The following is a 143,445-nucleotide window of genomic DNA, read 5'->3' as shown; positions in this document are numbered from 1 at the left end:
GCTCAGATGTCAGTTTGGTGCCTGATGGCTCTGCTCAAGCCTGCTGTAATGTATGTTGTTTGGAAACATCCATACCAAAGATGTGCCAAGAATGCTAAAGCGTCCCTTATCCTTCTCTGTGTGTGGATTTGGCAGGAAAGGTTGCTGAGGGGTTACTTTTAGGGAAGAGTTGTCTTTAAAAAACCTTTATTTTTTTCATTATCTAGTTCAAGTACAAACATTCTAAAGCAAGAAAGCACTCAAAAATATTTGTAAATAAATAACACTGGAAGTTTAATTGTATACAAATTAAGTGAACCAAGACAAAATTAAGGCTTACCTCGTCTTTCTTGCTTTATGTCAAACCTTGCCTACTTTTATAGTTTTCTAATAATTTTGTAAAAGATGAACTAGTGGGGAAAAATTCTCTGCTATCAGCAAAACAACTTTCTCTGTCCTGATTTTGGATTTTCTGATTAAGGTATTTGTGACCTCAAATAAACTACCTTCTAATACTGAGTATTGAAAGATCCTTGCTGTACAGGTTGTGTGTTGATAAGGGCTGCTCTTTAGCTAGCTTCCATAGCCACCATGGGAGCAGCTTTTCTTTCACTTATAAGCATTTGTGAATAAAAGTTATTATTTCCAGTGCTCTTTTATGCAGGCTGTTGTGTCTGTAAATACTGTCTGTATCAACATAACATTAATAAGATTTCTGTCATGACAGTTGTCTTGGAAGGCTCATGTGGCTGGAGGAACTGTTCATACATTATCATCATTTTCTATACCAAACAGGCAATGGTATCAGACTAAGGGTAGCAGAGGTTTCCATATCTGTTAGAGGGTTCTCTTTCTCAAATTTCAGTGTAATTGGCTGTATTTACAAGACTGATTGACAAGCACTAATTAATCTATAGCTAAATTCAGCATTAATATTCCCATGTCATTAGTGGGGGAGGAGAGTAATAACACTTCATGTATCTCTAGGGAACAAGCCATTGCCAGAAGAGAGGCAGAGCACAACAGACTCTCTCTTATGAGCTCAGCTTATTCTTCCAAAGAGACCCATCCCATATGTACCTCCCCTTAGCCAGCAGTTCACTATCCAGGAGCCATCTGGCTCTTCTGCTCCCTCAGCAAAGGCCGGTGTCTGTATGGATTGGGCAGCTGAGCCAAGTGAAAGCAGGGATTCTTTCGATGGTGTATGTGTGTGTTTGGGTTAGCTTCCAGATGCACCAGTTCCCCAATCCTACTGACCACAGAGCTGCTCGAGTGCTCACACTGGCAAAAGGGAGGCAGCAGGGTGGCCTCTGTCAGAGACAGCTCAGTTTTAGGTTACTTTAAGCTGGTTACAAAACCATACCCATATCTTCACAGAAATGGAGCCTACACAGAGCCATATGACTTAATAAATGACAGTCTAACCAGTGCACAGCCACTACAGATTAACCCAAGAAGCCTTGCCATCTGCTTTCACCGCGGTCAAACAAGTGGCATCTTTGTAAATTGCACCACTAAACATTCATTTTTAAACTGCCAATCAGCAAATCTATAGCTATTGTATATCCGCAAAGCTCCCTTTTAATTTCTCTCCCAAAAGAAAAAAGGTCAGTACAAAACATCATAATATGTACTTTTCACTGATAGGAGATTTCAGTGCACACTGTTCAGTCGGTTATCTGTGTAGAGGCCCATTATGCATAAATCAGTGCAGAGAAATAAAGGATTGGTTTATTACACAATGAAATTTTCTAAAAAGGATCCTAATTTCCGGTTCAAGAAATGGCACCATTGTTTACTTGAAACAGATATACTAAATGGCCTGGAGGAATTTTGTTTTTAGGAGACAGACTTGCCATCATTATGAGTAAGAGTGTTGCATTGCTCATGACAATGGCAATTAAAACATATTTTGATTTGAAGGTAATTAGCAAAAATGGCAAAAGGCTATTTCAAAGCTTGACAAATTTTCCAAATAACTAAAGCTGAAATGAGTCCAGTTCTTGGGATAATTTTCAGATTTCTCAAAAGTATTGCTAAAAATCAACAAGAAATCAGCTATGAAGAATCTCTTTAAATTCCATAGTATTAACTGCAATGCATTTCATACACAAATTAGCAGACCTGACAAGATGCCATGTCAACATCTTAAATCCCTCAAACTTTGTTACCCTGAGGTCAGATTAGCAAGATGTTAGTGAGGAGAAAGACTACTCTCAGTCCTTTTCCATATGAACTCACCTGCCAAATCTTCTGAATTACTTTTTCTCAACCACAGTATCTGTAACCCTTCCACCTTCCAGGCCTCTCTCACCTCCATGGACATTCCTCACCTTCCTTCTTTTTCTTTACTTCCCTGAGATGCATCTGTGCCTCAACCTGTCTGGCTTTCCCTGTTCTTAGTACCATGCTCTTGCCTACCCAGGGACACGTAATGCCTCAGGTGCAAAATTAGGTTCTGCCATTCCAAAGATAATTTATTTTCAAATTACATCTAATTCTGTGTGGACTGTTGAAAGGGCAAGTATAAGCCAATTTAAGAGGAGGAAGATAAAGCTGAAAAATGCTACAATTGTATTACAATACCCAAGACACAACACTCAAGACCTTTGTCTTGAATGAGATCATGTTTCCATTTTTCAACTCCGTGTGGAGCAGAACAGACCTGTTCTACCATAGCACATGACAACATGTTGTCATACAGTAACTCAAAATCTCTGCTGTATGCAGATCGTGCTCTTTGCAAGATGGGATGTGTGAGAGGACTGTCAGACAGCTGGTTGTGGTTCCAGATTCTCCAGCTGAATCAGTGCTTGTCTGGACAGCTCTAAACAGTACCAGCTGCTAATAGTTCCCCTTGGGATCATTTTCTAATTGCAGATTACGAGACACAGCAGGGCATCCCTTTCTTCTCCAGGGGTAATTCGTATGCTGGGATGGAGGGGGAGGAGATTTATGAACCAAATATGCTGAGAACTGTTAGCGTGGTAGAGACAACTAATAAGTTGGTGAAATTTTGAGGGATTTCTGGTACTTTAGTGCTCTTTCTTACAGGGAACCTATCTTTCATCATACTAATATCAGCCTGTTAATTCACCAGTGCAGATATTATACACCAGAATGGCTTCATTGATGTTTATTCAGGTGATTTGTATCTGGGTTTATGCTAATCCAGGACTATGCTGTCCTATCAAGTTCATGTGTCTGTGTCATCACTTGTATTGAACTCACTTGTCTGGTCCATCTCACTTGAGAAAGCCTTTATCTCGTGATTTTCCCCCAGAGAAATCTGATTGTCAGGTCCTTAATGTTGCATCAATGTAAAGAACATGTAGCTGTAGTCTGTATTCCTAGGACATTATTTCAGATGAGAGTTTCAATAGCAGTAGTGGTTCTTAATCTTTGTTAGGGACCTCTTTTTTAATTTCTAGCCAAAAATATTTTGACACTTCAGTTATAATGTAATGCACGTATTTTTTCTTTGGAAAGTGCAGGAATCCTGCATGAAAGATGACAAAACTGATTAAGATTTCAAATTCCAAGGCTTCCTCTGTGAATGGCTCTCCAAAGCCGCAAAATTTTCCAGAAGACCCTTTTGCTGCCGTTACGTATCTCAACTGCGCCTGGGAAGCGCCAGTCTTGGGGTGGAGCCTGGCTCTTTGCGAGGAGAGCTGCTCGTACCTGGCGCTTGCGGCAGGCATTTCTGTGCCCGTCACTAGAGGGCAGCGCAGCCGCTCTCGGCGCCGCGCCCGTGAGCCCCAGCCCGCTCCCTGCCGAGCCCGCGGATGCGAAGCTCACATAACGACTTGCGGGCTTTTCTCCATAAATCCCATGCTCGAGTGCTAACCTAAATAATTACCAGTTGGATACTTCTGAATGGACGATCCGGAATGACGCTGAGAGGAGAATAATGCTTCTGAAAGCACGTGGAGTTGGCTTCTCTGTGTGTGTCACTTCCTCACAAGGGTCACTGCCCACTGCTGAGAACAACTGCAATCATTTTCGGATACGTGGTCCCTGATTTTGAGCTACTGATGCTAACGGGAGATTTACTGCTGGTTTAGTTCCATGCAGGATTTGATCTTTGGTACTGACTTTTACCCACAACTGTGTTTACCAGAATACTACTAGCCCAGGCTGGCTTAAACTGACTTTGTGAAAAGCGATTCAAGTTTATCTTTGAATTTTGGCAGGCTGGGGACGAAAAAAAAGTTTTTTGATTCTGTCACATGTAACTCAAATATTGCCAAACAGGCTAGCTTGTCTTAACTTGCAAGCACCTGGCACAGAAACTATCTATCATTTTGAACACTCCTATATGCAGTAATACTCTCATTTAACCATGACTGTGCTGGCTACATTAGAGCGTGGTGTAATTTCCAAATGAGATAACGCTGCGTGATTACCCAGCATCAAAGGTGACTTTAGTTATTTCACTGAGGTTAAGTTTTTACACACCTTGTGATTTTTACTGTGTTGCCAACACCCTACTCTGTCTTGAAGTCAGAGTTCTCTGATTTCATGTGATTATCTTGGGAAGGTTTCCAAGTATGTTTATGTGGGATTACCACCTGAGTGTATTTTCTTCCCTGCTTACTCAAGTAGTGTGTCCAGATCATCATTTAAGGAGCCTATAAATATGTATATGGCAGCCAAATAAATTCAAATATGAAGTTCACATACTTGACTTCTTCCTCCTGCTTCTCTGGAGACACGTTTGCAGTGTAAACCCACAGTTTATCTCCCATTTCACATAGGAGGTAACTATAACCAAAATCAACTATCGACTTTTAATTTTTTTTTTTTTTACAGAATGTAAAAGACATCCATATCTAAGTCTCACAATATTTTTTTTTTATGAATAAGAGAGAGAGGATCTTGTCAAGTTGCAAGAGTTAAAATAGGAGGAGTCAGTGTATGGGGAAAAGGCTCTGGGTCTGTCCCCTCCCTCAGAATACCATACTGGACGGAACCCAATTCACAGAAATATAATATTACACATCTCTTTTAACCAAGTAGCCTCACAATTTGCATGCATCCCTTGTTGTAAGTCATATATGATGCAGAAGTCCCTCCCATGAACTAAGAGGGGTCTGCATGTAGACATCTGCCATTTTTAGATATATATGCCTCTGGTACATTGTGATCCTGAAGATAGTTGCATTAAAATATAGTTTCAAACTTTTTTTCTTAAAACTTCATGGTAAAAAACAAGGTACTTTTAAATTCAACAGTAACTTTTTGTTTAACAAGAACTTTTGTTAAATATAGTGTCTTCTATTTGAAATACAGGACTTGTTATTTGAGATTCGCTCATAGGTTCATTTCCTTTAACATCCTTTTCTGACATTAACCGGTATAGTAAATTTCAGAAGAAAGCAGACAAAATCCCACTGGTGCTTATAACTTTTTTTCTTAGTAAAATTATACAGAATTTACAAGTAGCTGTAGTCTAACACTCAGCTATATCCACATTCATATTTTAAAATAAATGCAGACACTATCCTAATTTTTGTTGCTGGAAGCCAGCTTAACTTTCTCTTAGTTCTTTTCAATCATCAAGACAACAAAAGGTGATGAAAAAGCCTTTGTGGTGAATCCCAAGACCAAGACATCCCCAAGGCAATGTGGTTAGTGTGGAACCAAGAAAAGCACTTAAATCTGTAGATAGAATCCAGTCCTTTTAGTAAGCCAACAGAAGCCTATTAAAAACTCATCTTCAAACAAAAAAGCCAAAGCAAAAATAGCGCTAGGTAGAGATTTTGTTGGATTCGCAGATAAATTCTCTCGCGGCTCATGCAGCAGGCTCTGTCTCTGGGCCCCCCAGGTGCTGCCGTCCTGATCACACGCCACGACCACACAGGTGCTGAGGAGGAGTTTGGTTTTTGTTCAACAACCCCTCTTGTGAATCAAAACAACACCAAAAGTAAAAACGTGAACGTTCGCAGCCCTCCCCGGTTCGTTGTTTGGGGTTTTTTAATCCCTACAGACACCACACACTCCCTCCGGTAAGAAAAACGAGGAAAAACCAGCAGTCGCTGATGAAAAGGGGGCAGCGCCGAGGGCTGCGCCGCACGGGAGCCGCATCCCGCGCAGGTGGGCACCTCCGGCGAGGCGGGAAGGAGGGAGGGGACGGGCGACAAGGGGAGGGATGTCTGTCCATGTCTGTCCCGGGGCCCCGACCCCTGGGCGGGCCGGGGGAGCTGAGTGGATGGAGCCCGCGTCAGTCAGGGGCAGGGCGAGGCCGGCGGGGGATGGCGGTGCCCGCCCGGCGCGGGGCGGCAGTGGCGGAGCGGCGGCGGCAGCATGCGGGCGGCGGCGGCGGTAGGGCAGGGGCAGGGGCAGGGCGGGGGACACGCGGAGAGGCAGGGAGAGAGGGAGAGAGGGAAGGAGGGTGGGCTCTCCGCGGGCTGGCCGCTGCCCCGGCGCTGCCGCCGCCGCACGGCGACAAGCCCGCGGAGGGAGCTTCATCTGTTTCTTCCTAGGACGTGGTGGGCATCCTCATCCTCTGCCTGGCTTCTGCGGCGGCCGCGCTGGACTTCAAGTACCACCACAGCGAGGAGCTGAAGGACTACCTGAGGGGGGTGCATGCCGCGTACCCCTCCCTCACCCACTTGCACAGCATCGGGCGCTCGGTGGAAGGTAAGGGCGGTGGGACGAGGGGAGAGAAGGCTTTTTGTTCTGATTAAATCGGGGCAGCTGTGGGTGAAGCTGGCGTTTCGTGGGCGCTTGCTGGCGGCGGGGCTGCTCTGACAAACCTCTGTGAAGTTTCGTCTTCCTCTTGCTTAAGCGTGAATAACACACTCTGGCTGAAGCATCAAACGTGTCATCAGGGTAAAAGTTCTCCCAACACTTATGATTCTGAGAATTGGAAACGTCCTGAGTGGCAATTTCAGAAAGAGGGCCGTCTTTATGAAGTGTAGAATATACGCAACCCCTTTGCCAAGTGCCCATTCTGGGTGGGACTATAATAAAAGACCTGTGTTTTCTAACTTTTGGTTGTGTTAAAAATACCTTCTGATACAAGGTCCTGTGCTGTAGATGAAGATTAGGATTTCAGTCTCAAATGTTACAGGAAAATGTACTGAAATCAGTAATCACCTTTCTGACCTTACATTGATATTTTATGTCCCTAAGATTGGTACTTTCTTACCGTAAATTTGGGGAGAAGTGGCTAATTTTTCAAAAGGGATTTGAAAGATTAGTGTTATTTGCATATGAACTTTGATGCACATCTGTTTAATTCTAAGAAAACAAACAAACCCCCAAACTGCTTTATTAGATTTCAGTTCAAGAAACAAAATCACTCTGAGAAGAGCTATGAGACTAGATAGAAAATTCATTCTTTAGAAACGTCATCTGTTCCTCTAATCCCATTTTGTACCACTGGAAGGAGACATATGTAGCACCTATTATCAAATCCACGCTCTTGATTAAAAATATAAAAATCTGTATTCTTCTTGATAGATTATCATGAGGACATTTTCATGCCTTCTCACTTGCTTTACCATGTATCTCAAATAGACAAGGAATCTTAAAGTTATTTAAACTGCATTGGTTTTGGTTTCATCAAAGGCAGAATTGTATTGGATTATGTTATTCATCCATGCAAGAGGTTAGTTCCTGTAAGCACAGTTCCCTCCAGTGCAAACTTGCAATTATCCACATCCTCATTTTCATACCTTTAGAGAACTTAGCTAACTTTCTGATGATAGGACTAGATTATGACTTTTCTGCCAGAAACTCAGCTGGCTTATCTTTGTGTGGGTAGGCAAAAACCTTTCATCCAGCCTGAGAGACTGGAACTTTGGCTTTTACATATCTAGATACCTGAAAGCTGATAACATGAGGTGTTCAACTTGTCTGAGTTCCACCAGAGTGAAAACTGGAATATCATCATCTCTTGGTTGTGATTGAGCAATGCACTGAAACATCATTCAGATTTTGATATATTGCCTTCTTCTTTGCCAAACTCTGAGACGAGAATCGTGTGGGCTTTCCTCATTATTATTTTCAGTGTCACATAAAGCAGAATGGCAGTGAAAAATGTTTAATGCTCCTCTATTCTTTCAGTTTTTTCTAAATGTTAAAAGATTTTTACCTTTGTTGAGAAATGAGCCTTCAGAGTCACCTGGAATATGGCAAGGGACAGTACTGAATTAGGGTCCAATTTGGGGTTTTTTTTTACTCATACTAAAATTAAATTTTATGACAACAGTGGTTATAGAATTTTGGTGAAAATTAAGTTTCAATTTTGGTCCATGGGTTGAAGTTCTGTTCCTCTATTCTCCGTTAAGCTGACACAAGCAAGACTGTGTGCGCATATGCTTGTATAAGTTTACTAGTGTTGTCTTCCTGCCAGTTAGCTAAACCATGATAGCAAAATGTACTTCTTGATGGTGAGAAATAGAAATTAAGGACTATAAAACTGAGATCAATGTGATGTAGTAAGTTGATAGTCCTGATATGAAAATGCTTGATGATGAATACCATATCCCATGGATCAAAGTAACACCTATAAAGTCAACAAACATTATTTTACTATTATCATGAATGGCTGTTGTTCCCATGTTATTTGTTAATCTATGTTTTACTCCAATTTTATCTACTAATCTAGTATTTTATACGGCCATCTAGACTTGGATTAAGAAGAATGTGTAGTAAAGGCTTGACTTTTGGTCGGTGTGTGCAGATTCAGAGCTCTGTAAGGATATGAAAATCCAGCTCTTAGGAATTGAGGAGGGTGACAGGGACTTGTGTATTACCACTTCAGAAAGTGATCCTATGTAGTTCTTTAAGAGAAGTAGCTAAACACTCTTCATGTCAGCAGCCTCACCTGCTTCAGGCAGATCATAAAGTAATTTAGGTCTGGAGGCTATCTAATCTGAGCTCCTGTTCAAAGCCAGGATCACCTGAAAATTAATTATGATGCTCAGGGCCCTCTCCATTCTGCTTCTAAATATCTGCAAGAGTGGAGGTTCTATAGAGTCTCAAGGTACCTGAGCCACTTTGCAGCCCCTAGGCTGCACAGCTGCAACCCAGCCAGTCTGCAGTCTGTACCTGCATGGGGTTATTTTCTTGAGTTGATAATCCAAACATGGGGTTCTTTTGCTCCAGGTGTAGGATTTTGCATGTATCTTGGTCAAACTCCATGACTTTGCTGTCAAGAAATTCCTCAAGCTTACCAGGGCCCTCTGAATGGCAGCCCTGGCCCTGATGAAGATATTAAACAGCATCAGTCCCATTATTGACCCTTGAGGAATGCTGCTAATAATTTGCTGTCTCTTGAGCCACCAGTTGTTCAGTCCAGTCAGCTTCTGACCTTACTGTAGTCTATTCCTCTAATCCATATGTTCCCAGCTTGTTTACAAAGACACCATGAGGGTGACAGGAACTCGGGCTGCTCAGGGTGCATCTTTAGAGATATTCAAAAGCTGTCTAAACACAGTCCTGGGCAGCTGGCTGTAGGTGGCCCTTCTTAAGGAGAGGAGTTGGACCAGGTGACCTCCAGAAGTCCCATGCAATTCCTGAATCTGTGATTCTGTTGAAAGCCTTGCTAAGGTCAAGACTAAAGAAATAGGATGCTTTGCTCCCTCTCACTAAGTCAGTCATTTCTGCATAAAACCCAAACAGTCAAGTGTGATTTGTTATGGATAAATTTGAGGTGAGATTTACATAGTATATTTATTTGATGCATGTAGCAGTGTGCACAGCAGAATCTCTACCCAGATCCTCAATGGAAAGATGCCCAATTTGTTTTGTGGTGGTTTACATCACGATATAGAAATTCCCCCCTGCCAGATTACTAGGAGCACCTCTGCCAAATTACTGAAAACAATGCGTTCTAGACTGGCAAAGGCCTGTTCAGTCTCCAGATCTGATTTGGAAGCTAAGATATTGAATTGTGTATCTCATCTGCTAAGCTATTATCCTTAAAGGAGGGGAGAAAGGAGCTTAAAAGATGTAGCTTATTAGCTGACAAAACCAAGTGTTACCTTTTGTTCTAATTTAGTAGGTATCCTCACAGCCCTTGAGATTTGTAGGTAATTTGGTCTGTGAGAAACTGATACGGTCTTAGCAGCAGGTAGGCGGAGATGTATGATGGCCCAGAAAATACATTAATTCTTTTGTAATGTTTCAGGTGTGTTGTTGAATACAGTTATAAAAGCTTTTTGTCAGGAGTTCAGTATTCGGATATGTCCAATATCCAACCTCAGAACAGGGTGTGCACTCTATAATAATAAAGGAATCTGCAGAGCTGCATCAGTCTGGGATGGGAGAATGGGACCTGGTATAATCATATTAACCCATCCTGCCTAATGCCACCCCAGTGGAAAACAGCCTGACTCTTCAGCAAGCAAATCTTAGAGTGCATTACCAAAAGGAAAAGAGTCAATGTATGTGTATGATCTGTGGCTTTTCATTGTTCAAGATACAGTGCTGTTGTTATTCTTTGAAAAGAAAATGAGGGTGGTGGGAAGCCAACTTAAGGATTCTAACAGAATTGATGACCTCCTTTAGGAGGACAAAAACAGCCAGGAATTGGAAGAGTGCAGTAACTTTTGTAGTAGATCCACGCTCTAAAAAGCCTTATCAGATACACTCTGGATTGAGATAAAGTGATAGCATGCTAATTACAACTTGGTTTAGATCTAGGTTTTCTGGAGGCCAGTCTACATTATTAGAATTCCAGTCAACTTGGGACAGTTGTAAACATCCTCAGGCCAGATTCTGCTCACTGAGGGCAAGGTTGTGTATGGTTAAAGTACCCCTGTCTTTACCTAGTGAAGTTTCAAAGTTGACTTTATATATTAATATCCCTTTGGCAGATTTTGTTACTGGAGAGAAAAAAACTAAAACAAATCGACCACATTTTGTTCTGGTTCCACTAGAAATTCCCAGAAATACCTGGCAAAAGAGCTGTCCTTAAAGCTTCTTTGGTTGAGAACTATGTGGCTTAGTCATGCAATTCTGATGCTTAGTGAACACCAATATTCAGTTGCTCTCTATGTTGCCCTTGACTGGATACATCCATTAATCTTAAACACTTTGCTAACTTTGGGGGAAATTTTTTGGTTTGTTTTTAAGTAGTGAGTCTTGCTTATTAGCATTTTGCTATCCTTGCTCTGTAAACAGGAGAGGCTGAAATGTGCAGGGGGTGCGTGTATGGTTGCTGTGGGTTTTGTAGTTGGTGCAGGACTTGTCCGTGGCTGCGTGAATGGATTATGCTATGGACTACAGGGAAGGTGTGCTCAGCAGGGCTCCCAGCAGGCCAGGTTTCTCAGTGACAAGGTGCCTGTTGGAGAACTTTGTCTCCTTCCTGCCTGCATTCATGTGTTTTTCTCCTTGGAAGACAGGAGGAATGAGCATGCCCGGGTTTCCATCTGATAAGCAGCTGTGACTTCAGCAAAAGAGTGTGCTAGGGATTAGGGCTCAGGTAGTGCTGTGTGCAACATGTGCCTGGTAATACAGTCAATAGAAAACCTAGGCAATTAACCTGTCCTTCATTCCTCACCAGCATCCGTGGAATGTGTGCCCAAGGTGTGCCAGAGGTCAGCTTAGACCTCCTGACTCATCTGATACAGTGCGGTTGATACCTATAGGCATTTATGGGTGGCTGTTGAACACGAGAGTACTAATTTAAGGTTTACTGCTCTTCAGTGAAAATATTTCATAATAAAAGGCTAGGTATTGTACTTGTCTCATCTACACATATACACAGACGTATGTAGCTGGGAACTCATTTTTAGTTATTTGTTGTGACACAGTATGGAAGAAGCCTGAGTTACTACCATCAATAGTAAAGTGCATTGTAAATTTTAATGAATTTACATTACAGACTTTTATATTCTGGATGTTTTTACTTTGTTTAAAGTACTAGAAAACAAGTTTTACTGCTGGAGAAAACAAAGTTGAACTATGTTACCCATAAAATGTTTGTATTCCACTGGAATTATTATTGGGTTGGCTCAGGGGTTCTGGCAGTGCACAAAAATAGAATTAGAAGGTTTTATACAGCCCACTGTACTTCAAGTTAAGTTTCTTGGTGTTACCTGTTATTAAATGCTAGTACCAGTGTTTTTAAAAGTAGGAAGAAAAATGAAAGGTGACAGAGAGAATTCTTGTTGTCTTAAAAATAAGCAGACTACCTAGATGAAAATCCATAGCAAATGTGTTGCCTTTAAAGACTACATTGCAGTTATTTTTTCTGTGGTTACATTATGTGAGGTATATTTGTGTAGAAGATTGTTACCTTAGGTTTGTTCCATTTGACTGCTGCAAAGGACTTTCCTCCTGTCTCCAATCCTTGATAATGTTTCTTCTTCCCTTCCCTCCTCCTTATCCCCACCCCACAAATTGCCTTACAGGCTCATCATGCAAGTATGGTGTGAATAGATTATATAAGCATTGAGGTTTCTCAAAGTTCGTTTTCAGAAACAGGAATGAATGAGACATTTTCCACTCTGAGGGCCCCATGATGCAAATCATACTAAAGTTCCTTGGCTCCAGTCCAGAGTGCCATGTAAAAATGGGCATTCTAAAACTTATTGTGGTAGTTAAATTCTTAGCCATGCTTGCTCACTTCTGAATTTTTTCCCTGTTATGCATCCACTTGCTCTTTTTCCTTTCTTTCCTCATAACCATCTTTGTTCTTGTCTGACACTATGTGTGGCATATAAATGTATGTTAACAAGATTCTAAGTAGATTTACGTGTTCATTTTATTATTGAAAAAAGTCTTCGGGTTTACAGATGGGCTTGATATTAATAGCCTTGTAAACTCTATTTGCAGCACGTTATGTCAGTCACTGTGATGGGAAGGGGAAATAAAACAGAGGAGGAGTACTGGCTCCTTCATGGTTTATCTAGTGAAAGCTAAATCATGACTTTAAAAACAAGAAGTATTAACTTATATTCTTAAGTGTTCAGCTCCCAACTGAGCTTTGCTCTAAATCATGTGTTTAAATAGAAGTCACCATTACTATATTAGCTCTAAATTCTGTTTGTCCTAACTGTAGCTAAAAATTCTTTAAATGCTAAAATATAGATTCATATATTATCTGACTGCATCCTCTTGCAGTTTGACTCCTGTGATGTGACACAAGTAGTTTGTGTGCAATCAATCCTCTAATAGCCAAGTACTAAGATTTTGTCTGATGATAACAAGACTTAACTTTTCTTTCCTGTCAGTATAACTATGCTTTTTACATGAATCATTTATAAAAAGCATGTCATTTGGTTAGCGTCAGATGTTTAAAACATTGATAAGCTTAGACATTACTCTTGGAGATGCAGTCACCGACTCTGAGCACATTCCTATTCTCTTACAGTAAAAATAAAATTGTTTGCTTAAGTCTTCTCTTCTTTACACTTCCTGTGACTTGGTCAGTCATTTTTGTCCTGCCTTCTATGATCTGTGCTACTTAAATATATTTCTTTCAGAGAATTTTGGAGGAAAGTTAGTTCATTTGTTTTTTTCCTGTGGAACATGCTGTATCAGAGATTTCTGTCCCAGCTTAAATAAATAAATAAATAAATAAAGTGTGAGGGGAACCTATCCTAGCAACATAGATCAAACATTTCTTATATATAAACTGTTATCTAGTACTGAAGTTTTAATGTTGTAACTTCAAAATGGAAAGATCTTATCTGTTTAGAAATAGTACACTGTTCACGTGAGTAGCATTTATTTAGAATCAGCCTTGTGGGAAATAAAATCTCTGTTCTCCTGCTTCCTCTCTACCTTTTGCTTTGTAGTTGTCTGGTTGCAACATATATTTGTCAACCTTTTTTCAGAGCAAGAAAGGTCTTAAGGCTGCAGCCATCCTGTTTCCCATCTGTGAGACTTTGCAGCTTTCTGTTTGTTTAGAAATAGGCAGGATTGACTCCTGGATATTGTAATTCACACCGGTGAAGTTAGCAATGCTCTGGAGATCATGTAACATAGAATCAGCAATTACAGCTGGTTGATGCAGTATCCATATCCTTTCCTGGTGTTGAGGAAGTAAATGTGTAAGAGATTTTATGTTTGGGGTTTTGTTTGTTTTAAAACTAACTAAAATACAGAGCTCAGGATACTAACAATGGTGCACGATAGACATAAATGAATGTTTTTTCCTCCTCGCTCCTTGTAGGATTCTGCATTCTGGAGCATTGTGCATGCATTTTTAGCCCTGTAAATGAAATGTGGTCACAACTTACCTAAAGAATCACAAACTTACTTAAAGAAACAAAACTCTTATCTTGTGCCTCAGTTTTACCCAGATGGCCAATTTGTCTGTGTTCTCCTTTTAGTTGGAGGAGAACTTAGTAAGACATCCCTCCTACCCCACTTCAGACAATGAGACTTTTTAGTCGAAAAGTGTTTCTAGTAGCTTTCCATTCACTCCCCAGAAAAGAAGAGCAGTGTGCCCCACATCCCTTCTGCCCAGCTTTTCTGCCTAGAACCTCTGGCTGTAAATCCTTGAAGGAACCAGTCTTGCTTATTTTCAGGGCTACCTAATTAAGTTTGCTGTGTGTAGCTATGGCATATTGTATTCACATAAGTACATGGAGACCTACTTCTAATACATTAATTAATTGTTTGCAAGACTTCTTACAGTGAAGCATTTGTTCATTAGACAGTTGTTCTGCACGTGTTTTTGTGTAGAAGAGAGATCTAGATTGTTTTTAGGGCTGGGATTTTTTTCACATGCATCTGAATGTGCATGTGATTTCTAAACTTTCTGAAAGTTCTGCTTTTGGAACCTTTTATTAATTAGAAGATTAATTTTAAGAAGTGGACATAGAAAAAGGTAATGCATAGGACTGGCTGTAGGTCTCTTCCCCTCACAGCTGAGAGAATACCCTCTTTGTAAAACTGTTCACTCATAAATTATGCAGTGGCTCAAATGTGAGAAAGAGGGTAGAGGATGTTTCTAAGCAGATGATTCTGCAGTTTGATATCTAGGACTTACTTGTTATGGGAAAGGTCAGACCATGGCATTACTGGAGCTGCTACGTAGCATGCTGAACTCACAGTGGATTTAGGACAGTTGAGTTACATTTCCTGTTTGTCCCTAGCTAGCGTGTTCTACATCCATGGTCTTGTAGTTACCTGGGGCATTTAAACAGAGCTTGAGCACATCTGGAAAAGTAGATTTATCCTAAATCTAAAATAAAAGCAAATTCTGTTCTCAATAAGAAATGTAGTCCTACTGTGTCCATTATTCTGTTTTCCAAAGAGCAGCTAGAGAAAATTACAGGAACAGGGTAGGCACAGATGCCTTCCCTGCTATGCACTTCAAGCAACGTGCAACCAGGATGATTCTGATGAAGCACATTTCCTGATCGTGGTGTGCCTAGACTACAAAACTTGCTTTGATACACAATTGCATTAGGCTGATCTCAAAATCCCAAGAATAGAGGCCATCAGAGCATGTTTGTTTAAGAGACTAAGGACCAAATTATTCTACTTGTAGGTAGTAATGCAGCCTGATTCTCAGTTGTTGCCCTGTGCCTTTGTTACCTTTCCTGAAAGATAGTTGCTAGTGTTTCTAGAGGCATTTTGTTACCTGTTTTAGGAGAGAATCTGGAAACACTGGTCAGACTAACGTAGCCTGTTAACTAAACCAGAAACAGATGATCATGGCAGAGACTGGATTATATTTTAAAAATTAATCTAGTGTCCATTTTTCCTGCTTTATTGAGTTAAAATAAAAGGTGGGGGGAGGAGCTGCTCAGTATCTGGATTTGTAGGAGTCTGCTTGTCAGTGTTGAGATGTGTGTGGTTTTGAGCTTCCTATTCTTGAGGCAAATATAGTGTCTGAGATCTGTCAAGGATTTTTATGGGATAGGTGTAACAAGTCTCTTGGTGAGGTACTTCAGTGAACTCAAATCCTCAAAGTGCACCAGTAACTTCTCAGCCACGTATGAACCACAACCTGCAGTGGTTGTACGGGTTTTCTGTAACTTCAAGAGGTAGAAACAGTTCTACATCCTCTGCCTCTGATGGTAAAAGTGTAGGCTAAACAAAACTATTGAATCTCGATAAATTGCACTTTAAAACAAATGCCCCCTGTCCCTTATGGTCGGCTTGTGTTAGAAGCAATCATTTTATTCATGATGATCCAATGGTATTGCTGTGAATGGGTAATATTTATTACTTTTGTGTGTACAATAGCTTTGCTGAAAATTACTAGATGCATACCAGTTTCACAGCTTTCTCAGAAAATAAAGTACACCTTTTTAGAACTAGGTTTTAAAACCCTGTGGTGATAGAAACAAGAGCTGGTCTAAAAGGGAAAAATAATCTATTTGGTTTCTGGGTGTAAATATGAAACCAGTCAGTGTAAATACTAGAAAAAGCCTGCTCAGATTATTTCTATGTGTCTGTGGTGTTCTCCTCATCTTCTTAGTGAGCAATACTGAATAAGGTTAATACATCTTAATTTAAAACCAGTATTCCCTCTGGGTTGTTTTTCTTTGGCTTTTATAAATTTATTTTTATTTCTTGATTTTTGTTCAAATAAACTGTAAGGTACTATTGTAGAGACAATGCTCTGTCTTGTCAATTTTTCATGTTTTTTTGTATAAAGAGTGTGTTCAACTTGATTATGAGAACTGGAAATGGTACAGTGATGACTCACATGTACATAGGAAAGAAAGGGTTGCTGTTCTCATAAGATCCAAGTCTTGTGAAAGTGTCCAAAGCAGCTATGGGTGTCCTAATCAACGAAAGATTTAGTTAAACGTTTAGGAAGATAAGCAAGCATGTGAACCATGAATTGTTTTGAGTCTCTTCCCTTCTCTTCTCAAGTGCTTTGGATACAAATAAACAGTATCTAGTGATTTTTAGACTAGTTGTTTATTCCATCAGTTCTGTTTCTATGGTGCTGCCTCTAATTTAGAGTGACTGCTATAATCTCTTGGAGTAGATAGGAGCTGTTTAAATAGTGGGAAATGGATACTTCTATTTACTTTTTGCCTAGAGAAAGTGCCTTATATCTGTAATAAGGGATCTGTGGGAAGAGGCCAGAAGTATTAAGTTCAGCAGTGACCCCACATAGTCATTCAGTGGCTGCAGCCACTGACAAATAATAAACCTGTGGCCAAATGTTACCTTGGGTGCTTTTGGCTTTTTTTCTGCTTACCTAAGCACCATGCTGAATATTGCCAGACATGACTGGTTGACGTACGTGGTTGATCTGTATCTCTTTATTCTTTACAATACCTTGAAGACTTTCTTATATTTAAAGTGTCCTAGCTCTTCTTGTCATATCAACTTTGTTCATTACGAATGCCAGTACTACTACAGGCCAAGTCTTTAGGTAATCCATTCTGTCTCAGTGGACCATGGTATGCTAGAAAGTAAGGAAAAATGCTCACAAAAGAATTTGATGTACAGTTGTTCTTACAGATGTTTGTCTGATCTCAGCTTCAGATATGTTGCTTGTTTTGGTAGTGTTTTACTCAGTCTGGCTAGATTAAAATCACATATTTGTTCATGTTTGTAAGGCAATACTGCTACATCAGTCATTCTGATTAACCATTTCTGGTTATACAAATAATGTACTGGTACTTCAGATTCTCTTAGAATCTCAGTCAAGCCATGTGTTTTTTTGGGTAGTCCCCTTGCAGAAGAAAAGTTCCAAAATGGCATTAGATTTTCCAGCTTGAATTGGTAATGACAAATCAGAGTACCTCAGGGCAAGGGTGCTGCTGATGGTAGTTTAGCAAAAGGAATTACTCTTGAAGTCCTTCATTAGCTGTGGTAGTGTTTTGCTGGAAGACAGTGTTGCCCTGAGGAGGCTCATGTGCCTGGAGAAGAGAATGCTTAGGGTGGAATCTTATCACAGAATTTGAGTACTTGAAGAGTGGCTATAAAGAGGATGAATCCTCTCTCTTCACAAGGAGCCATGTGGAAAAAGGCAAGGGGCAATGGGTACCAGTTGCACATGAGAGGTTTCATCTCAATATATGAAAATGTTATACAGTGAGAATCATTCACTAATCATCCCCAGAAATGAGGTAGAGTCCTCCCCACTGGAGGTTTTAAAGATGCAATTGAACTAAGTGCTAAATAGTCTTCTCTAGGTTTCCTCTCCCTTGTAGGGTTGGACCATATGACCTCTTGAGGTTCTTTCTGACCTGAGATGTTCAATGGTTCTGAGATTGGTTCTTTGAATTGCTCTGGGACCTTGCATTCTCATGAGGGTTAATCTCTCTTCCCCTCCTCTCTATCCTGCACCTTTCTAGGAAGGGGCTGCCTCAACACAGATCAGCATTACTGCAGTTCCTACCCATGAAGCCAGTGTGCAACTCATGGCCAGCCCAGGAGGACTGTCATCAGTCTATTGCGTTTTCTTGGTCAAAGTGGTCCTCCCTACAAACTCTTGAATCAGTACTCTAGCCTGACTGGTACTGACAGTGGTCTGAGCCATTCCCCAGTCATTTCACTTCGTTTCCTAGCCATTACTTTCTTTGAAATTATGAGTTTTTCATAAATGAAGCTGTAAAGAACAAAGCGAAGAAAAGCAGAAATAAAATTCAGAACAAAAACAAGGAGCACAATCCTGACTCTAACATCTTCAAATTGATTTGGTTTCTTTCCCACTAGATCTGGAGATCAGTTTCAATTCTTCATTTTAATTACCAGGTTTTGTACATCTGTTTAGAATACTAACACTACGTTGTGAACTAGTGGCAATGCTAGAAAACTTTTTAAAAAGTTAAAAAGGCTTCTCATTCTTCTAGAAGCTGTGTGGTCTGGCTCTGCTCCAATACAAGTCTTGTTACTTGTCCTGAGACACACAGTTAGAAACACACGTTTGTCTTCATCACTTGAAATATAGTTCACTAATTAGTTGACGTCAGTTTTGGTTTGGCAATTTGGCAGTGATAAATAGCTTTTCAAAGCATGAGAGGAAGTTTAGCTGCTCCCTTCAGGTACCAAACCAGAGTTATCTAGGCTTTGCTGATTAAAGGAAACCATCCATATGCTGAATATTTTTACATGCAGTTAATTACAGCCATATGGAAAGAAATCTTACATCATCCCTCACAGATACACTATCCAGTACTGCAGGCTGAGCAGACCCAGAAATGTATTTTAATTGTTAATGGAAGGTTTAGTACTCCTTACAAGCTGGAAATGCCAGGAAATAATTGGTATCTCAGTTCATGGGAGTGTTTATTGTGTAGATGGCCCTCACACAAACTCTAAACAGTCTGAACACTAATGCAGGAAAGACCAATTTACATCAGTACTTAATGTTAGTCTATACTTAGCTCTTCCTTGTGTTTCCCATGAGTGCAATTCACAGTGAGAGCAGCAGGAACGAGTACTGCTGATGGAAGGACACTGGAAATATTATCTTTAAATTTGGTATCAGAATATCAGAATTTGTAGAAAATCTTAAATGATGGAAACATCTAGAGCACTTTACCTGGACTCTTTGTCTGGGTGTATATCATGAGCTGCATGTTGTAGGTTTGCAGTAGCTGTCTTTAGGCTCGGGCCATGGTGGAAAGGCTGCAGTCTCTGCTGTAAGCAGGTGTGTTCCTCTTGGTGCAGAAGTCCACATGGCAGCTGACACCAAGGAGGGATGTCTGAACTTGCTTTCCAATAGAGGGAATGAGAGCTGGGAAGCAGGGCTTAGAGGACATAAGGAGAAAAAATCATAGGAACATTCTGGAAGGACTTCCTTGGTAATTCATTGTAAGTTGCCCCAGGATACAGCTATAGAGAGAATGACACATTGCAGAGTTGGAAAGTAAGTTGAGGTTGTTGTCCACACTTGATTATGAATAACAGTTTTTTCACTGCTAGGATTGTTTTCAGTTCCAAACATATGCTACTTCAGCAAGACTTGTCATCTATTTTCACAGAGCTGCAGGATGGTTGAGATTAGAGGGGACCTCTGGAGGTTTTGGAAGGGAGAAGTGCTAGGGTGAGATGATTTGTGTGTTCTCTGTCTTTCCTTTTTGAAGAAGAATGTGATTAAAACCTGGTATCTTTGGGTTCTCCACTGTGCAACTTGTCTAGGCTTACAGAAATCAAGCTTTTTCTTTTTTAATGAAGCAGTGGCTCTACATACAGCAAGGCCAAATAACTAGCTTTCTTACCAAATCAGTTGTCACAAAATTATTTTTTAAAGTATGGATTGTTTGCTCACATTGTCGTTTAATGAAAGAGGCAGTAGCATCATCTCACAGCTTTGTGCATGGCATGGTTACATGAGTTGAACACCTGTGTCCTCAAGAGCAGCTGTAAAACTGGGGGATATTGAGATCACTCTTGGTTGAATCTGTCAGCTCTCAGCACTGTCTTGCTGCTTCTTGATCCTAAGACTCTGATTCTCTTAACTGAGAATTTAGTTTGGCAACCACCATCTTCAGTTTTACCTCTCTTACAACTGTTTCAGTGCATCTTGCAGTGTTGCTTCAGTCCTCTTCAAGTTTTTCCTCCCATTCCAAAAGTCATGACCCTTGTGGTATAGCTGCTGTAAGTCAGTTGCATAGCTAGAAAAGAAAACAAAAATCCTGTGGCATGTGCATAACTACAGTGGCCATGCCTTCAGGAATGGGAAGCAATATGCTCCAGAGATTGTTTACTGCAGATTTGATGATCCAGAGAGATTCAGGAAATAAGGCTTTTTATAGTACTGCATATAGCAGTTCCTACATTCTATCTTTCCTGCAAGTAGCAGTGGTGGCTGGGCTCCTCTCAGACAGGTCATGGGTCCCAGCAGGACCTGTGTGGAGCTGGGGACAGCTGCCACACTTGCGAGGTCTGGGCATTAGCAGTTTATAGCCTGTCACTGCTATTATCAAGTAACTGGTCCAGTTTCATTGCTGTCATCTACTGAAACTTGAGTTTTCCACCTCACTGAGCAGACTAGTGGGAAGCACAGATTTGCAGATGAGGTCTGAAATGCCACAATATCATTAAAAATAATAACAAAAAAATCTCCTCGCCTCTCCCTCTCTCCTCCTGCTTAAATGTGGACTTCCAAAATGTATATATGTTTATTTTGCTTCTTAAAGATCAGCTTCTTGTGCAGCTTTAGTGGTCCTAACTAATACTTTGTCTGTAGCTATTAATTCTTTCCTTGCTGATATATTTGAAATATGTCTCTGATACAGCTCTTTCTGGTACCTCCTGTTTTCTGAGTAGTAATGCATGAATGTGTTTAGCTTTTCTGAGTTGTCTTTAGTACAAAACTACAAAACTAGATGTTCTTTCTTTGTGATAATGAAAATTTCTGTATATATTTTAGAAAAGTCTTATGATTTAAAATCTGGGGGGGAAGAGTGGTCTTATTTGCTAAATTTAATTTGAAAAGTGTTTATTAAAAAAAAAAAAAGAACCTTATTTTGTAGTGCTGGTTAAATGCTTTAGAAATTTCAGAGTTTATTACATACTTGGGCAGAAGGCAAAGCATATTTATTCCTATAACTAATATTAAAAATATTCATAGAATAAAAGAACCCCACAGTCTACTTTGATATGTTATATATAGGACTGAGTGGGCACCAATGAAATATGAGAATTTTTACAGTGGTCTTAATGACCAAATCTTTTTATTCTTCTAAGGCTTGTATAATTTTACACTTGTTTTAAAAAATGTCTTTTCCCCTTCCCCTCTTAAAGGTAGAGACCTGTGGGTTCTTGTTCTGGGAAGGTTTCCAACCCATCATAAGATTGGCATTCCAGAGTTCAAGTATGTTGCTAATATGCATGGGGATGAGGTACGTTTCAATTTTTGCAATGTCATTTATACCAAATACACTTACCAGAGGTTTAGAGTGAGCTTCTCTCAAGCATGTGCTTCTTATTATTGAGGTATGTCATAACTCAAGGAAGACAAAATATGTGTGTATTTATTGAGGAATTTTCAAAATAAAGTTCGCTTGTTTTGGTAGAAGGGCCTTAGGAGGCCTTACATCATAGTGAAGAGTCCAACAATCCTACACTCAAGACCCCTCTTAAGTAGAGAGCTTTGTCTTCTCCAGGTGAGTAAACCCAGAAGCTTTAAGTTTCCCGGCAATGAGTCAGATGCAGTAGTTTGCTTGTACATTGTTATTGCCTAGGCATGAAATATGACTGATAGAACTCTTCAAATACATCCTAAGATTAAATAGTAATTGCTGTGAAGCATCAAATTATTTATTGTAGGAAGAAAATTTATCTTGGGAACCTTAAGCTAGGAACAGATAGATTCACCTGAGATAACACGAAGTACAAAAGAAAAAGCAATGCCAGAACAATAGACTTGCTCTGGGAAGAATGCCCACTTACTAATGATCAAGGAGAAATTATGATTATGAGCCTACCTGGTGCAGTACTTGAATCTGAATCAGAAAGAATCAAAGCTTCACTGTCCCCTATAGTACTTCTTTGCTTTGTATTTATTTTATTCTTTGGCTTTACCTGATTATATTAGTCAACTTCAGGATAAGTTTAAACTGCACAATATGTTTTTATGCAGTCTTTCTTGTGAAAGTTAAATAATTTATCAGGAGTAGCAAGGTATATATGTATATATGCTAGGCTGTGAATTCCCCAAACTAAGAAAGATAGATATAGTAGAAAGTGTATCCTGTGCAAAGGGTAACATGTCACAAGTTATTGCTGTGTGTGAGCACTTGGACGCCTACAGGCACTTATGACATTATGTGCCAAGAATTTTCCCCAAGTTAGACTGGTTTTACCTTGTTCAACACTGGCCTTGCTCAAAGTGCTGCTGGGAGTTTGACTGCTTGGGAATTTAGCTCTGTGTGGGAAGAAGCTGATTCATGGTGTCAAATGGGTACGTTTGTTGGGTGCCCAAGATAGGGTTTGCAGCTCCTGGAACCTGGCATGCGTCACCAAGGCATCTAGGAACTGAGGCTCCATACTGCAGTCCCTGCAGACTGCTGAAGGGGATTGCAAACCTGTGACTGCAAATCACCCAGCTTTTATGGGGAGGAGGTGGAGGGCAGGATATGATGTCATCTGGAATGGGCTAGCTTGCAAATCCAATATTGCTGGACTGCAAAAGGCCACACATACTGAAGTCTCCACAAGGAAGTACCCCTGTCATTATCACTGCCCAGCTGGATACGCATAAGGAGCTTTGACCATAGAAACACACATTGTTTGCACGTCCACAGGGCTGGGAGTTGCTGGGGATTGACAACTCAGCTCACTGCCTAGGATCTACATTTTTTATAGACTTCATGAGGAAATGAGGCGAAATTTTTCTTTTAAAGTCAGACACAGTACCAGATGGTCTGAGCAGGGTTGATCCTTGAGCTGCCTGGCTAAGGTGTCCAACATTCCAGTTGTTTGTCAGACCAAGCTCACACCTAGGGAACATTCCAGAAATAGACCTATTCCTCCTTTTCAGGCCCTCATGATGATTTTTGCTGTATGCAGTTTTTTGGTACATACAGGTAACACACAGTTGGTGTTTGTTTTTTGTTTTTTTTTAATCTGATCATAAATGTATTTCAGATGGCAGGAAATTAATTTCTCATATAGACGAGCATTGGAGAACTTGAATATTTTTTCCCCATAATCTAAGATTTTGCTGGACTAGTCACTGGGGATAGATTCAACTACCCCTACAATATATTAAGCAGATAAGCTTTGCACTAGTTATACAAACTTCATCTTGTGTGCCAGAGTCTTTCATAAATTGAAATTGCGGGATTATGGCTTCATTGATTCAGTCAGATCTTTTGTGCTTCAGTGATGTTTTCCACAAAAGATACAAAATGAGAAGTTCTGTTCTCAAGTGTCTTGTGGTGATGCTGCCCTTCTAACCTGTTATGATCATGCATATGACACTTAACTTTGACTCAGCTGGCCCACTGCTCCAAAAACATAAAAGATGGGGTGGAACCTGAATTACATGTGTGTGGGCTGTTCACACATGCTGCTGGAAGAAAATCTAGGTTATTTGGAAAGCTGCCCAATAGGGAAGTTCTAATAAAGTAATGTGAGTACACAATACCATGAGAGGAGTATTTTTTTTACAGAACTGAAAAGATTTGTTTTTTTTAAGGAAGTTCATTTTTCTTGATACTCTTAAGACATAACCAGCCAAGATTTAAAAGATTTTCATTTGTGTTCACTGTTGCTAGATAGAGTGAACTTTTGCCCCAGGGGCAACAAAAAACTTCTCCCATTCTTTATGTTGCCTGTATGAAGCTGGATACCATTTTTAGCAGTACTTTTTGTTTAACCTGGGCCAAATTAAAACTGATTTAAACTAACTTAAATCAAGATGGCTGTAATTGCACAAAATGCATAAGCCTGTGAAATGTTAATAAAATCTGTAGGGGGAAGGTGAGGGAGAAGTTGCTTGATCTTCTGGAGCAACTCCCATTCTGAATTAGACAGCAGCCTCTCTTGTCCCAGTCTTGTACTCTTACTTGAAAAACCTTCTCTTTCTAAGTCACACATTCCTTCCTGGGGATAGAACTCCTCCTGCTTAACATTGACCACAACCAAATCCCCAAATACTCCTAAGTCATAAATGGAGCAAAACCATTTGGACCCTCTGTGCCAGTGACTTAAGTCTACTCTATACAACTGAACAGATAGGATCTAATTGGAAGGCTGTTCCTGAACCATATTTATCACTGCAGGAAAAGCACATCTGAAGAAGCTGTAAACTTCCTGTGTGTTTCTGCTTTCCCCCCTTAATGTATCGAGTATATGGCTTTAACTTTCTGCAGCTGTAGTGTAACTGGGCCATCAGAAGATAAACTCTTTCTCAGGATGGCACTGCTGATATCGTCCTTTTCTTTTAAAGTGTCCACTTCTGGTCACTTTATTTTCTCACTATATAAAATAACAACAATGCAAATAATATTAAATACCACAATTGCTTATTTGTAATAAACAATATTTTATTTACAATAATATAAATAAAACACTAATATAAATAATATAATAAAGTAATATAGTAGTATAAAATAGTATTAAAAATAGTAATATTTTTCCTCTTTCACTGTGTGAAACTGATAAGTCTGAACTAGCCTACATGAAAGGATGTGTTTATCTGCTGCCTTATCTTGTGAAATAAGTTAATGCAACTCTACCCTATTTTCCATGTCATCATAGACACAGTCATATCCACAGTAGGGTTTCCTGAAATATTAGGGCTTAAGTGAATAAGGGCTGCAGTGGATTTATTTATTTAGTGATCAATATAATGGAACCTTAAAAAAAACTCCAAACAATAAACTAATGAGTCTTGTGTAGAATTTCTTACTCTTATTTCTAAAAAATTAATAGAAGCTGCATTTACACTATCAAAATACCACCATGGGGAAAAAAAAGCTATTTTTTAATCATCTAATTGCACAAAAAGAATACTACATACACTGCACAACTTGCTATAAGGAATTGTAAGTTCATATTCCCATGTCCCCAGTCCTGTGTGACATATTATTGAAGTGATATGCAGGGAAACAGTATTTGCTCTAGGAAAAAAAACACTATTTATAAAAAACATTTATTGTATAGTGAACTGTTTTCCACCTAGCTTCAGTCTTAGATGATGTGATGTGAAAAAGGTCAGAAGTACCAGAGATTTCAAAATTCAAAACAATCAAATCTCAATGCTAACACCAGACTTTGAAAAAAGCTGCATGTTGCTGAGGTCTGTTTCAGCACATTTTAACACTGCCTTGCTGCAGTTACTTTTTTCCTTATCATTCTTCACACTCTTCTGAGTGGAAAAAGAAAAAGCTATCCATGTCTCAGCCAGGTAAATCCTGAAGCCAGTGGAGGTTGTCCAGTTGGTAACAACTTGTGCCAGTTACTGTTCAAAAGCATTTCCTTGAGTGATAAACCAGAGTGCTGCACTTTGCTGTCATACATGTGGTATTTCTCAGATGGCCGTAGCAATTGCTGCTGTAGAAATGAAGGGATGTGTGCCAAACTATTGGCACAAGCAGTCACTTCAGTGCTGGCGTGTTTTAGCCGAGAAGGACAGCCCCAGTGGGGTGTGTCCTAGCGGTGCATGATAATTAGTGCAGTACAAGTGTTAAAAATAACATCTTGCAAGTGTGGCATTTCAGTGGGAAACCAGGCTGGCCTACTGCTCATACTCTGCTCCCTTAGGTGGGGTTGTGCCTGGTAGGCTGAACCTGGCCTGTGGAGCAGCCAGGGCTGGAGCGAGGAGCCAGGCAAGACTGTGTTGCCCTGAAACAGGTCCTACCTGATGGTTTGGATCCTTCTTTCAACATCGTTCAGCTTAAAAACCAGGCCATGTTTAAGGAAAGAATTTTAATAATGAAAATGGGCAGAGTCCATCCACCCATAGTCCCCTGGTATTAGGTCTCTATCATGTGGTAACAACACTGTTCTAAATCCAGGGCTGATGCAGTAAAGTGTTACAGCACAGGTGCAATTGGACCTAACCTTAATCTCCTAACTGGCTGCCTCTCTGGCTTCTTGAGTAATGCCTGTGGCAGCTGAGCAGGGTGCTGACACAGCCCTGCCAGCAGGCAGTCGGGAAGTTTAAAGGGTTTGTGTACAGAAGCAGCAGTTGCGCTCTTTTCTACAGCGTTGATCCGTGCCCTGACACATGCACGCTTCTTCATTCAAGGCTTCCCCTGAGGATCACTGAAAGTCTTTCCTGCTGACTTTCTCCCTTTGGGGCACAGGAGGAAGCTGACATCTGAAAGTGCACAGAGACACTTGATGTCTAATTGCATCCCTAGAAGTGAGAGAAAGGGATTTCCTTTGCTTTTCTGTCACCCTTTATGTGAAATACAATAGCACAATCAGCATCTCATCTCCCTTGGGATACTGCAGTGAAAGCTAAATGTTCATGTCCTCTCAAAGCCCCAGAACACATACATGCTGTCCCCTGCTCTTCTCTCCATTTTCATATTAAACCTGAGGCTGGTAAAGATGTCTGTCCTTGACTTTACTGTCAGCAACCTACCTTCAGTGTGTCTGGATCCTTTATCTGAAGCTCTAAAATGAAGCTCTAAGTGACTCATAACTCTTATCCACAGGCACTCCTGACCTCTGTAGTAACAGGGTAAAGCTTGACTGAGCAGCAGATGCTTTCCAAGAGCTTGGTCAAAACTTGACCTTGAACTTGAACTTTCCCAAAAACAAAAACTTTCCCTCAGATACTTCCAGATGTGCTTTGCCAAGCAATGCAGGGTGCTCTGGACCAAAACAAAACCACCCCTCTGTTACCACACCAAAACAGTGGTAATAAGCATACTCTTCTCTCACAGTGTAATCACCCAAGTGCCAGCACTCCTATGATAATCTGAATTGCCTAATATCCTGAGTACAACAACAGCTATACCAGGAATCCTATAAATTCTACCACATTCTTTTGTTACTTTTCTTTTTTCCCCTTTCTGCTCCAGTTTCTCTACCCTTTCTTTTTGGAGCTTATTTTGGTCAGGCACTGAAGAGAAGTACAGTAGGAGAAGAGCACTTTCCCAGGTTCTCCAGCAGTCCAGTCTTGTCTGTAGTTTAGCTGTCTCTACTGTAGAGCTATTCCTGCTGATTCTGAGTCTGGTAACTTCATCTCTCATGCCCAGAGCCATGAGTTGGCTGATTTCTCTCCTCTCCTGTCCTCTCCTCTCCTTTTTTCCCCCACCCTTATAATGCTCCCAAGATGTCTATCACCCTTTTCAAGAGCTGCCTGTACAAGACAGGTTCTGTTGCATCCCTTCTTAAATTTCACAGAGTATATTTTTCACACCTGCAGAGCAGTCTGTTTTCACATACTCAGGTGCTGGTTTAGATCCTGTTGTGATATACCAGGCTTTATTCTTGGAGATAAAGTAGAGATAAGTTATCTCTAGAACTCCTCTACTTGCAAGTCTTGGTTTGTTCCCTTTCCAGACGGGATTTAGGAACCCTGAAGCACCCTTGAGGCATGTGTCACAGTGCTGTGGAAAGTGCCCCAGGAAAGTATGGTCCAGTGAACATTAGCAGTGGTTTATGGGGTAGAATAGAATTGTCCTTAACTCTGGATTGGGTACTTGACACTATTTTGCCTAAAATCTGATAGACTAAAGGGAGATGTCAGCTTTCATGACTTACACAAACTTATAAGAGTAAAAATATGGGTTTAGCTTTTTCTCTGCCTCTCCTTGATGTAAAGTCTGTATCCAAATGTCTTTCCATGTCCTTTTCTAAGGATTTATTTGGTTTCCCCAATGCGCATGCTCATGACATTAAAATAAAGCAATGTAACAGAAGTATCTATGTGGCCTCTTTGATCTTGTATTAATACTGGCTTCCCATAAAAGAGGATCAACAAGAAAAAATCCTGCTCTGTGGCATCCTGGAAAACGTGGCAGACTTCTCCTCCCTTCCTTCTGAAGCACCACTGCCAAGTGCTGCCACACAGCACTGGCACTCATGTGCAGAGTCACTGAGGCACCAGCACAGAGCTGGGACCCTGCAGTGGGACTGAGAAAACGCAGTGGAGTGTTCCCAAGCCCACATGATGTTTATCAGGCAGCTTTAGTTTTTGTTATAGCTATTCCTTATCCATGCAAGATTTAAGCAGTGCATCTGACACGGTCAATTTCCCATTATACAAAAAGGTCTGGTTGATCTGGGTTTAAAACCCTTGTGAAAATCCTCCAGTGATTCCTTTTATCTATTCAGTTGCTTTAAATGAATTTAGTGAAGAGCATAAAACAAAGTAGTGTGGATCAGTGTGCTCTCATATGCTTTGTATGTCTGTGCAGTCCATAAGAAAAACCTGGAAGTTCAAGGCAGTAGGTCTTTATTTATTTATTTTCTTCTTCTTCCATATCAGACTTAAAATAAAATCTGTGCTTCTTTACACAGACTGTTGGGAGAGAAATCCTGCTCCATTTGATAGATTTCTTGGTGACCAGCTATGGACGTGACCCAGTTATTACCCGGTTACTCAATAATACCCGGATTCATATCATGCCAACGATGAATCCTGATGGATTTGAAGCTACAAAAATACCTGATTGTTATTACACACGAGGAAGGTAAGGGTGGCTTAGGAGGGTGGGAGAGGTAAAATAAATGGGTGGGGAGTAATAATCGCAGCTAGCCAGAAAACTGAATCACACTTGGTGGAGACCAGTCTACAGGATGTGCTAGAGCTAATTTTTGCCTGTGCCCTTCTGAAGACACATTGTTATGGCATAGAGTTTCTGGAAGACTGAGTCAGACTGGTGTTTATATGTGGTGTGGCCAGAAAAAATTGGTCAGAATGGTGTAATGACCTCACCTTTAAGGCAGGAGACCCAGATTGCAAATACAAGCACAATTCCCTATTTTGTAGCATCTTTAGAGTGCTACAAGAAAAGAAGGAAAATTCCACCCACAGGGATCTATTTCAGTTGGAGAATTCTGTAACCCTTCTTAATGAGAAAAGGTGTGCCTAAGCTTGTTGAATGGACTTTAGCAATGTGTTTAAAAATCATGTTGAATGTGGATTTAGTAAGGAGTTACACAAGCATAGCTGGCTATAATAGGTTCTTTGCTAATAGTGATGGTAGGAAAAAAAAAACCTACACAAAAGAAAATATAACTTGGCATTGCATCCTGTGCTACTTTTGCATTCTTTATTGTGACTATTGCAGAGACCAAAAAGGGGATGAAAATCTTAACAAGCTAGAAGAGGGAAAGAGACAGTGAGAGAATGGGAAGAAACACCCAAAGGACAGATTCGGAATGTGCAGAAAAAGCAAATCCATGAGCTAGAAGTTCTTTTGCACCACTGGCCTTAGCAACATCAGAAACAAGTGAAAGTTTAGGTAGTTTAGTTCTTTAGGTGACCAGTGTAGGCCATCCTTTTTATTAAGAAAAAATGTATTCCTCAGCAAATGGATGGGACTTTTATGGAGGCAGATATTTTTTATCCCCTCACTGTCAAATAGAGGGGGGTTTAACAGACTGAGCTCAAAAATTAACACAGTCAGCAGTGAATACCCTCTTCGTTCCTGTACTGACCTATCTGAGAGAACAAGCAAGAGAGCATTTGAACAGGCTGGGCATTAAGGTTCAGGGAGAATAAAATGCATCCTGTGTTTGACTCATTTTTTTGAGAGTGAGAACAGCCCAAGGGATACAGCCATTCAGTAATTACATTGGTTCTATACAAGCAGGAAAAACACATACAGGAGGAGGACAAAGGCCTTCTGATCTGGCTCTGTTTTTTCTAATTCACTTATGAGTAGGTGTGCATCCTATGTGCAAGTTAAATATTCTGTTTCCACTTAGAATTGTTTTATTGTGGCCTATGAAAATTCCAGTGCTGCCAGAAAGCAAACTGAAGTCCATCACCCTAATGCTTGAGAAATAAAAAATGGCCATCTTCCCTATTCTCTGAAGATACTAGCACACTACAGATCTGGAGTACTGGGAGGCTGGTGATGTGGAAGCATCCACAGGCAAAACAGTAATGGGAATGTCTTCTCTCTTTCTAAGGTACAACAGGAATGGTGAAGATCTGAACAGGAATTTTCCTGATGCATTTGAAAATAACAGCGCCAGCATTCAGCCAGAGACTCGAGCAGTAATGGACTGGATAAAAAATGAAACATTTGTTCTCTCAGCAAACTTGCATGGGGGTGCCCTGGTTGCCAGTTACACCTTTGATAATGGTAACCCAGGTAAGCTGGTGAAAAACTGTTCTCCCACAACTGACTGGGTTTAGGAATGTTGGCTGTACCAAAGCAACATTTATAAGGGTTCCTGCAAAGTTCTTCTAGCTTTTGAGCTGGGATGGACAGAATTTGATAAACCCCATCAAAATTCACTGCCTAATATGGCCTTTTGGGAGATGTTTATCCTGCATATAAGTCAACACTGTGTGTTTTACCAGTAATGAGAGTTGCACAATGGCTGTCTTCACTCTGCAGTTACTGGCTCTTTGAAAGGCTATAGCAGATCTCCAGATGATGATGTCTTTATTCATCTGGCAAGAACCTATTCTTCCAACCATGCCAGCATGTACAAAGGGACAGGGTGTGACAACAGGCAAACCTTCCCAGAAGGCATTACCAACGGATACTCTTGGTACCAGCTGGAAGGTAAGAATGTCATTGATATTTCGTTCAGCTGCTCCTGGTAAGATGTTTTCTCACTTTCTCCTGCCATCTCTGATGATGAAAGGGCAGTCATTTTAGTCAGAGTAGAGGGCTGATGAGGGAAGCAAATCAACTCATTCATGCAGATTCTGTGAGCAGGACCTGGGTGTTTTCAGACTCTTCCAGCCAGCAATTACACAAGTGAATGAGGCAGTTGCTGCTGTTTGCCTGCTTCTGTGCCCTTGCTTAAGGCGTGCAGTAGCTGTATCATTACATACATGTGCACACACTGCTTGGCATCAAGATCTTCTCCTTTCAGAAAGAAAACCAATCTTCTATTCATATGTCATCCATTTTTTAATGTTTAATTACTGAAATAAAAGTTTTCATTATTGTTTATCTGTAGTCAAACAGAATATGGGTCTTGTGCACTGTGTGTGTTGTTTTCATTGTATTAAAAGACTTAGGGTCTTGGAATGGCTTTGGCAGCGGCAAATCCTATGCCAGCCTATCTGTCCCTTTTGCTTGAATGAATTGAAGTCAAAGACCCACCCTTTCTCATCAATCATCATCATTACCAAAATGAAGTATGCTTCAGAAAACAACACTCTGTGAGTAACTAGAGTAAATAAGTTGGTTTTTCACAGGAGGCAGTAAATACAGGTGTGGCATTGAGGAATAATTTATCTGAATTACTTTTCTTACAAGTATGATTCAAGTACCAACATTTTAACTCTCCTATTATTTGTCTTTTAGTTTGACCTTAGTGTTTCTTTGCAGCTGAAAAGGCTTTTATTTCACTTTTAAGGTGGAATGCAAGATTACAACTATGTCTGGGGACAGTGTTTTGAAATTACACTGGAGCTGTCATGCTGTAAATATCCTCCAGAAGACCAGCTGGGAAAGTTCTGGAGAGACAACAAAGTTGCTCTGATCGAATATATCAAACAAGTGCACCTAGGTGGGTATGCGAATGGGGCCAGAGTGAAAACTGAGGCCAGCTTAGACGAACTCCTCAGCAGCCTGGGTCAGTGTCACAGCTCACAGGGGAGAGATTTGGTGTTACTTGGGAGCTTCTGAACAAGAAGTGCTACAAAGCCAGGAATGGGTAAGGCAGGAGAACTTAGAAGTGTGTCAGGCCAGGGGCTACTACAGGTGTGCAAGGGGCTTAAAATGTGCTGGGGCAGGAGCAAGGACAGGCCTTGGGGGCTGTCTGACCATGCACTCCCCCCCTCCCCTCATTCTCCTGAGCAGCCTAGGGATAATCATTTATTTCAAAGGTCTCTAAGTGTATGTGTGCCTCAGCACTAGTGTCATAGGTCTTTGCTGCTTAGATTTTGTAAATTTGAAAGGCTAGGTGTGAACTAACTTCACGTTTGGAAGAGAACTGCTGCTTAGTGAAGCTGTGGTGCTTACAATGAGTTGAAGGGTTTGCACAAACCTGTTGCTTATCTTGCATTTTGTTGCCCTAACTGCTATTTTTTATCTCTGCTTAATGGCTGTGCTGCCTTGAAGATGGTGTTTGGGAATTAAGGGAAACAACTTCATAAGCAGATGTTTTTGGTATTCTGCCTTTGGGAAGTACTAGACAAGAGGCTGACTTATTTTAAATCACAAAAAAGAAGGTGGGGGTGGGTGTGTGGGTGTGTTTGCATGCAAAAATTGCCAAACCTGTACTGAAGACTGAAGCCCTTCAGTAAAGGACATACAGTGTGTACGATACCTTCAGCAAATGAGACTTGGAAGAGGAGATTACAATTCTGCTTTCTAACTTAACATGAGGGTAAACTATTAATAACATCAGCCAAGGATTTTCTGGTTTAATTCCCTTGAGCAAGGCCTAAGTCACTAGTGATAATATTAGATGTGCTGAAATGTGGTGAAATAGCCTTTGAGTGCACCCAGCAACAGAACAGTCTGCCTTTCTCAGAGAAGGAGGCTCACCAGTTACAGTTCATGATCTTTCCCTCCTCTCCCTTTTTCATAGGTGTCAAAGGCCAAGTTACTGATAAGAATGGGAATCCTATTCCCAATGCCATCGTGGAAGCCAAAGGAAGGCCACATGTCTGCCCCTACAGAACAAATGAACAAGGGGAGTACTTTCTTCTCCTTTTGCCTGGGACATATGTGATCAATGTGAGTATGCAGCCTTACTGAAGTATTGTTTCTAATTGCATTGAGTCCCTGAGCACAGTGAGACTGCAGCCTTAGAGGTGGGTGAGCTGAACTGCTCAAGTCATAAATAGGAGGTGTAAAGGCTCTTTAGCAGACTTTTAAAAACTATGTATTTAAATATTAGTCAGCAGAAAGGAATTTTTTTAATACAGTCCTCGGTGTCCAGAGATAAGCACTCCTTGGACCTTGATGGTGGAGCCAGCTGAGATGAGTGTCTGGAGCACGGCAACAGGAGCTTGAAGTGTTTGAAACAAACCACAGAGCTCTGGCAGGCTGAGAGTGTGCAGCCTGGGATCCACAGCACAGGCTGACACCACCACGGGTGACTGTTACTTCTTGTGCCAAAGGCTCATGCTTAAGCATCACAGGATTCTGACTCTTGTACAGCAAGTTTATTGCTATAACATGAAAACTTTACTCTTTTCCCATTCCATGTTCTCAAATGTATCTTTAGACCATCTTGCCCTGTACATTTGAAGTGTAAACATTAATTGTTTCACAGTTGAACTCAATGTTTCAAACCAAGGAAGAACTCTTGTGTTTGCTCCTAGGCTACTGTACCAGGATTTAAATCCATGCTGAAGACAGTGGAAATACCTGACAACACTGGAAACTTCAGTGCTTTGAAACAAGATTTCTCTTTCCCAGAGGTCTCAGATAAGATCACATCAAGAGTTGCTTCATGTCCCAAAACTCCCCTCTACCAAGAGCTCACACGGGCTTCAGCTGCAGTAAAACCAACCGTACATATCTTGGTTTTAATGACCGTTATGCTTTTAATTTTCAAATAAAGTCAGGAATGGCAAAGGCAAAATCTTCCTGCATAGATGTGGCTTTTCAGAGAAGGAATTGTATATACAAAGGAATGTATGTTTTTATAAACCAAATTCTCAGATTCACCATCATGTTTACTGTATTTTGTAAAGTATTGGCTTGACAATTGAATGTTTTACTTTAGTTATACTAGGCATATTTTTAATTGTAACAGACTATCATATTATTCTATGTAAATATTTTACTCAGAAGAAATTTTATACACCCTATGGAGAGAACCATAGAATTTTGATGCAGAAAGTACAAATACATTTTGAAGACTTTTCCCAAATTCAAAAACATTGAGAATTGTATTACAATGTTTCATGCAAGCTCAGGCTCCTCACTGAGCCAACAGCTCAGGTGCCGCAAAACTGTAAGTCATCATCAGCTCAATACTAATTTCTCCTAATAAAGCCACTGCTGTAAATGAAAAATGGCGTTTTTATATGTGCTCTTTCTTACCTGGACAGATGAGATGGCTCAGGGCTCAAATGAGGTAAAGACCAGTAACACAGACATGTTTTAAGACAAGAAGATGAAAACCAAATGTGAGTATCTACCAAAGGGCCATGCTGTGGAAGCTGGATGATAACCCACACCAACAGGAAAAAGGAAGGAATTTGTGGCTCTGAAAGCAGTGTTCTCCTATGGCAGAGCTGCTGAAAGCAATGTGGAAAGAGTCACTGACAGCTTTACACCTTGTCCATTTTTAACTGAATTTCTTGTGGCACAGAACCACATACAATTCAGAATTCTTTGAACAGTTTTAGCAGTGGCTTTATACTGTTTCAACAGCTTCACAGCCCTGCTGCTCCACTGTTGGGACTGTTTAACAGCCATGCCAGGAGCTGGCAGGCACATCAGCAAGGCACCAGCCAGCTCCAGTTACAGAGGGTGCTTTCAGTGTTCCCCTGACTAGGTTGTACTGCAGGCAGGATTAGTAGATTCCTTTTGCCTGGCCAGTTGCGAGTCATTTTCAGGGCCCTTTGAAGCTGCCCAATGAACAGAAAATTTATCAAGAAAAGCCAGTTAGTACCATCTCCTGTGTTTATTTTAAAGCTTTATCTGCCAGTAATTTTCTTAAGCAATTTCAAAAGTAAACCAGCAAAGATTATCTTTGGAAACATCAATCTTCTCTTGTATACAGTAAATAAAAAATGCAGGAATTCAGTTAATCCTTTCCTGAGGCATTGCTGCCTGTCACACCAAGCCCTACCAGCTGGGCTATGGAGCTTGGGCAGCCACTTGTCTGCCAGACAGCCACATTTAGTGTGCAAATCCACTTCAGAACTTGAAACAGCAATGCCAATAGCAATGAGGGCTGTGCGTGCAAGAGACTGGTTTTTTGAATGTCTTCCTCATAACCATTTGCATTTTCTACCTTTTCTCACCCTCTGGTCTGCTGTGGGTTGTTTACCACACAGAGAAGTAATTATCAGCTAAATCCTGTCACTGATCCTGCCACTTGTAGCAGGAAGAATGAGAGATTCCTTGAGTTTAAATCTTCCAAACCAAAGAAATCTGACACAAGTCAGCAGTCCAGTGGCTGAGTGGGGGCAGAAACAGGCTGTGTGCTGGCTCACAAAAGTAAGAATCTGTGTGAAAACAAAGTACCAGAACTTCTAACAATCAAGTAATTGACATGAAAAAAAAAAAAAGAGCACCATGTAGTATATAAACAAATCTTTATTTAAAGCTTTTAAATGGAACACAGTACTCAATTTTCATCAGAAAAGGAAAAACTGAAAACTGAAAGATAAATGTAACAGATGTGAAACTTCTCATAAATGGGTCTATACTGTGTGCAATTGGAATGGATACTTGCATTTTAATGGTTACTGACTGTGGTCACACATGCACTGGGTAGCTGGAAAGTAATGCAACAGGTCAAGCTCTTGAAAGTGTGCTGCATAGTTATTTAAATTCACTATAACTACTCTATTCAACAGTCATCCCAGCTATGTGTAGTCAGACAACAAAGATTCTGATTTTAGAAAAGCCATTGGTGTTTCAGGTGTTAAATAATCATCATCCTGACAGCCACTACTGTGGCTCAAGACCAAGAACTGTCCTTTAAAAGCAGGCTGTTAAGCTAAAGCATCTACTCAAAAGGGGAACCACCACCTTTTTAAGTATCACTGACAAATTTCACATGTGTAATATAGCTATAGATACATGAAAGCAGCATTCACTTGAAGCTTTCAGTGCATCTGTGCTAAAAAAAAAAAATCCCTAACAAAACCCCCACACTTTAGTTAAAAGCAACAGTTTTTCAAATCCAGTAAGTGCAATCCATTGTTAAAACCTTAAGCTGGGTTTTGTGCTCTGCTTGTGGAACCTTTAAAGAACAAGATGTGCCTTGGACTCCGGTATGGAGGAGCTGGAAAGGCAGGGCAGGGCCTAAAAAGGAGAGGGCTGATGCTCCAGCAAGGTTCTGCTGTGCTGCGGGACCAAGGCTGCCCTACAAGCCCCTCCATGGCAACACTGCCTGTCCACAAGTCCCGTGAACCTGTCCAATATGCTCCTCCCACAGGGAAGCCCCACAACAGCAAATGCCCCTTTTCAGACCAAATGTTGCACAACAAAATGCTGTACCATCCTGGAATAAGGGATAACTCCTGCCCCACTGTATGCATGGCAAGTTCATATACTGAATAAATTACTTGCTTCAAAATCATAGACTCCACCTAAAGTTATGCCCTAACAGAACAACAGCCTTAGATTAAAATGGGGAAGAAAAAAATCTTCACGCCTATTTTTAACCTATTTATTCGGTTTATTCACTTTCATTCAGGTCTTAATAATCTTCTAATATCTCTTTTTAAGATACAATTTTCTGAAACAATTATTCTTGTTGACACACTCTGTAAGAATGAGGAATTTTCTCTTCCTCAAATTAGTCATAAAAGAGAAAAAATCTGAAAAAATCTTCATACCCACAGACACTTCAGAGATAGTGACATTTGAACAAATGTACAGCAAACAGAACTAAGTGATAGAAATCGTACCACACTCTTAGAAGGAATGTAAGCTTTTCACCAGTGATCATTTTGAAGCACTTTTACCCTTTCTAAATCATCTGCTAAGGGGAGAGGCACAGGATGGCACAGCCCACAATCCTGCTGGTGTGGGGTGAATTTCAATACTTAAACAATGTCCATACTAACAAAGAGGTAAATAGTTAAAGACTTGTATTTAAACAACAAGTAGGTTTACTGTACTTTCTAAAAAAGAATAAATGCAAGTTCTTGCACCATTTGTACATAACTATTGTCTACCTGATGTGCAAGAAGGAAGAGACTAAGAAAATAAAATTACTGAAAATCACATACAGTTGCATCCTGCAGGCATCTGGCCTCCCCGGCAACCTTCATGGTCATGTGTCCAAAGGCAAAAGCCATTACCGCCTTTGCAAATTAACCTTAAAGCCTCTCATCACCATCCTGCATCTCCTAGACCATGACCTCCAGTGGTACCAGCACCTGGAAGGAAGCAGTCAGTCAGCTCCTTGACTGTACTGAGGGATGCAAAAGCATTCCAAAGGAAAGCAAAACACCACCATAATATTTTCACTATGCTGATGTTGGACCAGCACCATCTCTATTCAATAAACCTTGTTTAGGTTCAATGCAGAAGTTGTTTCAAAGGAAGGAAAATAGGAAACACAGCCATAAATCTTCCTGTGCCCTTCTCAATCTGAATATAATACAAGTATTTCTCTGAATTTTAATGCTACATTTCTTAAAATATTTTTCTTGAGCCTGTGATTTACTAAATAAGCATAGCTACATAACTACACGTGTAGCAGTAGACTATTTCAATAAATTAGAGCTCAAAACATCAACTGTGAGCACAAGGATATTTACAAACAGCAATAAATTAAAGATTAATATGTGTGCGATATTAAATAAGGATCTCTAAAGTTTTGTACCAAAACTTTACTGATTTTTGTGCTACTACTGAAGGCCAGGAGCGTGTTTACTACCCAAGGGCAGCACAAGCAGGGTGCTCAGTGCTCATGTCCACACGCGGAGCGCGGCCAGGCCGGGAGGCAGGGTGGAGGCAGAGCCAAAGGCTCCAGGCCACAGGCAGGAGGCAGCACGGGAGTCACTGTGACACAACCCCCGGGCTCCAGGCCTGCACTTGCACTTGCCTGCCAGTGTCCCCAAAGGAACAGGCATCAATACCCATCACTTCCATCTGGAAGGCACGCACCCACGCCAACCAAACTAAAGTTGCACTAGAAGTCATTAAGAATAATATTAAGCCATAAAATATAACTCAAACCAAAATACTTGACACAGTGATTTGCAGCTGCAGAAATTAAAATGCCCCGTTTCCTCCCACCAGCAAGTGGAAGGTATTTCCAGGGCTATTCTCTGCAACAGAAGGCGTGTGACTGGAAAAGAATGCCGAGAGTGGATGGCACAATTTGTCCCAACAGGAACTAGACAAGGACAGCTGCTCCCCCAGCACTGCAACTACACAGCCAGGGCAGCCACTGCAGAGAAGGCATCATGCTGAGAGAGGGGAAGACATGGGAGACAATGCAGTGGACAAAGCTTCGTAAGAAGATGAAACTTTTTAGGTACAGTCCCCATGTTATTGATGCATCTGCATATACACATCTACAGTTCTCTCTCACCTGCAGGTGCAAGGAAGAACCTCTGCAAGCCTCACAGCACCTAAGTTTATCAAATCAAAACTAAAAAAAAACCACATTAATAGGAAGTGCAAAGACAGGCAAGTAGCCCTCTGTTAATATCCCTACTTGAAAAAATTATCTGCCCAACGGCCTTCTCTATCTCAAGCTGAAGGATTATCAAATCCTATAAAACCCATGAAAGGTTTCTGCTGATCAAAAAACTTCCATTAACTTCCAGCTAACTGATGTCCCTTTACAAAGTGCAGGAGGCAAGAAACTTGCAAGTAAGAATTTGAATGAATACAACTGTGGTTTATATTTTGTTTACTTAAAATTAACTGTGTTAGAACTTCGGGTACACCAGTATCTTTTACTGGCAAAGAAATAGCTCAAATGTATGACCAAAATGTGAATGATCCCAATAATTGTCTTTACCTATGAAGTTACTACTTTTCAACCGAGTCACAACAAAAGATTTACTAAGTCTTTATGTCCTTTTCCTGGATACTTCCAGGCATTTGCAGCTCTGCAGTTAAGAACAGCAGGAGTCTCTGTGCCAGCACACAGGCATTAGCAATTTTATACTGCTGATGTTAGGGAAGCTCTAAGATGGTAACACAGCACAATTCCTGCACTTGGACTACATCTCTACTCTTGGCACTCCCCTGACTGTTTATCTGTCATTCCCTATTGGGCAGACAATCAGCAACTACATATAAAAATAAAAGGTTCTAAAAATATACAATTCCTCTTGTAACACAGTTTTCCAAAGGAGTAAGTATCACTCACTGGGTAGAGAAACTCCATGTGAAAGGCAGCTGAGTGATCTTTACCACATCCTGGTTCCCACACTCACACCACCTTGCCTGAAGGGCCCCAGAACTGAGGCAGGCAGCAGACTCCCTGGGCACAGAACTGGTAAGTTTCACAAAGTCTTTGACAAAGTACAGTGAGGAGACAAGAGCTAAAAGCAGTAAAGGACAGGTCCAACGAGACCAACTTTGAGTTGGCCTAACACCTTGCAAAAGATTTTCAGAATTTTTGTGATATAGATAAGTACAGTTGGAAAGACTACCACACTTACAGAATGTGGACTGGAACTGCACAGCTTAATTGTTTCTGCAGATGAAGGTGAATTTTTTCTATTTTTATTACAGTGAATGTAGCAATACAGTTGAATGTATTCTGCTAAGTCAGAAAGAAGTGCAGAAAAACTGTCCCCTAAGACTACCTGACATGACAGTTCATAGTATATCCTTCATTTATCTTGTCTGCCTGAGACTTGTTTCATGCTGCTAAATTACTAATAATCATAATCAGTACAGACCTCCAAAACCACAAATGTGAGTTTCTCAGGATGTTTGAGAGAGAACTGTATGACTGAGCTTGGATCAATGACTTCTCAGGGGACACACAGCCAGCCCTTAAGTTCACAATGCACACCACAAAAATAAGACACAAAATACCCTTTTCTGTTTCCAAAATATTAATTATTTTCTACCACTTCTTTCCCTACTTCCTGGTAAGATCTCCCACAGAATTTGGTTAACTGAAAGAATTTAAGAAAAGATTCTATTTATTCATTTTACTGACTTATTCAGAGGGGTCTGATTGAGCCTTATATCTTCACCAAGCAACAAAAAAATGGAACCGGGATAATATATTTTCTTAAATGAGGAACTTGCAGAAATAAACACTTCAACATGTCTCTCCTCCAACAATTATTGAGTTTGGGATTTTAATGAATGTATTTAATTCAATAAAACAAATGTCACTAACTTGCATGGAACATTAAAACACTTGGGAGAGGCAGGTGGTCTAGAGGACCTGGTTACTTCTACTGAGAGGGATTTAAAATCTCCAGGTTGACTTATGAGTATTAGGCAAACCTCTTAATAACTCCAGTGCAGTTATATCAGCAATTACTTTTCAGACAGAACGCCAAGAGACACAAAATATTAATTTTCCAATAAGCATACAAAAATATTTTCTTACTCTCTTAACCAGTTTATGAACTTTCTTTTGCAGCTTTCCGGTCAACACATGTCTAACTAAAATAAGTTAGTACAATCATTTGTATGGGCTGCCTACACACTGGGCAGGGTTTGTTCCTCTTCTTGAGCTTTTTTGCACAGGTAAAACATGACATGAGGTGTCCCGTTTTGCCGTGTACTATGCAGCCATTTTTAGGTCTGCTCTGACATATGACACACGGCTCTATGCTGCTAACAGGCAGACTGCATTCCATGCTTTCCTCTTTGTCTTGCATTTCTCTCTTCTCGGGTTCCTTGAAGTCCTCCTGACTGCTACAGAACATGCTGCTTGATGTTGATGGCTGGGAATAACCTTCACTTTCCTGGGACTCAGAAAGCTGTACTGCTTTATCCTCATTCTCATCCACAGCTGGTTCTTTATCTTCAGTCATTTTTGTTGTCTTGCAGTCAGGAACATCAAAACCTTCTCCAGACTCTGCAGGAAAAGAGGCTTCTAATTTGCTCTTTTCCAATTTCTCACTCTTTTCATCTGGCAGCCAATCTTCACGAAGAGCCCAGCATCTGTGGCAATGGCGTGGAAGCGGAGGATTCATTTCATTACATTCAGGACACTTCCAATAATCCTTTAGTGAATCAAAGGTTGGAACAGCTTAAGCTACTTGGAACACTTACAACTGAAGTATTCAGATATTATAAACAATTTATTACTGCCAAAATAATTATTATGTTGAGCTATCAACTTGTTTACAATTTTAAAATTCCATTCAGTGGTTTTGGCCCCATTTTACAGTTCTAGATTAAAATGGTTCTTATTTCAAAAGGACTCTGGCTTTCCTTCATTTTGCAGTAGGTTTGTGAATAGAACAATTCATTATTTCACATGCAAAACTGCAGAAAGCAGACCACAAAATTCTTCAGAGGCCCTCATGAAAAACTCGTTAAAAAGGTCATAATTTCCCTTCGTTTCGACTATGGACTTCCCCAACGGCAGCTATGGAAGACGGAGGCACCCTTTCCCTGCGGTTTGCTGAGCTGTTGGTGCACAAAGCGGCCGGGTGAGGGCGCTCCGACACAGCCGCACCAGAGAAAACATCGGCCAATGCAAAAACAGACGGGAAGAACGGGGAAAGGAAAACAAAATAAAAGGGCAAAAACAAAGTGGTGCATCAGCCTCTCAGAGGTTACTCCAAGGGCTACAATGCAAATAAACCACTGTTTCGTTAAAAATTCACTTTGCTTTTAAGGACAGAGACCCTTCTTAGAAAAAATGCAAGCTGTACGAGAAATCAAAACAAAAAAGAAACAACCCAAAACTTACACGAGTCCTGAATAACATCAGTAACATCAAAAGCTTATGAGACAAATTTTAAATCCTAAAAATAATATACAGGTCTCCATTTTCCACACACAAACACTGCTGTGTTTTCAGAAGGTGGCCAGCCCTGTCTTTAACACACCAAGTGCCTCAGTCCTACAGACTATTACGGGACTGGAACACTTCACAGTTCCACAAACCAGCTTTAATTCATATTCATGTGTCAAATGAGAAAAGCAAATATAAATAAGGAGACAGCACACACTAGAATTAAAATGCAGTGTTTTTTTCACAAACATCTCCATACTTTGCCTCTAGACTGTCAATTTCTTCCCACTCTTCAAGAACGGTCTCACAGAATGTAGCAGAAGCCCCTTTTACTTTAACAGGTCTGTTCTGAAAAAAGGCTTGCCTTCTTATCTGTATGTTACAGATACCTTCATTCAAGCTGGACAATAAAACTAGGTATTCTGACTTACAGGAAGAGTTTTTAAAATGTACATGACTATGGTTTTAATTTTTTTCCATTTTGTGCAGAAAGTCAGATTTAGGCTCCAAATAACTTCCTTCCATTAAGTCAATGAAATGGTAAATTAGCATGGGATTAATGGATTAGGAAGTTTATTAACCATTTAAAAAAAACCCCAAGATTCCTCAATAATCACATGTTCCTTAATAATCAGTAATTAAAATACTGTATTGGAACCTTCACGCCTAGAAAAATCCAATTTAATTCTTAAAAAAATCACTGGTAGTAACAGAATTCATCTATACTTTTTCTACTGTATGTTAGTCTACCCAATTTACGATGCTTCACCAGACAAGTTTTTACTCACAGCTAGAGAAATCTCTGGATCTTCATCAAATGAATCAGCATCACTATCTTCGTCCTGATAAATAGTCAGCTGATAAACCTAGTTTAAATAAAAAATAAATAAATAAATATATATATATATATATATATATATAAAACTAGCTTTTGGCATTTAATAAAAACACAAATATTTTTAACCTGATAAGATTTTCAGATAGCAAGCTACTGGAGAGTCTATTAAGATTATTAATGGATTAGAGGAGCTCTTATGTGAGGAAAGGCTGAAAGAGCTGGGAATGTTCAGCCAGGAGAAGGCTCAGGGGAGGGGGTGCCTGGTCCATGTGGGTAAATACCTGAAAGGATGGCATCAAGAACACAGAGCCATGCTCTTTTCAGTGGTGTCCAGTGGCAGGACAAGGGGCAACTAGCACAAATTAAACACAGGAGGTTCCCTCTGAATAACAGGGGACACCTTTTACTGTGAGGATGAAGGAGCACTGGCATGGGTTGCCCTGAGCATCTATGAAGCCCCATCCCTGCATATAGTCAAGACAACTGGACATGGACCTGGGCAATCAGCTCTGCCTGAGCCAGGGCGGATGGGTAAGACAACCCACCAGAGGCTCCTTCGAATACCAGTCATTCTGCAATTCCCAAAACTACTGTCTGGAGCAGGAGCACACCTCAATCCTCTCCTCCTCCAAATTACCATCCTCTCTCAGGGTGCAGCTCTGCACTACACTACAACTTGGTGTACATCAGTACAGTCAGTCCCATTCAGCCTCTCAGGTACCACAATCATGTATGTCCCTGATGAATTCTGCCTTTGGTACTCACCCAGTCTTGCCGTGAGCTCATTAACCTCTCTAAAGTAACAGAAAGCTAACCCAGAAAGAAAACCCCACATACATTCTCACTTCATTCCTGACATTCTAGAGATCTCTTGAAAACTGCAGTAATCCAAATTTTTCTGTCTTCTTGCCTACTAATAAAATTCCTAAAACTTTGGTTCAGCATCTCTATGAAACATTTAAATTCAGAGGCAAAAAACTTGGACATATCCCTTTGGAAATAGTTACTCAGAAAAGTTTCCTTAGGTATCAAGTGTCGTCAAAGCTTCTAGAATTAAAAATCCAGAAAGACTATATCACAGACTTCAACAGCTGGTGAGAGAAGTTAAGCACCCAGACTTTCCTATCCAGCCCATTTCAGAGCCTGCAGAAACAGTCAGCACTGTTTCAGTCACTGGCTGGTGGGTCGTACAAGGGTGACCCAACTGTACTGACACGTAATTTGATTTAATGAACAACTGGGTGCAGACTGTGACACCAGCACATGCAGTTCCAAAATATACCTGAAGAGTTCTCCTTGGAAACTTACAAGAATTTTTCATGTTGAAATTCCTTTTCTTTCTCATCCCCTCCCCCCAGGGTCAAACAAGGAAAGCAGATAGTACCTCATCATCTTCATCAGTGAGCTCCTGCCCTTCTTCATTATGGCTATAATCTTCTGAATAAATAGACTCAACTTCAAACTCAACACTGAACTGGTCTGATACAGAACCGTGGTCAAACCAATCCGAGTTTTCGCTTAATGAACTAGCATCAAGATCCTGAAGAAAACAAAAAAAAGAAAGCACACATTCAACCTCAGCAGTCCATATACATAACATTGCTGATAAAACAACTCTCGGATAAAATTGTACTACTCAATATAATTAGCTATGGAAGAAAAAGGACCAGCTGCTGTGAGACACCGTACTTTTTAAGAGATAAATTATAGGTGGGTAAAAATAAAGCTAGGTCTGGAAGCCTTTTGCTGGCTCTGGAATAAGAAACTGCACTCAGCCTACAGGCAGCTGAAAGGCTGCAGTTATTATTTCAGAAAGTCCCTCCTAAAAAGTGAAAGAACAGATGCAAGAAGCTGGTATCTTTTGGCTGCATGTCATTAAATTCCCTATTCTTAAAAATTCTGTTTAATCTGAGACCATGGCTAACAATTACAAAATAGGAAGACTGAAAATACAGTGTAAGTTCTGTCAATTTACAACACAGTATGTGACTACAAATACTGTTAGTTCGGCTCTTCAATACTTAACTGAACCACAAATTTGACCTAGTGTTTGCTAAAAACAATGTAAAACTTCCAAGTTGTGGCATGACAAATGAATACAATGCACCATCAGCATCCATTCCACTGGGTACAGTTACCAGAACTAACACCTAACTTTGAAATATGGAATGACTTTTTCATCTCTTAGTACGCTAAGAAATACTTATTTTAAAACACAAAATCTGTTTGACATTTTCCCATACTGTGCCAAGCAGTGGGGATCTTGGTTTTTAAAGAATATTCATCATTAATATTTTAAAAAAATTCACTTCAGCTTTGCCAGCAGACCTATGAAAAACCCCACTCCACCCACACACCTACTTTTCTTTCAATCTTTTCTTTTCTCAGACACCACTGCAGGCGCTCCTGCTTTTAATTAAGAACATTGTGTTTTCAGATGCATGTTTGCACTTGTGTCATCTGCAAAATTTGTACCAAAAAAACACTTTACTTTTCCATTTTGACTTACAGGAATGGAAAGAGAATCTGTTGAATCACTGCTATTGCTTCTTTCACGGCACAGACCACTGACTACACACCATGAGAGACTTTCATCAAACGTCACTGAAATGTTCTCTGACTTGTGTCGCTTTCTTCTCTCACTGTGCAGATCATCCGAAGAATTTTTTTCTGGGCATAGTCAAGAATTCTTAATTACTCAAAAACATCTATGCGATGTGCAGTTTTGAATTTTCTGAACAGAAGCTTAAATTACAATTTACTACAAAGAAATCTAATAAAGTAAAATATTACAGTATTTTTTAATGGGGCAAAAGGGCACTAAGACATATTTAAAAAGACACAATAACTCTTATATCCATACAGTGTGAAACATTTCTGAAACCATTACTTCAGGGGCTGGCTTTCCCCACTTGTCCCATCAACACAGCTTATGAATGGCAGTCACCACATGGAAAACAATTGCAAATTTGAAAGAATTATTACTCCACACATGACATTAAACCCTCCTGATTTAAAGAAATACAATTAAAATCTTACTTGTCCTCACTCCCTCTACAGGCAACAGACAGAAAGGCACTTTCAGAGGGCTTCTGAGTCCACCCCAGAATTTGTAGGGAGATAGAGCACTTAGTTCCCAGTTCGCATGCATACAGAGCACCTTGTGCTAAGCAAGGTAAGTTCAAGTTCAAGTTTCAGACACCTCAACATATTTATCAGGGAATAGTTGTATGTAATTGTATTTGCCCAACAAGATTTTTATAAGAAACTGTTAGAACTTTCATCGCACCCTCGCAAGAAAATCTTCAAACATACTATGCAAAAGCTGAACTCTGAAAGCATTGCTTTAAGCTCTGCATACTAAGCATGCTTGGTTTGAAGGCAAAAAGACAATGCTTTGCAACTACATCGTGTTTTGGAACAATCACCTACAGCAGTGCAAGGACTAAGGGCACAGCATTTTAGCAGTAAGTCAGTCAAAATTCAGCTCCATTGACTTCTAGAGCATTTGGTTTACAACTTTACATAAAAACGTGTTGCAAATTCAGCATGTCAGTACAGCAGAGTGAAAACCTCCCAAGATGCTAAGAACTTTTGGTTCAACAGGCCTCAGTATGAGCCTGCTACAGGTGCCTTTTGCACCCACCCTCTGCTGCCCACTGTCTCCCTTGCCTTGCAAATCACACTGTGACAATCTGCAAGTCTTCAAGTCTTGAATCTTTCATTGTTAAAAAAACAACAACAAAAAAAAATAGGAGAACAAAACACTTGTACATACTTTGAGACTTCTCTTACTCTCCCTTGGTGCTTCTTGGCTCAGCCCCTTTCTTTTCTTTTTTCCGCCCTGAGAGCCCCACCAAACATGGTGCCCCCAGGCCCAAAGGTTGCTCCTGTCCATCGTTGTCCTCATTTAGTTGTCATGGCTCCATGCCGTACTGATACTGTATCACCACAAGGTCTCTACACACTATTTAAGTGGCTCCAAAGGAGCCACTACTGTCCCAATTTAACAATAATAGTGGTTTAAAGGGAAGATTTCCTATAAATTAGAAAAAAATTGTATATAAAAACACTATATTAAAAGAACTCTTAAGGTTGTAACAAACTAATAAATGGATGCAAGGCAAGAGTTAATAATCAAACCTACAATAATTAAGCATAACCCAGAACCTTATGTGCTCTGTGTCATGCTGAAATATTACAGGTTGTGATGTTTAACCAAGACTTTCCATCCTTTCATCAGTTTTAGTTACAACATTAAAATGTTCTTTTAATTTAGTGCAAACCGCTCAGCAACACAGCACTGGTCTGGGACTGACTTAACATAATAGTGGCCTATGAGGGACACAAAAAACACTACTTGAAAGCTAAGGAACTGAAAAATGCTCCTAAACAAGTGAAGAAAAGGAAGTTCTATGCAGTGACAGAAGGTTATCACTGCCCAGGTAAGTGCAACCACCAAGTCATGAGGCAAGACAGTAAGTGATGGAACAAACTAATGTAAGAAATTTCACACAATAGTATTTACACAGAACTGTAGCAAACACTTCCAATTGAGAAGCTAAACCAGGTTTACACTGACCAGATTGTTATTGCTACTTATCAGAAACAACAATTTGTGTTTTGAAAATGTCCTTGCCAGTGATTATTGAATAACCACAGTAAAGACAAAGGGGAGGCAAATATGATGCCTAGGTCACCAGATGTTTTAACAAGTGCTTAATGAATGCTAAGGTACCTGAATATATCCAAAATCATCCTGTGTTACAACCACACCTTTGATGCCTCCCACCAGTTGAAATCCAAAGAAAACTGGCTTTAATGAACAAACAAAATTTCAAATTTTGTGGCTGTCTACAGAGGGAATTGAAATTAAATTGATGGTATCAGTAGATTACAAACAAAAGTGTTCTCATCATGAAGGTAACACAACTGATAAAGTCCTGCTGATGTGAAAGTTTAACAGAGCTGTGGAATAAGTTATTCCATCATCTTACTAACAACTCTAGACATCCAAACTTTAACATGACACTGGAGCAATGCAAGGAATTGTGTTTTTCTTTCAGACTGAACATTTTGTTTTAGATAAGCAGAGAAACATGAGCAGTATTTGCCAGCATCTTTCAACTCAGCAAGGCAGGAGAATGTAGCTTTTCCCTCCAAGTGGCCATGCTACTGAAAGCTCTGCATCATAAATTTTCAGATACCAGATTCACTGTGTGTCCTCCTCCTAGAAGATGTAGTTGGTTGGGAAGCCATGTTTGATGAAGTCTGGTTCTCTTCTAACTCTTGCCTAGACTCCTGATAACAGAAATACTGAGTAAGCCTGAGCATAAATATGAGGTAAAATGCAAGAATCAACTTACTACATTAAACCACTGACACTATCATGCAAAACTGAATAGAACGTAAAACTCAGAAAATATATTCAAATAAAATAAAAATAGCACCTTAATAACATTCCCTTCTTCAAGCTGAGATGTGGCATCATCCTCACGTGTGTCACCAAGGGTAGAGTCTGAAACCAAACCAAAATAAAACTCATAATACAATATAGCAGAAAAAGTCAATTTTCAGGCTGAAAAAGTAAATTCTAAGTAAAGTTTTAAATCCAGACATTTTGCAACAATGGAAAAAACACACTGTTCCTTTGTTTTTCACAGCACCTTTGAAGGTGCTGTGTTTACAGCACCTTCCCTGTAACATCACTGAAATGGAAATGTGGGGAGAAAGAAGAAATGTCAACTGAAAGCACCTCAGAATTCTGTTATAAACGGCTTCAAATGAAGTCTGTGCATAAAACTCTGATTCTGCAGATATAAAAGAATATAAGCAGGAAATGTAATTACTTGCTCCTCCCCAAATTGCTTTTTACCACTTATCTTATGGGACCCCTGAGATTAAAAGACATACAATAGAAGAAAAAATAGCTGTTGTTAATGATATATGCTTACTAACAGACAGATCCTAAATTAATAAAGAGTCTTCCATGAAAAAAGAACTGGAAGATAAATTTAAGTTTGCAAGGTTAACAATGGGGATGACAAAGAGAGCATGTTTCCCACCTTCAGCAGCTGAACACTTGCCTTTAGGAAAAACCAGAAACAAAGGGTGTCTTTATACAGATGTAGAGGCCAATTTACAAAATGGCTTCCACTGTTTAACTTCTGTTTCATACCCTATATTAGGCAAAAATTACAGCTATATTGAGCACTTTTTATACTGTGCAGGACTGTGTATAACAATTCTGCATTTAAGGAGTGGCTATCCACAGCATCACCACAAAGGTACATAAAAGTATACTGCCCATTTAAAAAAGGGCTGAGTATAGCCAAGAATGACCAGTTCTAAATGCACTTCACATTCAGTTGTGCAAATTAAAACAGAACTTCAACATAAAAAAAACAGTCTTTGCCCTGATTTTATTGCTGGTGCAAGTTGAATAAGCTTATTTTTAATACTAAAATTTTGTATGTTGTTGAGGACTTTATCAGTAACAAAGACAAGCAAATGACTTAAGTTTGTAATTTAGTAGCCTTTTTATTCAGCTCTGTGTTTTATCTGGTTCTAGTCCAATAAAATTACCCAATTTTTTTCTCCTCCTGAGGAAACAAGTGCTTGCTTTGATTCACCATTTGTGATTGCTCTGGACTATAGTGAGCAAAGCCAAATAGCTAATAATGGAGAGCTAGCTGTTATCTGATCACTACCTGCAAGATTCATTATGTAAATTCTATCTTCCCTACTGCTGTTTCCCAAACAAATTACCCGCCTAAACTAGCTTACCTTGTTGATTGATTGCTATCAGATTTCTGGAAATCATTGAATATAGTCTCCTTAAATAAGGATAAAGAAAGAGATGATACAAGTTAGCTACATGTAACCATAAAAGAGAGCTTACCATCTTTGAAGACGCGAAGAGTTAAAAAAGGGACATATGCACGATGTTCTTCATTATTTCCCAACCAGACTCTCAGAAAAGAATCCCATTTTACCTGTGTTCTTTTACTGAAAAGCTTGTTACTCCAAATAAATCCCCCAGGAGATCATTTGCACAGTGTACAATATGCTGCTGTTTTTCATCATATAATTGCTTAGACATAATATATTGTCCAATATAGAATATTACCTGTGAAATAAATTAAATATAGATGTTAAATATCCAGGTTGTTTCCTAAAGTATAAGAGACAAAACATATTAAATACATTGAAATTTACTCTTCAAACTCTACCTAAAACTCTTTGAGCTGACAGATTTTCATCTATCATTCGAGAAGAACACTACTATTTCACTGACCACCAGAAACTTTTGTTCAGATTTTTGAGAAACTTGCTAAATACCCAGTCAGTAGGAGAATAAACATTGTCTTATCTCAATTTCTAGACAAGCTATGAACAACACTGCCCCCTCCATTTACCCAACCCAAAACAATCTGTTCTCACTGTAGTCTACCTTTAGTGGTTAAAAGTTCTCACCTCCTTCATAGTAAAAGTGTCCTTTTCAGCACCAGCTAACTTTAACAATTTCAACAATAGTGGCTTTGGTTTAACCTGTGTGTGGAAGGAGAATAACAATATGCACTAATTATTCACCAAGAAAACATTTATTTATACCAGCTGTCCTTCTCTTTCTGTATTAATATGATATGCAAACATACAACTGCATTAAAACCTATCTTCATTCTAGTTTTTCACTTTGTAAAGTTCAAACTTAAAAGCAAATAATATGAACTAAATCATACTATATTTCTCATACACTGTACATCTTAGCTCAAGCTCAAACCCCAGTCTTTCACTGTCCCCTGGTTTCAGCTGGGATAATTAATTTTCTTCCTAGTAGCTTGTACAGTGCTGTGTTTTTGATTTAGAGAGAAAATAATGTTCACAACACACCGATGTTTTTGTTGTTGCTAAGTAGCTACACAAAACCAAGGACTTATCAGTGTCCCACACTCTGCCAGTGAGGATATGCACAACAAGCCATGAGGGAGCATGGTCAGCACAGAATGTCAGGCCTAGTGTTATGAACAGGGGAGCTGGCCAGGAGGTGCTGACTGATGCTTGGGGATGGGCTGGGCATCCATCAGCAGGTGGTAAGCAATTGCACTGTGCAACGCTTGTCTGCCTTGGACAGACAAGTCCAAGTCTCCCTTTTCTTTACTATTCCCTTTTCTTTTTTTTTACTACTACTATTTAACTACTCTCCCTTTTCTTTACTATTACTCTTATACTTCCAGTTATTAAATTAACAGATTTTGCCTTTTTTCCCTATCCCACCACAGAGGGGGCTGGGGGGCAGGGAACAAGGTGCTCCATGCTACCTAGCTGGCAGCTGGGGTTAAACCTCAACACATTGGTAAATACAAATTCCTTAATTGGAGCTACAGAATTTGTTTATTAGTTCCAAGTCCAGGGCTGGGTCATGGGGAACTCAGCTTCACTCCTTTAACCATTATCACAACTCCCAAAGGGGGAGGAGTATGGAAACAGACCTCTGTGACTGTTAGTCCAGAGTGCAAGTCATAAAACACTGGTCCACCTCTTTCTTAGTCTCTTTCTGTGACTGTTTCTGAGGTTTTGGTTTTGCATTTGCCAACTGGGCTGCTTTACCTCTGAAGACTTTTCTTAGCCAGGACAAGCATACCCCGTCCCTTCCATCATACTTCACTCACTCCCACCTCTGCAATGGCCTCCCACCCACGCACCATGCCAGCAGTTTAATCTGCAGTCAGTCTATGACAATTGCCAAGGCAGAGGAAGGAACGTTAAACAAGAAAAATCACTTTTCCCCCATAAATACAAACTGCACCGTCCCACACAGCTGTGCCAGCACCAGTGCAGCAGATGAGAACAAGCTGCAGGGGCTGCCACCACAGCAAAGCCTGTGGAGCCACTGATGCTCCCAAAGCAGTATATTCTCATGTCACCTCTTTAACAATAGCATAACCATTCTAAAACCAGGCTAATACTTAGCTATCCTGATATATTAGATAAAATAAAATGTAAAAAATAAACACAGAAAGTAAAAGAAAAAAACAACACACCAAAACAAAACAGGGAAGTGTGAATAAAATATCATGAGACAAGCAACAAATGTTTGAGGGATGGGTGGAGGAGGGGAACTGCCCTTCATTCCATTCCAAAGATCTGCTAAAACTAACAAAAGTTTCAGTGAGTTAACAAGATATTAGTTGCAAGAATTACACATAATGAAAAAAATAACTAAGCTTGTGGACAACATTAGCTGTCCATTCACCCCCTCCTAAGAACTAAATTATTTAGAACATGTGGCGTGTATATTAGTTTCATAAAGGAAGCAAAAAATAAGTTATCCAAGTACTACTGACAGCTAAGCACAGCAAGGCAGTTTCAAAACCCTGAATCCACAACTAAGCCCACTTTTACTCCCCAGCCCTCTCCTCCTGACTCCTCCAAGCTCTGCAGCCTTGCAGATCTGACAGGAGACAGTAATATCACAATATGATGACGTAAAAAAGACATAAATGAATGAAATCAATTCTGAACAGTCTGCTGTTCTACAATTTCACTTTTTTGAAGTTCTACTGTCAAGGCCACACTTTTAAACTGTACCCTTCTAGACAAGATAATCCAGTTTAACCATCATTGTACATAGGCAGTTTAGTAACTCGCATTTCAGGTGTAAAAGGCTTCAATCCTCGGGAAAACTAAGGACAAAACCACAGAACTGTCACTGTATCATGGAAAGCCTGAAAATGCAAAGCCATAAACACATATGAAGACTCTTCTTACAACCTTCTTACAAATTCCAATAGAGGAGAAAGTCGAAAATCTCCAGATTATTTCAACCAACTGCATGTTTTGTATGATTGAGATTTTGCAAAGCTCTTATGATCTGTTAATAATTACCACCTGAAATACTTACCCCTATCAAACCGGATCATAGGATCCTTTTATTAAAAGAAAGCAAAAACCAGCAAACGTCTCCAGGAAACAGTCTAGACCTATACCATCACCCTGTACTCCCAATTATGCTGAAGATTTGGTTATTGCAGAACCAAAGAGAGACCACCTTCACTGTCTGGACTTCCTGGCTTTTCCCCAACCATCTCTCGCTGAGCACAGTGATTCTTCTCAATTAGACACTAAAAACTCTGCAAAAAGCATGCAAAAAAACCACGCGCCCAACAGCTACTGACCAGCGCCTCTTGCTCCGAAGCGGTGACAGAGGAGGCATCCGTAAGGGAGGACATCTTGGTATTGCACATTTGCCTGCAGTTAAGGGGAGAACAACCTCAGAACGCGGCACGCAGCGACACAACCCGGGCGGGCGGCAGCCGCCACGCCGGCGGGGCCCACTCACCTCGGTGCCTCGTCCAGCCCACACGCTGGACTCTGGCGGCGGTGTCTGTGCCGAGTCGGGCCGAGCCTGGCCTTATATAGCGCTGCCAAGAGGAGGCAAGTCAGGGCTTAGCTCCCGCGCCGGCCCGGCCCGGCCCGACATGCCTGAGCATGACCCGCAGCGCCGCCGCCGAGTCACCGCGAGGGGCGGGCGGGCGCGACGGGCCCGGCGCTGACTCACCGCGGCCGCCGAACGCGGGGGGGTCCGGCGGCGTGGAGAGACGGCGCCGTGGAGGAGCAGTGGAGGAACGGTGGAGGAGCAGTGGAGGAACGGTGGAGGAGCAGCGACGTCCCCGCGCCCCGCACCCACCCGCCCGGCGCGGCCTGCCCTGGCTCCGTTCCCCCGGCGGGAGCCCCTCCCCCAACACCGAGGGCCGCCCGAGCGACCAGCGAGACCCCCGGCGCCCCCTCGGCCCCCGAGCGAGCCGCGATCGATCCCCACGCACCGCCAGCCACGCCCGCTCCGCTGCCCGGCCCGCGGCGGGCGGAGCGCCGGGACCGCCGGGCCCTGCCCGGACCCTCTACCGCGGCCGCGCCGCGCCGCGCGCGCCGCCCGCCGCCATGTTGGTGCCCGCAGCGCCCCCTGGGCTGCGAGCGGCGGCCCGCGCTGCCGGGGCGCTGCGGGACGCGGCCCACAGGGACAGGGACAGGAACAGGGACAGGAACAGGGATAGGAACAGGGAGAGGGACAGGAACAGGGACAGGGAGAGGAACAGGGACAGGAACAGGGACAGGGAGAGGGACAGGAACAGGGACAGGGACAGGCCCCTCCAGCCGCGCCCTCTGCCAGGGCAGCGGCACGGCTGGGCCGGGGCTGCTGGGCCGCCCGCCTCATCCCAGCAACGCCCCTGAGTACCAGTTCCTCTTCCAGCGGCCGCTCATGTCTTCTAAGTTTTTTTTTTGTTTTTTTTTTTTTTTTTTTTGTTTTTTTTTTTTCAGAGATATTTAAGAGATGGAGCTAGGAGAAAACTCTGCATACAAAGATAATTGGACGTTGTCCTATGCTCGTCATCTCTCATTCTATAATTTTCTGAATCTTTTAAATGTAGGGCATTTGGAAGTATGTTACTTTCACAGGTACTTACTAGTTGCTACACTTCAACTCGAACTGGTTAGGTCTGACTGCCTTTTCTAATTGTCAGGTTTTTTCTTTTCCCATGGTGACATTTTGAAATTATTTTTGAATAATGAAAAACTTCGTCAGAGAACATGAGTGCTGCAGACAGTGTTTTAAGATAGGCTAGAGCAGAGGGAGTGTAACGCTGCTTTTCCTTGACAACTAACTTGTCCGAACAAGCAGTGGATAACTGCCTGGACTTGTCTGTTGGCCAAATACAGCTTCTCAGCAACCATGGCACCTTGTAAAAATTCCAGCAACGTTTAAATCTAGATATTGGTGTGACGGTGGATTTTCGAGATGACCTTGTTATCTCTCTAGAGCATAAAGCTCAAGGTCTAGTGAGGGACAGCTGAGAAGCCACCAGAATTTTGCAAAGCCTGCTCACCTCTTTTTAGTGCTGGGATTTCAAGGCAAACAGAAATCTGTTTCCAGTGGAGTCAAGAATGTCCTGCAGCAGGCAAAGTCAGATATCTGCTCTTTTCCACCCAACACCCCAATTCACTAGCCAGCTAATTTCATTATTAGGAGAAAACTCCATCTACACAAAAATGCAAGAGGATGGAATTGAATGGCTACTAAACAGCTCAACTACTGATGCTCAACCTTGTCCTCATGCAGACTACCCAAAAACCATTTAATTCCAATGCAAATGTATTTTACTGAACTGAAGTCAAACAAAACCAAACAGTTTATGTAGTTCTCACCAAGCTATCACATTATTGATCCTCATCTTATGCACAGCATCATTTTGCTATGGCTGTGTAGAAACTGAAGAGTTTTTTAAAATTAGCAATACATTTTCTGCAGTCCCAGACTTGCCAAATTCATAACTATGACTTTCTTTTTCCACTTCTCTACCAATAAGCATCTTGTGACCAATGACCTTGAGTCTGAGATTATTTAAATAATAATTTCCCTTACTGATTCATTAACTGCTAAGGATAAAAAACCCCCAACAGTTTCTGTCTAGATTTTTTATCAGTCTTCAAGGACAATCTTATCTCTTTTTCTCCAAGAGACTAATCTTGAGTTAAGGGAGATTGCAAGTAGGTAAAATTTGCTGTCTGTGCTAGCTTAGGGAAAGAGGGGGATATTTGCTGATATGCAGCGCTGCAACACTTGTTTGTCACTAATGCAGTTAGTGTTGCTATGTGATCAACATACATCATTATTTTCTTGTGCTTGATAATTCAGGACAAGTATAATTAAAAAGTTTTACTTGAAGGATGAGTAATAAGCTTCTATAGTTATGAGTGCTGACTTCTCCATTATTTGAGGGTTGTAAAAAGAAAAGGAGATGTCACTACACCTGTCTACTTTACTTATAATGCTACAGAAAATATCTGGAGCAGTTAAGGCCCAGCTGCCTTAACTGGAGATACTCACTTTACATTGTGGTTAACAAACAGTGTATGAAACCCTTTTTAATATAAATTCAGATTCTAACTGTAGACATTTCACTGTTTAATGCTTACAAGCTAAATTATTTCCTGAGATGGATCTGGTCCACCTATAGACACATGTGCCAGAGGAAGGGTGGGCCCCTATGCTGCAGGACTGCCCAACTCAAGTGAATAGACAGACCACTAAAACACTTCAATTTCTCATTTTTGTTACTCACTGTAATTTTTTTCCCCAACATGTCCTACTTACTCTTTCCTGGCAGCTGCCTATTCAGCATTCAGCACATACACAATATGGTCCTTGCCAGATGCTGATCAGTGGCCAGGGATTGTCAGGTCTCATCTCCGAGCCATTTTCTCCTAACCAGATAGAATAATCTCATACTGTCTATGAACTGCTCCCAGACAAAAAAAAGAAATTAATTGAGAGCAACCCTCCAGGGCGTTGCACTGTGCTGATGTATCCTTTCTGAAGCCTTAGGCTGCATCTCTATTACTGTGACATAAAGCTGGGATCCGTTGTGTGCTGCAGATTGTCAGGCACCTTATGGTAAAAGGACAGAGGAAGAAAGATGCTGAAATGCAGATGGAGCACGTGTTGCTTAATGTGGCTTTCTGCCAGGGCTGCCTGCTGCCGCTGTGACCCCTCGTGCCAGACAGTGGGTCAGTACAATTCTGTACAAACACAAGAGAAAGAATTTTGTTGCTTTCTTGGAATGCTTGTTGTGTAAGAAAAAGCACAGTGATAAGAAATCCTCCATCAGCACCTCCACCAGAAATTCGTACCAGAAATGACAGTCAGGTTCTACTAAGTGAAAAGCAGATGCAGCCTTCCTGGGAGCAAGTTTGGACAGACAGGCAGGAATCAAGAGCATGGCTCGTAGCAGCAGTGGGCACCCAAAAACCACACGCAGTGCTGTTGCAGTTGTTTAACAAGGAACACTAAACTCTCCTTGCTGTCCAGCTTGTGTTTTCCTGGTGTGCAGGAGCCATGTTTGAGCTTCCCAGGGCTGCACTGCCCTTCCCAACAACCCCAGTTACTCTGCAGGTTGGGTGGCGTGGCAGGTGTTCTACAGCTTCACCTGGGTGCACACCCTGGGCTGTGGTGTCTTATCACAGAATCACAGAATTTTCTGATTTGGAAGGGAACCCAAAAGGATCGTCAAAGTCCAGCTCCTGGCCCTGCACAGGACACCTCCAAGAATCACACCATGTGCCATGTGGGTGCTTTGGATACATGATCATCAGTTTTTTACATTTCCATAACTTCAGATGTTAATTTTGAAAAATGTAAAATTACTTCAGGTGTACTGGAAAAGAGGGTCTCAATTTTTTTTTATTTTTCTGGCAGTTGTTCATGAGCTCTTACCTCCCTCCCACAGGCACTCAGTCCAGGTGTGTCTGCTCTCCAGCACATTAACTACAGCTGCTTCAAAACCACCTGGAGGTGGAATAATCCCACATCATAAAACAGCAGCTCTTCTACTTTTGTTTAATTGGTGTATTAATTCCTTCATCCATCTGGGAGACATTGGTAATCTGTCTGCCCAAATCTGATTCCTATTTAGTAGCAGTGCAGTCAGCCACAAGCACAATTAAACAAAAGAATAGTGTATGCCTTCTGAAGGGAAGCCAACTGGCAAAAAGATAAACCAATTATTTTGAACTTCTGCTCAATATATAACACAGAATTAAAGGGTTGGGTGTTTTTTCCCACTCTAGTCTTCTGTTTAGTCCTCACTTTTGAAAGAAGCTCATGGAACAAGTCTAAAGAACTAAAAGGGAGAAATCTCAGGAAAAGACTCCTCTTACTGTCAAATAGTTTTTGTAAAGCACATCACTGAGTGAAGAAACAGGCCTTTCTTCTTAAGCAGGGGTGAAGTATGTGACTAGGTTGTGACCAAATCCTGCTTTACTAAACTGTGAAAATTAAACAATCCAGTGATCTCTCCTTTCCTAGAAATACTTGATTGTATGTAATTAGATCAGAAAACCCCCTGTATAATCATGCTCATCTGCCTTATGTAATCAAACTAGGATGATGCCAATTCAGTTTAGAGTTTTTCTTTTAATTCAGTGCTCATTTGCCATTAAATGTGCTGTTCAATCCAGCACAAAAAACCATTTCTGTTCAAGGGAGTGGCCCAGAAGGGTGTGTGGGGTGTGCACAGGCTAATAGGACTCATGTGAAACACTGAGGTATCTTTCATTCTGAAACTGAAATGTATTCAGGGACAACCTAGATCCAGGAGAGCTGAGAGCAAACACAGCATGCAATCCAAATCCAGTCTGTTTGGAATGATACGCATGGAGAGAACTACACCTAATGATGAGGTCAGGTCTGAAGTACTATTCAGGTCAGGCTGCAGTCTAGGTTAGAGGAAGAAAAGACAAAAAATTATTTTAAGTGTCTGGCTGTTACTTGAACTGTTTGTTTCTAACAACAAAACCCAGAAGGGAATTTATTACACAACCAGCTTCTTAACTCAGACCCATTCTATGTACCTGATCATTTATCTCCCAGAATTGTCCCAGTCTTGCTGACCCGGTTGCCCACATCTCCTCTGCATGCTCCATACTTGCTTTCTAGCTGCCTGTTATACAAAGAATATATGCTTTGCTTTGGGTCACAGGATCTATAACAACCTTCCTTGCAGACCGTCTTGTGGTCCGCTCCACAGTTTAATGTTTGGGTGATGCAGTCTTACTGATTGGTGTGTGATTTTACTTGACACAGGATGAACCATCCATTCCTGACAAAAGCCTCAGCCCTCTTCCTTTCCTAATACAGTTGATTTACTGATGAATTACAAAGTCACCTTTCTGCTGGCTCTCTATGTTTGACAGCAGAGCTTCTTCAGTACTACTTTTAGCATATAGTTGTAGCACATGCAGGTGAACAACAGTGCAAGTAACTAGACGAGTAGTTTAGAGCATTTACTGGAGGCATTAATATCTGGTGTAGCCTGACCTGAAACCCTCAAGGCAAGTTTGAGTAGTTTCCCTCCACTAGTTTGTTGCCATCACGAACATACCTCCTGAAATAAAGTGATTTTTCTTGCTAAGTAATCCTTATGAGAAACCACATTGCTTACCCAGTCTGTCTTTTTTTTTTTTTTTTTTTTGCCCACATGCCCTCTCTTGATTCAGGTGGATCCTGATCACAAGTCACCTCAGCACCCAGGAGCTGGTATGCAGTAACTTGTTGCCAAGTGAAAGAAATTTTTTACAGTGCCCAGTTGCCTGCCTGCAAGTTAGTACCTGTTTAAACACAAACATGAAACAACGGCATGTAAGTAAGGAGCACATTCATGACACAGAAACAGAAACAGAAACAGTTGTCTCTGTGGAGCAAGGGAATAGTAACCTCAACACAGCACTCAGCAGAGAACTGGGGTAGAACTGGGTGTCCCTGGGAGGAGTTTTGTGACCCACAGAGATGCAGCACAGTTCCACTGCAACAGCAATGATGGTTTACCTGCTTGTTCCGAGATGGGTTCCAAGGCCCTGGAACATGACAGTCACAGAAATCAAGGGAAAATGTCATGTTTTCCCCCTGGGTCAAAGGAAAAGCACTCACACATGTTTAACATTCTCACATCTGCAACAAGAAACACTAAGGAAGTGGAACTTTGGCATCCTGCAGTTCAGGTGCCAGACACTGGTTGGGATGACCAGCACTGTCTTGAGCTTTTTTTTTCACATTCACCTCTGATTTTCTCTGCTTTGCCTCTAACAGTGTTTTCTTCCCAGTACTTGCGTATTCCTGTATCCTTCCTTCCTGCATGTCATTTCTGCTTTTCAGATTTTGTTAATATTTCCACAGTGTATATATATATATATATATATATATATATATATATACACATATACATACACACTCTATAGCTATAAGAAATAGTTTCATACAAACAGCTCACAAACTATTTTGCAATTACTCTTATGTGTCCTGATTTTTGGTAGTTATATGTGAAAATGTTTGTAGAATTGGATCAATAAAGCATATAGCAAGAGGGTTTACTCCTTTTAAAAAGTGTTTTAATATCCATATATTTCACACTCTGCTTTTCTTCTTTTATTGTAGAATTTTAATTTTTCATAACTTCTACCTGAAAGCCAGCTGGTGGCAGTTTCCAATCTGTGGCATGCATTAGCCTGAGAAGGACTGTGATGGGGCCATCTGCACTAGAGACATTTGTATAAGTAAGAGGTAGTTCTTGTCCAAGTCCATTACTTGTTTTTTTTTACCAGATTTTTTTTTTTTAATTAAATATGAAACAGTAAACTTAAGGGAAATCCCCTACCGCAGCTGCCTTACCAATTGAAATCTCTTTCTAAGTACCAACGAGCAGTAAAGGTCAGGATAACATCCATTATCAGGAATGCAGCATTTGAAGAAAGGAACATGAATTTTGAAGGCTGTGTGTGCCACTAAACTTGTTTTTCTGTCACCTGCCCTGATTCCATTAGCCGGTCTGACAGTCAGCACTGCAGTTTCGGAGCCTTGGGACTCAGAGTCCCCGCCTCGCCGGCCTCGGCAGGAGGTTTGTTAGGGGAGTTTCGCTGCTGGTTGCGCCATCTGGTGCAGAAAAGGTTTTTTCTATCTACAGCGCCCAAAAAAGGCTCTTGGAATTAATGCATAAAAGTTGCACAAACCCATTGATGCCACTGGAAAAGCAGGACACAAACTAAGCTCTGCCTGCACATGATAAAGCCATGCAAAATACTATTCTGTGCTTTGTTCAGTTCGATTGAAGCATTAATATCTCGGTTATCTCTCGTCTCCACAAAAAGCAAATGCACGGACTTTTCGGTATTCCTTCATTCAGCTGGTTTTGCAATATCCATCCTAGCATCTTAGTTTAAATCACCTTTGTAGTTTAAAAATAATTTGGCAATTTCTTCCGCATTTGTTTGTGTACTTGGAGAGATATGCAGGCACTGGGCTTTGACTTCTGACCTACCTTATTTATCTTAACAACATGTTGTTCACCTATGAGCCAAGGCCGAAGGGTAGGACCCCTAGAGAGAAATACACCATGTAGTGCTACTCACAAGGGAAAAATCCCAAATCCACTGTTGTGGGACTTTAAGATATTAGTGCATCATGCCTTTGCTGTCTGAGGACAGGCTGCAGTTTGCTCACATAAGCAAAACAAGCCTCACACAAACATACCCTGAAATGTACTGCAGTGAGACATCTGAGAGCACAGATCTGGTTTTCATGCCAAAATACAGTTGCAAAAAGATTCTCAACTTTTCAAAAGATTTTTTCTCAATTTTCAAAAGATTTCAAAAACACTTATTTCCCCCCATATCTGTTGAAGACAGTCTGTTGGAATACAGACTATCATTTTTGGCAGGTAATTGCCAATCCTGATCTTTAATTCATTCAATGCAGAGGATATCACAATATCTAATTTCCTCTTTCTTATTGGATGGGGTATATGTAGAGCGGCAGGCCATCTTTGACTTGGGCCTGTCTTACCATCTCTCTGATCCTTAATCAGCCACATTATCTGCTCTGCTCAAGAAATACAGCAGTTGTGGGGCTTACTGAGCTGCACAGCCACACTAAAATGGTTGTGTTTAATGGCAAGATGATGAAGACTCAGCATGCATCCCTTTGTAAAGGGGTTGGTGGCATGGTACTTCAGAGACATCTGTTCCCAGCCATTTCTTCCATCCTCTTGCTGCCCCTTCTGTTATTTGTGCACCTATGTTATAAAGTGGATAAAGTGACCTAGCACACCTGAGAAATAATGCAATTTTTTTCTGTAGATCGATTCCCTGAGGCAGTCCCGAGCAGCTACACAGCAGCTGGCCCAGGACATCACTGGAATGGCAGCAGACAGGTAGGCAGGGGAAAGGTGGGTGAGATCTGCTTCAGCTATCTTAGCAGCATTACTGAGGAGGAAGATTACATTAAGCTTGGCTGATTTCAGGGCCCACCACTGCAGAGAGGTGTTCCATTCTCCTTCTTGTCTCCTCACTTACTGCTGCAAACTGATGGTGAGAACCTTTTTTTGAAGAAGTGTGGTGTTGGATTGCCTCAGCCTCCTTGTGTACTATTTGGTGATGCAGCTGAGCCCATCAAATACCTCACAGAAAGAATGCCCCAAGCTCATCTAATGCCCTGTTGAAACAATGGCCTTGCCAGGAGCTGTGCATTCCTAGCCAAGTATTTCTTTGAACTGGCTTTGGCTCCTTTGACCACAGATTTATCTGATTCAACAGCAGGATATTTACTTGTATTTTATGCTAGTATGTCAGCTTGCTTTATCAAGAACACATAAGACATCATAAGAAAGCAGCAGGGACACACAGCTGGAAGCAGAGAATTGGAGATGGAAATGGGAAATAACTCCTTCTGAAGGCAGGGAGCCGTTCAGTGGTCTTTTCTTTGTCATCTAACCTTACCTTGAATGTTATCTCCTGTATCAGTCCCCTGGGTTGATAAACCAGTTAGAACTGTGACCATATTCACAGAAGTTTTCCTCAGGTGTTACTCAGGGAAAAGCAAAGAGTAAATGTTATCACTGATAATTACTTCAGCTCCCCAAAGCCAGCTTTTCCTGTGTTGCAAAAGAGTCTAAAGGTTTGCAAGATGAGTTGTGTTGATACTAGCAAAGAAGGCACTTCTGATGGTAATTTGCAGGCCGTTGTGTTTTATAACTCATTTGCTCTTAACTTCAAACTGAAAGTGTTCTTTTCTGTGGAAGCTGATGTAAAAATACAAGACCTCACTCCCTTCTGCTGTTGTTGGGACTTTGTGACAAAAGTTACTGCCTTTGCAACACAATTAATGTTGGAGGGATTGTTGGAAATGATACAACTTCTAACATTTTTTATGTAACTTTAGTCAGGGTTTTTTTATCTTTGCCCAGGGGGAGAGGAATTGAAGTTTCTCTTCAAAAGACGCTGTTCACAGGGTGGGTCTGATGAGCTCAACATCTACAGACTGGGAGTAGCCAGAAGATGCACAGGAGACTAGGGAACATTAAGGAACATGACCCGCCCCGGTGAGGTAGGAGACACCTGGTCAGGGAAAAGTTCGCTAAGAGAACCGAAGAATGAGGACCAAATTAGCATCGAAGGCAAAGGGATCAATAATCAGTAGGAAACAGAATACTAAGATTTGTGTAATTTAAGACCAATGAACGTGAATTTATTTGGGATTAGTTTGTGTAAATATATGAAATGTGTGGTGGAAAACCATTTGTGATGGAATGATTTTCACTGCACAACCCGCACATGTGTAGATGAAGTAATTTCTATTGCACATCCAGGCCGAAATAACATCCTGGCCAGAATAAAGTACTGCCTTGATCCTCTAACAGTGCAGAGATGTTGGAGAGTTTCTGTTTTTCCTGCAGTCTCGGTGACAGGATTGCTACCCACACCTCAGTTCTCACTCTGGCATAACTGATACCCCAAGGACTGTATCCAAGGGAGACCAGGGCATGGGCACACATTCCTTTTTGCTGACACAGGCAGGAAAAGGACCATCAGCTCTGGAAAAACAGAAGCCTGAAGCAGCTGGGGAGCAGTACTTGTACACACCACTGGCAACCTCTGCACGAGTCCTTTTGGTTCATGCAGCCATACAATTATTTCATGCAACACTAAAACGATGACTGCACTAAAACAAAGACAACTGTATGGTTTTATCTATGTTTTATATATGCATACCAGCTTTCAATTTTGACTAGATTCTGGTTCCAGTTGCCAATGCAAGCAGTCCCTCTTTAGGGCCCAGTGTCTCTGGCTTCTACTACAATCCAATCCTGCCAAACCACTTTTGCAGCAAGGTCTTTACGTAAGTTTTTCTTCATCTCAGTCATTCCTAGCACCCCAAATTTAAATCTCATTAGACAATAATGGCATCACATCATAAAATAATTCCCTCAGACATCTTTGCATACACTGATTTACATTCACTTTTTAAAAGAAGCTCCAAAGATGAGGGGACTTGCTTACTGTACTTTTACACTCAATGAAAATGCCAAGAATACTTAACTTGAAGGCATTTAAATCCTGGCTTGCTTAGGGACAAGTAACTGATTAGAAAATTAACCAGCCTTTATAAATAATATCCCAGTGATTTGTGATTTATGTAACACCCAGTGAATTACTATAGGTCATCAAAGAAGCAGAAACAGATGATGTAGCACAGACTGGTTCAACTAAATAAAGCACACTGAAAAATAGGATCAACATCCAAATTACGTTCCAAAATCTTCACTTTATACGGGGTACACGGGGAATAGAGAACTGCCAGTCCGCAGGAGGCTGCAGAGGCTGGAAGCAAGCCACTGAGGCTCAGAGCCAGTCTCCCAAAGACTTCAAGATCATTTAAAGACTCATAAATATGTTGAGTGCTTAAGAACCTCTTTGAGGGCTTCCGTCTGAGAGGCTGGTAGCTGTACATGATAAGAGTGTTTTCTCACCATTTCGTTTATGTGTGACACTTCCTCCTTCAAAACCTGTCTTCTGAGTCCGGGCGTGCGGACGTTACATCCGGACCATGGAAAGAATATGAGGCGCCTCCCGCCCCGCTCCGCCCCGCTCCCCTCGATCCTGTTTCTAGCCGTGTGGTGTCACCCTTCCCCCTTTTCCCAGCACGGAAACTTGCCTGCCCGCACAGGAAGGCTCTACAGCCAGTCGTGGCTATTCTGCCTAGCAAAGGGCCATATAATCTTCCCAATTCAGACAGATCAAGGGGCAGAAGCAAAAGCCCAAGCTGGGTCCATGGGGAGACACGGGACTTGTGCCTTTAAGCAGGAACGTGATGTTCCACGGCTGCTGCCATCTCATATAAGCTGTGCTAGGAGCATATCTTCAACTACATCTGCTAATTTCTCAAAGTTTCTGAATTTAAATTTCTGTCTTCAGCATCCAAGATTTTGAACGACATCCAAATACTGAGGGTCTGGTTCTGTAAACTTGCATCTATTTCTATAAAACCAACTTGGTGCAGGTGCTCAGCAATCCCAGCTCAGTGCCAACCTCCCACATGTCCATTCACACTGCTGTCAGCTGGAACTCTTTGAGACTGTAGGTTTAGAGGTATAGAATGAAGGTTTACATGTCCATCCCAATAGAGACAAAGTCATTAATGAACTGGAAAATGCTCTGTGGAAAAGTTTTGCTTAGACTTTGAGAAAAAAAAAATCTCACCGTACCTCTGGGGAATGATACTAGCTGAAAAACATTGGTACATTGTTAATCCTGATCAGAAGGACCACCTTAACAGTCAGAAAAGCAAGACTATGTGTTTTCAGAAATGTATCATAATTTCCTGGAGGGCGTATGATCACAACTGTCAGTTTCTTCTCTCAACTGGATTAAGAAATAGGAAACCAGTTTCTGACTAACCACCACAAGAGATGCACTTAACAAGTAAACCACTCTGGATGCCAGACCTTAATATTGCTTTGGACTCTCTGGAGAGAAACATGTATTTCACAACAATTGATGCTGTACAATAGGAGCTGGAGAGGCTTTTTCCATTCAGCTCAAAGACAGAATCTTGATTAAGAAGATCTTAATTCAAGTTTTTTATACACATCTTTGGTGTATTGTAAAACAAAACCCATTCAGTCACTGTAGTTAGAAAATAAAATGCACAAATGGTTTCTTTTCCCCAGAGAGTAAGGAGGATTAAAAACATTGTGGGCAGAGTAAGGAAACAGAACAAGGACTCAGTTTCTTGGTTGAGTAGGATACCAAATCTAGTTGGAGACAAAAAAAATGTCAAACTTGTCAATTATGCAGCTTCCTTCCTGGAAGTGCTGAGCAAATGCCATTCTCTATCAAGTTCTCTTGAAAGGGAAGAAGTTCACACTGACAAATCTGGCCCTGTTGTGGCGTTAAGCATCTAAATGCTTAACTCAACAATTAGCTACCCAATTGTGGAGTTAAGCATCTAAACTTAGACCTTATATTTAAAAACCTGCCTAGATGTGTATGTGCTATTTACTCCTCTCAGTTGTTTCTTAATCCATTGTCTCACTTTTTTTTTTCCCTTTAATCACAACCACCTCTATTCTACGGTCTCAGTATCCATGATTATTCCATGTACTTCAGAACACACCTTCTTTAAACGAGTTTGTTTCTCAGTCTCTGCTTAGTAAGAAAGTAAAGCACAACAGTTTTTTGTGCCAAGATCATTAAAAATTACATTTTTATGCTCTGCTTCAACCAGAGATCTCCTCCCTGCACTTCCTGAATGAGACACAGCCATCTATGGTTCTAAAAATAATCCTGCTCTTTTCTGCAGACACACTGCTTAGCCTGCTTGTGCATCCTGCATGTGCGTGTTACCCACACAGCCGTGCTGGACTTCTTGGAGCTCCTTGAATATAACCACATGCCTTCAAATGAATGGTTTGTATTCATGTTCCAGTGAAGCCACAGATCAGAAGTCATCTTTGCAATGCCAATCCTCCAAGCAGCCTTTGGATTGTTCCCCCTACTTGCTTCTAAATATGTAATTTACTTTAATTACACTGTGTTTCATCTTCCCCTGTCTGTTCCTGCCTATCCATTATAAAGGCAGCACATTGTGCCTGTTTGATACTGAGCAAGTGCAGCTGGGAAGGCATGTGCAACTCCTGAGCTGACTAATTACCTCTTAATTCAGGTTAACCTAACTTCTCCTGTATTTTAGGCAAATAAGCTTTTCTGGATTGGAAGGCGGACAAGGGCCCCTACGTAAGAAATCAGCAACAGTGGGGGAGGTCAATGTATTTATGTGAGCAATGATAGAATTTCTGTCTCAATTCCACAATTCCATAAACTGTATCATAACTATACAGAAAGGACAGACTGGAACAGTAAAGGGAGCTTACTTATGCATCTGCTAAAGGGAAATGTCAAAGATTAAAACTGGAAAATATTAGAAACTGCGTGGCAACTAAAATAATGAAAAGGGATCACATTTCCCCCTTCTTTAGTCCTTTTACTGTAGACTGTAACCCCTTGGGCTGGATTCCCTATTGCTGACTGGACACTGCAGCTACACAAGGCAATGGAGTATGTTCCACTCCCCAGGGTCACAGAATCATAGAGCAGAATCGTTAGGTGCATTAGACTTTCAGGTTGTTTTACACACAGAAGGAAGACAGGAGAACGATCCATGTCAGTTGATGTAAGCAGAAACAGCAACTTCAGTGAGACAAGCCCTACAGGGAGAGGTGATATGTTTTCATTGGACCAGCTGATACAGCTGAAAAAAAGCAGAGCAGCTTTCAGGAACACAAACCCCCCTTCACCAAGCCCAGCAGCACTGGAGCAGGGGAGAAGCAACAATAGCTCCCTTCTCTCAAGGAAGGTTAATCACTGCTGTGGAACAAGCTTGGCAAAGATCTTATACTGTCTGAATCCACCTTTTTTAAATTCAATTTTATATTATACTTTTTTTTTTTTCAATTTTGTACTATTAAAAATGACTAAATTTGTCAACTACTACAGCACGGTAAGAATGCAAACAACTTAGTTCTTGCATTCTCTTCAATATCTGCTTGGAGACGAACCCACACCTCTCCCTTCTGCTTAGCACAGGCCTGTTTGGTAAGATGTCTCTGTGTCTTACAGTAGGATTTCTCATCACCCAAGATTATATCAGCTTCTGCTGATCGTTTTTCCCTTTATGTTCTTAGCCCTCTGCAGCTGACATCCCAATCATCTTTGCAACAACTGAGCTGTCAAATGGAAGGCTGACACTGTGATCAGAGGGAGAGCAGCTGCAGGAAGAAAGTGAATTTGTAGGAAGCAGAAAAGCTTCTTTTCAGTTCTTTTCAGCTGCTTGATTGTAACAGTAGAAAAACAAAGAGCTGCATCTTCAAAATTAGAAGAGTGAAATTCTTTTGTAAAATGTAACATATTTTCACGATATATACACAATAGCCTTTCATTTATTAAAATAATTTTCCTTTTTGTTTTCTCATTACCAGGGAATTTGGGTTTTGAAAACCTCTAAAATAAAATTTTAAGAGGGAAAAAACCCGTAACACAAACAAACACCAGCAAGTCTTTAATCCAAACTCTGTTTCTTTCATAATCTAGGTAAGACATAACTATTTAACTGGAAGAAAAAGTGACATCTCCGAATTACCTTAGCCTGCAAGCCCACTGTTAAAAGCAGGAACATAAAAAGCAGAAGTTAAAAAGCTCTCACCAATCAGTGAGCCCTTTTTCTTTCCCAAACACATTGGAGAATTTCAGGGCAGATGTTTGTTAGTCACTGCTAAGCACCTGAACAGTGTGCCAGTGTCCAGTACTGCTCAAGGGCAGACCTCTCCTCAGCAGCCCAACTGTACCGATATATACGGCCAGCTATCAAATCCAACATTTTTGATAGATTTTGCAGATTTTTCAGACTAGATATGGGTTAGACATTAGCTCAACTCCAAAATATTAAATATCACTAATTTGAAACTCTCATATATAATATTATAAAAAAGAGATTTTACCTTAATATTTAACAAGCATTGACTACCACTAATATTTTTTAAACGTTTAATAAAAAATTATGGGTAGTCTAAACAAAGTTTTAATGTTGCTTTAGCCCCAGGCCATTGCTGGGCACTCATTTCATGAAATGAGACAGAGTAGACAGTCCTGCTGAATTGCAGTTCTGTCCTGAATGTTGTAGACTTCCTGCAAGACAAACCTCCTTTTCATACATGCAACAGCAGCAAACCATGCTCCTTCAACCCCAAGCCTGAGAGAGTAGCTGTTCACCCATCTACAGGAAAACTCCTCTGGCACTCTGCCCCAGAGCCTGAGAGAACTTAGCAAGTTGTACAAAACCTGATGCAAAAGCTGTCAAACAAGGGCCAAGTTACCAAAGTTAAAGGCAATACAAAGCTTTACACTGAGTATTTCTTAAATGAAGTCATACTTCCTATTGCTTTGGGGAAAATGGGAAAACCTTGTGGATGTTGTTCTAAAGTGTTTTTGGGGACAAGACTAGATAACTTACCACTAATCTATCACATTTTAACCAGAATCATCTGCTCTCATTTTTAAATACCACCTTGGTATCTTCAGCTCCATTTGAACTACATTAATGGTAGCTTTTTAAAGTAAAAAATGCTAGTATAGCAGCAAAGCACTGCATGGCAGGAAAGGACCAAAGCCCATCCTGTTACCACAGTTTAGTCATATAAAGTATGAATATAAAGTAAAATGAAAAGCAGAAAGCAAACATTAGGGCATGTATGGTACATCTTAAATTGCAACAGCTCACACTGTAGTGATGACTACACATTGCTGAAGATGGCAAGTCTCTGATTTCTCTTTGAGGAAAGCCAAAATTGATTGAAATACACATAGTTAGCAGGAAAACACATTCAAGTGATGTAGTGAAAACTAGAATAAGCAAGTAAGTATCAGTATTTTTTGTAAGATTCCAGTTTTACCTCAGGATTTAAAGTTTCCCTCATTTGTGCCACGAGTCCAAAAAGTTCAAACTTCCTGCTGTATTCATATGGACAGAAATCTATGTGGTACCATTTTGTCTTGTACACACCTAGACCCCCAAAGTTATGGAATTCAAGGAGAAGATGAAAAAAGACAAGAACAACTCCTCTCTTCTGCAATAAGCAGGTATCAGACAAATGATTAAAAATTTATTCCCACCCTACATGGTATCCAAAGAAACAATACATACAAAGATCTATTTATCCCACAGTTACACAAGCATCCTGGATTTAATATTTTGAAACGTACGACAAAGTTCAAGATACTTTATTGATTAGATACAAGTAAATCTCAAAAGAGAGTTCTTGAATGCATGGAAAAAAAAAAATCACATCACTTAAGTGACTCCCACACACACACCTTCCAGCACCAGATTATATTTATAATGTACTTTTTAAAGGATGCTGTTAACTTTCTCTTGCAGATCTGCTCCTTAGGGAGTCTTTTGTATTTCCAGGCATGGTTGTTTAGTTCATTCTACCACTTCATATATACATTTACATCCATCTCATCTCAAATATTTTTATCATACAGGCATGTAATTCAGTTGTTTTCTAGCTGTTTCTTTGCAGTCTATCTACATCTCAAAAGAACTTGTGCACAGCACAAATTAATACAAATGGCTTTCTTGGTGTACCTACTGAAGGATATGCATCCAGAGCTTGTCCATCTGAACACATCTTTCAGCAGTCCAGGCTGTACTTTTAACTAATTATACAGATCTACAAAATTGTATTAAAAAAAATATTCTTGGATCAGTACAATGTCCAAGAAACAGTTGGCAAAGATGTAACATTTTTCAGGTATTTGTTAACTCTGAAATGATATAAAGTGTTACTGTATAAACTCAGGTTACAGAGAGGAATAACTTTTTCTTAAATCAAGAACTCTATAACAGAATAAATAAACAAGCTTGAGAAAAGTTGCATTGTTTCCAACACAAAGACTTCTTACCTCTGTTGTAAAAAACTTAGAGGAACTAAATATTATTTCTGTCAGTGGCTGTACAACTTAAATACTTGCTTTTGTCCACACAATTCCCCTCTTTAAATCTGATAGAGGTAGATGAAGACAAAACAAACCCCAACACGTAAGGATTAAGATACTGCAATTCAATTCTAACCCTGCAAATCTAGTGAACATATGTTCTCACCAGATTTACGGAAAGCAGTTATTTTTTCTTTCCTTTTTTTAACTAGAACAGCACTGAACTTCTTCCATCCACGTTGTCAAAATAAGTGCCTTATACTGTCATACAATTATTTTCAAAGCATTTTTTAATTAGAGCAGCAGGTCCCACCTTGCACTCTTTAATCAGATACATTTCCCAGGACTGTCTGTTGAAGAAATGCTGCCTCACACCCAGCATTGTCCAGACAGCCTCTGGGCCTCTCTCGCAAATTACAACAACAGATGACAAACTATGACAAACCTGCAGATCCCACCCAAGGTACCTCTTGGGAAAAGGCATGGGAGCAAGGGAGGTGGTGCTGAAGGCAAGAGAGAGAACTGGGCAACCTTCACACCCATAAAAGACGGTGGCCTTTCCGAAGCCGTCTCAAAAATTTTTTAGCATGGGTGTCTGTGTGCAAGGGCTGCAAACATTTGGTTACTACTACAAAACCAGAGATTTTATTAGGATCACAGGTGTTTACAAGATCTTGTGTAAAGTCTTGGTTTTGGCACAGAGAAAATTACAAAGTAACAACATTTTTCAAAACATCAATTACTTCAATAATGTCCTGACAAATTAAAAGAAAAAAATAACTGTTTAGATCTGATTTCCTACGTTCCCACAGCTTGGCCTGTGGCTTCAAGTTTTCTGCTTTTCTTTTCACCTGTAATTTTATCTACTTTCTTCATCTAAAAATCTATCCCTGTGTTGAAGCCATACATAAGAAAGTATATGCAAGAAACAGGAATGAGTCTGGCAGCCTTTTTTAAAAAATGACTGGACAAAGTATGTTTGTTTCCCTCTTCACTGTTCATCGGACAAAAATGAGGAAGCATCAATACATACGAGAACATCTGCATAAAAATGTCTCCAAATTTCTTCAAAACGGCAATACTGGCTTGATCACAGACACAGGATTCTTTTTCTTTCTCTTGCTCTATACTATTACTGTAGCTATCATGATCTCATTTGGTATGCAAAAAATATAATTACTTCAGTACAATTTCCACAGCAATTTGAAGTGTGCCTTTTTCTCTTTTAAGTTAGTGTTTTAATTTAATGAAAACGATAGGACAGACTGAGATGGCAAAACCCCAGCATTTTACATCCTTCAGTTTGTTTGGTTTAGTTACAGAATAACAATCTTGGCAGTTAAACTAAAACCCTAGATCTAAGTGGATGAGGCAATTTTGTGCATTCTAAAATCAATGCATATTTAAATACTTGGTTTCCTTCACAACAGTGTTCAGAAACTCTTGCTCTATGGACGCTGGACCAATTTACTCTTATTGCTTTCCTGCTCACTAAGCTTGAAGTGGGTGTAGGCTAAAATGCCGAACAGCGTACACAGAATTCCAAGGCCTTGGTTAACAGACAATGGATCCTTAAATAAGAGGCACCCTCCCAGGAGGGTGATGCAGAACTTGAAATGTCCAAACATGTTATACCTAGACATCTGTTAAGGATAATAGCCAAGAGCAGTATTATTTTTTGTAAAAAGAAACACTTGGAATTTTCATTAGTTCCACCTGAAGCATGCAATGGTACACTGTGTTGACTCAACTCATAGTTTTCCCAATCTCTGCGCCTGTATTTACCTCCACCTAAAGCCTTTCACCCTTTTCGCTGCAGTCTAATGGACATGCCAACACTTCCTCAAGGCAGCCAAAGCGTGAGTTAATATTCCTTGCAGGTATGAAGGTCAGCGAATGAACAGCCATTACCTACACAAATCCCAAACCAGGAAGGTTATCAAACAATTTTCCCACATAAATCAGCCCAAATGAATTCCAACATAATTAATCTGGAAACAGGAGAAATAACCGGCGTTACAAAGGATACGTGACAGGTGACGTATTTCCAATGATCCAGTAAATGGACAAGTTTACCATAAAGGCTATTATTCCAGACAGCAGTACCATTATCTGTGGATTAATGGACACAGTCAGTAATCTGACTTGCTTTTGGCAATTTGTAGATACATTCCAGGTTATTTATTTAGTTTCATTTACTTTCAAATGCAAAATATCAGGCAAGAAAAACATATGGAGAACAAAAATAGAAAGTTTCAAATCAGTACAGACACTGGTGATGTGTATAAGCAGCTCAGTGACATGTATATTTATGACATCCATAAATATACACTGATAGAGCCACAGGCCTTTTCTCCTTTACTCTTGGTGAACATTTAAGAGTGATTTGGAAAACATGGATACTCATTCACATAGAGGTCATATTCTTTAACTTTGAGATAAAGTCTTATTTATGGTCACAACAAAAACTATTTTAGCAAAATATCTGACTTTGCTACTGTGAATACTTGCTATCCCATTCATAAAATACAGTGCTACAGGAAATGACCCATCACTGAGGGGCACAACCAGCAGTAGTAAGAATATGTCACTGGCTCTTTTTTGGACAGAAGGATACTGAGAGAAACTGTAGTCTCCTTGGTGAAAATAAACTACTAATTCTAGAGAACAACCAATGTTGGCATCCTTCCACAGAAGAGAAGTTGAGAGTGTCCTTCTCTGAGTGGACAGTCAGAGCTAGAAATAGAGCACTTCATACACTAGGGGAAGCTTCAGGATTTTGATAGATGTTCCTGTTGTTCAGATGCCCTCTAAACAGACAGACTTGCTCCTCTCAGAAGTGACTCAGGAAGGGGCAGACTCAGCAAGGGGCTTTTTGTCCTGCACATGTCCCTCTCATCTCACCATAGACAAGAGCTGCACAAAAATCTGTTCCCCAAAGAAACAGATCTTATTATCAAATTTAACTACATCAGTGACAATTATTTAAATAAAATAAAGTCAACAAAAGCCTTACCACAGCAGAAAGCGTCCAGGGCCCAAATATTCCCCCTTCTCCAAAGACTGGCTCGAAGAAGGGTATGATGAACAACAACATAGCTGAGGACATCGGTGCCTGATAGTACAACAACTGCATAGAGTTTACCTGCAACTCATGCTGCTTAGCACCTACCCACTAAAACCAAAAGAGAAAGCTGTTAAACATGAAGAAAAGAACCCCATACACTGAAAAACCTGAGCAAAAGCAACCTGGCTACTAACACAGAGGGAGTCTCACGTGGACAATACTAAGCAGGCTGTTGAGCCTCACCATTGCCTCAGTGGAGGCCCCATGTGTTTGTCTCTTTCAAGTGAAAAAGCCACGAGAGGAGAAAATTGTATGCAAGGGCATACACACTACGGGTCAAAAAGCCTCACTTTTCTCTTTTTGAGGCACAGTACACCTCCTACAAAGAAATTAATGTTCAAATCAATCACATCTACATGGCAGGAGTTTCTAATCAAGGAGGCTCTTCCAGTCATGGTCAATAGCAAATCGGGTGAGCTATTAGTACAATCTTACAGCAGAAAGGGCCGAGGCAGTCCTTGGACTTATCAATTTTTAAAATAATAATTATCCAGAAAGATTGTATTGTGGGTTTATGTATTAATCCATCCTCTACAAAACCACATTAGAATGTATATAGTCGAAACTGAAGAAAGATATTGAAAAAATGTAAATATCTCAAGGATAAACCATGGGATTGAAGGACTGGAAAACATCCTTTCTAGGGAAAAAGCTCAAACGCAAGGCACATGCTTCAGCAAGGAGAACATCTGTTCCCTCTAGAAAAAAAGAGGAGTTTTACAGCTAAAGCAATCTTCGCCCCCCGAAAATAACGCTCACGTTAAAGATGACACCCCAATGTTTAGCAGCAAGGACGATCAATTCCTTAATTTGCCAGGGGTTATGGTGGATTATCATAATTTGGTGGAGGTTTTCAAAAAGAAATAACGGAGCAGAGAAGATTTCCTGCGGGGCTGGGTGCTACTTAAAGGCGATCAAAACAAGGGGCAGCATCTGGGAGCCCAACCACCGCAACGCTCCCGCGCCGTTACCTACCACTTGGTACAGGGAGGTCACCAGGACGCCCAGGGTGGCGAACGCCATCCCCAGCACGCTGAACTTCACGTCGTAGTAGGAGTTGAGGAAAACTCCCAACGTGATGGGGACCTGTGGAGGGGGACACGGCGGTTTTAGGCAGGGTCGTTGCCCTCAGCGTTGCCCCTCCCCGCTCCCCCGCCGCCTCCTCACCAGGGTCAGCTTGATCCGCAGAGGGAAAGTCTTGCCGTAAGCCACGCTCTGGATGACCACGATGACCGGCGTGGTCATGGCCTTGGCCAGCTGGTAGGTACCGATGGTGTTGCTCTGCAGGGAGAGGTTGGTGAAGACGACGAAGCCGCAGAAGCTGAGGGCCAGCGGCAGCACCTGCGCGGGCTGGAGGCTCTTGGGGGAGAAGGCGCCGAGCGCCTGGCACAGGTAGAGGCCGAGCCAGGTGATGGCGAAGTGCACCAGGGTGAGGCTGAGGTTGGGGAAGCCCAGCCGCACGTACAGCCACTTGTTCAGGAAGACGATGCAGATGGAGGCGGCCAGATTGACCAGCAGCCCCGCCGCCAGCCGGCCCTGCGCCGGCAGCCAGCCCATGGCTGAGGCAGCCCGGCGGCCGCCCGCGCACCGGCCGGGCCCGCCGCCGCCTCCCCGCCCCGCCGGGACACGTGGGCTCGCGCCTTCCGGTGGCCCCGCCCGCCCGGCTCGGGCGGCAGGGAGGGCCGGAGGGACGGCCCGCCGTGTGTATCCGTGTGTGTGTGTCCGTGTGTATCCGTGTGTGTCCGTGTGTGTGTCCGTGTATCCGTGTGTGTCCGTGTGTATCCGTGTGTGTGTCCGTGTATCCGTGTGTGTCCGTGTGTGTGTCCGTGTGTGTGTCCGTGTATCCGTGTGTGTCCGTGCGTGTGTCCGTGCGTGTGCGCGCCCCCACCTCCTCCAACAGCCCCGACGCGAGGAAACGCACCTCGGCTCCAAGCCACCAGTACCTCTCCACTGCAGGACCGCGCATTTCCACAAACACGACACCGTACGTGCAGATGCACAGCACGGAGTACGTTCTTTGCCAGGTGTCAAGAGACTCGGTGAAAGGAGCTGAAGTCCTTGCCTAACTGCACTACGTGTCCTCTGCACTCCGTCTTGTTAAGGGAAAGGCAGCTAAACGTGTGTTTACACATGTAAACGGGGGCAGAACAAGTGTGAAAAATGCAGAATGTATGGCTCTACGCAGATATTTACGACATGTATTATGCTAGGTTGGAAAGTTATGCTGTAGTAACATTTTAATAATATAGTAAATGTAGTTTTGTAATTGAAATTAAGCTTTAGTAGTTAAAATAGAAAATATGTGTGTGTGTGGTATTCGTTTTGCTCAAGAGAAGAAGAAGATAAGCAAGGAATTCTTCACACAGAGATAACAATTACAAAAACCCCTAAATCTTCCAGAGGAGAGGAATTTATGGCTTTCCTTATCAACAAAAAACCGAACTTCTCCAAACTCGACTTAGACTCCAAGGCACCTGGGATTAACAGGAATTCCTCAACAAGTACCGGACAAACTTCTTGTTTTAAATAAATATATGCATATTCATGAAGTGATTTGTGTATGCAACAGGTTACCCCTCTTAAGGAGGGAATTCTTTTTATCAGGGTCCTTCTCCTGGCTCACTTTTGTCCAGAGAGAGGTACCCAGCCCGGGCTGTAACTTTTTGCTGTTATTGTCTCTTTAATTGTCCTAACTCTAATTGTTTAATCTTTATTACTATACTTGTATTATTTTTTTCCATTTTATTTTTAGTAAACTTTTATAAATTTTTAAAACGAGTGATTGGCGTTTATAACAAATGGTAGCAGAGGATGGTTCCTAATACCTCGCTGTGGGTGCTGTAGGAGAATTAGAGTGAGAAGGCGCGTCCTGCCCTGATTAGGCAGTCTCGCTCTGTTCCCCTGGTGTGACCACAGACCGCAGGTTACGATCCGATGGACAAAAAGAGACAATAAAGCAAAGAAAAGGGAAAGAATTTCTAAACCGCGGTAATTAGCCCCTAAGACCAAAGTGTACACGAAGAACAAAGACCCAAGGACAACGGATAGGTAAGTATTGGTTGGGATGAATGTGTGAATGGGGTGGATAAGGGGGGGATGAATGTGTGTGAATGAGAGGCGGGCTGGTTACCCCAGACCTGCTAAGTGAGAGCGGTAGTCTCCTATGCTGCGTTTCCGTCTTTTTCGCGAGAAAAGCGGCCAGTACAGAGACGAAGCGAATGATAAAAGAGTGAGAGAATCCCCCCCCAGGGAGGTTGAATTGAATGGGCTGGGTTGAGGGGTTAATATTCAAGAGCACCCAGGGTTGCTGCTGGGTTGAGATATTAATCTTCAAGAGCACCCAGGGTTGAATTAAAAGTCTGCTGGGTTGAGATATTAATATTCAAGAGCACCCAGGGTTGAATGAAAGTCTGCTGGGTTGAGATATTAATTTTCGAGAGCACCCAGGACTGAGTAAAATTTTGCCGGAGTGAGGGTACACCCAAGAGAATCTGGGGTTGGTAACAATGCAGCCGGATTGAGGGGTATCCAAGAACACCGGGACTGGCCAGGGACACCTAAAAGTGTAATAGGTGTGTTGAAAAATAAAAGGTACCTTGTTGTTGTGGTTGTTTTGTTGTGTGTGTGCGTAAGTGAAAAATAAACTTGAGCGAATGGGGACAAATGAAAGTATACGTAATGCAGATTGTTTATTTTAAGCTTTGTTGTAGTTCCTTGGAAGAAAGTGTGTTGTGTTGAGGGGTGGTGAGAGAAAAAGGAGGTGTTTTTTTGAGAGTGTAGTCGAGGGAAAAGTGGTATTTGAGTAGGGGGAGGAAGGTGGAACAGAGGCAGGGGGTGAGTAGATAAAATCTTGAAAAATGGGACAGAAATCCAGTAAGAAATTATCAACAGAGATACCCCAAGATAGTCCCCTGGGAGTTATGTTAGCCAACTGGGGAAAAAAAAAAAAAAAAAAAAAAAAACCCTTGTACAAGAAATAAAGACAAAGTAAAGATGATACAATTTTGTATGCTTGAATGGCCAACAAAGGAAATAAGATCTGACCACGTTTATTGGCCTAGATATGGTTCTTTTGAGAAATGGATTTGTCAGGCTTTAAATGTATTTGTAAACTCAAAGGAACCGTTTAATTCAGAAGAAAGAGAATATGCCACGTGTTGGACAGGGGATTTTAGGAAAGTAAAAATCTTTAAGGTATCAGAAATCCCCGAAACAAAACAAGAAAGAAAAAAAAAAAAGGGAAAAAGAAAAAGAATGGGATCCTTTAGAAATGTTACCTCCTCCCTTCCCATTCGCGCCTGCACCGCCTGCAGCCCCAGCACCGGTTTCGGGGCCCAGCGAGCTGCTCCCCTCAGCTCCGCCGGTCCCGGTGCCGGTGCCTGTCCCGGTGCCTGCGCCCACCCCGGGCTCTGGCTCGCCGCGTGTTCCTGCCCCGGTTCCCGTGCCCGCGGCGGCGGCTCTGCAGGCCCCCTCCCCCATCCTGCCCGGTTTGTCCGCGGCCGGTCCGCTGGCCGCGCCCGGCGGGCTCCCGTTAGTCCCGGCTGTCCCGTCTCTGGCCGCTTCTACCGCAGCGGTTTTCTCGGCCCCATCCCCCGCGGTTTTGCCCGTTCCGGCTACACTGGGCGCTGCCGCCGCTGCCCTGCCTCTGCCGGGAGCGGCCGGCCCAGCCGCCATGAGCCACGTGGAGGCTGACCGCACTCCCATCCGGTATCCCCCGGACATGCTGCCCCCTTCAGCAGCTCCGGCAGCAAACCCCGCCCGTGCTCCGCCTCTGGAGGAGCACGTCTCTATGGTATGTCCTCCTCACACCGCCCTTCCTGCCCGGAGCTCCGTTCCCTTGGAAACCGCAGCTCCGGCTCCAAGGAACTCCCTGTCCCTGGAAGATGCTCCTTATAAAAATACTAGAGGTGCAGTTAGGAGGCAGCTTTCTCCTGATTTTTCCTCACCACACGAAAATAAAGCTGCAGAAAAACATTGGAATAAAGAAATTGGTCTATTTCCACTAAGAGAGGTCCCGATGGGAGGGGGTGGTATTGGATTTGTGAATGCTCCCCTGACTTCTTCCGAAGTCCGAAATTTTAAAAAGAAAATCAAAGGGATTTTAGAGGATCCCATCGGCACAGCTGAACAACTTGACCAATTTTTAGGTCCAAACGTTTATACCTGGGAAGAAATGCAGTCTATAATGAAGATATTATTTTCTCAGGAAGAAAGGGAAATTATAAGAGTTGCAGGCATTAAAGCCTGGAATAAAGAACATCCACAGGGGCCCTCTGGAGAAGAAATAATGCCAACTGAACCTCCGGGGTGGAGTCAAAATAGTGAGGAGGGGAGAAAACTTATGAATGACTATCGCAATACAATAATCAAGGGAATAAAAGGGGCGGCACCTCGAGGGCAAAATGCTAAAAAGGCTTTTGAGACACAGCAGGGGAAAGAAGAGACCCCAACTGAATGGTTAGACAGACTTAGGAAAAATATAAAACAATATTCAGGAATAGATCCTGAAACTGATGTGGGGAAAGCTTTGTTAAGAATTAACTTTGTAACGAATGCTTGGCCAGATATTAGAAAGAAATTAGAAAAAAATTGAGGATTGGCATGATAAACCATTAAATGACTTATTAAAGGAAGCTCAGAAAGTTTATGTCCGGAGAGATGAAGAAAAAGCTAAACTGAAGGCAAAAATTATGGCAGTCACCATGAGAGAAAACAAGTACAAGAAAAATCAAAACCACACAGACTCTACTCCTAACGGTCGTAGAGACAGAGGAACAGAAAAGAATAAAACCCCAATACAAACCAAACCTCAGGAGCATTTTAGGAATGTCTGTTTTTACTGTCAGGGCGAAGGACATTATAGGAGGGACTGTCCTAAGCGGGCAAAAGATCTGAAAATCTTCAAAGAGATGAGCACAGAAGAAGAATAGGGGTGTCCAAGGCTCTATTTTCTAGGGGACAGATACCATCTGGAGCCTGTGATAACTTTAAAAGTAGGTCCCCAAGAAGAAGAATTGGAATTTGTAGTAGATACAGGAGCAGAAAGAACCTGTTTATTAAATATTCCAAAAGGTTATAGTGTACCAACAGATAATCTAATACATGATTGTCTAGAAATTATCCAGTACCAGAAAAAGAATGTCAGGGTATGCAGTAGTTGATGGGAAAAACATGCAAACCATTGAAAAGGGGAAATTACCTTCAAACTGGTCAGCTCAAACCTGTGAATTATATGCTCTAAAAAGGGCACTGGAATATTTAGCACACAAAAAGGGAACTATATATACTGATTCAAGGTATGCCTTTGGAGTAGTACATACCTTTGGGAAAATTTGGGAAGAAAGAGGATTGCTTAATTCAAGAGGAAAAGGATTAGTACATGAGGGGCTCATTTTAGAGGTTTTAGAAGCATTAAGATTACCAGAAGAAATAGCTGTAGTACATATTAAAAGTCACCAAAAGGGAGTGACTCCAGAAGTAAGAGGAAATAATTTGGCAGACCAGGAAGCTAAGGATGCAGCAGAAAACAGAGCTGAAAGAGTTATGCTAATATTAACTCCAAATGAGGAGAAATTGGAAATTCCAAAATTTAGTGAAGCAGAGGAAAAAGAATTAAAAAAAATAGGAGGTTTTCAAGATGAATCAGGGAAATAGAAACTTCCTGATGGAAGACAATTACTTAATAAAATACTTACTAGAAGGATATTAGAAGACATGCATCAAAAAAACTCACTGGGGTACTCAGGCTCTGTGTGATCACTTTCTAAGGAACTATGGGTATATTGGGATTTTTGGGATAGCAAAGAAGGTTACTGAAAAATGTATAACTTGCCAAAGGATAAATAAAAAGGTAATGAGAAAAACCACATTGGGAGGTCGGGAATTAGCTCTAAGGCCATTTCAAAGTATTCAAGTAGATTTTACTGAACTCCCTCAAGTTCAAAGATGGAAGTATTTATTAGTAATAACAGACCATCTAACTCATTGGGTGGAAGCGGTTCCCACTGCCACGGCTACAGCCAACGTGGTAAGTAAAACCCTTTTGGAACAGATTATTCCAAGATATGGAATAGTTAATAGGATAGACTCAGACAGAGGAACACATTTTACGTCAAAAGTGTTACAACAATTAATTCAGACCTTGGGGATAAAATGGGAATTACACACCCCATGACATCCACAGAGTTCTGGCTGAGTAGAGAGAATGAACCAAACTTTAAAAAGAACCTTAACTAAATTAATAGTTGAAACCCGAATGTCATGGGTACAATGCCTACCTTTAGCCTTACTGAGGATTCGAACACAACCCAGGTCAGATCTGGGAGTGTCACCTTATGAAATGATGTTTAGATTACCTTTTTTGACTACTCTACATGAAAATGCTACCCATGAGGTAGGGGAAGAAAATGTTAAAAAAAATGTGACCACCATTGCAAAAACTCTTAAAAATTGGAAGTTAAAAGGAATAATCCCCCAAACCACACCTTTAGACTTTAAAATCCCTAATATTCACCCAGGAGAATGGGTGTTGGTAAAAACATGGAAAGAACAATCTTTAACTCCACAATGGGAAGGTCCTTTTCAGGTATTGCTGACGACCAAGGCTGCGATGCGGAGCAGAGAACGAGGGTGGATCCACGCCAGCAGAATCAAAGGACCTGTGGAAGAACCTAAGGAGTGAACAATAACATCTGAACCGGGTGATATAAAATTGACTCTTTAACGGGGAATGGGTGGTAATGAACTGGGAAGACCTGAATGATCCAAGAAATATACACAGGATCACACCTAACTGGGAAGTAAGACCGAGTTACATCAGTAGTTTCAAATACTGCCTGGACAAACTTTGAGGTGCCCCCGGTACCCTCCTTGGGAAGGAATACTGCCACCACAGACAGGAGGATCAGGACTGTTTTGGACAAAAAAAACTCCTGTATTTTGGCCTTAGCCTGTGATTTATACAAAGAGGAGGGCGGATTACAACCTCAATCAGTGCCACGTAATATACCCTGTTTGATTCACCCAAATACTGGGCATGTTAGTTGGGTTAAATGTAAATGTTTGAATTGTGGGAATAATTGGTATTGTAGTTCACACAAGCGACGCCCCCATTGCAAGAAGTGTCGAGTGTCAACTAGATCCCCTATCCAAGCAGAGCTCGAAACAACTGAAATAATAACTTTATTTTGTGGATGGGAATTATTAGTGCCTGTTGAATGGGAAATAGCTGAGGAACAGTGGGAGACCACCGTTAAGGAGTGTCAAAAACGATTTGCCTGGAAATTAGCTAAGAGAAAGTGACAAAAGAAGAGAGGGCAAGACCAGATTGGCCTCTATAATCGCCACCAAGAAGATCACATACACCTGCTGTGGGTTGCAACCCCATAGGCATGGGAGGTGGGAGTATAAGCCATACTGGACCTCTCCTTTTTCTGTCACTCATTTTCTGTCTTTTCCCTTTTGGGATATTGACAAAGCCATGCTACAGGTGTTACCAGAAGCTGTATATGGAAAGACACCGAGGCTCCTTTTTTATCTCGCACACTCATGTCAACAGTCACTGTTATAACCCATCCAGATTAGGAAACTGCATGCACAGTGGACAAAAGTACTGGATTACTGAGAATTTAGGAATAAGTGGTAACAGGGCGAGAAGTGAATGCCCAAAAGGGGAAAAATGGATTTGTTTCACATACGCTATTGGGAATAAAGCACAGGATCTGGTAAAAGAGCAATTGATAAACAAAAAAGCTAAGCCAGCACCACCACCTAAACCTGTACCAATCTCACTTGACAATTTGTATACCAATGCTGAATACTAGCTGGTGAGATAACGTGTTGGAAATAGAATGGTGGAAAAAGCTAGGCTTCTTCCTGTTATGCGCTACAGCTGGTCTAATATTCCTTCCTTGTTTGATCCCCTGTTTCATTCGACTCATCACCAGTGTAGTTCAAGGCATGCAATTAGTGACCATGGATCAAAAATTAGATACAACAAAAATGGTGCAAAAGATTATGGTATTAAAGAAACAAAATAATATAGAAGACCCCTTTCAAGAGGCTAGATTGATTTATGAAGAAAATGAACGAAAAGTGAAGACTAGAAAGCAGTAAATATTGCTCGAGCCAAAATAATTATAAAAAGAAAGAGGAAGGATTGTGAAAAATGCAGAATGTATGGCTCTACGCAGATATTTACGACATGTATTATGCTAGGTTGGAAAGTTATGCTGTAGTAACATTTTAATAATATAGTAAATGTAGTTTTGTAATTGAAATTAAGCTTTAGTAGTTAAAATAGAAAATATGTGTGTGTGTGGTATTCGTTTTGCTCAAGAGAAGAAGAAGATAAGCAAGGAATTCTTCACACAGAGATAACAATTACAAAAACCCCTAAATCTTCCAGAGGAGAGGAATTTATGGCTTTCCTTATCAACAAAAAACCGAACTTCTCCAAACTCGACTTAGACTCCAAGGCACCTGGGATTAACAGGAATTCCTCAACAAGTACCGGACAAACTTCTTGTTTTAAATAAATATATGCATATTCATGAAGTGATTTGTGTATGCAACAGGTTACCCCTCTTAAGGAGGGAATTCTTTTTATCAGGGTCCTTCTCCTGGCTCACTTTTGTCCAGAGAGAGGTACCCAGCCCGGGCTGTAACTTTTTGCTGTTATTGTCTCTTTAATTGTCCTAACTCTAATTGTTTAATCTTTATTACTATACTTGTATTATTTTTTTCCATTTTATTTTTAGTAAACTTTTATAAATTTTTAAAACGAGTGATTGGCGTTTATAACAACAAGCTTTCAAAATAAACCACAAAATCTCAAATGGGGGTTTCAACGTATGATCATATTTCCTCTGGTTCAGGACTTCACCAGCATTTTAGCAACTCCTTCATGTACAGGAGGACAGTACAAGCCATGAAGCAAGGCTGCCTTCTCTTCCAAAGCGCTGGAAGTAACCCTCACTTTTGCTTTTTGGTTTTCCTTTCCTCCAGTGTGTCTGTTTTCTTCTCCCTTACTTTCTCCATACACCTTCTGGCAGTCTCACTTTCCTTCCCCCTGTATCCATGCTCATTTTACTGCTAAGTAATGTTTTCAGTCTATGGGCAGTCTTTTTGGCATGTAGAAAATAAATTAAGGACGTTCAGAAAATCACCAAATTTATATAATGACATTTTAGATTAGAACAAGCATTTTCTCTTTTTCAAGCACTTTTATTAGGAAAAAAAACCATGAAAAAGGTTGTGTAACAAATAATAGCTCTGAAGTTGGTCATACCTTTTCAAGTTTAAATTGAAATCTGAAGGTGGGGGTTTTTCACCCTACAAAAAGAGAGAACACTTTGTCCAAGTAATGATTCTGTTAGGGTCCTTTGTTTGTTTTTGTTAATAACCAGAATGTTCATTCTCAGAAGATTTTGAAAATATCTGCATGAAAACTTATGACTGAATTTCATATCCCAAAGGATCAAGATCCTGGTCCAGAAGTATCAGAGAAGATTCCCTCAGCTTCTGTAGAAGCTTTCGGAGTTCTTCTTTTGAAAATACCTGAGAATAAATAATAAAAAAACAAACATCATAAAGTTATATTTATTTGCAATGAATAGCACTGATACAAAAAAGCAAGTGATGGTTAATTAAGTTACTATTTTTCTATTTGATTATTTAATTCTATTTAAGATAGTGTGATCATCAGGCATTTCAGAAGAACATTTAGTAAGACATGGGAGGTTAGCAGCAGCATCCAAAACCTGAATGTAGGCTCAAGACACCTTTGTCTCATTTTCGAGTTGTTTTTCAGGCTTTTGGAGGCAAAGATGATCATGGGTAAAAACCAAACACTCTAAACCAAAACGTGCTTGTATAGTGTTTGAAAAGCAACGGAAATAAAGAAATCAATTACAATTCTACACCTAAACTTAGAATCATGGAATTAGGCTGGTAAATTAGGCTGGTAAAGACCTTTAAGATCATGAAGTTAAAATTCAATAGCCCCTATCCAAAAACTAGTAACTGCAGTACTCAGAACTGGTTGTCAGAACACCAGTCATTATCCTCAATATTTCAAAGTTAACTCTTTGATTCCTTAAGTCATAACACAAGGAAACCTTTTACTACTGCAGTGAATGGGACGCTATCAAGAAACTTATGATGTTAAGGAACATATGGTGTCTTCCTCTCTATATAGAAGCTTTTTCCACAGCCAGCCCACAGAGCTTTCAATGTAAGCCAGGCTGTTGCAGCCCTGCCTAGCTCACCGTGTAGAGCTTGTGGCGCTCCGAGGCGACCATGTCAGCGAGGCGCAGGCACTCCTGGTGCTGCCCTGTGCTGTGGAGCACCGTGTGCAGCAAAAAGCACATCATTGGCAGACACAGCTTTCGCAGCAGGATCATCTGGTGCGTTCGCTCAGGGTCATCCTCGGCATCCTTACCAGAGCAAAATAACACATTAGTATTATGAAAATCTACCTTTATAGCACCTCAGCATAACTGTGCAATTAGTACTGTCAGAGGCAGAAAACTGGCCTAAGCAGCCTGGAGTGGACTGTCAGATGTGATCTGCATGGTTACTAAGGGGAGCAAGCTCTAAATGCTCACAGCAGGGCCAGAGCCAATTAAACAGGAACACATGAAACTAAATGTCACAAAGGTACAACTACTTGTGATCTGTGCTTTGTGGTCTGTCATGACATAAGAATTCATTTTACCTCTCTGACGTCAACCATCCATCCTCCATCAACAAACAGCAACACATTGTACATTTTCTCCTTAACATCAGCTGTAAGAGCATCCAAGAGGCCTTTCCAAATGCCATAATCCATCTGGCAAAGAAACAAAAAATAAACTGCTGCAGAACAGGATAATTTCCAAGGCTATTTTAAAACACACTGCAACAGGCAGTGCAGCTCCAATTAAAATTAGAATCTTCAGCCAGTGCCTAAAACTTAAAAGTCTGCTGCTAACAGCTATTTCCATCCTTGCTTAATGCCCTGTCCATAGAGTCAGACAGGTTGTTCAAAAACAAAGCCACTAGAGGAAGATAATTTTAAACAACCTATTCCCCATGCTTATAAAACAAATGTTTATGTTAACTGAATAGGGTATATTTTTACTGACCAGACCTGCAAAAAGAACTTCAGTCAAAACAAAACTGCAGCATCTTTTAGAAAACAAAATGTGATAATAATTAATAGAATAGCAAAATCAAGTGCTCACATTTATTAATAACACTGACAATCAACACATGATAATATTTACTATTACAATATTTTATGTAAAGCTAAGTCATTAAAAAAACAGAATTTATTGTGCAGTTGCTTTATTATTCTGTTGTTTCATAATTTCTCAACATAAAAATAATTTATAATAGAGTCCTTAAATAATATGAAATAGAAGTCTTCTACTTTCTTTCATTGAACTAGACTGCCTCTAAAGCAAGAACATAAAAGATTACAGTAAATAAGGTGGACTTCCACCTACCTCATACTTCTTTTCTTTATGTTCATGGGCCACTTTTTCAGTGAAACTTGCTTGTGGTAACAAAGACGGCTTCTGTGGAGCTGAGTTCATGTGTTTAAACCATTCATTAAAGGTTTCATGGGCTTCCTGGATTGCATTGGAAACAGTGTTAGGGTATTTTTGACTCATCTAATAACCAAAATGTCATTACGTGCACAGGTTTAATGAATCAAAGAATCAGAAGTTAAATCAAATGGACAAAGCTAAAGTTTCACCACCAAGGCAAAGCCACCAGTATTTCAAAACAGTAACTTGGAATAGTACATATTTGAAACTCACCAAATATGCACGAATACATAAATGTTCCCGGATAGCATTGTCATCTTCAGCTGGAAGTGGAGTATCCATTCCCTGTTCTTCCCACTGGTTATATATTTCTGCTATAGAGTCTTGGGGAATCTTCACAAACACATCTTTTGCAGCTTCATGTTTCTTGGATGCTATGAGAATGTGAACTGGGTATCAAAGCTTTGCAATTTCTATACCTTATCTTCTTAAGCTGGCAAACCCATGCTTTTTAATAGACTAGATCCAAAGTTACATCAAATATAGTACCAAGAGCCAATGAGAACAAAACCAACATTTAAAAATACGTCTACAATATTTGTGAAGCTTAGTACCCAAGAACTTCCTCATGATTGCATTGCTTTGCTTAAGTGCTTCTGCCCTCTGTGCAGGATCGAATACGAGCCAGTCAATTACATCTATTTTCAGCTGATCCGCCTGTAAAAACCAACACAGAGATTCACCACCATTTTAAGCACACAGCTGATGTAATACACATTAGATCTGGTCAGGGAAATACACAAGTTTGGAAAGCATTACAACATAGTAACAAGGATCGCTTTATTCAAAAGCTTAGAAAATCTCTGCCATCTGGAATAATAATAAAAAAAATTCTAAGTGTTCCCAAGATATTAAGATCATCTCTCAACATTTTTAATGGATTATGGTGTGTTTTCCTCAAATTTTAATACAAATACACTGTAACAACATGTTTTATGGAGTTCTTGCTATAACCTTCCAAGGGTGCCATCAGCCTGCAACCAGTTTTCCAACTCTTGTGTTAGATAAACTACCTTTTTGTCTTAGGGAGCTTAAACTTTATACTGAACAGCAAAAACATTACCACGAATTTGCAAACAATCAGTTGCTTTCTAAACAGTACTTTGAATAGAGCCTATTAACATTACCTTCCTGTCCCTAAAGAACTGAGTTTGATCCAACCGATGCTCAATAACAGTGACAAGGAAACTGTCAGCAAAAGCAGTGTCTGCTGTAGCTAGAAATGCCACTTCAGCATCTTAAAAAATACATCCGAGATCCAAAGTACTAATCCTCATAAACCACAGAGGCTACAATAACACCCTACATCATAGGGTGCTGCAGTCGTTTCAAGGGCCTTGACTTGTATACAGGTACGGCTGCTGATAAGCACACCCAAAGAGCAAGGAGAAGCAGAAACAGAGTTACAGCTTTTGTGCAATATTCTCACTTGGTCACATGAGAAGTGCATTTTCCTCACAGGCTTTTTCAAGGCAATTTTCACCATTGTTGAAAGAAAAATATGGCTCGTGCACGGTCAAAGACTCCGTAGCTGATTGCAAACTGGACTATCTGCTCTGTGAAGCACTCACCTCTGTTGTGCCTGTGTCTAGCACATGGTCGTGGTGGCTGAACTCCCCAGCATCCTTCTTGCGGATGTTTTCAACAACAGTTTTTGTTATGGTTGCTACGTCCAGACCTGGGTTAAAGGAGAACTGTGTAAGAACTATCATGAATTCAAACTTAACACAAATTGAATTTCAGACGTCAGCTGTTGATCTTATTCCTTACTACTGGTAATTCTTATCAGTCTGTTCAAACCTACATTGTCAGAATAAATCATAAGCTTTTGCGCTATGCCATTTATTGCAGGTATTTTACAAGAATGAGATTTGATGTAACAGAGAATATCAAATACAAGAATAAGACAACTAATAAGTTTTTCAATCTGTGCTGAAGACAGCATATAGATATATCTGCTAAGACCACTGATTCCTACAATTACGACAGTAAGATTATGATTTGACAGGAATGTACCAGGAAAAGCTCAGAATAGTTCTTTTACAGATGCTTAATGAGGATGTGTTATTTTTGAAACCTGAGCTGAGTTTAAAAGAAAGTGATTGAAAATTGACTGAAGAGAAGTTAAGACAAAATCTGAAGGTCTTCTTCTTTGTGTATTCAGAGTAGCACAGAGGTATTGTCAAGCAATGGACAGTGTGCTGCTTCATTGTAATCCCCTTCTAGTTTCATGTACAGGCCTGGAAGAAGTTTACAATTAATGCAAGCAACCGACCATGGCTAAGAAAAAGCACTATGAATTGGACAAAAAATTTAAGATACTCATGACCTTCCTAAATCCACAAAGAGGTATGTATTTTTATAATTAGTTCTCTGAAATAATATGACCATGTCAAGCTTCAGAACATATATTTGAGACAGGCAGCTGACATTTACTTCCTGGTGTGTTTGGACGTAACCCAGAAGCAGTGATATTTAGTTTAATTCCAAGTTAATGAAAACACACCTATACACCTACTTGAAGAAGTGATCAGCAAATTAATTTTATTTACCTGAAAAAAAAATAGGAGATGGAAAGAGTATTGTATTCATAGCTAGGTTTTGGAGCAAAAACTACTGAGAGACAAAATAACCCAGGATATAAAATGATAATTGGACCATCAGGGTCTCTCACCTGCTTCTTTTGCTAATTCAAGGCAGTGGTGGCGTTGATCACTCTCAGTAACATCTTCAAGAAATAAAGCGTACTGAGCCACAGCGAGCTCTGGGGGCAGGTGGCTGACATAAAATGCTATTAAATCTGTGTGCTTCTCAGACACCAACCGCTGCACAGTACGAATCAAGCACACAGAATGAGAAGCAAATATGTAAGAAGCAAATATACAGAACATATCCACTAATATATAAATATATATAACAGATATGCATACTGTATTCCTTAGTAAAAACACGTACTGACTAAACCCAAAAATGTGTAACAAATTTCTGATTAATGTCTTCTGATGCAGGAAGATTCCACTCAGCCTCTAAACAAGGATCAATAAAACTGTCTCCTATTTAAGAACTGCTGACAGAGAATTTGTGAATTAGGCAAGCTTCCATGTATCTGTTCAGAGCAGAGCATTAGCTGCATCATAGCTCTTATCATCCCGTAATTTTAAGTCTGCTTTTCTTCCTCCTTTACATCCAAATCACATCAGAGAAAACAAACAGTATTTTTGAAAGCTTACCTGAATGTAGGTCTTCAGGACTGCCACAGAAACTTCCTCCTTATTGCAAACAAATATAAATTCAATTTTAAATCAGATAATATGGAAAATAAAATAAAAGGTACTCGACAGGCTATCACTATTAAAACAGACACAAGGTTATTTGCCTATTCCTGCTTCAGTAATCTACACAGACAGGCTCAACTGGAAGAACTGTTTCTACTGGAGCATGATTAAAATAGCATGTCTTCTGATTAAAAGATTTAGTGTTCCAAGGATTTTTTTTTTCCAGCAACTAGATTATATAGTCTTTGGTCTATCTGGAATTTACAGGATAACTTACTTTTTACAGGAATTTAAAATCTTTCCATTTTACCATATTTTTTAAATCAATTAAAAAAATGTCAGGTACCCAGATTACTACTGCAGTGTACTAGATACCCTGTTTTATTATAGGAAATGATAATGTAACAGGGTATAAATATCACCTGACTCATCTGGAATATCCTATACTAAACAACCACTAGAGTCCAAACACGCGAAACTGCCTTAGCCAAGACTCAAGTGTTTGTTGTTGTCAGGAATTATCATTTTAATTTTATATGTGTAAATTGAAGACCCTCATCTAAGCATACATCTCTATGAACTGCATACAATCAATACACAGTAAATACAAAAGCTTGCACTTCTGCCTCTCCCCCATGAAGTCTACTGAGGGTTGATCGAGTAATCATACAATAAATTCATCTACTCTAAAACTGTAAAGGCAAAATCAACTGTTACAAATTCCCATAATGGCATTCATGTAGGAAATCGCACCTTTTTCGTCCCCTCTGTCAAACATATGCTAATGGCTAGTTCTGCTGCACTTTAGCTTAAAGACCTACTCAGTAAAATGTATGTAAAAGTATTTATTAGTATGTACACAAACTAATAAAAAAATTAGTATACATATAGCATACAAATATTAGTATACATATACACACACATACACTCCTTTTATTTAGCTAAACGTTAACTGACTTCAGAACGAATTTCCACGAGGAATTCAAGCAATGATTGGAGGTATGAATAAACAGTAACTCGGAGCTGTATTTAAATCATCTAATGAAAACACACATTTGTGTTTTCCCAAAAGAGGTTACATTCAGAAACTTACTTGATACATAACAGCTTCTAAATTTTAAAACAGTAGAAAAGGAGAGCCTCAAATTACTTGTGATATTGTCAGAAATGAGTAATTACAGCTATGTGACCCATCTGTGTATTTAGCATAAATAGGCCAGATAGGTAGTAGGCTATATTTACTTTATACTTGGAGATAATAAGAAAGTTTCAGCTGGTACTAATTACCTCAAGCAGAAGCACTTATGAGCTTACAGCAGCAATAGGTACTGCTCCAGCAATTGTGGAAGAACAGGTTATATTCAAGACATCTTGGCTGCTATGAATAAGCCTAACACTGAAGTTTGACTCAGGACCTTCTCAACAAAGGGCTTCTGAATAAAACCACCATCCTCAAAACCCAATTTTTAAGCTCAGCTCGAAGGGATGAGGATGCTCTGTTCTCCTTTAGGCTCCAAGAGCAACAAATACACTATTTAAACATGCAGCTCCTCCTCAGTCTGACAGTAACTTACCATCATTCTATGCTGTAGCTTGTATTCACACACAAGCATTTCTACTTCAAAGACTGGCTACTGCTATGACAGCAAATCAAGTACAAGGGAACTGACCTTAGTCTGCATACCCAAAGTGCGGAAAAACAGAATAAGATGTGTCATGAAACGAAGTAGGTGTCCTGGGAGCACACTTCTGTCCTTGGAAAGCCACCTGCTGACTTCTTCCATCAAACCTATAACCACCAAGGAAATGTCTGCATTAGCCATACCATGGAGAAAGAGGAAAAAAAAAAACCCTAAGAAATATTTCAAAATTATGCATTTATTCAACAAATGTAATTTAGTCTCAGAAGTCCAACAAAATAGAACAGCAACAATTTTGGAAAGATGTAGCTCTTTGGCTTAAAAAGGTACTGTATGTATTCCATTATTTCTCAGAAGGAGTTACAGCTAGTCTGGCATGTATCCTGACACATTTACATGATTTCATTACTTCTTTGAAAACACCCTGTAGGTCAAACTACAGTTCTTGATTAGAGCATAGCGTTAATGCAGAGCTTGCCTACTGTGTGCTTCTGAAAATCTGTTCATATGGGAAATTCTGGAAAGTTCCCTCAAAATAACGTAGTCAGCTGACAATAAAAAAAAAATCACTTAAGAGAAATGCTTACCATCCACATCTCCAAGTATAATGAATTTCTGAATCACATGATAGTGTTCTTGATTCTCCTCTATAACCCTCTGGAGACAAGAAAAGAAAATTCAAACTTTGAATAAATCTTCTAGCATAATGTATGAAGAAAACAAACTTATAAATAAAGCAAAGATTCCTCGGGGGAAAAAAGCTATCCTATTGCAAATGGTATTCTTCATAAAGAGCAAGAGAAAAGGCACTTGCTGCCTCTGCATCTAATTACAAGAACACTGACAAACTGAAAGAAAGAACTGGAATATAGATCTGTACAGTTAATACTTTCATGGAAGACATCCAACACCAAGGGCTTTTTGCTCTGAAGAGGAGATGTTACAGATAATGATGTTACAGACAATATTTTCAAAAATCACAGAAGAAGCAACAATGTGTATAAATCCTTAAAGAAAAGGTCTGTGAAAGTTACTTCAGGAAAAAATTCCACCCTCTCCCCAGAGGCATGAATGCAGTAATGCATGAAATGCAATCCAAATCTAAATTTGCTTTATGGTGAGGATGGTACTATGTTGCAATGGCAAATACAGCTGAGCGTATCTGTAGCTGTCTGCATGTCTTTGTCTTAGCAATATGATAAATGCTATGTGTCCATTCCATCGAGTAAAAGTAGGTGTAGCTTCAATTTAATCTCTGCAAAATTAACCTCTAAGTTATGTATCCCCATCTTACATGAACTGAGTATTTTGGGTGCTAAAAGTAACAAAGAATCACAGTCTAAGCAAATATGCTTTTAAAGGTCTGTTCTGAAATATGCATAAAAATCTCCTAGGAAGAAAATGGAATGTAATCAATTTTGAACATTTTATTGAATTGTTCAGTCGTTGATGTACACTGTTTGCTTTGTATGTCTGACAACATTTGACAGTCATCTGTTTCTTTAGCACACCCAGCTAGTTTGGCAAATATAGGGCAGGGCAACACAAAACCCGTATCACTTTCACTGTTAAGAGGTAGTAACATATTTGAATTCAGAAATCATACAATTTTGGGGATAGAAAATATGAAATAAATTAATAATTGTGCATATTTGAGCATTTCATTAAACAGTACAGTAAAAAGTAGAACCCAGTGAATAATTTAAAATGGTAAGCAGTGAGGAGAAACACTGCAATTATTACGTACCCTTTTGTCTGTAGCCTGAAGTTCTTCAAAAACTTTTTCTGAAGTCCAGCTTCAAAGCAAGAGAGAAAAAAAACCCAAACATTACCTTGAATATTCCACACAGATTTCATACAGGATGCTTTGCTGAGCGTAGTTACGGCATAATTTTACTTGAAACTTACTTTGTTTCTAAATATTCTCTAGGGAGCTCTTCCATCTCCTCTGCAGTTACTACTGAGGTTCGTATTTCCTGCTCGACTAGAGTGTCCACCATGACCCTGAAATATGCCCAAACAGTATCTTCCCAGGTATCACAAACTGGAAGAAGCTACATATTAAAAAAACAGAGCAAAAATTATCAAGAGATGGAGAAACACCAGAACCCAAACAGAGCAACTATAATTTAGGACCAGATTTTCAGGCACCAAAGCAGTGTAGGCACCACCTTAAACCACAGCTTTTTCTTGACTGAAATTCTGTCATATATTTAATTAAGACATGTCAGTACTACAAACAGCATGTCTACTAGAGCAGCGATGTTTGCTATTGTTCTGTTTACTTGATCTTTAAAAGTACAGAAACCAATAACTGCATTATTTCTGATGATATCATTGTCACATATGTGAAAGGAAATGCACAACTACCAAACAAGGCTTAACTAGGGGGCTTGACATACCTGTTTGAGGTTTCCACTCAGGGCTGCATAGATTGCTCTTTCATATCTATTAAACTGCTCCTAAAATAAACAGTAAAAACACCCAAACTTTAAATTACAAAGCATTTAAGTTTTCTAGTTACTTTACATTTTATTACAGATTAATCTACTGCAAAATGTTCCATCTAGCGGATTCTGAGTAACGTTGGAAAATCACAGGATACACAAGGAGCCAAAATAAGAACAGCAAGTGAGAAAGAAAAGGCACTTGCTCTCTTTTCCTTCACTAGCATCCCCTTGTTACTTAACTGAAAAATTTACATTGACCTGGAAAGAAAGCAAGGTTTTCTCTTTCCCATTCAATTAAGTCAAGATGAAAGTCAGTGTCAGTGGTTTTGCTTTCAACCAGAAAAAGAAAGGCAGACGTTTCCTGAAAAAGTGGTGCTGATTATGTGGATTTCTCACAATACATAAATATGGTATTTCAGAAGTCCTCTTAGAAGCATTAATTGCAAATCCTCTAAGCAGCAAACACAGAGTGGATAGGTTCAATTAAAACCCCATTTCAGAGTTCAGAAAAGTTCAAATTTATGTATTAATAGAAAAAATAGCAGCACTGTCTTACCTCTTCAGCCATACGCCAACAACTTATTTTCCAAATGCACCTGTATGGATTGCCTTCAACAGGCTCCAGCTCTTTTCCTACATGCAAAGAATAATTAAAAAAAAAAAAAAAAAAAAAAAAAAGAGGGGGAAAGGAAAAAGAGAGAAAGTGATATTAAAAAAAAGAGAATCCAGTAACTTTTACAAAACAGTAAAGTCAATTTTCTTTTCATAGCCCAATTTCGATCCCTTTAGAACTCTTCCTAAAGCATTTTGATGCTTTTACCTGGACTGCAAGGTGGCTTTTCTGGCTAGTTTTGTGAATTTGCATCTATAAGTTACCGTAATTTAAAAATATGGCTGCTATCTAGCTTTTAAAAAACTAATGTTTTTGGCTGTAACATATCTACAGTGTCTACATTTGGAAAAAAACAAGGTTAATGGGAAAAAGAGCATTTTTGTATCTTAAAGCTTCTTAAAAATATCACTGCTTCAGTGCTGCTATCTGGCACACATCTGCATGGGCATTTATACCTATCTAACAACGGGTTAGGTAGGTACTCAAAAAAAAAGCTAGGACAGTGGTGTGGCATGCAGATAAAAGCAACAGGCTATCAGGATTTGAAAGGAGGAAAGCATTAAGCCTTCCACACCCAGCTATAAACAACACTTAGACTCATTCTTACATTCCTTGCTAAATCCTGCAATGTACTTGAACACAGAGAGAAGCAATGTACTACGTTATAAATGGGGAACCATGTGCAAGGAACCAAGGAGAAAGGTACTTTACAATTTTCAAATATTTTAAAAGTATCTCTTTCTCCTGCATTTACATTTGCTGAACTCTTGTCCTACTACACCTTTCTGAACCTGGGTATATAGTCCAATTTGAATCTATAAGCAACAAAACGTGTGCTAGACCCAAATATGGAGGTGGAGCAGATCTGTACAGAACTCTGAGACATCTATTTTCTAGTGATTATATCTGACTTAAAGAAAGACAGTGGCTTTAGCATGTGTAGATGGATTCAATTAACTCACCTTCAACTAAAACAATTTCATGTTAGTTTTTACATATTCAACAGACATGGAAAAATATTCCAGATACCAAAAAAGGTTCATCAGGTGAAAATAAAGAGCTATTTGTCTGTGCCACAAACAGATACTATGAGGTCTTAGTATTTTTATATCTGTCTCAAAAATGCACTTTGGAGCAGATACCTCCATTTATGTTAGGATCATGATACAATTTCCAGCCTTCCAAAGTTGCAGCTCTCCAGGCCTGACCACATCGTTTGCATAAGCGCTGTGCCTGAAAAATAATGCATTTTCTCAGCAACACGCTTCAAGGTAGGAAAACCTCCAGCTTCTTCTTTAAGAATGTGAATATTACTAAAACAGTTAATTTGTGTAGAGATTCTACTATGTGAAAAATAAGCACAGAGGATCTTAAACTCAAAACAACTGAAAGATTTCAATGCAAATGTCATAGTTTTTCCACTTTCAGTCAGTATTTACAGCAACATAAGAAATGTGCTACAATTTAGCTTTGTTAGCTAAACAGCTGTTATGCATCATTCTGGTAAGATTAGTGTAAAGCGTAGCCCTTTTGCTTAGATGTTTAATTGCTGTCTTCATACAGTCATCCACTTTCCCAGTTCACTTAGCCTTCCCAATCGCAACTGAAGCTGCAAATCTCTACTCATACTGCCCTGAAGCAATATGCTCATGTCCCCATCCCATCAGAAAATGAATAGATGTGCACCATATTGGAACAGAGTATGAGCAAGTACTCATAGTCCTCAGTTAAAGTCTTTGGCACAAGAATCTCAAATCCCCTTTCCTCCCCATTACTCAAATATCATTCATGATTAGAAACACAATTAGGAAGCTTTTTAAAGCATTCTGTGTGTTTGTCTTGGTGGTATTTAGTATCAAAACACAACAGTGAAAAAATATCATCAAACAACCCAAACACCCAAAACTACATTTTTTCCTTAACATCTATTCTACAACACCCAAAATTACTTAACTAGAACCAAGTTTGATTAAAATGTTAATTTGGTAGTCAGTATTGACAACAAATTGAAAACTGAATCACAACAAGCCAAATTTAAACAGACATTTTAGTACACAGCTTATTTGCTTTAACAGTAAGATACTTATGTTTACTTAATTAAAACCTACGCTACCTCATCTGTCATTCCTGCTCTGATGAGAGTGAAGAGATACTTCAACAATCTTGCATCGTCTTCTTGGTCCAAATCATCAAGTGGCAGTTTCTGTCGAATAGGAGCATCTGGATCCTGCAAGCAAAGAAGTCATCACTCATCTACACAATATCTGTATGTCTCTTCCATTAACGTCCTGCCCCGTTTCATAATTTGGAGTCATTTTTTCATGTGGGTACAACAAACCATACAACCCATGTAATACTGAACATGATACTTCTGTTTTTCCCCTAATTTCTTTTATTCCTCTTCTGTCACTGTTCCTATCAGAAGGAGTCAATGCAATTAATTTACTCTGCTGCCTTTTTATTTGCCCCAAATTTCTTATTTTCCAGCTCTTCTCATCTTCAAACATCCTTCGCCCTTCTATCTGCCTACCAGACTGTCCTCCTCCACCTTCTATCTGAGAAGGTTTTTCACAACAGCTGCACTTGCATCTATGTAATCCAAAGAGATTTTCTAAAGCAAATCAATACCTCAGATCACTCCCCAGTTGAATTAATCTTCTATGGCTGCTTTGCTGTCACTGAGGCAGCTCATCACCTTGTTTTTACGGACAGTCCTTTCTTTCCTTCTCCCCTATTAGCATTCATTATAGAGCTCTCAAAGTATTGCACTAGGACTTGTTTTTATTGTACTAGTTACTGCATGAACACAGCATTCCCTTTTCTGCAAGGGCTCCCCAAAGTTTTATAAGCTTTTCTGGTTAGGAACATGAGATGGTTTCAGTCATAATAAAGCCATTACTTCACCAAATAGATCACAAGTAGTACTTGTGTGGGGGGTGGGAGTATGGAAGTGATTGCTGAAAGAAAACACAAGTCCACAGTGATCCATGAAAGAATTTTTGAGGTGCTCTGCCTCACAATTTCTGTAGCAATTTTTAGATACAACAACTTTTAGATAGCACAACTATGTAAGAATTGGTGGCAATCTGTGAAGATAGCATATTTCTCTAGCCCATTTTGAAGCCAAGCCTTATTTTTATATAATACTTACCAACTCTGTTACCAGAGGACGAGAACTTCCCATGTATGTACTTGACTGTCGCTGCTTCAGGGTGTGTAGTGTGTTATCCCTGAAAGCAGTGAAATGTTTTACAGAAAAATGGCCTTTTTAGCAAGCATCTTTTAGTAAGACAAATATTGAAAGATATATTTTGTTACATAGAGTATCTTTACAGAACAGACACTTGGTTTGGTTGATACATCAATGGACTCTACTACTGTTACAAAAATGTAAAATTTCACAAATACAACATTAGAATTAATGCACATATATTTGATTTTGTTCAAAAGCATCAGTTATTTCAATCATTTGTGTATTCCACTATTAACTGACTTCTGCATAAGCACATTTTCCCATTACCATTACTATGAAGTCAGTCTAAGACAGAAATTTAACTGAGGATAAACATGTAATTCCAAAAACCTGTATTCACTGGCCATTAAAAGCAGGTTTACTCTAGGCATCTAGCATGAAAGGTAATCTTTGGTCCATTCTGCCATTATATCTATCAGTGATAATAAAGGTGACAATAATGGCTTCTGGTGAAGGGTCAATGACACAAAGTGATAAGAACTTAACTAGAGCCAGACAAAGATTAAATTAAAATGGTTTGATGGTTTTTCCTTTCATCTTTTCCCCCAAAAGGCACTAATTGACTTCTGAGATTTACTTCAGTGGATAGGTAAGAAGTCTCAATTTTACATGTATGAATTTAAAGAATATAAATGAATGAAATGAACAACTTAAAAAGATCACTTCTTTTGAAGAGTGATTCTTTAACTGTGAATCTTACACTTGATGGGAAAATATAACCAAAGAAAGTCTTAACTCACCAATATACTGTTTTTGCATAAAACTCAATATTATCGGAGAAGTCCCCAATTTCATCCTTAGCAATGCTCTCTAGCCAATCCACCACCAGCTGGAATAAAATTAAATTGCATTTTTACAACAAACATGTAACAAATAATACTTTGACTGCCATCCTCTCATCTCTGAATCCACTCGTTATCTAAGCAGAAACCAAAAGGCTGATAGATCCACAAGAGTATTCTACTTGCATTTTAAGTATCCAATATGAAGGTGGTTGGCACTTTATCTCTCTTTCTCACTGGATACTGCAGTTTAATTCAGTGCTACTTAACAGCTTATCAGTTACCATCAACAGTAACAGATGCTGCAAATGGGAACAGCTCTCAGCCTTTCATCCTCTGCAGAAAAGCCTGAAAAACCTTTCTGATCTTTAGCAACTAAGAAGCCTCATTTTTATGCATACAATTAATACACACTTGAGTGAGTATAAAAAAAAAGCATTAGAAACAACCCCAAAAAGTGCATAAAGCATTAGTGTTACGAGCATTTAGTCTATTTTCATTCCCATATTAAAAACTTTCCATCATACCTGACTTTGTCGAACAAGTGAATCTTTCTGAAACAAGTTGTCTACAGTAGTTTTTTCACTAGCGGTTAAAGCCTATTTAAGAAAAAGCTGGTAGTTACTTCATGGAAAAGAAAATTTCCACAAAACCAGAAATATCAAATTGAACACATACTAATTCAGAAATTTGCTAAAAGTTCTGTATGCTATCTTACCCCTCCCTCTTTTTAAAAAATAAATGCCTTATACATTGCTTTATTTGATCTTTAACATCCACTTACACAAAAAACTGTAAAAATGAGACTTAGAGTGTAATTCACAAATACATGACCAGAGAAAGATTCACACAGTAGATTCCTTGACTGCCTGCATATTATCTTAAATCCCATTTGTTACTTTAAATTGAAAAAAAACCCCCACAAACAAAAAACATTAAAAAGTGTGAAAAAGAAAAATATTAACCCCAGAGCCCTGATCCTTCTATTGCATCTCCTGCATTAATTTAGCTTTCATTAGACTTACAATAAAAAGAGAACAGAAGATGTGTTTTCCTAAAAACACAGGTAGGAGCAAACTGGGTATCTTTGGCACAACAGTGTTTAACACTGACAACTTAGCAGCAGGAATTGTAGAGGAAGCTGTTTTATGACTGAGAAGAAAGATCTCCAATCATAAATTTTACAAAGCCAGAGTCACTTCACTTATTGTTTTGTTTTCCTAAGCATATTCTGGCAGCAAAGGCTGGAAGCACTGTATTGACATAGACGAGATGACTGCAGCTCTAACAGGAACAGCAAAAAATTTGGATTTCTCTTCAGGTAAATTGGAATCAGGACTGCAAAGGCTAGACAGCTTGAGACCACACATTCTTCTTTTAAGCAACGCAAAATTATCTCTGACCTATGGGAATGTCACAGCTACTGACGCAGCTTTTAAATAAATAGTTATTTCTAGTGAATTTAGGGTCACCTTGTGCAGAGCCAGGAGTAGGACTCAATGATCCTTGTGCATCTCTACCAACTCAGGATATTTAAGGAAGCAATCTTTCTTTAGAACTGAATATTTAGACCTACTTTTCACAATAGATGAAATAATTTAATAATTGTCTTGATAAAAATTAGTCTAATTCTTCACTTTTGAATTTTGAGTGACTGCCACTCAGATTCTAAAAGTAAAACACAAGCATTTAGCCTATATGTTGCTTATTTAGCTTCTTACATCACTTAAAAAAAGCCAAAAGAATCCCTGCTTACAGTGATATCAAATGCAGTTTCATCTTCCAGTGCAGACTGTATTCTGTCTCTAGAAATAAAAATGCAAAACACTAAAGATTAAAACAAAAGCTGAGAAAATTTAGCAAAATACCTATGTATAGGTGCTTAAAAAACTTTACAGAAATGTTCTTAAAAATACTAAAAGTTGCAAATTACAACTCTCATTTTTGTATATCGATAATGAATAGACATATATATCAGAACATACTCCCATAAACAGTTTATTAACTTAATAACAACTTAATAATCAGCTAATTAAGATTAATTGCTTGACTCCCTATTTATAAACTCGTAAAAAAATTAATGCAAGAAAGTAATCTCAAGACAGAAATGTAGTAGTGTGCTTTTCAAAGGAATTACCTATAAAGTGAGGACAGCAGTCTCCAAGTTACCATCTCCTGCTTGAGAAGCCACAAGACACTGGCAGTTTTGGAAAACTTCTGCTGTCCAGGAGTTGCCCGATAAACTATTTTCCCTAATATATTCACCTGAGAGAAATAAATTTGTATAATACAGAGTTAATATTGCCCATTTTTTTTTTTTTCCCTAAGCCATTACAGCAATCTTTTTATTATCCTGAATGTTTCCAACAAACAGGTTTGATTACCATCTCTTCAAATGATGATTTTATTTATAAAATAATATGATGATTCCACTTATTTACATATGACAGAAATAAGTACATTTTAATCCATCCTAGTAATAAAAAAATTTACACATCTGCTAATGTTAATTGCCACATAACACTTTAGTGGAACAGCAACCAGATGACAGTTTTAGTATTCAGCAAGCTACACCATGGGTCTTCCTGTGCCAAAACAGTGTTTGAGGAAAGTGAGATGCTACTCAATGCTAGTGTTCAGTGACTCGTAAGCTGGAAGGTTTAAAGTATGTATGTTAAGCACTGTGACTTCACAGCAACACTGCTTGGGGAAGGGAATGCAAAATAAAGTAAATAAAAAACCAAGTAACTACTTACCAGACTGTTACAAATATTTTCATACTCGTCCACAAGATCAAAAATGGTAGTTGATGTATGCTTCAGAAAGGAATGCAGAAAGTCTGAGTACATGCTCATAGTAGCTAGGACAGATATAAAAAGAAACAGCCATATTAGTGAGGCACAATTTGGTAAAAAAGCTTCCACTAAACTATGAAAACATCCTTCTGATGGCATCTAATTTTTACAAATTTAAATGAGTTCAATGATGATATGAACTATCTCATGAAGTCAGAAGTATTTATCAGCTAAGATAGTAAGATCTACAGAAGCTATGGGCAATGTCAGCTATAAAACTTCTGTTGTAAAAACACCACTTACAAGAATTTCAACAGCAAACACATTTGTGTATCTCCACAAAACTAATCCAGTTTGCTTCCCACATCACTAGAGCATCACATTTGTTCCATCAGAACAGGTTCCACAGAAAGCACAAACTCAAAAAATTCCAATAAACTCGAACAGAGTAATTTTCTGAACTTCTAAAACTAGACTGCTTTTGTCTAAGAAATACCAGCAAAATAATACAGAAAATTTTTAAAAAGGACAAATATATTTATACTCCACTAGACAGAACTGGGATCAATTATTAGTAAAACTTCCAACTGTCTCACCAGCTTCCCCAGGATCATCCTCACGCAACAGCACAGCACTCATAGTGACATCTTCTGTCACATTGGACATGTCTGCATTTACAAACATTCCTCTCTGCTGAGGTGAAAGTGCCATTGTCCAGCTACTTTCATCCAACTGCAACCACAAGAATATAAAGAAAATACATTGTAATCTCAGATATTACAAGCCTAGCTACACATTTTCCCTTCTATGAATAAACAGAGCAACCTAAAAAACGAATAGTGAAATAACTACCTTTAGATAAGGTGCAACTATGCCTTAAAAAGTTACCAGTGTGTCCTGATTTAGGACAAATTTAGTCACCCCAGGACACAGTGCTAAGAGCTCTGTATATACACTGATCAACTAGGCCCTAGAAGCTGATAATTTATGGAGAAACAAATGGCCTGTATCAAACCACGGAAACAACTAAAGAGGAGAATGAATTAAAATGTAGCTAGAGAAAAACGCCTTAACTTCTTTAGAGTTAATTTAAAAATAAATGGAGATAAGATACTTCAGAGGTCCCTACTGATAACTTTCCCAATCAGTGTTTTTCCAAAGACATTGCAGTAGAAGACCATCAATGTAATCTAAAAAGTCATCAGAAGAGCTTGTTCTTTGAAGTCTAATCTTCAACAATCTAGTGAAGCCTAATGCTGGGGAATACTAAAATAAGAAAAATCCCAAAAATTTAACTTGCTAACATAAAACAATTATCTTTGAAGAATTTGTAGACAAGCACAGTCAGGACTTTTGTAGTCACAAACTGATGTTATGAGGACCTGCTTAACACACATGGTGTATTTGGAAAGTCCTTATAAACCTCTATTATTCCTCACTGCATCATCTCAAAGAACAACACAGTAATAATTAACACCAGCAATAAACAGCAATAGCAGTACAAGCAAGCTTGTACCACTTGCAGTTTGTCTTTGGAGCAAACAACACAGAAACACTGGAGTTTCTTATGTTTCACAGGGAGAAAAGAGAAAAAGATGCTCTAACCATCTTACCATTGACAGATTGCCAAAAAGTCCAGAAGTTGGTAGAATGAGAGGAGATTTCCCTCCTGCTCCCAGGATGGCAGACATATCTGATGGCTTCATGGAGCTGCGATGTAATGCAGTACCTGAAAGAGAAAGAGGCTTTTCTGAAAAGAAAAAGCATTTAATGCTACTCTGCTCTACCCAGAAATTCTAAAAGAAATTTTTAACAGGGACTGAAGTACTTACGAAGTGCAGATAGAAGCCTGAAAGCAGGTTATATATGTGCACCAAACAGGCAACATACCTTCAATTACCAGAGTTCATTGTAAACACACACGAGCATAAAGAGCAGTACATCTCCACTCGCTCTTTCTTGGAAATTGGTCTCCAAACCTATAAAGCATTAGGCAGCCCAAAGGTGTGTCAACTAGAAAAGATTGCTCATGACTTTGTCCAGCTTTATTTACCTCCAAGGACAGAGACTCCATAGACCATCTGGGCGACCAGTTCTAGCATTCAACTACCATTAGAGTAAAAAAGGGGGTGTTTTTAAATGTTTAAACAGAATTCCTTGTATATGCTGTTGTGGCTATTGCCTCTTGACTTTTCAGGGCAAACAAAAACTTGGCTCTTTTTTACTCCCTTCCATCAAGTATTTACATATATTTACAAGATCCCCCAACCTCTTTCCCAGGATAAACAATCCCAGCTCTTTTCAGTCTCTCCTCGTATGTCAGATACTTAACCCACTAACCAACTCTGTGGGCCTTCACTGGACTGCAGCACATCCATGTCATTCTTATGGATTGTTATTAAGTGCAAGCAGCACACAAAACCTTTAACTAAATAGTAAGCAAACAAGCAAGCAGTCTTACCTGGCTGGTGAAGTAATGAATTAGGTGTTCGGGAAAGAAATTGGCTTTTGGGCGTCATGTTTCCAATAGTGTCATCCAGGGATGTAAGAACTGATTAATAAACAAGTTAAGAAACACTCTCCTAAACACACTTTTGGATCTATTCTAAATGAATGTGACTACTTGGAAAGGAAAAATATTTTGTCGTAACTCAAATGTTACGAAAATTACACATATTGTCTTTCAGAGTAAAACAGAAAGTTTCATAAAATGTTTCATCCGAACCTTTAAAAGCTGGAGGGTTAGAAGGGACACCACAAAGTGAAGTTCACAAATATGAACACAACAGGTCTGGGACTGCTTACAGTGGCTCAGGTCAAAGAGAATCCTTCTGCTCCATGAAGAGCTGCTGCATACTACATCAACCATAACAAGAAAATCTGAGTCTGAAAGCATATTTTAAAACACCCCCTCTCTCAGTTCCAGGCATTCCATTACTCTACTTTTCTTCTTACTGTCAGCAACCAGGTTCAGTGCTCTAGGTATGATTTACTAAGAAGCAGTTGTATAAAAGCTTCAGTAGCTTGTGCTATTAGTATTCACAAACATGTTGATTCTTAGGCACAATATAATCAGGGCAAGTATCTCACAAGCTTTATTTTAGATGCAAAACCCATAAGAACAAGCAAATGTGATGGATTCCTTTGCTATCACAACCATGAAAATACCACTATCTTAGCTGTCAAACCACACGGTTGGGGGGTTCCTTATTGTAAAAAAGCAGGGGGGGAAATTTCTATGGAAATTTAAATCCATGTCTGTGCACTACTTTTGCTATGAAAGTGGATGGAAAGTTAAGATACACTGGATCATCATAATACTCTGATACTACAATACCTGCAAATAAACATAAAACCATGAAATTAAGATATAATGAAGGAAACTTAATCTTCTTTTCCAGAAGCTCAGAAATGGAGTCAGCTACGGCTCACATAGTTCTCTGGGTAGATAACGACCTGAATTCATACATCCAGAAAAATCAAAGCAGTATTAAAAATATACACACCTGGTGAACACAGCAGTTAAAGACAAAAATTCTTTACTGGAATACTAGATACTCTAAAGGAAAAAGGATACTAGAAACTCTTTTCTGAGAGACTGGCTTTCGTCCAGGTCTGACCATCTCAGGATCATGGGGGGACGACATGTCTTCAAAACCATTTCTACAAAACAGCAACACAGACAGAAAGCAAGCAAGTGAATTCAAGCAGGACATCCAAGATCTTATTGTCATGCCAAAGTAACTCCACAACCAGGAACCTTAAAGCATTAAGTCATCTCCAATCTTACTACTTATGTCCAGCTTCCTCTGCAGAAATCTAGCACTGTTTATTAGCTCAGGGAAACGGGCTTGCGTGAAAACCCAGACTTTGCTCTTCCTACAACATAACTAACATTTTACTGTTAAAAGATTAAAAAAAGGCTAGTAAAAGATGCAACAGTAGCAAATTCCAATTTTGAACTGAAAAATTAAACTGAAAGAATGGCATGACTTCACGACACGATTTTTCCCTCCGGATAACGCAACCGCCGCAGCCTGGGAAAGCTCACGTGTCTTGCCGAAGGGAAAACACCATTCCCAGTTCCTCGGAGCAGAGGAGCCGCTCCCACAGAGGAGGGCTGTGGAGGCAGCGCGGCCACGCCTCAGCAGGCCTGGCGAAGGCCCGGCCCCGCGACCAGCTCACGGCTCCCGGTTACTCCAAAGATCTACTCAAGAAGCAACAGCCAGACTTGAGGCTCTCGGCTGACAAAACCCCGCCGGTGCGCCCAGAAGCCGCTGCAGGCCCGCTGCGTTTCGCAGCCCGCACTGTGCGCACCCGCTCCCCGCCGCAGGGGCGCGTCTCACAGCCGGCGCGGCCCCGGGTCGGGGCTGCTGCTGCCGCCGGCCCTCACCTGTCCATGGCCCCGGCGCGGCTCGGCCCGGGCTCAGCCTTCCCGCCGCCGCCAGCGCCGGCCCGCGGCCCGGAAGGACACGGGCGCCTTCCGCCCGCCCCGCCCATGCGCCCCGCCCGGCCCGAGCCCGGCGAGGCCGCGCTGGGGCCCGGCTGCGCCGCGGGGAGCGAGCGGGAACGGAGGGGCGGCGGCAGGCGGCTGTCAACCCGCGTTGAGGGTCAGAGCTTAAAACAAACCCCCGTAGTGTAAAAGTGCCAGGTGCTATTGGGGTTATCTCGCCGTCAGGCGCGCCAGGTGTTTCATCCATTCGGCTGGAGCAGCCGCCGTCCCGGCCTTTGCAGTGACGAGTTTTTCACTCGGGTGCAAACGCGCGTCTCTTTCCCGTTTCTCGCAGTGTAACTCACTCTACTGGCACAAACATGAAAGGGTAAAGCAAGCACCATGCAGGATCACTCAGCCCTTCAAAGCTGGACAAACTTAACAGAATTATGAAATTACCTCTCTCTTTCCTTCCCTAATTCAGCCTACTTTTTACCTACAGAAAAACCTTGTTACTACCTTATAACCACAAACGACGGTGCAGCTGCCTCGTTTATTTGTGCTCTAGGACAAGGAAAAGTATCCAAAACTAATCTTTTCATGTAGACAGGCAGGTTCTGAAAAACACTTGCAAGTACTTAAGTATTTTTAGGGCTACAGCTACAAAACAAATTAGACAGCTCCAAGCAAATTAGACAGAAGGATACACCTGACAATGGCTGCAAAAGGCAGCAGAAGTGCAAGACATGGTCTGAAGTCCTCCAGCTTGCTTGAGCTACTAATAAAATACCACGATGCCCAAGCATAGGGTTTCACGGAAGCTGCCAGAGAGCCTAACTTCAGAAGGCTTCACAAGAAGAAAGCTGATGAAGACGGGATATGGAAAAACACAAGCAAGCAGACCTATGGAGAGTAGATTAGTCACTCAGGAAATGTACTTTTGGATTAAAAACACCGCAAAAAACCAACCACCAAAAACCAACCAACCAAAAAAAAAAAAAAAAAAAAAAAACCAAACCACGTTGCCCTTCTTTCTTGAAGACTATCAAGAAAGTACAAGCAAAGGCAACAACCTTCATGATGAGAGAAAACAAAGAGTATTTAAGGAATTATTACATCCTAGTTCAGTACTATATATTTAATAGAATGTACCTCTCAATATATCCTACTGAAACAGAGTAGCATTATCGTCTCCAGTGCAGTGGGAAATTCAGAGTAATGCACAAATCAGTATCTGGTTCAATCGTTTGCTAACAGCTCACACCCTCAGGCTAGCCCTGCCTCAGGGCTGAGAGTAAACAAGTTAGAAATGTAATGATGACAGAGCAGATGCTTCCTTTGTGTGCCGTCTCAGGTTTATTCAAAGCAATGACAGATGAGAACAAAGCAAAGGAAATAAATCTGAAGAGAAATTAAGAGGGCAGGATGCATACTTTAAGGAAAAAACCCCAACCCAACAAACCTGTAAAAGTGTATGAACTACTGGGGCCTTTGAGAGAATTTGTCTTAGAATGTACAGCCTCTCTTAAGCGCAGACTGGGAAAAGACCTTAGAGGCTCCAGTAAGGGGGCAAGGCAGGGGGAACTGGATAAAAACCTGGAGGTGTATTTCAGTTCTTTTTGACTGGCATCCCATTTCATATTTGGCTATCAAGATGGAAATAGGGGGAAAAAATGAAGAAAAAATAACTGAAAATCTCATTAAAGCACCTTATGCTTCCAAGAAACAGAAAAGAATGCATTTTTTTTCAGTCAGTGATATAAAGGACTCTAAATTCAAATTTATAACACAATTATTAAATCTGTCCTAAAGTTTCACATATATGGATCAGATACACTGATCTTAACTCCAGTTGTTACCATAATATCAGGGGAGGTAGCAATGTTCCTTACAGGCAGGACACCCAAAGATGACCCCGCAGCCAGAACAACTAACACCAAAACCTGGTGTATTTATTGCCAATGCCTAAGGTTCCTCTGCTTCCTAGTACCTTTCTGCAAAGTTAACAGAGCCTACAGGATGTACTAGGTTAATTTTGATCTAGTATATCCTGAACTTTAAATAAGTAAACTAACTCAAAACTCCAATTACCCTTTACAAAATACATTTTAAGACAGCTCATAAATTAAATAAATTTTCTTAATGACCTGCTAAGCTCCATGCATGCCATCTGCATATGCAAAATCATGAGTTCAGAATTACCAAAAGCAAGAGCTCAACAAAGTTCAAGTGCAATGTGTGACAGCAGCACAACTTCACTCAATACGAAGAAAACTGGAAACTACACTGCACCTTGCCTTTAAGTAAGAGAAGCAAAAAAGTACATGTTTTAGCCCATCTTTTCTTAGCTGAAACACATTCCTGGAAGTATGTAAATTTTAATTTTTTTTATTTAAATGTATGGAAACTTTTTAAAAACCAATCTCAAGAATTTAAGTAAAGTTTTCTTGTGATTGCTTAGTATTTAAATACATGTTGAATCTCAAAATGTTTGCTCAGGTTCTTACCAAAACAAATTGATTCTTTTCTTTCTATTGAGGCAACTCAGCTAAAATCATTTTTTTTATTAAACAGGAAAAAGAAAGAGACAAATTTGCAGCTCATTTTATTTGTGTCTGAAAGTCATGACAGTACTGCCAAGGGTCTTTGTTGCTATTGGGTGCATTACAAGCAGCAAACCCAGCTGATGAGAGCTGGGATTTCACATGTAGAGATTTTTTTGTACATAGTATGGGAGTGAAGATACTGAGTCCTCCCTACTAGATTTGGAAGGTTAAAATGCCACATAGTATGAAAAGTTAAAGTATTCTGACAAAAGTAGGAACTGTAACATCCACTAGGATTTCACTCAGTATTCAAGACTGCAGAAATGGCTCACACCTCCAAGTTCATGGTAAACAAAAGACATTACATGAATTAATTAGAAATGGCAATGATTCCCAAATGAAGTTCACCCCAGTCACTGCTACAAAGAAAAAAAAAATCTTTGTGGTAGTAAACTTTCTTAAAACAATGAAGCAGTAGCACTTGTTGTTTGGCAGAACTAGGATCTCTTGAGACTGAAGTGAGTACGGTGGAAGCGCAAAAACATTCTTTTATCCATTCACAAATCTCTCCCTAAAGAACAACTCTTTGAAAACAGGAAGTCACTCTCTGCTTGATGACTCAAACGTCTGAAAATAAATGGTTTTGGAGGTTATTTAAAACAAACAAACAAACAAACAACCCCCCCAAAACCCCAAACACAGAAGACACAGCAAAATCCACATTTATATGTTGTTTGAAGCCCAGATATTGAAATACTGTGAACAAAATCAAGACTACAAAACAAATTCGCTTATCTTTTAGTTCAAGACTCAGAATGTAAAGTTTTCCACAAATATAAAGTATCACTCTAGATGCTTTATAAAATGGAAAACGTAGATGAGGTTTTAAAAATCTTCAAGTTGTTAATAAGCTTTTGAAAGAAAAGCATAACATGCTTGAGATTCAAAAACCTAATTTAATAACTCTGGTACTCTAATGCTACCTTAGAGAACAACTTACAACTGCGTTTTGTTATCAACTTTTTGTGTTTATCCTCCTCCCCACACACAGGCAAAATAAAAGCAATAAATTGAAATATAGCCTAATGCTGTTGGGACAGCAGTATAAAATGGAACAAAAAGCTTTTTGTCTACACTTGGCTGCATCATCAGATTACAATTGAAGAAGTGCTACATAGCTGTACATAGACTATTTTTGACCATTCACATCTAGTATAACTTTCTACTGCTGATATGTCTAAACTGAAGTCTGTCTAGAATTAGTACAGTACTGTGGTGAAATGTCTTCCCAATTAAGCTCTTTTCAAAACTGGCAAAGCTTGGAAAACTTGGGAAAAAATTCATGATGTTAAATCATCCAGTTTGTTGACATAATTTTAAAAGCAGAAAAATTCTCATCTTTACTGTTGACCCATAAGAAAATGGCAATTTTACTTAAAACATTGTAATCCCAATTTCAAACTCCTGCCAGCTTTCATTTCTACCATCACAGAATCAGTACATCTTATGAAAGAACTGTAATATCTAACTCAACAATACTTTTTTAGAATTTAAGTCTCTTACGCAGGAAAGCAGTAGTTTGAGCTTACACTTAACTCATTTGGACATCTGAAAACATCTTGCAGTATCTCAAAATAGTCTTCTAAGTTAGGCAAGTAACATTAATTTCACAGAATAATTTGAGAATGAAAAAGGGTATAGGATAAGGTAAGATATAAGAGAAATTTATATTGCAAGGAAAGTCCTAGTATGACGAGTGAAATTCCTATTTCTTGTATTTCAGGACATAATACTTTTTCCATAGAAGGCTCAGATTTTAAATACTGACATCTACCTGTTTCAGATTAGAGAGGAAATAAAGTGGTGTGCACTGTAAGCATAAGCTAACTTTACAAGCAGTTACACATGTGTATTTAACACCGAATTTGCAAAAATGTCTGCATTAGTTCTTAAAATGTGAGTTATGCGTGGTTTCATCCAAAGCTTTAGGAGAAGTGCTCAGTTTCTGGACAGGCAGTTCAAGTGCGAACTTCTTAAGGATTCGTACATAACGGAATTGTCTTGAAGATATGTAAAAGTTCGTTCAAAAATCTCAGCAGACAGGATTCTTTTCTACAATTGGTAACTGCTTACATAGTTCCAATTCCCATGGGGAACTGGGTGCTCACTTCTACAGTGGGAACAGCTTTTTACACCACAATTATTTAGACATGAAGAGAATTTGAATGTGTTTTTCTTTACACTTCATAATTTCATTAGTAACATTTTGTCAAGCATCTTCCCTTTAACAACTGGGACACTGCTCCCTTGAAGCTTGCCTAAATTTTCAAGAATACTGGGGTTTAGGTGTTACCTGGGTTACAGTGTGCTGGCTTTACACATCTGACACAAGTTCTAAATAGAGGGCAGGGGGGAACATATTTCCCTTCTTTAGCACAATCTTTAGACGTTAACGCCTAGAGATTCTGAAAATTTTACTTCCTTAAGGGTTTGATCCAACTGAATACCTCTAATGCTGAAGAACAGAACCACCAAGAATGCCTCAGTACAGAGCTTTTCAGGACAAAGCCTGATCTTCCCTGTCTGGACACCAAGACTGGACCAAGGCCCCTTCTATGATGTTCTCAAAAGAATTTTCTCTTACTCCCACCCAATGTCATCTGTACAGCTGCCTGGAAAAGAAACACATTTAAAAGACCAGTAAAAGGACAGCCAGGACATAAAAGTGTTACAAGCCCTGAATAAGCAGAGGTTGGAAATGAAGGGAAGAAAAATTCTGATTAGCTCACCAAAGAAGGTAGGTACCTCATGAATAAAGAACTAGGGCATCTAGTGCTCCAGTCACCTTTACTCTGGGGACCAAGCAGGATGGGGATTATCACATCTTAAGATTTCTAATGATAAATGAAAAGGAATTTTAGTCTTAAATCTGTCTCTGCACAGTAGAAGTATATTACCTACATTAAACAATGGTGATGACTGATGAAACTACCAGCAGGAACGATCAGCTAGGTGTCTTAATTCACTTGGGCAACATAAACTATCTCAAAGCTTACCCATATTAGCTAACCTAATCTGATTGAATTTGCAGGAATTAATTAGAACAAGCTCTCTGATAATGCTATGCCAGAGTAACAGGAGGTACCAAGGATTTGGGTGTGACATCAATTTCCAGCAGCACAGCCAAGATTAGGAAATCATCTACAGTCCATGCATTCCTCTTCTCAGTCCAACACAGGTATTTCAAATTTGCAAAATTCTACACTCCATACTGCAAGAATGCTCTTCTGCAGATTTCCTTAAAACCAAACAAATAAGGTTCAGTTCATGCAGATATCATGCAGAAAAATCATTCTGTCTCCCAAGATTTTTTTTTTTTTGCTGGACTAAGTAAATTTTAACAATTAATTCTCCCTGGAAATAAGGAAAATAACAGGAAACATATTTTCAAGTTTCCAAAACAGCCATTGATAGTGTAACCTTTGAAGACAGGTATTTTTCTGTTAGATGTTTCCTTTTGTTAGAGTTTGGCATATTCCAAGTCCAGAAATAAATGGAATTTCATTCAGTCAGAAATTCATTCACACTAACACATGGGATACTATTAAAAAAAAAAAAATCTACGGCATGTATTTGTCAGAAAACAAAGATATAGGGACTCCTCTTCATCCTAAGATGTATGAGTCTGTACTGTGCAAGAGATTTAAAAATCAATAGTTACTAGCACTACTAAAACACAAAACATTCAAGTAGTATAACTGTAATGCAAGCCCTTGCATGGCAATCCAAATTTATTGAACTACTGATGCTAAGTCATACAAAATTGCACCACTTTTAATTAAGGCTTTTAGTTTACATTTGGCCACCTCAAAGCAGTTGTAACATTAGGTTGGTCAATTTAAATACTGTGGCTCCCTGTTGGATATACACACAATCTTTACACCCAAACGTTAATGCATACAAAGCAACAAGGCATTGTTAAATAAATCAGCAAAAGGTAATTACTGCAACTTAGGCCCTGTGACCAATTACACATGATTAAAATTACTTCCCACATTCACATCCACAGTACTCTTCCACCATTTAACATCTCAACCAAAACGTTACACATGTAAAACAATCACTAACAGGCAAAAGTACTAAACCTGTATATTTGGTATTGCAAATACACTTATGCATGAGCAAGCAAGGGAATTCACAGTGAGAATCTACAGCTGCAGAAGCCCAAAAATGATTTACAAAAAATTGTTAAATCATTAAAAAATTGTTTTAAAATATACACTTCTTGTTGTAGACCCCCACTGTACACACAACTATAAACATTGTTCCCTATGTAAACAAGGAAAAGGAAACATACAATAAAAGGTTGAAAAGTCTGGACATTTCCTTCCCAACAGATATTAAAGGCCATGTCTTTAGTCAGACATTATACTGAAAGGACTCTTAAAGACTAGGTCACTGTCTCCACAGGTTTTTCCTAAAATTAAAAAACTATATAGCCGTTGTGTTAATCAAAGCGCTTTTGTACAATACGATGATGATGATGATGATCCTGTATTTCTTTAAAAAAGTTACAATAAGCTACAAATACCGATGAAGCAAAGTTATCTGGAGTAGTCTATATAGGAGCTCTTTGGACTTTCTTTTATTATGCTAAAATAGTGGTGCTTTTAGGATTTACATTATTGTACTCTCCAATAGAAAGTGGGGATTGTTGAAGTATACAGTACACAGTTTTCATACATGTACAACATTGGTGGATGAACAATGTCTCTTATCAGTAATACTGGATGTAGGCTCTGGTTTTACCAGTTGCATACACAGAATATTTAGAAGTAAAAATCTCTCATGACACTGGAAAGTGATAGAATGTGCAAACTGATGTAGCTTTCATCCATTTCTTAAAGGGTACCACCACAGGAAAGTCCATTTAAGATGTTGGTAGGTTTAATAAAGTTGGAATGCTGGCACTGTTGAATTGGGCAACAGTTCTTCAGACCTGTAACAACAAAACAAGGGATTAGCAATAGTAACAACTCTTTGTCCTTGTTCTTTACTTGAAACAGCTACAGCAGGAACTAGCAAAGTTCTTGACAAACAGAAAACAACCTTAACACTTCTGTAATCATACACTTCCTACTGTACATATACAAACAACAGACTATCTCAATTACTATCCTAACTGGATTAGGATACATAGAGGAATCCAGGCTGCACTGTGGAAGTAATATTTGATTGATGGGACTAGTTTTGCTTAGAGCATGACAGTTCCCATGGCTTTACAAACAAACACAATTGAAGGATCAAAGCTCTTGAATCACAAGTCCTGTTAAGGAAATGGAGCAACCGTTTCTGCCACCCTCAGCTAATGCTTTTAGAACCATCTTAGTTTTACTTTTAAGTGATCTAAGTTGTTCCAGCTGAGGAGGTTTTAATATACCAAAGGAGTTACATATGGCACTTCCTGGTTATTAATAAAAGCCTAGATTTCTGACAGTGAGATGTCCTACTAGGATCCTTCAGTACATCCAATAGGTCTATTGGATGACAAAATAACAGATCACAGCACTGAAGTAACTGCACCACTGTATGTTCAGTAACACTGAAGGAAAGGGAGGTAACAGCCAACTTTGATGATGTCAGGTCAATCAAGACAGACCTCTGCTCATACTAAGGCTTGGAGATGGAAAGAGGAAAACAACCTGCCCAGAAACCCCCCCCCAAAAATTTGCAGAAAAAAAATCCATGCCTCCTGGTTAACTTCTGGAAAGGCTTGCTTAAAGAGCAGGCTGGAGCTTGCTTTATCCTTCAGCACCCTTCTTTGTGCACATATTAAGTCATGTAGAAATTTAGCCAATTGCAAACAAGTAAGAAATTGATCTAGTAACCAGCAGCTTCAGGTGAAATATTTGGAGTGTTGCAATGATCACTTCACCTTTCTCAGCAGAAAGAGACACCGGCATGCAAACTACAATATTGTACTGGGTGCTTTCCAGATAACCGAGCTCTTGCAGTGGATTTTATCAGGCTTAAAAGAGAAAACTGTGTTTCCAAGAGCTTTGGCGTATCAGAGGAAACACTGTTAATTTGAGCTCTAACAAAACCTTAAAGCTTGAGAAAAAGCCCCCCAGACTAGTGTGAACAGTGTATCTTGCACATATTTGTAGTTTTGGCTTTGAAATGTTAAAAAGAAAGACCATTAAACATTTCTATGATAATGTAAATCAATAATTTTCAATGCTGTTCTGCATCAACAGCTACCAGAGCTGTTTAGGATTTTTTAGTTGTTGTTTTGTTTGTTTTGAATAGCCATAAAGCACAGAAAAATTTAAAATGTTTACCTGGCTCAGAGCTACAGTACAGCTATGCATTAAAGTAGCTGACATGATGACTTTTTGCGTGCTTTTCCAGGCACCGGAGTTTTTCTGTTAATTTGTCGCACAAGGTCATAAAAGATCTGAAAAGACAGATATCAGTTGATTATGGATATTAGGAGACTTCTCTTATAACCTTCAGCCTTGAATTTTCACACATAATGCACTCACATACTCAAGAACCCCTGAAGATACTTAGGTAGCACAAAGCTATAAATTATATACTAAGTTAATAATTGGTTGGTTTTTGTTTTCTTGCTTAAGATAATGGTCTGCCAAGGGTTCTACAGTTTAAACGAAGCAAACTGGAAAGGCATCTATAACCCACAGCTATTTAATCTCTGGGTCAAACTCATCTGAACACACATGAAAAATGCCACAGTGATCAACTACTCTATAGTATTACTTTGCAGTTTAGCAGTAAGGTCAAGAAACAGGTCACAGCTTTCTTCTAACTCAAATCACTCTTAAGATATTCTTTTAAAGAAAATTCTATTAAGTTTTAACTACACATTTTTCACGGTAACGCACATATGCTCCATATTCAGTAACAGTCTCTTGTATTTGAATGAGATCATGCTTTTCCAGATACTTAAAAGATACTGAAACCTAAAGAACTAATTCCACCTCTCTAGACCTACAGCATGACAGAAGCATAAAATTCCCTAGAAAAGTAACTTATTTATGAGAGACTCTCACATAAATTGAGTCTCCTAGAATTTTAACTACAATTATGATTTTTTTGAAAGGCTAATTTAAAACAAATCAACATACAACATTTCAACAGCATCTGTTTCATTCATAACTGACATTGCTCCAATCACTTCTGCATCTCATAAACTAAGGAAGCCCTCATACTAAAGCCATCCTGGCACCTTCCTAAGGACTGGCTGCAAAGCAGCAAATATTCCTACACGGGCTTAATAGTATTTGCTGCAAGTTCTAGCTTATTGAACGTATGACCTTTATACCGTTACAGTGATTAATTTGAATTTTTAAATATGCCAGTGGCTTCCAGAAATTCCCACCTAATGAAACACACATTACTTATTTTAAAAATCAGCTGTATTAAAACCACCATACTGTTTTGATTACTTGCAAGTCTAGCACAGAGGCCCTTTCAACTTGACTGATGCTGCCAACAGTGTTTTCCAGATGACCTAATGAACTGCAGGATTTATCATAAAATTCAAGCCGTTCCAGAAATGTAAATACTAACACAGCTTCTTTTTCTAAATTTTTTGTATCCCTTTCTTTATGCTGGCACCCCTCACTGGATAAAAAGGCATGCATTATGGCAAATCCCCAAAACACATGCATTTGATTGTTTAACTCCTGTTAAATAAACAAGTAGATATATAGTAGAGAGGCTTTTGCATCCCTTTTACTTTACAGAGCAGCTAATTTTAACAAAACATTTAATAGTTTTTGTACTTACCATCTCAAATAGTGTTAATACCAGGTAACTTAAACCAAGTAGTTTTAGTGACTTAACTCCCTTAAAAGTCTTTAAAAAACAAAGTCTAGCAGTACAATCTCAACTGATAGAGATTATAGCAACTAAGGAATTGAATATGAGAGAAATATTTCTCCTAAATTATTACAAAAATAAATTGAAAATTACACTAGTTACACTAAAATCAATATAATATGAAAAAATCCCATGTCAAAGCAAAATACATCTCTTAACATAAACGTCTCACAACAGCAGGATACGGTTTTGTCCATTGTAGTGAATATTATTCATGATTTTGTTCGTTTTTCCTTGACAAACAGTAAACAGTTATCAGGACAGTGTCCCAACACCTCTCCCCACCATAGGTAAAATGCCTTACCTCGTTAACATTTATCTTTGATTTTGCAGAAGACTCTAAGAATGCACAGTTATTCCATTGCCTTGCTAGGTTCTGACCTTGTTCCTTTCCCACAACTCTTTCATCTTCCAAGTCACACTTATTGCCAACCAGAATCATAGGCACCTAAAATACAATTCAATGCCAGCATAGAAACAATTAAAATTTTATAGCAGCACAGTGTAAATGCACACCTAAAAGCCATCTGATTCCTTAGAGGATCTTGATTTTCAGAATAATCAAGCTCTGGTATAACTGAAGCTTAAGTTTAACAGCTGTGTGATATTTCAGTCTTCAAATGAATGTGACTGCATTTTGGGAGGGCAGTAGTGGGGGTGGTTTGAGGATTCAGTACACTGCCAATTGAGCAAATTTTATGTCTTTTAGAGAACTTAATGAGATTTCATTTTTAGATGTTTGAGGCATCAAGAAGTCTACTGAAAAATTTACTAAATGATTCTTACAAATTCCAAAATCCTGGAAGAAACAGTGTCCTGTCCTGGGTAGCATGATGAAGGATGCTAAAGCTCCTTTAACCATTCCTCTACTCTCAGCATATCACACTGTTCTTATTAGCAAGCTACAGTATACAGAGAACAGGAACATGCTACATTACCAGCATTCTCCAACTATAGAAAATGCTGAATTGACCTTTGTAGCAAGAAAACGTCATCATCTATTTTTTTCCCCCTCTTCCCTTCTTTTACTAATTTAAGGACGTAGCTAAGGTCCTCACAGATTCAAGTGTTGAGAAAAGGCTTACAATATTTTGACCATTTAATTTCCCACCACTAAGAAAGCAAGTCATGCCTAAGTTTTGGCATAAGGGAAACGTTTTCTCTGAATTCCGATGGAAACTGAAGTTGCAACGTGAAGCTTACTGTCTTTTTCCTGATACTATGGAATGCCTTTCAGGACTGAGAGGTGCCTTCTAAAAAAAAATACTGAGGAAATACCTCCAAAATGATACTAATCAGCATAAATACAACACACAAACTAAGATTTTAAATGTCATCACATTTATCTTGATTTTACTGTACAAAACTAATTTCATGCTAAACAAGCCTATGACTTGGTAGGTTGTGGATGAGAAAGGTCCACACAACTTAAATATTAACTTTCTGAGATACATTTGTGGTAATTGCTTCAAGAAGAAATCTGCTAAACATAGGCAAGACCTGCAAGCGCTTATGGTCAAGGAAGTGCAAAGTGGTTTGTATTAAAAAAGTCTTAATGCACTTCCCTTAAACTGAAATGGTTAATATATTCTGTGTCTGCTGACAGCAGAAGCATATGCAGATACATGCAGTAAGGAATGCATCAAAGTTATCAAATTTTGCATAAACACAGTTTAAATGATATGCTCATGCTTAAAGCCTGTTCATTGCTTATTTTTTTCTTCAAGAAGATAGTTTTTCTGCCTGAAGGCTACAAGCTACAAGGTGTTTCTGTTAAAAACACACTTACTGCTGTTTTCACATTTGAAATACTTATTTGCCTTTGTTAGGGGACCAAGCATTCACTTCCTCCAACTGCTGCAAGGTTCTTTTCATAATTGATAAAATATAATGTTTTAGCCTCACTTTATAGCTTTAATAATACTAATAGATGCATAACAGGAATTGTGTGGAAATAGGATGACCAAACTTAATTGCAAGCAGACAGACAAAATAAAAAAGCTACATAACATGCAAGTACAACTTAAAATTTTATGCTTTTAAAATACCATAAGCAGTAGGGATATTGAGCAGAAAACTTCACTCATAGTAATTAAGGCAACAATAGTTGCTTTAGAAATGCTTGCTGCAGTCTAATAAATAAAGTTATAACCAGTTTCAATTAAGGTGTTTTAAAGAAAGATTAAACAATTCTCCACATAACACATGATATGTTACATTTCTCCACTTTACCTTAAGAGCTGCATTTCTGTACTATGCATTTACTTGTTCATACATCTTAATTTAAAACTTGGAGACCACCTGGCCACAGTACACTGCAACATGCTAATGCAAACTTTAAGTATTAAAAGCTTTTAGATATCTTACATCATCAGTGTCTTTGACTCGAAGAATCTGTTCTCTTAGATCCTGTAAATCATTAAATGTGGACTGAGCTGTGATGGAATATACTAATGCAAAACCTTGACCATTTTTCATGTATAGATCTCTCATCGCTGTAAACTGTTCCTGTAATTACAAAAAAGATACAGATGTTGCATTCAATTTGCATTTTACTTGCACAAACTGCTATAAACTTTAGGTCTAGTTTAGAGAAACTAGAGTAATTTCATTGGAGAGAAGTACAGTAGAAGGTACACTGCAATCTGTAGATTACAGAAGCTAAATTGCTCCTGAATCTCCTAACATGCCAAAATTTTCTCCATATCCTGATAGTTCCTTAAAATGGATCGTAAAGTGAATGCCTCCCTTTTCACACCCAATTTTGTAGTTTAGGAAATTTCCTTATGTTAAATTCTACATTAATTTTCAAGGAGATAGACTAGAGGATGGAGACACTCAATAGACTTGTCACATTTCCATGACTTCAGTGCCAACTGTGATACTGCATACAAAGACTCGCTGGTGCACTCTTACCAGTACAACTGTAGAATGGCATGTGCCTCTTTTGCATTGGTGATTTGGCTACCTTGTGCCCGGGCAATCACTCCCTGTCCTTTGCTGTATGTCAGATGAAAAGTGCAATTTATTGCTAGAAAACAGTCAATCCAATCTTATGTATATTAACAGGGCATTAATCTAATAGGGAATTTAAATAATATATTATTGTACCAGATTACTGCCACACTTTAGAGAACACATGTTAAACTCCAAGAAACTTGAGCTTAAACTCACTGGAATCAATAAAGGAAATTACTGGTTTCAGTAATTTTGGAACTAGTCAGAGAAAAACCTGACCAGTATGCAAAGGGTCAGCATAACCCTTGTGCTTTGAGCTCCTATAAGCTGACGGAAGCAATACTATTTTTATCCCAATGTCACAGTACATCTCACACACAAAAGAAAAAGGACATCCGAAGAAAGCACGTAGTCTCTACAACAACAGAAATCAAATCTCAGTGGCCAGTGGGTCCTAATTTTCTTTTGGGCAACAAACTTAAAACAAGAGCACAATTGCTTTTTAAATGCTCTATTTCTTTCCCCTGTTACAGAATAAGAGCTCATGGGAAGCTTGCAATTAATTTTCTGCTGCAATACTCAAAGTTTTTTTTTTTTTAATACACTGTAAATCAGTATTTAACAAAGTTGGTTTTTACATACCGTTCCTGCAGTATCTAAGATTTCAAGCATACACTGTTGTGCATCTACTTCAACTTGCTGTCAAGAGAGAAAGATGTGGTTATAGTTTTTCCCCTTGCAACTCCCCTCCAAAGACATCAGAAACTGTGTGATTTTTTTATAAGTAAATTCATAATGCATAAAGCAACATAATGGCTTAAGAAGATTGTATGGATATACACTTTGAAAACAGCAGGAAGAAGCATTTCAAAGAGCCCCAGTGACATTTTCAAATGCAGTGTCAGCAGCCAACTACCACTTTGCAAAGTGATTAGGGATTTTTGATTATTTAAAAAGAGGCTGCTAAATTTGTAATGATGGTTATCAGCAACTAGCACAACTAATTTCTACTTGTTTCAGAGATCATCACAGACTGAAATAAAAGCACAAGTGAAAGCCAGAAAACTGGATTGGCATACTAAGGCTCATTTAATAGCAATTTACATCTACAAGAGAGTAAGTTGTACACAGCAAATAATTAAACAGTCACCACTAAAAGTGGTGTCCCCAAAACAAGCCTTTAGAAACACTAATTAGAAAACTGACCCAGCTTAGAAAAGTTTGCAAAGAATGGAAGGTTTAAGAAGACAGAACAATTTAATTTCTGTATTCATTCCAGAGTTCCTCTATCTACTGGACATACATCAAAGAAATGGCCCAGAGGGCAGCAAAAGACATGGAAATGCCCTCAACCTGTTTCAAGCAGACTACCCACATTTTAATTTTTTTTTTCTTTCAAGCTATTGGTAAACTTCCCTTGTTTCCATTTGCATGTAAAATTCCTAGTTAACAGATTACCTCTTCTCCATTTATGCACTGTCACAAGTTTAATTTGCAGCTGTTCTTCTGTAACTAGATTTGAGCTGGGGACAGGGAAGAGGAGTATTTCCCCTCCTATCACACCCCCCCCCCCCGTCTCCTATGGATTGTGATTCCTTAAAAATAATCACTATTTTAACAGGTATTGTTGCTGAAGTTATTCAGCTAACTAGTCAGCATTTATTCTCTTTATGAAGAAATACTTGGGGAGTAAACTAAGGCATAAAGATTCAAGACTTCAAGCTCAATTATTTAGATGAACAAGTCACATCCTCTCAACTTTAAATATTACAAATTTATATTTAACAAAAATAGCATAGAATTTCAACTGCCAAACCAATACGTTTTGAAGGCAAGAAGCATGTTAGAATTATAATTAACAGTGAGAAGGTGAAAATGACTACACAAAGTGTTGTCCAGCCTTTAGCAAGACTTCAACAATCTGGCTAATTTGAAAAAAAAGGATACCCAGAGTTATTACTAGTTATTTCAGGAACAAGCCTGAAATGAGTATTATAAATCTTTATTAGCAGCAACAACAAAAAAATGTAGTTAGCAAACAGCAACATTTCTTAAGACAGCATTACTTTTTTAGGCTCCATGGAAACAGTCTTTGGAAAAATTCACCCAGCAAACATCATGATTCTGCTATGACCTAAAGAATGTAAATATATAACGAAGGAAACACCTTAGATCAGCCTGTGAATGTTTTTTGGAGTCATTTACTGGGCCTGATCCAGCAATGTCCTGCACCAAATACTGAGATATGGTCAAAATTTCCTGCTTCTCTAATACAGAAAAAGTGTCAACATAGAATTTGGTTCTGCTTTTGTGTCTAATAAGAGTTCTAGCTTTGGCTAGAAGGCCCCATACTTAAGACAGACTTGGGTTTTTCCAACATACAGTTTATATAAGGTCAAAGAAAAAAAGGATTTAATTGTTATTTTGTTCTCACTAATTCCTCTTCTGTTCAGAAAATATTCTGTTGACTGTAGGCTGCAACAGTTCTTAATGCACCACCTTTGTTCCAATACAAATGTAGTTCAGTGCTAAAGAGGAGGTCTTGCAGTTTGCCCATTCTCATCTAGGGTTTGTGCATCTTGCCTGCCTTGTACAGACACCATTATCTTTATGGCCAAATGATGAACAACATCAGAGTATTAATGCATATGAAAAGTAATTCAGCTAAAAAAGACAGCTAGATTAAGAAACTGACACAGCCAAAAACTTATTTATTGCACCAAACGGTTAATGGTAGCAGTTTGGATATAAATTATCTTAGTCTGGAATCTTAATCGTGGTCTCAGGTGAAACTGAAGAGTAAGCAATATGGAGATGCAAGATGATGCAAGCAGAATCAGACCTTTCAGACTGTCATGCTGAAGACAGGAAGAGAGAAACTAACAGGCCACTTGCTGTAAATGCTTGTTCATTTATGACAGGTTTGTGTTAACTCATTAATAAAACAACAACCAAAATAATGGAAGCATATCTAGTTACCCTATAAATTGTTATGAGTACAGTATGATAGATGCTTCCAGTGTTCTAAGGGTGTGAAGTTGTTTTTAGCTACTTTTCTAGTAGCAAAGCAGCACAGTACCTCCAAGTCCACATCTACCTGCAAATACCAACACACAAACTAATAATAAATATTTTAAAATTGAAAAGTGGTAATTTTTAAATTTTTTTTTTGCAATCCATGTTTTCAACTCTGACAATGAAATAACCATTTTTTACTGACTAGCCAGCAAGATATTATGCTTAAACATTAAAAAGTTAGTCTTGAATTATTTTGTTTAAGCAAACTTTAGGAGAACATTTATATTTCAAGCTTGTTATCTGGTTTAATATGGCATTACAAGGCACACCCATTTTCAAGCAGTGACTCAAATATTTGACAGTATGTATTACAGCTTTAAGTGTCCAACACTAGACACATCTTTTGTATATACCTTTCTGTAGGAGTCTTCTATCGTAGGATCGTATTTTTCAACAAATATTCCTTGAACAAACTGTACAGTCTGCAACACAAAAGTTCTTTTAAGATTCTCTTGCATAGTGACATTTTGTAAACATTGTACACAAATCACTGTTCTAGGTATATACTCTGTTATCCATAACATTTTTATAACAAACAGTTGTCATAACTATAATTTTAAGAAACAACAGAAAGTTAGATGTGAATGCCTATTTAACTGTTAGATGAAGCAATGCTACACTTTCCTTTATCCACCGGCACATGGAGGGTAAGAGTTAAAGCATGCATCAATTTAAGGTTTGCCTAACTCTTAGAATCAGTATTAGTTTCTAGCTGACCAGGATACAATACAGCTGCACAGCTTTTACATTTGTATTTAGAACTACTTCATCTTCTACTACTTATCTGCCAGCACAGGAATTAGTCAAAAGACAACTGCCAGCTTTTACTAGTCTTAACTACACTCAGTCGGCTGTTCCTGTATACCCAGCACGAAGGACGTTTTTAGCACAAGTCAAATGGAATTTAAGACTCAATGGCCAAGTCAGAGCAGGCACATTCAAATCCAGAAATGCTGCAGTGAGATAAAGAATTCAGAGGTGAACGAAAACATTGTTTCACAATCTAACATGATTTGTCATTTAAGTTTTTCTTTATGAACTGCTGCGTAAGAGAATACTTCTGACTCAAGGGAGTAGGTAAGCTCTGGAGCTTACTTTATGGTAAGGTGCACAATTAAACAGAAAGATGCAAAGTTCTTAGGTGGGCTGAGAACGTCATATTTTGCGAACTTTTAAAATTCTAGTCTAGATCAGACTAAAACATTCTGTAATTGTTTAACTGTAAATAAAAGAGCTCATGCATTTTAATCATCTACCTGCCACAGCTATATACCTACTCTTACAGAAAGGATGCAGAAAACACATTAAGCTTCCCACCAACATGCAAATCTATATTTCTATCTGCATAAAAATATTAGTGCTAAAGACACTGCTATCAAACACTAAGCAAATGGCACCCTGAAGACCTTTCTAGAGACAGGACTTAATGGGGTAAGCTAGTTGATATCCTTTGAGAGATTCACAAAAGAGCTTGATTTCCCACAGACTGATAGCTGGTTTATCTGTTGAAGCCAGACACCCCCATAATGCTGTAGCTCTGCACCTCACTGCATGAGACTGATCAAGCACCATCCACCAAACCACACAAAACCAGCAGCATTTGAGACTGCACCAATGGATGCAGATGTAGCCAGTAAAGGATCTACCTACTAGCCATGATGCCTCACTGGACATTACTAACACCTATATTTATTTGTGCACGCTTACATAAAGAAATATACTTCAGTAAAGAGTGTATTTGAAAAAAAAAAATACAATAAGCCCCCCCCCGCCAAAAAAAATACTTGAACTGCTTCATACTTACCAGAGCAGACTTTCCAACACCTCCAGAACCAAGAACCACTAGCTTGTATTCACGCATGATGCAAGAGATAAATCACCCTCAATACCTAAAACACGTAAAAACACCAGTCTGATTAAAATTTGACCTATATGCAGGAAGTACAATAATGACACCACAATCCAGTTAACTAAGCATGGTTTGATAAAAATTCCTTAGTCAACTTCTTTAATACAGCAGATATTTTCTAACTATCAACTCTTAATGCAGCTACAATAAAATGCTGCAAATCATCAGGTAGAGTATTTGCTCTACCTCATAACTGGTTCTCCCATAAATATCAAATAATCCCTACTATACTAAAGCTAACAGTTACTATTCATAAGAAATAATTATCTAAGAGGAGATAGCATGAATTTTATCATTCTGAAACACTTAAGCACTAAACAAAGAAGCACAGACACTTTTAAAAGAAAATTAAGCAACAAACACTTCTTAAGAAGAACAGCAGGATCTCAGAAATAATTTTCAAAAAAAAATCCCTTCCCTAGTCCGAAAAGTGCTTAATGTTCCACTAGATCTATTATGACTTATTTAATGAGTAAGTGGAAACAACTAAAATAGTATTTTGAGACTATACCTCTTCTACAAGCTAGATTTGCTTCACTAGCTGATGTGGCTACCAACAGCAAACTATGGGATCTGCTTGTTCATCTTTGCTGGAAACTGACCCATCAAACCAAAACAAGGCCACAGATTTTGCGACATGACTTTGGGTCATACCGCTCAAAAACCCACACCACCTCTTGCAGTCTGGCTGACAACTGAGCTAGCAGGACTGTTACTGCTTTCCCGAGGAAGGTCTCAGTTCCTTTCCTGCAGGGACTCTAGCACTTATGAGATTGAGTTACCCGTTTTCTCCCCTCTCCACCCCCAAAGAAAGATGAAACCCTCCCCAACTAATGAATAATCTACAGGCCAGGGAAAAGGGAAAGTGCAAGGATCCAACTTAGGTGCCTGTAAAAGGTCAGCAGGGAGGAAAGTAAGGTAAGAAACACCCTTCTCATCAGCAGTAATTTGACAGCATCTCTGAAATACCATCAACCAGGTGTTGAGCATAAAATGCTAAGATGATTCATACAGAAAATAAACCACCATGGTAGAGTCCTGCCTTTACCATCACTGATTAAATCTACCAATTGTCAGAAGACAGAGAAATCAAGGGACCAGGTCCTACATCTTCTAGCAAATGCATAATCTTTCAGTTATCTAAACTGCTCCTCACAAAAGGAACACAAGAAGAGAGCCTTAAGGAAATAACTGACCTGATGTCCAGCAAAAGAGATGTCTCCTCACGCTTCCATTACCAATACATTTTGAGACTCTTTGGCGATTTTCACACCTAATAGGATATCTATCACTCCTGACTTAAACTCTTTCCCTTCCTACAGAATTTTTTGCAAACACAGATCATGAGAACCATTCACACCACAAGTTTCATCTATTTTGCACCACTGTAAATGCTGTTAGATCCACAAATCTGTAAAGTGTGCAGTCTTTCCATAAACAGGATTGTTTCCAACTGTCCTTAAAAGCACCTCTTAAATTCATGACAAGTTAAGCCTATTGTTAAGCCTACATTATTGTCATTTATTTGAAATAAACATTCAGTTATCCTTTTATTTTTATAAGGGTATCACTAGAATGATGAAAACATAGTAGGTGTAGTGAGAATCCCAGTACAGTAACCTGGGTGAACTGCAGCAATTTCATTGTCTTTAAAAGAAAAGTTTAAGCTGAATTTTTCAGTTCTCAGACTGAAGTTAGCAACTAAATATGAGGATATCAATAATGAAGGCTGACAGTAGTTTAAAAGTAACAGAACTTCAGCAGCAGGTACCACATATCTGTTTTAAGTTATTTCTGACTTTTCCTTACTCAATGACCTATAAGTCCAAACCCTGAAATAAACTAACTTGGTTTTAGTGAGAGACTGCCTATTTAATTTCTTGCTCTGAAACAGCACTTCAGGAATTTAATGCAAGCCGAAGCATCTTTCAGTATCCAGATTTGAATTTTCAACCCTAAATATCCAATCACTGTGTAACATTCTGGAGCTGATTTTCCTACTTTAAGTGGTGGCACACAAAGCATATATATATATATATATATATAGTATTACAGCTTGGTTAGGCAATCTTCTTAATGAACACCTAAGTAAAATGCTTTTTAAGATCTTTGGGGACAAAGCTATACTGCAGTAGAGGTTAAACATTTCTCTGACCTTCCCTCCAAACTCGGGCAATGGAGAATACAAGTACTAACTTCTTTCACCATGACAATTTTTTGTCATTTGTACAGTTACTCTTTAGCTCACCTAGAGCACACGGTAATGTTTAATATATGCACACCCCCATATAGCATAGAGGTAGCCTGGCATCCCTGCACTGATGTTATCATCTGGCCATTACACCTTGGAACCGAACGCAAACTAATGTATCCTCTAAAACAGTTTAAGAAAGCTAACCTGGACATCCCTAACACGGCAGGCAGCAGAAGCACCTGCTTCCTGCTTATTGTCTGCTGCCACTTACATCTACCAACCCACTGCCTTTGAGCAACAGTACTGATGTCACTTCACCTTTCTCTTACTGTTCTCTAACAGAAAAGAAAACCTCACATCCTAGCTAAAAGAGCTTTCTTAAGAAAATGTTCCTGCTTGCAGGTCTTTGCCTCCTCATCCAAGAAACCACTGGATCATGTAGAACACTGCAGTCTGCCACACTATTTGACATTGTTAAAGCCTAGCACACGCTTTTTCATTGACCAGTATCCTGATGGCTGCAAGCATGCCCCAGACTCAGCTTCGGCTCTGATCCTTCCTAAACTTGTCTTTCCAGTGATTCCCAGCTAATCTGATCTGGCTCTGCTCTTGATCAAACCTATTTTTCCAAATCAGATCTTGTAAAAACTGCTGGCATCCCAAATCTCAATCATGCTCATACTTTATTTTTCAGTTGATACAATGCTTGACACTGGAAAGAATAATGTATCCAGATTCACCTAGTGCAAACAGGATTTCCTTTTGACTCATTAATAACAAATGAGTGAGGGAAAAAGCAGAAGACAAAGTCTAAAAGAAGAGGTTTAAGCCATAAAACACTGTGTCTGGCTGGCATTTGTAGAATAAGTTAGCGTCAAGTCCAACAACAGTATCTGTCTGTAGTCCCCACATCACTCTGGGGATACAAAATGAGTATACTTGAACAGGCACAACAGAAATAAAGATACTAAGATATGGGAACAACAGATAAGCAAGGCATCCCCAGATTTATTGGACACTTGAAACATATCTACCTAACCACCTAACAATTAGATATAATTAAGTTTAAACTTATTCTAGGAAATATAACAAGTAACTTGTTTGAATCCCCCTCTTCATTTAATGGAGTTATTTTAAGGGAGAAATTTTGCTTTAAAGGCTGTCTACCAATACTTCTTCATGGCATACTTAAAGTATTTGATAAACTAGAAGAGCACATGCACACACTTGATATGCACATGGACATTTTTCCCAATAAAGATTCTCTCTGAAGGATGAGCAGCACATCTTTGAATAAGCCTTATTAGAACAGAAGAAAGAAAGATTAACCAGGACAAGTCACTGAAAATGCAGCATTTCAAAAGTTTCACATCTGACAAGGACTGTGAACACGGAACTTGCTTTCTGCTTCTGTCCTTCTCAGATAAACCAGGAAAAAGTGCCTCCTGGACATTTTCTTCAATAGTTTCTTGAAGCATGCAAACCATGCAAACCAAAATGCAAAGATGATGCTAAGGAAGTTGAGGAATAAATAACCTTACTATAGAGGTGAATGGAAAAAACCTGCACACTTACTGCTTGTAAAGCTTTTTAGTAAAGCAACCATGCAATGAAGAATTCAAGGAAATCATATACCATTGATAATTGGGCTTGATGTCTTAATTGTGAAAGCGAGGTAGGTTTTTTATTTTTTATTTAGTTTTCTTTAAACTCCTTCAGTTTCAAATTTTGGGTTCTGATTGAACTTTGTTATCTAAGGGATGGGAATGCTAATAATCCTATTCTTACAAGTGATATTAAGCCATATGAAGCTGTAAGTGGAGCTCAGCCCCAGGCCAAAGACATGAACTAAGTACAGTCACTTACTTGAAGATACCCCCAAGACTTGCTTATATGAACTAGTTGTTCAGGTGTGGAATTAAATAAACTGGCCCTCCCAGAAGACTTATCATTTTCAGAAGGAATCATGATTATTTGGCACTTCATAGACACCACGATTCTTGTTCAGACCCTGACATTTTGGTTGCACTGTAGTCACAAAAATTTTCCTAATACTTTTTCCTCAGAGCATTTAGCTCTGTGGAAAAGAGACTTTGTTAGAACCACCTTGAGAACAGCACTCCTAAATCAATCCCAAATATTTGCATGAGAAAAAAAAAGAGTCAAACACTAGATTGACAGATGAAACAAGTTAACTGACTGGTTTACCTGCTTACAATTAGAAGTGGTGGGGAAAAAGGCCAAGGGAAAAAAATCCAATCTTTTTCTCAGAAAGGGGATACTAGCCCTGTGACGAAACAACAATGGTCAGACATTTGGAAAAATAGCACTAGTTCAGTCACGGGACCAGCCAAGCACAGAGGATTATGTCTTCTCAGAGATGTTTCCCATTTCTGATACTGGAGTAGTCTCAGATGGCCAAACCATCCCAGATTCCACTGTATTTAATCTCCTGGTTTCGAACCTTCTCTTCAGGTAAACAACTAATTAAGAGATGATGTGTGCTGTTCTTAGTATTCCCCAAACACTGACATGTGAGATGTCCTAAATTCTTATCTCTCAACTCTGAGGAGGGTTCTTCCCCCCGCCCCCCCCCCCCCCCCCGGAATAATTTCAGTGCACAAACATAACTTTGACGACACAGCCCAAAGTGGAAGGCTGTTCATTTTTACCAACTTTTAGAGGCTTTAGAAATTCAAGCAATTCAGATAACCCTTACTCAAGGGTAAATATAACACTTATAAAAGAGATATTAAAATACTCCATAGCTGACTTTGACACAATTATAAAAATTCATAAAAAACATAATTCAGAAATCAATTCTGAAAAACTGATCAGTGTCTAAAAGACTTTCATACTCAAGATTCCTATAAGTACAGCTATCAACTGTTCAGTAAACAAAGCTAGAGGCAATTTTTATTTCTAGTTTTTACCTACGTTTGATAGTTTCTGGTCTTGACAATGTATTTTGTCAGTTGAACAGCTAGTTCTTCTGGGCACTAATACGGTAATTTTTCTTGGACAAAAATAACTCTTCAATTATGTTCAAATATTTTAACTGATGTCATACAACCTTCAGAGGATTTTCAAAAAGCTGTCTGGGTGGTTAAGCTTATTCAGTGACAGGAAATCATACTGACCACCTGAGGAACAGCTAGAGACCTGCAAACAAGCTGCTGCAGCACAAACATGACACCAAGGCTTAACCTGCTCCTTGAACAGCCCACAGGGACACTTACACAGAGAAAGCTTAACCAAGTTTTCCTCCTTCCACTGAAGGGCGCTACCTTGATTAATACTGCACACAGGGACCATTTCTGCAAAAGCAGCTAGCAGCATTTGACCTTGTGAGAGTAGTTCCACTGTCTATAATTAGTATAGCTGAATAAAATTCAACCTTTTTTTCCTTAAGTCAAAGTTAACTCCCAGCTAGATCTTAAATTTGAACATAAATTTAATGGATGTTATAAGGGTAAAAACTACCTGCTTAAAGTCACTGATATCTCAAGATGAAAGCTTCCTGATGTGAGAGACTAGCAATCATGTGCAACTTGCAGTAGATTCATACAAAATATAAAAAGCATTTTCAAAGCAAGTGATGTAATGAACATTCTTATGATACTAAGAATATGCTATGCTTCAACAACATTTACTGAGTTAAAGTTTCAACTTGGTGCAAAAATTCTAATGTGTCAATTCAAATGTGGAATACTTTACAAAGCCGATGCTATATATTCTGTTTAAGTTTCAAATGCAATTTGTAACATTTATCGTGGATATTCTTATTTTTTGTGGCTGTTCGCCACGATCTAGCAGTTTCTCCCTATTCCTGTCAAATAGCCACCATCCTCCAGGAAAGCTGTTTGTGAGTGTCCTACCAGTCAGACCCAATAGTTTAAATTATGACCTCGGAATTCCTGAAGAAACTGAATTGCATGTAATTTTTATGCTTGCAAAGAAAATCCAGCCAGGCAATAAACAGAAACAACACACAGATTTTTAAAAATACTACAAGTATACTAAATTCAGAGAATGCATAATTACTATGTTACAATATCTCGCTATGTATAAGCTAAGTATTCAACCATAAAGCAAGTTCTGAGAACTGAGCCAGCAATTTGTTGCTGTGAATTTGGCTCTACTGTCATTACAGAGAAGGATCATTATTTGGCTCTACAATTTTTCCAAGTTAATGGATTGCCACATTATAGTACATACACCATACTTTACCTGATATGCATGCTTCTTATTAAAAGCAGATGTAAATGTTTGTTTTTCCCCATAATTGTTACACTAAATTTTATCTTTCAAGCTTCAAAACAAGGTAAAACCCAGCAGGACTACAAGCAAGGCACTGAAGTTTTCCAAGTTAAGATATTTCTTTTTTAAGTGAAGTTTGAGAGTTACTTTAAGCTTGCCAGCTGGCTTAAGAGACTCTTCTTTGGAAAAAGGCATCTTAATTTCTCTTTCAGAAGCAAGACCTCGTCTCAAATTCCATCTGGTATCTGCTTAATATCTGGCAATCCTAGCTCTACTTTGATTGTGACACTGGCTGCTGAACTAGTAAAGCCTGGTATCGAGTTTCCTTCTATAGATGTAAACCAATGCTGGGTTTAACTGCAATTCCAGGATCACCTTTTGTCTCTCCTCTTTATTTTTCTCCATAACATACATATCATATACACCCCTGGCAACACCAGAGCTTGCATGCCAATGTATCATTACTTGTACTATCTTCACTGTAAGAAGTTTGGGTTTTGTTCAGGTTTGTTTAGATTAGTAACACATCATCAAGGCACAGATATAAAGATTTCCATCTTTGTATGATATTTTGTTACTGGCCATTTAAATCCAGCTAGTGCAGGCTCTTTATGTACAAAGTATCCTTCTGCAGTACAATTTATAGTAATTATATTACTAATCAGATTGGTAGCCAGAGAGAAGTCTTACAAATTCCCATATGTAATTTTAATTAAGATTAGAAGTTTTATCTGTTGAAAAGACACTGATTCTATGCAAATTGAGACTACTCACTACTAGCATTCATTAACAGGAATAAAATTATCTCTTTCATGATAACTGAACCATACCAGCAAAGTCCCAAGTAATTGTAACTCATGTCTGTTTTGACTCTCAATACTTCCTAATACTTCCCTAATAGAAACATGGTATTTGAACATGAGCAACAAACCTCACTGAAAGTCACCCAAATTACACCTAATTTCACCAATGGTTCTTTTGTTACCGCTTCAGACATCTTCCTGAAGGTAACCTGAAAAAGACATACACTGACATCCAGCAACAACCACTGTTTTCTGCCACATGGTTTTGCTAGTTGTGCAGTGACAGAGGTGCAACTTTAACTGCTTCTTTTCACAATTAATTTAATTAGCTGAATCCATTGATAACCATGAGTTTCTAAAAGGTCTGACATGCTTAACTGAGGAAGGTAAAACTTGGGCAAAAAAAAATCCTGTTTTCTTCCTGGCAGCAAGGCAGTACCACTTTGAACCTAGGGATGGTTGCTCTGCAGATAATGTCCAACCCACAAGCAAACCTTAACCAGAAGATGACAACTGCAGACACTGACCTTCACACCTCTGCCCATACAGAGATGCACAGATAACTTGGTTGTTCCTTAGGCCACTGTTAAGCTGCTACAAGCTTCAGAAGAGGGTATTTAAGAAAAACCCCAAACACAAAAAACCTCAACCAATTAAAACTAAACCCCACAGAAAAAATCCCACCCACTAAAACAATTCCACATCTCCATGTCCCCCTGCAAAAAAAAAAAAAAACAACCCAACGCAACAAACTCAACACATAAAACAAGCCAACAGTCCACATAAAAACAAGTTTTAGCTAGTATTTGCATGCAAAGCTATGAACTGCCATAGCTGTACACCTGCTCTGTGAGTGGCTGATGCACCTTAGCCCCCCTAGAACTCTCATTTAATGGGCCACAAATTTTCAAGAGGTGAAAGAGCTGTGAGTTAGGAGCATAACCCCAAAGGTAAGCAAATCACACTTGCAAGCCTGAGCTCATGTCCTCTCCCATGAGGACACCTACACAAAAAACCTGAATAATTTTAACCAAATGAATTTGAATCACACTCATCCCCACACTACTTTCAATTACATGTACTAGATCTTTAGTACAGAGTTACCAAATTAATGAGGATTAAACTTGTTTAATCAAGTCTCCACAAGATCTACTCTAGTTCATGTTTAGATAGTAATTCTTGGTTCCTCTGCATCTTCAAAGCTTGCCATTTTCTAGAGAAACCTGTCATACCTCAAGACTCACTTTGCTAGAAGTCAAATTTTATTTGGTTTGCATGGCAATGTTTTGTTAGCCAGGTGGCTTCTGTGAGAAGCTGCCAGAAGTTTCCCCATGTCCAGTGCCAGATGGGCTTCAGGAAAGACCCACATCAGGCCAAAGCTGAATCCATTAGCAACAGTAGCACCTCTGGAACAACATATTTAGGAAGGGGGTTGGAGGGGTCAACAGCTGGGGGAACAACAGCAGCAGAGAAAGGAGTAAGAATATGCAAGAGCAACAACTCTGCAGATGCCAAAGTGAAGTGAAGAAGGAGGGGGAGGATATTGCAGGTGCCCATGCAGAGATTCCCCTGCAGCCCATGGTGAGACAGGCTGTCCCACTGCAGCCCATGGAAGTGCACAGTGCAGCAGAGATCCACTGGCAGCCCATGGAGGACCCCAGGCCAGAGTAGATAAATGCCTGAAGGAGATTGTAACACTGGGAATGATGTGCTGGAGCAGTTTGTTCTGAAGAACTGCATACCCAGAAGGGACTGCCACAGGAGAAGTTTGTGAAGGACTATCTCCCATGGGAGAGACCCCACACAGGAGAAGTTTGTGAAGGACTATCTCCCATGGGAGAGACCCCACAATGGAGCAGGGGAAGAGTGTGTGGAGTCCTGCTGAGGAACGAACAGCAGAGACAACATGTACATGCTACTGTCCCCATTCCCTACCCCACTGTGCCTCTAAGGGAGAGGTGGAAGAAAATTTAGGAGCTAAGTTCAGCCTGGGAAGAAGGTATTATTAAGATTTGGGTTTATTTCTCATTATCCTACTCTGATATGATTTGCAATAAATTAAACTGATTTCCCCAAGCTGAGTCTATATTATCCCCATGACAACTGGCAAGAGGTCTTCCCTGTCCTTATCTTGACCCACAAGCCTTGTGCTGTATTTTTTCTATCTGCAGTGAGTTGACCCTGGCTGGATGCCAGGCACCCACCAAAGACTCTTTATCACTACCCTCCACCCTGGACAAGGGAGAGAAAATATAAAAGGTTCATGAGCTGAGGTAAGGACCAGAAGAGATCACTCACCAAATCAAATCAAAGGCAAAAAAAAAGCTGGAATTAAAGATAATAAATGAATTTATTACTAACAAAATCAGAGCAGGATAATGAGAAGTAAAGTAAGACCTTTAAACACCTTCCCCACACCCCTCCCTCCTTCCTAAGCTCCACCTCCTTCCCCAGTAGCACAGGGAGAAAGGAATGGGGGTTATGATCAGTTCATCACAGGTTCTTTCTCCCTGTGCTTAGGGAGAGAAGTCTTTCCCCAGCTCCAACATGGGGACCCCTCCCACAGGAGACAGTTTACCATGAATTTTTCCAATGTGAGTCCATCTCACAAACAACAGTTCTCCATGAATGGCTGCAATATGAGTCCATTCCAGGGGAAACAGAACCCCTCAAACTGCTGCAGCAGCATGGATCACTCTTCCATGGGGTGTAGTCCTTCAGGGACAGGCTGCTTCAGCATTGGTCCCCCACAGGATCACAAGTTCTACCAGGGCACTTCTCCAGTGTGGGGCTCTTCTCTCCATCAGTCTGCAAGTCCCTGCCAGGAGCCTGCCCCAGCACAGGCCTCCCATGGGTTCAGTCTCCTCTCAGGAAGCCACCTGCTCTGGTGTGGGTGTCCTCCACAGGCTGCAGGTGGAAGTCCTCATCCTGCATCCTCATGGTCCTTCATGGGCTGCAGGGGCACAGCTGCAACCCCATAGGCTGCACCACAGGCTGCAGAGGAATCCCAGCTTTGGTGCCTGGAGCACCTCCTGCCCTTCTCTCTCTACTGACCTTGATGTTTCCAGAGTTGTTCCTCTCACATGTTCTCACCCTGCTCTTCTCTGGCTGCAATTACAAATGTGCAGTAACTTTTTTCTTTCTTCTTCCTAAATCTGTTATTACAGAGACATTACCACCATTTCTAATTGGTCAAGCTTTGGCTAGTGGCACGTTCATCTTTGGAGCTACCAGGGACTGGCTCTGCCAGGCACAGAAGCTTCTAGCAGCTTCCCACAGAAGATAAGATCTACATGCTACCAAACCTTGGCCATGCAAACCCAATACACTACCCCATATAGTTGAAGAGGGGAGTGGATAGAGCAGCTTTGGTGGGCACCTGATGTCCACCCAGGGTCAACCCACAACAAATCAAACACTTTGATAAGGTAACAGAAGATGTCCAAAGGTTACTGAAACGTAAAATTGACTCTAGGGTTTTAGATGGGCAGACCTTTCTAAACAAAATCTGTACGTCTGTCTTCTAAGAGTCATCTATTATTTAGGCTATGACAATCACAATCACCACAGCACTTGAATGAGCATCACCACTACATCCTTAATCTTTCACTGAAGAGTTTTACTTTCAGCAAAGTACACGCTGAAAAACAGCATCTCAAAACAATCCGTATTTTGGGCAGAGCCCAAGCAGATGAATGACTTTTCAGTCTACCCTGACTGTCCCAGCAAAGCAAGTTTATCCTTCAGGAAACCAGTCTTTAATTCCCACGTTGCTTAAGGTGCCTGTAGTTTACCTAAAGCTTACTCTGTGTAGGTTCTTGTGATCTATGACTCCAACCTTCTGTAGGCAAGCTTGTGAATGATTCCTTATTTTCACTTCCACTTTAACTTCTCACTTCCAGCAGATTCAGCATTCAGCTCAGAAAAGAAGCTTCAGGTTTCCTCTGTGAAACTTACATCTTATTTAAAAAGTAGTCTCACAATAAGATGAAGTAACAAAAGAATTGCATTACCTGTAAATACAAATATTTTCAAATTGACATATTTGTCTTTGATAAACGTTTTTGCAAACTGGATCTTAAGATCTTGCCTCTGGCTAGAAGCAGAACTAGTAGCAAGACTACACATTGTTCAAAATATTGGTTACTGCAGTTTAATTACGTTCAAACTAACATGCACTTAATGGTGCTTCTTCACCTGTTTCCTGGCTAACCAGAGCCCAGATTTCTAGCAGAAAAGGAGGACTTCAGGACTTTTTTGTTCTTCAAGCATAAAACCAGACAACCTACTAGATCTTTCTGTTCCAGGCTCCACATGGAATCTTCTTACTCTCTCACTCCAATTTGTACTTACATTGATATACCACTCTTCTTCTGAGATTACTCTTAAGAGTTTGATGAAAAGCAACACACAGATCAAAAGGATGCCAAACACAAGCACACACAGCAGCCTAAAGCACTTAATTGTAAAACCCCATTTTCAACTCCTTCGTCTTAGCAGAATTTCAGCTACCACACTTAAGTTTTCTCTGCAAGATCTCTGGCTGAGACTCAGTTTAGCTTTGGGCAATTCCTGAAATAATAGGTTTTGAGAGATCAGGACAAAAACCAGAGGATCATTAAAAATATAAGCAAATGTAAAAATATAAGGTCAAATATAAAGAAAGGTGAAAAGGTAACAATAAAATAAGGACATACAGTAAGTACAGGTATACACAGCTATAATTCAGAAATGCTTGCTTCCCTCTCTAGTATTCAGATTTAAAAGCAAGTTGTGCACCAAAAGAAAGAACATTTGAAGACCAAGCATCCAGATTAAAAAACTAGTTACAAGTGCTTATTATAGTATTACAGCTTCTCTCTATTCGTCTCCAAATCTACTCAAGACCCACAGAGAGTAAGTGCCAGGGTGTCTCTTCTTTGGTGAAATCCCATCTAATCTGCTACTAAGTCAAAAAAGATGTATCAGGAAAATTGCAGAGTGATATTCTCCAGCATGACAGCTATTCTTGCCTCTTCTTGATCCTCGATGCCACAGGACTACTACAGTCTCTTTGATTCCACCAAGTGACAATTTGATGACAATTTGGCATCAGTTCCTAGAAGCATGGCACATTCTGAAATAACTTATCTTGGTAGAGGGTTAGATTTTTGAACATAACAGCTCATAAAAAGCACAAGTCCAAGGCATCTTGAACTGTATACTTGTTGATATAAAACTACCATGGAAATTCCTCTATGGATTTGTATTATATTTTTAAGAATTCTGAAGGGGAGTTCACATTTGCCACAAACTCATTTTTGACGCTCCTCATCATAAATCCATGAAAACAACATTGCATATTCTGTATGCTTCTACCAATATAAACAACAGACAGTAAATAACAAAAGGACCATACCCTGAATGGGGATAAAATCACCAGACTCACAGAATGTCTACTGCCCATCAAATCTCCATTTTAAACAAGTCAGAAGAGTCACAAAAAGACAGTATGATATATCCTTATTCATACTAACTATATAAATATAACTCCAGAAGTGCAAGAGTCAAGATTTTGCAAGCTGTATTAATTTATACACTCTCCCAACCAAAAGAAAATCATTCAGCAATATTTTATGCAAAATGCAACCATATAAGCCAAGTAGGCTATGTTTATGGGTCAGCTCGTACATCAAGCTTTCAGAATGTTACCTTGTAGGTAGCTTCACAGTGAAAGATCACAGGAGGGTTACTGCCCGCATCTTACAAACTCTAACAATCCCCCGTAACTGCTTCACATGTACAAGATTAATAAAAGAGGTTCCTGTATGTGTCCACACCTGGACACAGCTACGCACACAGAATGGCTTGAGTAGAAAGGGACCTAAAGATTATGTAGTTCTGCCAGCCACAGACAGGGATACCACCCCCTAGATAAGGTAGCTCAGGGCCCCATCCAGCCTGACCTTGAACATTTCCACAACTCAGTATCAACAGTAAATGTCACCTGTATTGCAGAGAGTAAGATTTTTAGGTAACTTCCACTTCAATGGAGATTAATTCCACCCCATGTTCCAGTTTACCCTTCTGAAACAGCTTGCAACTTTCCACTAGTCTTCTAACAAACCACTTCTACGGGAGGTATTACACCAGATGTTAGAGAAATTTGATTAACTGCAAACAAGGACTGTACAGTTTCACAACCTAACTATCACTGTAATATGAGTTCTGATGCAGTTTAACTACTGTTCAGCACACTAGCTTAATCTCAAATAAAAAATACTGACCATACATGAAACCTCTAAAAAAAATCAAAGTAGCTGGTCTGACTTTGCAATTACCAAAAACACTTTCACTTCTGTAGTGCTGAAGTGCCACTCCTAGTATCAGGTTCTCCTATCTCCTGTACCTCCCCTCTGGAACTCCACATAGATAACTCACAAGTGTCTGCAGCTCATCCTTGACAGAGACGTGGTGGTACTGATATTTTTGCTTCCTCCTGATATACGAAGCATGCTTTTAAGAAACTTTTCTTCACTGCAGACATAAAAAAAAAGTGAAGGCACAATTGGTTAGCTTTCAGAAACAGAGACTGTGAGTGGGAAAATAGGACAAGACTTCAAAAGCTAAGACAACTAATGCAGAAAAACAAAAAGAAAGTTGCAGGGCAGGGACTATCTGTGTTGACAAATTATTTCAGATTAAATGAAGACAATGTCACAAAACGTTATAGAGTAAGCCATACTAATGGAAATGCTAAAGTACGTATTTTCTTTTAATCCAGATTACCTACTGAAATTCGGTAATAATAACATTATCATTAAAGCTAGTAAGAGTCCCTTCAATGTCAACAAATCTTGAGGAAAAGAACATATTCCCCTGAGTTTCTATGAAAAAAAAAATTAATGACAGAGCCTTGATTTGTCTCCAGTTATGATAATAAACTGTTCTCCTGTTCCAGGTCTTCAATACTGCTCAAAAATTTAATGACGTAAGGTTTCTCACAGCTCTACAAATAGGGATACATTGGAAATTATTTCATGAATGAGTAACAGTGGTACACAATATACTTTCTGCAGAAGACCTGGTCAAGTCATTCAGATTTAGGCCAGCTTCCTGTTTTGCAACAGCTGCAGGAATGACATCAAGTGATCTAAGAAAGTACAGATTTCCTGAAGAGAATTTCAAGCTGGGGAGAAACATGAGCTGTTGCTTGTCTGCCAAAGGATGCAAACACCAATCCACTGGAAGGGCTAGGCTGTCCTACTTCTGCACTATAGTCTAGCCTTCCTCCCTTGGTCAGGAATGAACTAACCACGTGGACTTACTCGGCTGTCTCTTTTTGTAGTTGTGTAGCCGGGATTTACATCAAGTCCTCAGACTATTAATTATAGAGTGCTGTGCTTCCTCTTCTTCCTGGTTCACCTCTAAAAAAATTCTGTAATACTATAACATACATTTCTCTAGCATCTTATAGTGACTTTCACTCTACTACTTCAGTAGTAAAAATCACTGTTAAAACACTGTTCTTGAAAAAGAAGCATCGTGACTAGCTAGAGGGCCCCCAAATAATTAATTTTATATTTCAAAATTTGCCTAATAGGCAGATTTCCAACTTGGTGTTTACAGCCTTCCTCCCTTTCCTTGCTGCTAGAAGAGAGAGGAACATGCAGTATGTCAGGAGCTCACAATAGCATGCATGAGCAGGCACACACAAAAACAAAAAACTTTTTTCACTTTTAGTTGTCTAGTGTTTCTTTACACATTCTAAAGCTGGAGAAATGAGAGTTTCCAGTAGCCATAACCTACTGCTGCTTTTGAAGGTAGCCTCATTCAACTGCTTCATGAAGAAACAGTCTGTACCAGCAGACAGGGTCTTTGACTTTTTTGAAATAGCATTTGTTTACTACAAGCAAACTGCCATAACTTCATTAAAATATTACTTCGACTATGCCTGTTTCACCCAGTTGCCTCATGGATGACAGGCCTTAAGGAAAAAGGCACACATTAGATGCTCTAAGGTACTAAAGATCTACTACACTCAACTGTTTAACAACTATGAAAACTCAGCTTGAAAACAGGCCTATTAATCGCATTCAAGTACAAAAGCACTTCTTTTTTCCCCCCGCTTTATGCAAGAAAAATAGAAAGAGATCATCTTAACCACATCTGAGCAGGAAAACAAAGTTTGCCTTGAAATATGAAGGTGTAGTTACTGCAGATACTCCTTTCATCTCTAGGCTGTCTAAAATATCCCTCTACCTGACCTAGATGCAACAGAACACAGCAGAAGCCTGCCCCAACTCAGCAGGGATTCAGCACACTGACACCACACAGTGCACTTCCGTCTGCTTTTGGATTAGTTCTGAGGTGAAGGAGTGGCAGCATCCACAACCACAAGCTAAACACGGACTTCTGTCGTACCGCTCGTGCTGAGTGATCTGTTTTACTAAGGGAGCAATTTTGATTAAAACTCCCAACTGGAGCCTAACCCGACAAACACTCTCAAATGTCAGCAAGGTATCTGAAAGTCATCTAAGCATTACTTAGAAAGGCCAATTCATAAAGGATCCGCCTACCCTCTCAGCATACATCCAAGGACAAGGGTGCCTGTTTTTATCGGTAAGATATTCTTATCCTTAAGAGCACCTCTCTGTACCTAACCCTGAGCAGCTAGCAGAGCTCTGTGGATGACAGGATTGGCACGGTAGCAGTAAGCATCAAGTACTCAAGTACTCCTGTGACTCTTGCACTTCCCACATCCCAGATGATAGGTGGACAACTGTTTATTTTAGTTCCTTGTCACATTTACTAACTGTGAGATCACAAGCTACAGTGTAGCCTTCAGCACACTTCCTTCCTCAGCCATAGAAGCAATTTCTTTCTCCTTTTGTAGGCCCTCACCTAGATTCCCATCTGTTTGCCTCTGCTCCAGAAAGGCTCTCAATTAAAAAGACAGTCAGTTTTACTCTGCAAAAACTGGCACAGCACAAAAAGAACTGTCATGGCTCACTTCAGATTTATTTTTGATGAACTGTCCTACAGGAGAGCTTTGGAACAAAATAGCACAATCCCATTTAGAAAACTTATCTGGTGCAAATATATAGTAATAGAAGCACAGGTACAGACAGCAAAAAGTCTGTTGAGTTTCCCCCCCACCCCCCATATAAAAGTTCTGGTTGTACTTTTTTTTTTGGTCTTTCAACTCTGTTTTGCAGATTATTTCACCCCTAGGCAGACAGGTGCTCCAGGTACGATCATCTTTGCTGCAAAAAAGATACATGGCACTTATACTGCACAGTGTAATTCCAAACTCAGTTACTTGGGTACAGATAACACGGTTTTATACTACAGCTCTAAGTTAAACCTGAAGTAGCTCATAACACTACAAAAAGCATCCCTGAAATATACAGGTACCAAAGGGATAAAACATCACATCTAATTAGTTAGTTTATTTTTGCAAAGTCTTTAATGTGAATAGTATAAGTATCCCCCATTAGTCACAAAGTCTATAGGACAGATTTCGAGCAAGAGTAAAAAAAGATGCAATGAATAATAGAAATTAAAATACTAAACTCTACCAAGTTTGGCTGTTTTTTTCCCCTCCCAAAAGCTTATGATTTTAATATAGAGGCAAGTCATCCAAAAAGTAGTAACTTAAATAATGTTCCAAGTTTTTCACAGAGATAATAGACTCTTTCCAAAGGGAAATACACTTGTTTTTGAATGGTTATTCTTAAAGGCAATGTGATTGCTTCACTGCCTTTTTATAATTCATTGAAAGGAAGAGTGTTTGTCTCCTTTTCTTATAAGAGTAATTTCAACATATACTTCATTGTGAAAAAGTACTGAAAAGTCTTTATCATACACTGTCTGCACATCTCATCCCGGGGTAAGATGTAGCTGTTCTATGCGGAAAATTACAATTACACTAATCAAAACGTCTAAATGCAAAAAAAACATACACAACCTGTATGATTTTCAACCTGGGCATCTCTGACATACCCTCTCTCTTTGAACTGTACTTCCTTACTATGTATCCCAAACCAGTACAGAGAAAGACTTTCCTTTTTTTGTTTCGTTTACCCTGAGCAGCATAATCCATGCCTTCAAGATGGAAACAGGAGTAAAAGCATGGTATTCGTTTTTTGCAAAAACCTTGGGTTTCTCATTGTCTTTTGTAATCTAGGGCCAATGGCAGAACAGTCAGATTTGGTTTTATTCTCTCCTCTGCAAACTTTGTTTTCCTTCCACCACCTCTTCACCAACGCAAAGGCAAGAGGACCTAAGGCTCATTAGAAGGGTTTGGCGCAGGAAGTGTCAGTCAAATTCTTCCATTTGCTTTGACACGGGTGATGGTGGGGTGTTTAGACGAGGCGAACATCCCTGTCATTTCCTTTTCATTTTGTGATAAGCAGGAAGGGAACTTGCAGGCCCCCGCGCTGTCTGCCAGTCCCACTCCATAGCCACCCCAGGCACAAGCCCCGGCGGGCTGTCCCGGCCGGCCGCGCCCGGCCTGACCCCCCCGCTTCGCCCGCACACACCGGCCGGAAAGAGCGAGCGGCTTCTCTCCCGCGGCCGGACTAGGTGGGGCTCGGCTCGGACTTCCCGCTGACAACGCCGGCGGCCGCCGGGCACCGTCCCCTTCCCCGCCCGCGGCGGGGCCGAGCCGGGCGTCACCCGCCCCTCCCCGCGGCCGTCCGGGCCCCACGTCGCGGCCCCGACCCGCGGGGTTACAACTTTCCGCTTCCGCTCCAACTTCTGCTCCGGGGACCGGCGGGCGGGGGCATGCGGCGAACGGCAGGGCCGGGCCCTGGGCCCGGCCGCGACGGCTGCCCCTCAGCGCCCCGCTCCCTCCACCCCCTCGGGGTCCCACCACGCCTGAGGCCGGACGAGGCGGCGGCTCCCGGTTCCACTTCCGCCATGTTCCAGGCTGGTGCCCCTTCCCTCAGAGCGCGCCGCTCCCCGCCGTCGCCGTCGCCGCCGCCCCCCCCCCGCTCTCGCCACCGCCCCCACCCCACCCCGCCCCGCCACCTGTACCAGAGACGCCGCGCCGCTCCCCGCCACAGCGGCGCGGCCCGGCCCGCGCTGCCCGCCGCAACCCACCGGACAGCGCCTCCGCTCCCCGCCGACCGCGCGCCGCCGCCTCGCCGGCCGATCCCGCCGCGCTGCGCTGCGCTCCGCTCGGCCGCCCTCCGCTCCGCTCGCCGCCTGTGCCGGGGCGCGGCTCGGGGCCGTCGCCGTGACGCCGCACGCCCAGCCTCGCTCTGGCGCGGCGGGGGCGGAGGGAGGGGCGGGCGCGGGGAGGGCTGACCCCGCGCCCCGCCCCCTGCGCGCGCACGCGCGCGGCCGCCCCGCCCCGGGCCCGCGGCGGCGGCGGGAGCGGGCTGGGATCCGCCTGGGGAGCACCGGCCCTCCTCCGAGCTCTGGTGCGCTCCGGGTGGGAGCCTGAGCTTGGTCACAGCTCAAAGGGGCGCCGAAAGCACATCATGGTTGCTTAAAGTTAATTATGAACTTAAAGAGCTGGAAAAGTAAATGCCACTGCACTATTTCCTGCATTTCTGAAAAGATGTTGAGATCCGCTGGTGAAGGGTGTTTCAGAGATGCCGCGTACTGCTGGTTTTACGTGGACCAGTATGCCTCTGGATGTGAACAGTCTCTCATTAGTCTTGCCGATTCAAAGCAGGATTCCCTGTGCCTGCAAATAATCACGGTATTAGCTTTCCTGTTATTTTAGTCCTAAAATATGTAAATCACGTTTCCCGCCCCGCGCCCCCGATGTCACCCATATATTCCAGTTACAAAGGATTTAGCTGATAAAGATTAAAAAATAAATGAGCATCTATGTTTCCAGGAAACACTTAGTAAGCAAAGAGTTAACGTGGTGCTTTCAGACCTAACTTGTGCTCTGAGGAAGTCCACGGCACCTCCACCCTTACACAAGAGTGTATCAAACTGACAGGAAGTTGCAGTGAGGCTTCTGGCGAGGAGAGTGGGTGTGGAGGAAGCAGTGGCTTTCTGTCTGTAGGACAGAGATAGAAAAGGGAGACCGTATGAGTTCATGAGAATCCGTGGGAGATGCTAAAGCTCAGAGCAGGGTCAAAGGATGACCAGGGAAATGAACTGCCCTTTGTAGGGAAGACTTCACCGAATACAGGGCATCCAGAAAGCAAAGCACTTTAAAAAATATTTTTCTTTTACAGTGTTACTCCCAAATCCTGAATGTCATAAAATCTCTTCCAAAGTCCAGACAAATCTCTTGGTGTTTTACAGCTTAAACCCGTGTTCAGTCCTTTGATACTGAATCCGTGTAAATGATGGATAATGCAAGAGAGCTCTGGTTGTGAGAAATCAAGTCCATAGAAACCAGTCCTTTCTTGGCAAGGCATCCTTTGCAGGACAAAAATCATTATTGAGATGAATAAGTGAAATACAGCCTTTCAAGTGAAAACCAGAAGAGCATTTCATGCAATTATTAGCTGTGTAGCATATTAGCTCACCAGACAGAAAAATACTTGTGTTCTTACTTTCTTCTGTCACTAGATACTGTTATCAGCACCCAGAAATATTTAGAGGAAAAGAACAAAGATAAATATCCTCAGCCCTCACAACTTTCTTCAGTGAACTA

At 40.0% G+C, this 143,445-nt stretch overlaps 5 protein-coding genes and 3 long non-coding RNA genes across 11 annotated transcripts; 3 read left to right on the top strand and 5 right to left on the bottom strand.

Moving 5' to 3' along the window:
* Positions 1–6,457: 6,457 nt before the first annotated feature.
* CPM (carboxypeptidase M) lies at positions 6,458–34,086 on the top strand. Of its 2 annotated transcripts, XM_068190180.1 has the most exons (8): positions 6,470–6,621; positions 21,613–21,710; positions 28,795–28,967; positions 30,415–30,599; positions 30,849–31,019; positions 31,825–31,977; positions 33,004–33,152; positions 33,743–34,086. In XM_068190180.1, exons 2-8 carry the CDS (start codon positions 21,696–21,698, stop codon positions 33,980–33,982), a joined length of 1,086 nt encoding a protein of 361 aa, XP_068046281.1. In that variant the 5' UTR covers positions 6,470–6,621; positions 21,613–21,695; the 3' UTR covers positions 33,983–34,086. The 2 variants fall into 2 exon arrangements, with proteins under 2 accessions (XP_068046280.1, XP_068046281.1); XM_068190179.1 differs by lacking the exon at positions 21,613–21,710 and having other exon boundaries at positions 6,458–6,621.
* A 1,590-nt stretch (positions 34,087–35,676) lies between these two features.
* On the bottom strand, positions 35,677–53,824 carry MDM2 (MDM2 proto-oncogene). 2 transcript variants are annotated; one of them, XM_068190177.1, is made up of 11 exons: positions 53,674–53,824; positions 53,026–53,098; positions 50,324–50,398; positions 49,843–49,976; positions 49,634–49,683; positions 48,298–48,365; positions 48,055–48,148; positions 45,357–45,517; positions 44,232–44,387; positions 42,798–42,875; positions 35,677–41,269 (listed from the first exon to the last, which is right to left on the bottom strand). In XM_068190177.1, exons 2-11 carry the CDS (start codon positions 53,092–53,094, stop codon positions 40,700–40,702), a joined length of 1,455 nt encoding a protein of 484 aa, XP_068046278.1. In that variant the 5' UTR covers positions 53,095–53,098; positions 53,674–53,824; the 3' UTR covers positions 35,677–40,699. The 2 variants fall into 2 exon arrangements, with proteins under 2 accessions (XP_068046278.1, XP_068046279.1); XM_068190178.1 differs by lacking the exon at positions 53,674–53,824 and adding an exon at positions 53,415–53,436.
* Positions 53,825–58,981: 5,157 nt separating this feature from the next.
* Positions 58,982–64,253, bottom strand: LOC137473986 (uncharacterized). The gene is made up of 2 exons (XR_010999094.1): positions 64,201–64,253; positions 58,982–59,011 (listed from the first exon to the last, which is right to left on the bottom strand). It is a non-coding gene; the product is annotated as an uncharacterized lncRNA (long non-coding RNA).
* Positions 61,521–67,607, top strand: LOC137473984 (uncharacterized). Its single transcript, XR_010999092.1, has 2 exons — positions 61,521–61,605; positions 67,424–67,607. It is a non-coding gene; the product is annotated as an uncharacterized lncRNA (long non-coding RNA).
* Positions 67,608–68,293: 686 nt separating this feature from the next.
* Positions 68,294–71,835, top strand: LOC137473985 (uncharacterized). Its single transcript, XR_010999093.1, has 2 exons — positions 68,294–68,828; positions 68,861–71,835. It is a non-coding gene; the product is annotated as an uncharacterized lncRNA (long non-coding RNA).
* SLC35E3 (solute carrier family 35 member E3) lies at positions 69,375–74,988 on the bottom strand. The gene is made up of 5 exons (XM_068190176.1): positions 74,520–74,988; positions 74,328–74,438; positions 73,242–73,400; positions 72,255–72,337; positions 69,375–71,860 (listed from the first exon to the last, which is right to left on the bottom strand). Exons 1-5 carry the CDS (start codon positions 74,907–74,909, stop codon positions 71,674–71,676), a joined length of 930 nt encoding a protein of 309 aa, XP_068046277.1. The 5' UTR covers positions 74,910–74,988; the 3' UTR covers positions 69,375–71,673.
* An 8,567-nt stretch (positions 74,989–83,555) lies between these two features.
* On the bottom strand, positions 83,556–104,491 carry NUP107 (nucleoporin 107). The gene is made up of 27 exons (XM_068190174.1): positions 104,331–104,491; positions 103,215–103,304; positions 102,367–102,482; positions 101,350–101,485; positions 100,715–100,818; positions 100,096–100,223; positions 99,715–99,763; positions 98,486–98,557; positions 97,917–98,005; positions 97,075–97,153; positions 96,037–96,150; positions 95,066–95,156; positions 93,867–93,943; positions 93,263–93,322; positions 92,769–92,914; positions 92,608–92,656; positions 91,448–91,517; positions 90,891–91,009; positions 89,176–89,214; positions 88,620–88,770; positions 87,517–87,623; positions 86,500–86,602; positions 86,159–86,319; positions 85,841–85,966; positions 85,069–85,182; positions 84,620–84,787; positions 83,556–83,909 (listed from the first exon to the last, which is right to left on the bottom strand). Exons 1-27 carry the CDS (start codon positions 104,485–104,487, stop codon positions 83,802–83,804), a joined length of 2,823 nt encoding a protein of 940 aa, XP_068046275.1. The 5' UTR covers positions 104,488–104,491; the 3' UTR covers positions 83,556–83,801.
* A 6,995-nt stretch (positions 104,492–111,486) lies between these two features.
* On the bottom strand, positions 111,487–142,082 carry RAP1B (RAP1B, member of RAS oncogene family). Of its 2 annotated transcripts, none has more exons than XM_068190172.1 (8): positions 141,924–142,082; positions 123,477–123,561; positions 122,026–122,094; positions 119,237–119,293; positions 118,004–118,144; positions 115,941–116,084; positions 114,073–114,188; positions 111,487–112,730 (listed from the first exon to the last, which is right to left on the bottom strand). In XM_068190172.1, exons 2-7 carry the CDS (start codon positions 123,531–123,533, stop codon positions 114,102–114,104), a joined length of 555 nt encoding a protein of 184 aa, XP_068046273.1. In that variant the 5' UTR covers positions 123,534–123,561; positions 141,924–142,082; the 3' UTR covers positions 111,487–112,730; positions 114,073–114,101. The 2 variants fall into 2 exon arrangements, with proteins under 2 accessions (XP_068046273.1, XP_068046274.1); XM_068190173.1 differs by lacking the exon at positions 141,924–142,082 and adding an exon at positions 134,644–134,806.
* Positions 142,083–143,445: the final 1,363 nt, after the last annotated feature.

The sequence above is a fragment of the Anomalospiza imberbis genome, chromosome 5 (assembly GCF_031753505.1).
Source record: "Anomalospiza imberbis isolate Cuckoo-Finch-1a 21T00152 chromosome 5, ASM3175350v1, whole genome shotgun sequence".
NCBI lineage: Eukaryota > Metazoa > Chordata > Aves > Passeriformes > Viduidae > Anomalospiza > Anomalospiza imberbis.
Note: the sequence above shows the minus strand (reverse complement) of the source record. Positions and strands in the feature narration are given on the sequence as shown.

What these genes read in the sequence shown, in the direction of transcription:
- CPM (XM_068190179.1), top strand. Translation starts at nt 6,568, where the DNA reads ATGCCGCGTACCCCTCCCTCACCCACTTGCACAGCATCGGGCGCTCGG. An exon ending in CTTTGATAATGGTAACCCAG is followed by an intron (nt 30,600 to 30,848) that starts GTAAGCTGGTGA and finishes TTCACTCTGCAG; the next exon opens with TTACTGGCTCTTTGAAAGGC. An exon ending in CTGGGACATATGTGATCAAT is followed by an intron (nt 33,153 to 33,742) that starts GTGAGTATGCAG and finishes GTTTGCTCCTAG; the next exon opens with GCTACTGTACCAGGATTTAA.
- MDM2 (XM_068190177.1), bottom strand. Translation starts at nt 53,094, where the DNA reads ATGTGCAATACCAAGATGTCCTCCCTTACGGATGCCTCCTCTGTCACC. An exon ending in GATAGCAATCAATCAACAAG is followed by an intron (nt 48,366 to 49,633) that starts GTAAGCTAGTTT and finishes GTTTGGTTTCAG; the next exon opens with ACTCTACCCTTGGTGACACA. An exon ending in TCACTGATGAAGATGATGAG is followed by an intron (nt 42,876 to 44,231) that starts GTACTATCTGCT and finishes TATTTAAACTAG; the next exon opens with GTTTATCAGCTGACTATTTA.
- SLC35E3 (XM_068190176.1), bottom strand. Translation starts at nt 74,909, where the DNA reads ATGGGCTGGCTGCCGGCGCAGGGCCGGCTGGCGGCGGGGCTGCTGGTC. An exon ending in TGACCTCCCTGTACCAAGTG is followed by an intron (nt 73,401 to 74,327) that starts GTAGGTAACGGC and finishes TTTTGGTTTTAG; the next exon opens with TGGGTAGGTGCTAAGCAGCA. An exon ending in GGAAATACGTCACCTGTCAC is followed by an intron (nt 71,861 to 72,254) that starts GTATCCTTTGTA and finishes ACAGATGTCTAG; the next exon opens with GTATAACATGTTTGGACATT.
- NUP107 (XM_068190174.1), bottom strand. Translation starts at nt 104,487, where the DNA reads ATGACAATAAGATCTTGGATGTCCTGCTTGAATTCACTTGCTTGCTTT. An exon ending in CACTTGTTCGACAAAGTCAG is followed by an intron (nt 98,006 to 98,485) that starts GTATGATGGAAA and finishes ATTTTATTCCAG; the next exon opens with CTGGTGGTGGATTGGCTAGA. An exon ending in GGATGGTTGACGTCAGAGAG is followed by an intron (nt 84,788 to 85,068) that starts GTAAAATGAATT and finishes TGCTCTGGTAAG; the next exon opens with GATGCCGAGGATGACCCTGA.
- RAP1B (XM_068190172.1), bottom strand. Translation starts at nt 123,533, where the DNA reads ATGCGTGAATACAAGCTAGTGGTTCTTGGTTCTGGAGGTGTTGGAAAG. An exon ending in TCTTAGATACTGCAGGAACG is followed by an intron (nt 118,145 to 119,236) that starts GTATGTAAAAAC and finishes TTGTAATTACAG; the next exon opens with GAACAGTTTACAGCGATGAG. An exon ending in CAAAGATAAATGTTAACGAG is followed by an intron (nt 114,189 to 115,940) that starts GTAAGGCATTTT and finishes CTGTCTTTTCAG; the next exon opens with ATCTTTTATGACCTTGTGCG.